Source organism: Apium graveolens, chromosome 4 (assembly GCF_009905375.1).
Source record: "Apium graveolens cultivar Ventura chromosome 4, ASM990537v1, whole genome shotgun sequence".
NCBI lineage: Eukaryota > Viridiplantae > Streptophyta > Magnoliopsida > Apiales > Apiaceae > Apium > Apium graveolens.
In genome coordinates, this window is record NC_133650.1 from 181,070,996 (window position 1) to 181,215,174 (window position 144,179).

Here is a 144,179-nt window from a genome sequence, read left to right on the forward strand (position 1 = left end):
TTCAGAATGAAGAACAGCAAGCTATAGAAGACACAAAAAATCCTGATCAAGTCATCAAGACATCAACCTCTGACAGTGCTCAAGTTAATTTGAATAAATTAATATTTACTGATAAGAGAAAACTCATATGGAAGAATGTTAATCCATCAGATCCTAAGAAAAGCCAGCTGCTATCTGATTTCATGACTGTTGGATTGAAAGCCAGAGAAGCAAGAGACAGAGCTGGATTAGGTTCTGAAGAAGCCAAAATCAAGACAGGAGTTGAAGTGCTTACAAGAGATCCATTTTTATTGACTGGCAAACCACTTGAAGAAGTTACGCATAAACAACTTGACAAGGTTATATCTATTCAAGTGGTACTGGATGCTCATGATAAGCATAATATCAAAGAAAATCTGATTCTATTTCTTGAAGATGGAAGAACATATCAAATGTCAGAATCAGATATGCTGAACAAATCTCTAAAAGAACTTCAATTCTTTTATTATCTTTTAGAGATAAAGTCTGAGATTACCAGGAGATGGTCAAATTTCATAATGAAGACCATAAGTGATAAAGCAAGAATTTCTGGATCAAGGGTTACAGAATTCATTCCTAATATAGTTGAAGATGCTGGAAGTGAAATTCCAATGAAGAAGGATTATGCTAAACTTGAAGTGATTCTGAAAGAGAAATGTCTGTACTACAATGAAGACTCTTCTCATCCAAGGGTGATCAGAATTGGTGATGGTTTAGGAAGAAATCACATCTCAACACTTAGGACTGCAATCTACCAGATTGGAAGTCAAGATGAAGAGATGAAGCAAGTCAAAGCTACAATAGCTCAAGTCCTGAGGAATAAAGAAGAAAAGCTGATATCAAACTTTGTCAAGAATCACTTTGGATTCAGATTGACTCAGTAAGATTGGTTAAAGCTACAAGGACTGTAAGTTGTAGTTAGTTGTCTAATTAAACTCTCATTACATTTGTACTTAAATGTTTTTGACATCATCAAATCTATTAACTTGTATATTTTTCATAATTTACAAGTTGGGGGAGATTGATAGATATATTTGAGATGTCATGTCTAATCTGATTTGTGTTTAGTTTTCAGAACTTAACAAAAGGACTTATCTGGACTTACTGGAAATCAGAACTTACTGAAGTCAGAACTTAATATCAGAACTTAAGGTGTTAGAAGATATATATCAGGACTTAAGTGCGGGAAGACTTCAGATAAGGAATGCGGCTGATTTACAGAGAAGATCTGGACTAAAACAAGAGAAGATATGCATGAAGAGTTAGAGGACTAGAAGACTTGTAGAAGATAACTGATTGATATATTTTAGGAGACAGAATTATATTCCCTATCAATTAGAAGATATCTTGTAACTGTGTACTATATAAACACAGCTTAGGGTTTACACTATATGTGTTATCATTATCGAGAAGAGTATACATTGTAACCTAGAAGCTCTTAGTGATATTGTTCATCACTGATAGAGAACAACAGTTCTATTATAACATAGTTTATTTGAATATACTTGATCTTTGTTACATACTTGTGTTGAAATTGATTTGATTGTATAAATACTATATTCAACCCTCTTCTATAGTATTGTGTGACCTACCATTTACAATGTCATATACATTTATGGTAGTTAAGTATTATAGCATTAAGTTTGAATACTATTTTAATTGATTTAAATTATGACTGTAGATAATTCCATCCTATATCAGTCTCATAATTTAAATTATATTTAAATAATATGCAGCATAGTTATTTGTATCATGTACGAATAATTGTGGTACTTTTAGTATTAGTGATATTATTTAGAATTTTTGTTTAAGTAATCAATGCTTATTTTTAACATCACTGATATTGAAAGTTGAAGTATTTTCTAAGTCATGTGTATAAAACTCTCAATATTTTATATGCTTAGAAAGTATTTCTAAAATTACTAATTATCCAGAAAGTGATTACCATATATATAAGTCATATATCCTATTGGTGATTATTCAAGGATAATTATGAAAATATTTAAGTGCTAGTATCTAACTCATAGATATTTAGTATTTATTTATTTAATATTTATTTTGGGTTGTTTGGATTATGGAATTTGAAGCAATTCAATGATTTTATTTGCTCCATAATTCAATCTAACTTAAAATAAATAAGCAGCATGAATGATTATAACTAAATTTGTCAACAATTGTTATCTAGTATATTGATTGTGACTTGTGTGTTATAAGTTAATTATGAGATTTTGGTTTTAGTGAATTTAGCAATGTTCGCATCTCAAGAATTCACTGAAATCGGAATCATGGTTGTAGCATGATTAGTTGTATGCTAATTCTTGATTTATATCAGTTAATGATATTTAGTTACGAGCTTAACTATGAACTAATTGTGAATTATTAGTATTTGTGACATTACTTAGAACTCCTCTAAGTAATCAATATTTATCCTCAGTCACTTATACTAATATAAAAAGTGTAAAAATATCTCTTGAAGTACAACTATGGTCAATGAGGATTTTGCTTTATTAGAAGTAACCATATGTTGTCCACCTAGAATAATTTTTATACTTATTTACTAATTCCTAAACACTTTGAAAATAGACGCAATACTCAATGGATCAAAGTATATGGAACTTAGACTATTTTTCTAAGATTACAAACAAGTCAATGTTGGTTAATGTTGCTTTATTTATCGAACCAATATTGTTTGAGATACTACAGTTATTATGAGTTAACAATTGTATGATATATCAAATTGAATGCTGATGTCTTTTTTATAGATAACTGGTATTTAATTCATTGATATCTTATTTTAATATTTAAAATAGGATGCAATATAATTATTGGTATCTAAAGTACTTGACAAGTATCGGTCAATGATATATTGTTAATATTTTGTTGCAGATAATTGTGAGATTTTAAGTTCTAGTGAATTTATATGCTTTGCTATATCTGAAAGATTCACTATAATTTGAAATTAGCAGCATAGACAGTCTTATTAAGGATATTTATCAATAAACAATTTTGTTGATTATAATCTTATAAAGACAGATTATAGAGCTTTTGACATGAATCAGAATTGCTTAGACTTTACCCTAAGTAATCAATGCTTTTACAAAAACTCATTCATATTGAAAGACAAAATCTTTCTTTCTCGTCTTAATACTGCTAGGTCATCAGTCTGTGTCTTATCAAATCATTTATCTTTTTAGGCATAAAAACAGACTTGTGCACTCGAACAGTTTTAGGAGAAAATTAAACTTCTTTTTACAATGGTGATTACTTATTTCATTAAAATCTTTATGAAATCACTATTGTACATCATTTCTCTCAAAATATTAAATGCATAATTTTCATTCATTATAGATCTTAAGTGCATTTTATCTCTATATTGCCATATGCTCTGTGATGCAGGTGAAGGGTTTTTAGCACATAAACGCAGTGAAAACGTAAATTTAATCTTAAAAAAAACGAAACCCTCCGCAGGATCCATGCGAAAAATAATATTTAATTCGTAGTTCAGTATGTTTACCTTAAGAAACTTTACATTAATGAAAAGAAGGAGGTCTTTAATAGCGATCCAAGAACGATGAACGGAGATCCTTAGCAGCTGCTCCTCAAGTGTGAAGCACTCCACCGGTATTTACCAAGAAAATGATGTAATGAAGTAGGAGGAGGTGGAGAGAATTAGGGTTTTTGTAAATCTTTTTGGTTGAGGCAAAAATAGGGTCTATAATAGTATATTTATAGGCAAAATTTTCAGCTGAAAATTTTTCCATAAAATATTATTATTATTAACCCTTTATTATTCTCACTAATAATTAAAACACCTTTTAATTATTAATCCTTTTTTCTAAATGCTTTAGAAATAATTCTCTCACTTGATTTAATTTCCAAAAATTAAATTCTTAATTAATAATATTAAGAACTTTTTCTTAATTAATTTATAATCAATTAAATCTTATTTAATCAATTATTTAATTTGCCAATTAATTATTTATTTCATAAATAAATAATTATCAGCCATTATTAATTAATTTCTCCACCATTAAATCATTCTTTTTTATGGTGTGACCCTGTAGGTTCAATATTAAGCCGGTAGTAGAAATAAATAATAATAAAACTATTTTATCATTATTTATATAAATTCTCTAATTCATTAAATATGATTAATTAATTAATCATATTTATTCTACATCGTGAGGGATACTTCTCAGCATATCGCGACTATCCGGATAATACGAATTCACTGCTTAGAATACCAAGAACCTATTCAGTGAGTAGTTACCGTACAATTAATTCCTTCTACCCTGCAATGTCACGATTAAATACAAGGCATGGAACTTGTGTCAAGCATATCTTATTTAATCACTTGCTTTCCCATTCACTATGCTTAGTTCTATTTAATGTAAATTAGTAACTCCTTTCTAATTTCATTCACTCTGGCCAGAGATTCCTGAACTAACATAAGTGGATCAGCATTGAACATTCTCTTCCTACACTGGAAGGGGTAGATACTTTATTGATCATACACTATCTTCGTGTACAAATTCCTATACCCAGTAGAGCCCTTATAATTGTCCCTTGAGACTAAAAACTAAACCAAAGCATAGTTCAGTGTACACAAGATGACTATGATGACCTCAAGTCTAAAGATACTTGTACAACTATCACTATGTGAACAACTACTGACACGTGAGTGAACTCCATCAGTTGTTCAGCTGTGTGAGTCATGTTCAGCGAACTTATTCTATAATAAGCACCTACATACTAGCTATAGTGTCACCACACAAATGTCTATGAGAACAGACATCCTTCATAATGAAGCAAGCATAGTATGTACCGATCTTTGCGGATTATTAATTACCAGTTAGTAATCCTACGACCAGGAACTATTTAAGTTTAGAATTATCATCTTTTAGGTCTCATTATTATGATCTCATCACAATCCATAAAAAGCTTTACTCTAAACTGTGGTATATCTTATTTAAACATTTAAATAGATAGAGCCCGCAATAAAAACAAAACAAGCCTTTTATTAATATCAATGAAATCAAAACAGATTACATAAAAGTTATTCCTAAATCCTCATACATGATTGGACTTAGGACATATCTCTTTCAATCTCCCACTTGTACTAAAGCCAATCACTCTGGTATCTAATACCCCTATTGTCTTTATGACGATCAAAGTGACTCTGAAAAAGTGGCTTTGTGAGTGGGTCTGCTACGTTGTTATGTGTGTCAACTCTCTCGACGTTGACATCTCCTCTATTTTCAACTCAGATTCACCACCAAAAACAAGAAAAATGTCCCGAGTCCTTCGCAAGTACTTAAGGATATTTTTCACTGCTTTCCAGTGGTCTTCACCTGGATTGGACTGATATCTGCTCGTCACACTAATTGAATAAGCAACATCATGCCTTGTATACAACATCACGTACATGATAGATCCTATTGCTGAAGCACAAGGAATCTTACTCATACGCTCTCTTTCCTCAGGCGTCTTAGGAGACATTTTTTCGGAAAGGGACACTCCATGGCTCATCGGTATGAGACCTCTTTTGGAGTTTTCCATGCTAAACCTTTTAAGCACTTTCTGGATGTATGTACCCTGGGTAAGACCTATCATTCTTCTAGATCTATCTCTATAGATCTTCATACCGAGAATGTAGGATGCTTCTCCCAAGTCCTTCATGGTGAAGTTCTTTGATAGCCATACGTTGACTGATTGTAGCATCGGTATATCATTTCCTATAAGAAGTATGTCATCCACATACAATACAAGAAATGTTACCGCGCTCCCACTACCCTTCTTGTAGACACATGGTTCATCTATGTTTTTGATAAAACCAAACTCTTTGATTGTCTCATCAAAACGGATGTTCCATCTACGAGAAGCTTGCCTTGAACCATGTTCGTAGCAGCTTACACACTAGGTGTTCATTTCCCTTGGAAAGAAAACCCTCTGGCTGTGTCATATACACTTCCTCCTCAAGTTCCCCATTGAGGAAGGCCGTTTTCACGTCCATTTGCCAGATCTCATAGTCGTAGTAAGCAGCAATCGCAAGCAAAATCTGAATTGATTTTAACAGGGCTACAGGCGAAAAAATTTCATCAAAGTCAATCCCTTGCCTTTGCTTGAATCCTTTTGCCACGAGCCTGGCCTTATAGGTCTCCACCTAGCCATCTGCTCCAATCTTTCTTTTATATACCCACTTGCACCCAATAGGCTTAACACCTTCAGGCGCCTCAACCAGAGTCCATACTTGGTTGGTATACATAGATTCCATTTCGGATTTCATGGCACTATATCATTTATCTGAGTCAACACTACTCATAGCCTCATTATAGGTCACAGGGTCGTCATCATCAATGATTGACAACTCATTGACATTCTCAATGACAAGGCCATAATACCTCTCAGGTTGGCGAGACACTCTCCCTGTCCTATGAATGGGTTGTTCCACAGAAGGTTGTTCAGTCTGAACAGGTGTTTCCACTTGATCCGTAGTAGTTTGTGCTTCTTGAACTTCATCAAGTTCAATTTTGCTCCCACTGTTTCCTTCAAGGATAAACTCCTTTTCCAAGAAGGTAGCATGTCTGGAGACAAACACCCGATGATCGGTGTAAAAGTAATACCCCAAAGTCTCTTTAGGATATCCCACAAAATTACATTTTACGGATCAAGATTCCAGCTTATATGGGTCAACTTTCTTGACATAAGCTGGACATCCCCAAATCTTAATGTGTTTAAGACTCGGTTTTCTTTCTTTCCCTCATATGGTGTTTGAGGAACAGATTTGGAAGGCACCTTATTCAGTAAATATGCTGAGGTTTCCAATGCATAACCCCATAGGAATACTGGAAGATTCGCATAGCTCATCATAGACCGAACCATGTCTAACAAAGTTCGATTTCTCCTTTCAGATACCCCATTTAACTGTGGAGTATATGGAGGAATCCACTGGGAGACTATACCATTTTATTTGAGATAATCTAGAAACACTCCATCCAAGTATTCACCACCTCGATCTGATCGAAGAGTTATAATACTGTGTTTGGTTTGTTTCCCCACTTCATGTTTATAATCTTTGAACTTTTTAAAGGCTTCAGACTTGTGTTTCATCAAATACACATATCTGAATCTAGATTTATCATCTATGAAAGTAATGAAGTACGAAAATCCACCCATGGCTTGCGTAGACATTGGTCCACATACATCTGTGTGTACCAATCCTAGCAAATCTGCAGCCCTCTCTCCATGTCCACTAAATGGAGATTTGGTCATTTTACCCAATAGACAAGACTCGCATGTAGGATATGATTCAAAATCAAAGGGGTCAAGTAACCCTTCCTTATGCAATGTCCGCAGTCTATTTTCACTAATATGACCTAGCCTACAGTGCCATAAATAGGTCAGATTTTCATCATCTCGTTTTCTTTTATTAGTTTGTTCAATCTGAAGTAAATCATACTCTACGTCACATACATACAGACCATTATTTAAAATGCCACGTCCAAAAAGAACATTATCTCTAAGGATAGAACATTCATTATTCTTAATAATAAATGAAAAACCATCCACATCCAACATAGGAATAGAAATAATATTCCTCACAATAGAGGGAACGTAATAACAATTATTCAAAATAATAGTCTTGCCCGTAGGCATATGTAAACTAAATGATCCTACAGATATGGCCGCAACCCTTGCTCCATTGCCCATACGTAGAATCACCTCATCTTTTTCAAGAGTCCTACTTCCCTTTAGTCCTTGCAACGAATTGCAAATATGAGAACCACAGGCGGTATCTAATACCCAAGTAGAAATTTGACCTAGTGACATATTAACTTCGATCATGAACATGCCTGAATCAGAAGCGGTAGTCTTACTACCCTTCTTCTTCTTCAATTCTGCAAGGTAAACCTTGCAGTTCCTCTTCCAGTGCCCCAACTTGTTACAGTGAAAACAAACAGCTAAATTAGGACCAGTCAACTTGTGAGCATCTAGTATGCTCCGGAGTGATAGTACAGAAGACATGACGAATATAGTAAATCTGTAAATGATAAACACATAACAACACTTAGCAAATATTCAATTTCATTTCAAAACACTATATGAATCGGGTCTTTATTCATAAGTGTCTCCCACTAGTTTATCTAATTTTTCAACCCCCTAAGTGAAAATTAAGCATTCATAATGCTAGTGGGAATAGGGATCCTACATTCCATCACACAACCTCGACTGTGGCACGAAACGTCATGTGATGTCCAATAGGCAGACAACTCTTATCAATTACATCTTATGTTATTCCCTAATATAAGTTTAGCCTCTTGAATAATTGAGTCATGGTTGTGGCACGACAAACTCAATATTCTTAGTCAAGTCTAACCCAACATTTCGTACAATTGAATCAGTCTCCAACGGCCCACGGCTGTAGCACGTACCGACCTTTAGATTCTAATTCAATGTACATATCTCTATGTAATAGACAAGTATTTCTTATTTCGAAATCAAAGCCCTCGGCTGTAGCACGAAACGATAATTATTTAAAAATAAGAACCACTTTCTACCATGTTGGAAGGCTATGACCGACACAAGCTCGTTGTGTCATTGGCCAATTATGTAATATCCGGGATATATCGTGTAATTATTTTTGCTATTAAATAATTATTATGTGTGTTCAGTATCTATTCTGTGAGTTAATTGTTAAGTGTTATCTGTACTTGGTTATTCAAAAATAATATTAATTGAGTATTTTAATTTTTATATGTCCAAAATAAAATATAGATGATTGTCATATCTTCCTAATTATTTTTATGTTGATTTATGGATTTATAAGGATCATATGAAATTTATAAAATCTTTTTCCGAGTATTTAAAATCTATTTTTATAAAAACAGGAACCAACCGACGTCACCCGTTATTACGTTTTTGGAACCCGAAACTCTTCCGAGAACTCCTTCCTAACCTAATTGTAATATTCCGAGCATATTCCATGTTTCGACTTTTTCGATCCGGTGTACGGTTTGTCCTGCGCGGGTCCCGGCACAACATTTTCGATACAATATTCGTTTCGATAAATCAATAAAACCCGTATTTCCGATAAACGGGAGCTTTTTATTAAACTATCCCAATTATCACTTCGTAGTACGTGTAACTAGGCGCTGAGACCAAGACTGCAGTACAAATTGTACTGATTTGGATAATTATCCCGAAAACCGATACCCTTTGGATCAGTGTTTACAAATAAACGTACCGTTTTATATCCGGAATGATCCAACGGGATACTAATTTTCCGTAAATATAAATAGCTTTTTTCCGTATTTTATTTCGTATCAAAATCATTTGCAGACAGATAAATATATAATTTTACAGAGAAAAATCCTATATTCATAGCTTGTTTCAAGAATCAAACCAACTTTTGAAGGTGTTATTGATCTTTGTTTGAAAAGCTCGAATATTGGATTTGAAGGTCTTGAGAAGCTCTATCAGAATCTGTAATCCATACACCTGCAGAATTAAAGGTTTAATTTCTAAAAATTTAATTATTTTCAAATTATTTTTATGAAAAATATGAATTTTTGTTCGGATGATTGTTTGTATGATTTGATGATTGCATGTTGTAGAGCTTGTTTTCCTGATGATTTTGGTATATTATACGTCTGATTTGGAGTTCAATAACATGTTCAAAATTGAGTTTAATTTTCGAATTTCAAAATTAGGGTTTATAACCCGTATGCATATTCTTAATTGAAATTTGGGGGTTTCTTGTTCTGGAATAGATTGATGTTGTGATATAGTGGATTGTGTTCTCTGTGAAATTTGCAATCTAGTCATATAAGTTTCATGAATCACCGAGGTCTGTAGAGAAGGGAGTTGTCTTTTGAAATTTTCCGAAGTTCGCCGGAAACTGCAAAACTTCACGGCCAAATTCCGGCCAACTCAGGGATGATTAGAACGATTTGTTGGCTTGGTTGTGTTCCAGGTAAAGTATAGATGTGATCTGGAGGTGTTGGTGGGGTGAGGACGCCGAGAACGTGTTCTCCGGCCACCTCTGTGTTTTCCGGCGACAGGGTGTAAAATTTGCAGTTTGGTCCCTGAACTTTTGGAGACGATACAGTTAGGTCCCTGAAGTTTCCAGACTTTGCAAATTTAGGATTCCTGTTTATAAAATGTTTAAAAATCATATTTCCTATTTATTTTTATTATAAAAATTCATTTTTAATTTCTGAAAATTCTAAAAAATTATTATTTTAATTCCGAAAATTATTTTTAATTCACAAATAAATCTGAATTAATTTGTTAATTAATTTTAGTTAATTTTTAATTGATTAATTGGTCAATTAATTCGAAAATTAATTGATTAATTGATTTAATTAATTATTAATTGATTTTAATTAATTATTTAATTAGATTTAATTATTTAAAAATGATTTAAAAATTCCGAAAAATAGTTTCGAGCTTTAAAATAGTATTCTAAATTATTTCCAAGGCTCGATAATTATTCTAAAATTATTTTGGAGCCAGAATTGGCCAACCGAACCCTGTTTATTAACCAGAAATTGATCCAACGACCCGTTTTAATTCCGAAAAATATTTTAAAAATCATTTTATGTACCAGAAAGCCTATTATGTGATGTATTATGTGCTATATGATATATCATTGATTACGTGATGTATTATGTGCTATATGTGGTTTGTTAATTGACTATCGGTCTATATATTCAGTGTTTACTTGATTATTGCATAACTTTCAATCCGTTAATCGGATTTGGGTAAAACGAAGGGTAGATAGAAGTATGTGTTGAATGGAATTCTATGAGTCAATTATTGATAGATGCTTATGATATGTAAGCAGAAGAGGCAAGACGTAGGAAAGGGAAACAGATAGTTGAGGAGTAAGACGGTTGTGATTGGAAGCAAGTGCAGTGTAGTAAGCTAATACCAGGCAAGTGTTCTGAACTTTCTCGAGATATTGTAGTACTTGATAGTCTTGTTGATATTGCAAGTGCTTTGAAGCACTGAAACCCAAACCCTGATTCCAGTTATTGTTCTTGAACCATGAACCTTATTCTTTCTAGACCATTGATTGTTGTGTACCCAAACACGAATCTCAAGCATACGATACTACTCTACAAATACATGCAAACAAAATCCCAAACACTGAACTGAATCACTTGTATACTCAATCATTGCATCTTATGCTTTGAAAGCCCAAATCTTTGAAACCCTGAAATGTTGATTCCTTTGTTATCCAATTCTTTCATTTCCCAGCATCCAAGCTTTTAAATTGACTTATTGATCCTTATAAGGATTGAAACCCTTTCATTGTTAAACACTTATTGTTGTTATTGATTCTGGTTATTTTTTATTATTGCATATTCTATTATTATGTTAGAAGTGGACTGTTTTTATAAAATTGTGGACCAGATTCGTGGTCAGACCATATAATGGTCAAGTTAGGCCAATGTGTGCCTTGGATCCAGTAGTTAGAGCAATGTTGTGTGCCTTGCTCGGGGTTAGTGCGTGACTGATCAGCAGCCTAACCTTGGTTTTTAAATTAAAAGTATAATATCCAATTCTAAATCATAATCCATTATTCACTTGATATCATAATCATGTTCACTTGATGATCATTATTCTCAGTTTTGTCATTGTGACTTGCTGAGCTAGTTAGCTCATTTGTGCAATGTTGTTTATATTCTTTCCAGTTAAAAAGGAACCAGTTGGTAAAGAGGATCCCCAGTCCAGCGCGAGAGCTAGGGGTTCAGGTTGAGGAAGCTGAGCTAGTAGGCTTCTTTTGGAATAATTTAAGTCTGTAAAAGGTTGTAATAATGTTTAATACTCAGTTTGAGTTTGGAATAGTTGGGATTTGAACGGTTTGTAATATATTAGTGTGTTTGGCTTGTGTGCATATTTTAACCTGTTGCGGTCCGTGGTGGTTGGTAAGTAGGGTCACTGCATATATTATTATTATTATCTTTATTATTGTTATAAGCAGGTTATAAATAAGGTGTGTGTGGACCCCAAACTTCTGACCCGGGTTTGGAGGGCGTCACAGGTTTGGTATCGGAGCTACAGGTTATAAGTCACTGACACAAGCCTAGGTTAACGGGAATGGGTAGAGGGTTAGGATTAGAAGTAAGGAATAGAAAGATAGAACATCGAAAGGTTGAGTGCTTCGGTATAACCGGTATTAGTATAGTTTGCGTTATGGTACGAGATTCTTATATTGCGATATGATTTCAGATAGCAGTGATGGCCGACTCTTTTATTCCCGTATCATCGGATCACTCAGAGCCTTCAGTTGGAGTGCCGTCTTCGGATTCACGTCTTGTTGTTCCACCCGTGTTGGTTATACTACCTCCACCTGTGTTGCAGCACGTACCATTGCAGGCTATTCCACCTCCAGGCGTGAGGCCACCTGTCAGAGGACCCCCACCTGCTGATTCAGGCTTTACTAGTCATTCATTCACAGGAGTCCCTTTCCAGTTCTCTTCCTATCCTGTCCCATATCATCAGTTTGAGGCTTGCCTTATGGAGCAGCGATTCCTACAGGGTCAGATCCAGGAGTTATTGCATATCATGTGTACTAGAGAGATGGGGAGCACCGGTATTATTTGTCAAGAAGAAAGATGGAAGCATGAGACTATGTATCGACTATAGGGAGCTCAACAAGCTGACAATCAAGAACAAATATCCGTTACCCAAAATCGATGATTTGTTTGACCAGTTGAAGGGAGCCAAGTACTTCTCCAAAATTGATTTAAGATCGGGATATCATCAACTGAAGATCAAGCCAGAAGACATACCAAAGACAGCTTTCAGAACAAGGTATGGACATTACGAGTTTTTAGTGATGTCTTTTGGATTGACCAATGCCCCGACAGCGTTTATGGACCTGATGAACAGAATTTTTAAGGAGTATTTGGATAAGTTTGTTATTGTTTTTATAGACGATATTTTAATCTATTCAAAGACGGAAGAGGATCATGCGGAACATGTGAGAACGACTTTGGAGATTTTAAGGAAAAAGAAGTTATATGCTAAATTCTCGAAGTGTGAGTTTTGGCTACAGGAAGTTTAATTCTTAGGACACATAGTCAGTAACGAAGGGATCAAAGTGGACCCGGCAAAGATCGAGGTAATTACGAATTGGGAGAGACCGAGAACACCCACTGAGGTAAGAAGTTTCTTGGGATTGGCAGGATATTATCGACGATTCGTTCAGAATTTCTCAAGGATTGCAACACCATTGACAAAGCTTACACGAAAGAATGAAAAGTTTATATGGAACGACAAGTGCAAAGAAAGTTTTCAGGAATTGAAGCGGAGATTAATCACGGCACCTGTTTTTTCACTTCCAGACGATCAAGGGAATTTCGTAATTTATAGCGATGCTTCTTACAAAGGATTAGGATGTGTTCTTATGCAGCATGACAAGGTGATTGCGTATGCGTCAAAGCAATTGAAACCACACGAACAAAAGTATCCTACTCATGACTTGGAGCTAGCAGCTATAGTTTTCGCTTTGAAAATTTGGAGACATTATCTGTATGGAGAGAAATGTGAGATTTATACGGATCACAAAAGTTTGAAATATATATTTACCCAGAAGGAACTTAATATGAGGCAAAGGAGATGGTTAGAGTTGATCAAAGACTATGATTGTTCGATTAATTATCATCCCGGTAAAGCGAACGTTGTGGCAGACGCATTGAGTCGGAAGGAAAGGTTGAATGTGTTGTCAGTACCTGAAGATATATATAAGGAATTTCAGAAATTGGAATTGGAAATTAGAGTTTGCAAACCTGAGGAAGCGAAAGTGTACAGTATGACTTTCCAGCCGGAGTTGTTGGAGAAAATAAAGAAATGTCAGGAAGATGTAATGGATCAAGATATAAATCATTTGGTAGGTGAAGAATTATGCACGCAAAAGGATGATCAAGGCATTCTGAGGTTTTCATCTAGAATTTGGATTCCACCGGTGATGGAGTTAAAGAATGAAATTTTACAAGAAGCACATAGTTCAAGATATTCCATCCATCCAGGGAGTACCAAGATGTATAGAGATTTAAAGAAGAATTATTGGTGGCCAGATATGAAGAGGGAAATTGCGGAATGGGTTAGCAAATGTTATACCTGTCAGAGAGTTAAAGCAGAGAATCAGAGACCAAGCAGATTGCTACAGCCATTGGAGATTCCAGAGTGGAAGTGGGAACATATTACCATGGATTTCATAGTTGGATTACCAAGGAAAAGGGCTAATCATGATGCCATTTGGGTTATAGTGGATAGACTTACCAAGTCAGCTCATTTTCTGCCTATAAATGAAAGATTTTCGCTCGACAAGTTAGTCCATATATACTTGAAAGAGATCGTAGTTCGTCATGGAGTTCCTGTGTCTATTGTATCTGATCGAGATCCAAGATTTAATTCAAGATTTTGGAAGAGTTTTCAAGAATGTTTTGGAACAAGACTGAATATGAGTACAGCTTATCACCCCCAAACGGATGGCCAAAGTGAAAGAACGATCCAGACAATCGAGGACATGTTACGTGTTTGTGCTATTGATTTCAAAGGAAGTTGGGACGAACATTTACCTCTGGTAGAGTTTGCTTACAACAACAGTTATCATGCCAGTATTGGGATGCCACCCTATGAAGCCCTTTATGGACGTAAATGTAGATCTCCAGTATATTGGGACGAAGTAGGAGAACGCAAGATACTTGGACCTGAACTGGTACAGCAGACAAAGGAAATTGTTGAAATTATTCAGAAAATATTAATAGCCGCACAAGATCGTCAGAGGAAATATACAGACCAGTCAAGGAAAGACATGGAATTTGAAGAAGGAAGCTTGATATTACTGAAAGTATCACCATGGAAAGGACTAACGAGGTTTGGGAAGAAAGGGAAGCTAAGCCCAAGATATGTCGGACCTTTTGAGATCCTAAAGCGCGTTGGCAAAGTAGCTTACGAATTGGCGTTACCTCCGCACATGGAGCACATTCACAATGTTTTTCACGTATCAATGCTCAAGAAATATAATCCAGACTCTAGGCATGTAATAGAATATGAGCCAATAGAGCTTCAGGAAAATTTATCATATGTAGAGAGTCCGATAGAGATTCTAGAGGAAAGAAAGAAAGTATTGAGAAATAAAGTGGTAAAGTTAGTAAGAGTATTGTGGAGAAACCCAAAGGTTGAAGAGTCAACCTGGGAATTAGAAAATGATATGAGAGAAAAGTACCCTCATTTGTTTTATTAGGAGATTCTGAGGACAGAATCCTTTTAAGGGGGGAAGGATGTAATATCCGGGATATATCGTGTAATTATTTTTGCTATTAAATAATTATTATGTGTATTCAGTATCTATTCTGTGAGTTAATTGTTAAGTGTTATCTGTACTTGGTTATTCAAAAATAATATTAATTGAGTATTTTAATTTTTATATGTCCAAAATAAAATATAGATGATTGTCATATCTTCCTAATTATTTTTATGTTGATTTATGGATTTATAAGGATCATATGAAATTTATAAAATCTTTTTCCGAGTATTTAAAATCTATTTTTATAAAAACGGGAACCAACCGACGTCACCCGTTGTTACGTTTTTGGAACCCGAAACTCTTCCGAGAACTCCTTCCTAACCTAATTGTAATATTCCGAGCATATTCCATATTTCGACTTTTTCGATCCGGTGTACGGTTTGTCCTGCGCGGGTCCCGGCGCAACATTTTCGATACAATATTCGTTTCGATAAATCAATAAAACCCGTATTTCCGATAAACGGGAGCTTTTTATTAAACTATCCCAATTATCACTTCGTAGTACGTGTAACTAGGCGCTGAGACCAAGACCGCAGTACAAATTGTACTGATTTGGATAATTATCCCGAAAACCGATACCGTTTGGATCAGTTTTTACAAATAAACGTACCGTTTTATATCCGGAATGATCCAACGGGATATTAATTTTCCGTAAATATAAATAGCTTTTTTCCGTATTTTATTTCGTATCAAAATCATTTGCAGACAGATAAATGTATAATTTTATAAAGAAAAATCCTATATTCATAGCCTGTTTTAATAATCAAACCAACTTTTGAAGGTGTTATTGATCTTTGTTTGAAAAGCTCGAATACTGGATTTGAAGGTCTTGAGAAGCTCTATCAGAGTCTGTAATCCATACACCTGCAGAATTAAAGGTTTAATTTCTAAAAATTTAATTATTTTCGAATTATTTTTATGAAAAAGATGATTTTTTGTTCGGATGATTGTTTGTATGATTTGATGATTGCGTGTTGTAGAGCTTGTTTTCCTGATGATTTTGGTATATTATACGTCTGATTTGGAGTTCAATAACATGTTCAAAATTGAGTTTGATTTTCGAATATCAAAATTAGGGTTTATAACCTGTATGAATATTCTTAATTGAAATTTGGGGGTTTCTTGTTCTTGAATAGATTGATGTTGTGATATAGTGGATTGTGTTCTCTGTGAAATTTGCAATCTAGTCGTATAAGTTTCATGAATCACCGAGGTCTGTAGAGAAGGGAGTTGTCTTTTGAAATTTTCCGAAGTTCGCCGGAAACTGCAAAACTTCACGGCCAAATTCCGGCCAACTCAGGGATGATTAGAACGATTTGTTGGCTTGGTTGTGTTCCAGGTAAAGTATAGATGTGATCTGGAGGTGTTGGTGGGGTGAGGACGCCGAGAACGTGTTCTCGGGCCACCTCTGTGTTTTCCGGCGACAGGGTGTAAAATTTGCAGTTTGGTCCCTGAACTTTTGGAGGCGATACAGTTAGGTCCCTGAAGTTTCCAGACTTTGCAAATTTAGGATTCCTGTTTATAAAATGTTTAAAAATAATATTTCCTATTTATTTTTATTATAAAAATTTTAATTTTTGAAAATTCTAAAAAATTATTATTTTAATTCACAAATAAATCTGAATTAATTAGTTAATTAATTTTAGTTAATTTTTAATTGATTAATTAGTCAATTAATTCGAAAATTAATTGATTAATTGATTTAATTAATTATTAATTGATTTTAATTAATTATTTAATTAGATTTAATTATTTAAAAATGATTTAAAATTCCGAAAAATAGTTTCGAGTTTTAAAATAGTATTCTAAATTATTTCCAAGGCTCGATAATTATTCTAAAATTATTTCGGAGCCAGAATTGGCCAATCGAACCCTGTTTATTAACCCGAAATTGATCCAACGACCCGTTTTAATTCCGAAAAATGTTTTAAAAATCATTTTATGTACCAGAAAGCCTATTTATGACCCGAGACTTCTTTATAAATGATATATCATTGATTACGTGATGTATTATGTGCTATATGTGGCTTGTTAATTGACTATCGGTCTATATATTCAGTGTTTACTTGATTATTATATAACTTTCAATCCGTTAATCGGATTTGGGTAAAATGAAGGGTAGATAGAAGTATGTGTTGAATGGAATTCTATGAGTCAATTATTGATAGATGCTTATGATATGTAAGCAGAAGAGGCAATACGTAGGAAAGGGAAACAGATAGTTGAGGAGTAAGACGGTTGTGATTGGAAGCAAGTGTAGTGTAGTAAGCTAATACCAGGCAAGTGTTCTGAACGTTCTCGAGATATTGTAGTACTTGATAGTCTTGTTGATATTGCAAGTGCTTTGAAGCACTGAAACCCAAACCCTGATTCCAGTTATTGTTCTTGAACCATGAACCTTATTCTTTCTAGACCATTGATTGTTGTGTACCCAAACATGAATCTCAAGCATACGATACTACTCTACAAATACATGCAAACAAAATCCCAAACACTGAACTGAATCACTTGTATACTCAATCATTGCATCTTATGCTTTGAAAGCCCAAATCTTTGAAACCCTGAAATGTTGATTCCTTTGTTATCCAATTCTTTCATTTCCCAGCATCCAAGCTTTTAAATTGACTTATTGATCCTTACAAGGATTGAAACCCTTTCATTGTTAAACACTTATTGTTGTTATTGATTCTGGTTATTATTTATTATTGCATATTCTGTTATTATGTTAGAATTGGACTGTTTTTATAAAATTGTGGACCAGATTCATGGTCAGACCATATAATGGTCAAGTTAGGCCAATGTGTGCCTTGGATCCAGTAGTTAGAGCAATGTTGTGTGCCTTGCTCGGGGTTAGTGCGTGACTGATCAGCAGCCTAACCTTGGTTTTTAAATTAAAAGTATAATATCCAATTCTAAATCATAATCCATTATTCACTTGATATCATAATCATGTTCACTTGATGATCATTATTCTCAGTTTTGTCATTGTGACTTGCTGAGCTAGTTAGCTCATTTGTGCAATGTTGTTTATATTCTTTCCAGTTAAAAAGGAACCAGTTGGTAAAGAGGATCCCCAGTCCAGCGCGAGAGCTAGGGGTTCAGGTTGAGGAAGCTGAGCTAGTAGGCTTCTTTTGGAATAATTTAAGTCTGTAAAAGGTTGTAATAATGTTTAATACTCAGTTTGAGTTTGGAATAGTTGGGATTTGAACGGTTTGTAATATATTAGTGTGTTTGGCTTGTGTGCATACTTTAACCTGTTACGGTCCGTGGTGGTTGGTAAGTAGGGTCACTGCATATATTATTATTATTATTATCTTTATTATTGTTATAAGCAGGTTATAAATAAGGTGTGTGTGGACCCCAAACTTCTGACCCGGGTTTGGAGGGCGCCACAAATTACCACTTGATATTATTTAATTTTAGAGGGATTATATTACGTTACAATCATAATCATATTATAAAGAGATTCTTCCTTTTAAATTAAATATTTCAAATCAATAATCGATAATCAGATGATTCCCAGATCGGGTGGAGCATTGTCAAGAGGCGTCACTTAATAACCCTTTCTTATAGATAGAAATCTGTTGTTGATAGAATCATCCTTTCTCTCAATATTAAAAATTCATATTCAATTACGTGTTTCATAAACGCAAGAATCTCATGATCGTATTCATAATATTTATTGTTAAGGCAAGAAACGATTCCTATTCTAGATTTTCTAGAGCACGCCTTATATTGATTTAAGTTCACCTAAATCTATCATCGCATGGTAAACATAGGCATATATCTCATATATAAAATTAAATAAACAAATAAATGTAAAGTGCAATAAAGTAAATGTGTTTGATTATGGCCCCATCCTATGTGATCTTTATCAAGCTCATGATAAAGATCAAGGTCAATCTAATATGGTGATGGAAATAAATACAACTACTTATTACATAAGTCTTCTTCTTTGTTTAGACTTCTTGTATGCCTCGTCTTCTTCTTTGTATCACCTCCATTGGATAGCCTTCTTGAGTCTTCAATTACATTACATGATTGAAAGTAAAACTAATCTAATGAACTTACAAGAATAACTCGAGTTACATTCGAGATTTATGATTACAAAGATTGACGACATGCAAGTCGTATTTAAAACCAAAACCAAAACCATTACACTAATGTTAGGTCACACACACACTGTAGAGGGGGTGAATACAGTGTATAGTACACTCAAATCGAACTTTAAGAACTTAAGTAACAGAAAACAAACTTTATTGAAACAATAAACTCTGTTACAGTATGGAACTGTTACCTCTCAGTGATGAACAAATATCACGAGAGCTGCTAGGGTTACAATGAATAATCTTCTCTAATAATGATAACACTTATAGTGTAAACCCTATATATGTGTTTATATACTACACAGTTACAAGATAATCGCTAATTGATATGGAATATAATTTTGCTTCCTAAAATATATCAATCAGATATCTTTTCTTCCAAGTATTCCATTCTTTACAGAATTCCTTCTTCATGCATATCTCTTCTTATGTTTATCTTGATCTTCTTTCCTTTAATCAGCTATTGTCCTTATCTGATTATCCTTCAGCACTTAAGTTCTGATATCTATCTTCTGACGATTATCTCCTGATAACATATGTACTGATATCCTTAAGTCCTGACTTCCAGTATTAGTACTGATCAACAGTTAAGTACTGATTTATCCTGTTCAATTAAGATCTGAAAGCTAAACATAAAATATATTAGCCATGACATTATCAAATATATCTAACAATCTCCCCCAACTTGTAAATTAACATAATATACAAGTTTAACAGATATTTGATGATGTCAAAAACATTAAGTACAAATGCATGAGAATTAGACTAGATAACTACAACTTACAGTCCTTAAAGCTTTTACCAATTTCGACTTCTGATAACAACTTCAGTCTGTATAAATATCAGAATTTAAGCAGTTGTAGATCTTCAACTTGGCTTCATCATTTTCTGATCTCTCTGATGTCAGGAGTTGTTCTGAGATAGTTCTTCAACAAACATTTCTCAACATATCTGAGTTCATCAATCATTCTCCTTTTGACATCTTTAAGCTCTGCAGTATCTTCACCAGTTTGAAAGATTGCAGCTCTGAGATCATTGATCTTTGCTTTTCTCAACTCCTGATCTAGTCTTATGACATAAGCTTTGTCAGACTCTAGATTGAATTCAAGTCCCTTAATACCAAGATATGTTCTGATCTATACAGTATTAGGCTTCATATCAACAATATCACCATTGTGAACTCTGTACTTTGGAACATATATGCTGTCAGACTTAACAGAATAAAGCCTTTTCTGTCTCTGAATCTGTTCTTTTAAGTATTTTGCAGCAGTCTCTGTTATTCTGTCATCCACTTGAAGTAAGAAAAGTACATGCTCCAATTCTTCAAAATACTTCAATAGAATGACATTTTGTCTTATATGATAAACCCTACCATCTGTCATGAAATACAACATGATGTATTCTTTCAAGTAAGTATGGTAAACCATCTGTACAGATTCCAGTTGATTCAATCTCTCAGGAGTTGCTCCAATACCTGGTTCACTCAAGGAAGTTGAATCATTGGTAGTGTTGTGTACTCTTCTTTCATCAGCACTTCCCAATCCAGTTTTATCTCTAGCTTCCTTTCCAGTAACTACTCTTGCTTCAAAATCACTTGCAGTAGTCTTCAAAGATTGAGTCTATTTTGCTTTAGTGAATCCTGGTAGGAGTGTCTTTGATCTATTTTCTGATATCAAGTTAACTTGAGCTCTATCAGAGGTTACTTGCTTCTTCTGAATATCAGAACTTACAATTTCTTGACTCTGAACAACTTGAGCCATGTCAGAGGTTGTTTTAAGAACTTTTCTTGAAGTCAGAGCAAGATCATCTTTTTCATCAGTAATTCCACTAAGGATTGGATTTCAGTAAGTTGCGATTGCTGAGAAGCTTGATTTGTCAGAATGTCATCAATCTGAGCTTGTTGTTTCTCTTGAGTTTTCTCAATATAAGCAATCCTGTCAATGGTAGGTTGAAAGAACTTTTTCTTATCAATTTTCCAAACTTGTTCTTATTTGATAAAGTTCTCCTGAAGCTTGTGTAGCTCTGCATGAATAGTTGAATGAAGACCTTGTAGATGTTTAATACTCAATGCAGTGACTCTAAGCTGGGTTTTTAAATCATCAGAATTTAACAGTTCATCAGCTTTAGTCAAGTGCTCAGCAAGATGTATTGCAGTTGGAACACATGAAACTGAGTTCCATTCCTTAGTCCACTCCTGACCTGCAGGAGTTTCACTCCAAGGTACTGGTGCAGCCCCGATAACAAACTTCTTTACCAGTTCAGACTTAGGAAGAGTCTGTTGAGGAGTATATCCTGAAGGACCTGCTTCATCAGCATCTACAGTTGGAGCAACATCACCAGTATCTCCAGCATTTGCAGCATCAGAACTTAAAGAATCAGTATCTTCTGATAAGACAAAAGTGTGAGTAGCAATGGAGGCTTCAGCATCCTCTAATTGCTGATCTGATACTAAGTTCTGATCAACAGCCATATCCTGATGCTCACCTAAAGTCTGATCATCAGCATCTTGATGCAGAGAAGGTGTTGTTGATAACTCTGGAGTTTGAACAGCATCAGTAACAGGTGTTGTGGAAGGATTATTTGCTGCTGGAGCTTCTAAGAGAAATACTTCAGACACAACCAAGTGTTGAACATCAATATCAGCACTTGTGCCTGGATCAACAAGAGACACAGATGGTGAGTTAGCCTTGTCAGATACAGCTTCCTGAGATGGAGTTGATGGAGAAGAAGTGACTGGAGCAAATTCCTTGTCTTGTGAGATCAGAGATTCCTGATCCCCTTCCTTAGCTGCTTCCTCTTCATCATCTGAAACTGGCCTTTGTGCCCTCTGTTTCTTGTACTTCCTTGATTTGGAGTTTCAGGAACTATCATTCGTCTAAGCCTCTTGAGAAGCCTAGAACCCCCAATTTCAGAATCCTTCTGAGAAACCTCTTTCTCAGCTTCAGTAACAGCAGGTTCTCTAGCAGGAACCGGTTCCTCAGAATCAGATTCATCGCTCAATACAATCCTCCTTCTCTTTTGAGATGTTTGAGGAACATTCTTTGTCCTCTTTGGCTTGGAAGATGAAGATTTCACAGTAGGTGCTGAAGATGAAGGTCGAGCAGTCTGTGAAGTTGAGAGATAGGATTTGAGATATGTTCTGGGGGTAGGTTGAGTAGAATGAGAGGTAGGTACTGAGGTTGATGGATTTTGGGTGTTTGGAGTTGGTTGGACATCAGAGTAAACGGATCTATAAGTATCAGGATCAGCATTTACCAGGATCTGTTTTACAGACTTAGGAATCTGTAATGGTCTAACCACTTTTTTCTTAGTATCAGCATTTACCAGGTCATTAAAGTATCATTTTGCAACCTTAAAAGGTGGGGTTTGAGTGCTGACTAAATGAGGTTCATCAGTACAGTAAGTGTAAATAAGTTGACAGAATCTAGCAAAATAAACAACATCTCGATCCTCTGTCATCCTATCCCCAATAAAACCAATTATTCCCGTGGCAAAATCAAAATGAGTTTGATGAATAATAGCATACCCTATGTGCTGACTCAGAATTGGGATAGCATCAAAATTTGAACATTTGTTCCCAAAAGCTTTGGTGATGCAATCAAAGAAGAAACTCCATTCTCTTCTGATATTAGCCCGTTTCAACTGTCCAAGTTTCATCAGACTCTTTTCATATCCCAATTCAGCCATTAACTCCCGAAGGGCTGAGTCCTCTGGAATTGAGAAAGTACAATCTTCTGGAAGATGTAAAGCCCTGTGTACTGTACCAGGAGTGACTACAAAGGATGAATCACCCACTTGGAAGATAATACTGGGAGTTCCACGTTGACCACCTTCATCAAAAAGTCCAGTCCTCCAAAACCTCAGAACTTGTTGGCTTGAAAAGAATTCAGGCTGTGTTAATGCATACCCAACCTCACTATGTGCAAGAAGATCTTGCACAAAGTGCAATTCAGATGGAGCTTCAGTGTGATCAAGAACTGCAGCATAGTTGTTGGGGACAAACTTAGCTCCATCAATGATTAAATCCTTTGGTGCCATGTGAAAAAAAAAATTGAGATTCAAGTATGCCTGTTAGGTGTTTGAGATAATGTCTGTATGAAAAACCAATGTGAGAAAGAAAGAGAAAGAGAGTAAAATTAAGGAGAGAGATAAAATATAAAGAAAATAAAAGATTAAAGAAACCTTCTCTCTGTTGTACTTATACTCTGAACAAAAATGTTACCGTTGGACACCTGTCAGACATGCAGTAATAACGGACAGTTACTGGGCTCGAGAAAACAGGAATCATTACTTACGCAGTTGCCTAGTTTCAAGGAAAAACCGTTCCATTTATCAAGAGAAACAGTTTTAATTCAAAATTTAAACCGTTAGCACTGATTGAATTATTTTTCACTGCAGCATTGATATTCTGAAAATAGATCACATGAAAATGACCAAGATAAATTAGATAAGTAAGTGCTGAAAATGAATCAGAACTTAATATAAAACAAAATTTATATGGTCATCAGAATATCAATCAGGATTTATCAACACAAGATAAAATAACTCAGAGACAAAATCTTGAAGGAAAAACAACTTTCATTAATATATCAAGACAATACATTTATGAAATGGAAATTACATCAATACTTATACAAGATTTTCCCTAAGCTTCTAATCCTAACATCAACAGCCTTAGTCCTAGCTAAGAAGCCTGACAAAGCTGATGATGAAGAAAAACAGGAAGAAGACAAGATTAAGTCATCTTCTTCTTCCTACTCTCGACAAACAGAATGGCGAGTCGGATGATTCGCTCTTGCTGGCGGAGAGCTTCCAGCCTTTCCTCCTCCAATCGCTCCAGATGGCGATGGTAGTCCATATAGAAGAACAGAAGGTGTGTCAGTACCTCCTGTGGGACAGAGTCCCATATCTCCTCAGGAATGGCTGTGACATGCCATTCCAGCTGCCACTCGGCACAACTTAGCTCCATATTGAAGTTTTGGTAGTTCAAAAACATGTTGTATCTGACCATTGTGTTTTTGAAAGAAGAAGTATGAAGATAAGTGTGTGAGAAGAATTTGATGGAAAGACTGATGTGAAGTGGCTGCTTATATAGGCAAGAGAATGCCAGGAGACGCAAAGAAATTGAATGCTGACAGGTAGAATTAATTCTACCTCTTCTCCCTAGACTTTGAAAAAGAATAACATTCATTGGAAAGAGGAATCATGGTTTAAACCGCACAAGAAACAAGAAACAGTGGACTGTTCAAGTACGAATACCATTAATCCTAATCATAGTGACTATTAATCTTCCACTTCAACATATTCTAGTTCGAACTGAGACTGTTATCAAATTTTATTCACAGATAAGCCAAGTAAAGGATTAGACTGAGAAATCAGAACTTAGACCTATACCAGAACTTAACAGTCATCAGAACATAATTTCTTAACTCGAAAAAGGAATGTCCATCTTAGTAAATCCTCATACAAGTTCTGAGTTATAGACTTCAGAACTTAATCATCAGAACGTGTAACTAGAACTTGTCCTCAGAATTTGTGCAATAATGACATAATGACTGTTTATCTAAAATAACATAGACCACCACAGAAATTTTCATCATTCAGATGGAGTGATTAGTGTGTGCATTAAGCTAAATAACAGACAAAGAGTAAAGTCTGATTCACTTCAGTACATCTTAGAAATAAGGCATAACTAAAATTTTGCTAAAGAGCTGTCATTGTCCTGAAACCTACTGATGAATGAGTTCATGCTTGAGTCCACCTCAACTGTTTTGTGCTAATTTTATGCATCTTTTGAAATTCTATTTTACAGTGGCTTCTCAGTGTAAGTGAGTCACGACTGTGTATCAGAATTTATGCTATTATCAGAGTATTTCTCCAATAATCATAGAGTGTGAAAAGTCACCAAGAAAATATTTTGTTTTTCTAATGCATATCTACTTAATACCAGCAATGCACTTGGGTCGTCCCTTCCACATTTTTACTCTAGATCTCAAAGGAGTACCTGATTTTATTCTTTGATCTTTTTCCTTTTTCTTTTGATAAGCGAGGTTTATCAGCACTTAGTACATTCAGCAGTTTTACTAGTATCACAACTTAACAGATGAGTAGCATTATTCTAATTTGTGACTTAGTAATAAGATATACAAAGTAAACTTAACTAAGCTCAATTATCAGAATTTGCTAGTGTCATAGGGTTTCCACTGAAATAATTACTTCTTACATGGAATCATTTGTTTATTGAAGACTACTAGGTCAGTATCTAGCACAGTTATCCTCATAGGATTGAATAGGTACTTGAACATACATATCACTTATCAGAGTTTAGAAACATATATCAGACAACGGTCAGTACTTAAAGACATTTATCAATTAAGCACAGAATACACAATGAGATTAATTCTGTAAATACTGAGCATAAAGTCTGATAACACAGAACAAGACTAAGTAGATTTAGAGAAAGAACCTGAAACCATTCCAAGTTCATTTACCAATCTTGTAAAAGTAGCTTCACACAGTGGTTTTGTGAAGATATCTGCTAGTTGTTGATCTGTGGGAACAAAATGCAATTCCACTGTACCTTCATCCACATGTTCCCTGATGAAGTGGTACCTGATGCTGATGTGCTTTGTCATTGAGTGTTGAACTGGATTACCTGTCATAGCAATAGCACTTTGATTATCACAGTAAATAGGGATTTTGAAATATGTTAACCCATAATCCAGTAACTGATTTTTCATCCAAAGAATCTGTGCACAACAGCTTCCTGCAGCAATATACTCTGCTTCTGCAGTTGATGTGGAAATTGACTTTTGTTTCTTGTTGTACCAAGAAACCAATCTGCCTCCAAGAAATTGGCAGCTTCCACTTGTGCTTTTCCTGTCAATTTTGCAACCTGCAAAATCTGCATCTGAGTAACCTATTAGTTTAAAATCTGATTCTCTAGGATACCATAATCCCAGAGCAGCTGTTCCTTTAAGATACTTAAAGATTCTTTTTACAGCTGTTAAGTGAGGTTCTCTTGGATCTGCTTGAAATCTTGCACAAAGACAGGTAGCATACATGATATCAGGTCTACTAGCAGTTAGATAGAGTAGAGAGCCAATCACACCTCTGTAGTAAGTAATATCTACTGATTTACCGGTATCCTTATCCAGTTTTGTCGCAGTGGCCATTGGAGTGAATGCACTTGAACAATCTTGCATTCCAAATTTCTTCAGCAAGTTTCTGGTGTACTTGGTTTGACAAATAAAAGTGCCTTCCTCATTCTGCTTGACTTGAAGGCCCAGAAAATAGTTAAGTTCCCCCATCATACTCATCTGATATCTTGACTGCATTAGTTTGGCAAACTTCTTGCAAAGTTTGTCATTTGTAGATCCAAAAATGATATCATCAACATAAATCTGGACCAGAAGTAAGTCCTTTCCATGGTTGAGGTAGAACAGTGTTTTGTCTATTGTCCCTCGGTTGAATCCACTTTCCAGAAGAAACTGAGCTAAAGTCTCATACCATGCTCTAGGAGCTTGCTTAAGTCCATAAAGTGCTTTGTCAAGCTTGTAGACATAATCTGGATGTTTGGTATCTACAAAGCCTGGAGGTTGTTCAACATATACCTCCTCCTCCAATTCTCCATTGAGAAAAGCACTTTTCACATCCATTTGAAAGACAGTAAACTTTTTGTGAGCAGCATAAGCGAAGAATATCCTTATGGCTTCTAACCTAGCAACTGGTGCAAATGTTTCATCATAATCAATTCCCTCATGTTGAGAATATCCTTTTACAACCAGCCTTGCCTTATTCCTTGTAATTATACCATCACTGACAGTTTTATTTCTGAATACCCACTTTGTACCAACAACAGATCTATTCTTTGGTCTTGGCACTAGGGTCCAGACTTTGTTTCTTTCAAATTCATTCAACTCTTCCTGCATTGCTTGCACCCAATCAGCATCTTGAAGAGCTTCTTCCACTTTCTTTGGCTCAGTCTGAGAGAGAAAAGAATTGTAAAGACATTCATTTGAAGTACCTGTTCTAGTTCTGACACCTGCATCAGGATTTCCAATTATCAAATCAGGTGTATATGATTTTGTCCACTTCCTTGCAGATGGAAGGTTTTCTCTAGAACTGGATGCTCCCCCAAGATCCATGCTATTTTCATTTTCATTTTCTGATGCTCCCCCTGAAACTATGCTCTCTGAGTTGGATTCTTCAGTATTTAGATTTTCAGCACTATCAGAACTTGGCTTATCAGAACTTGAAAAGCCAGATGTATGTTCTGATGTTTCTTGAGATGTGGTAGGATCTTGAGTATGCTCCCCCTGCATAGGTGCATCTTCCTTTGACGTAGTCTCCATAGTTTCAATAACATCAGAGTTTAATCCATCAAAGTTTACAGTATCAGGACTTAGACTATCAAGATTTTCTGTATCAGAATTTGAGTCTTCATTTTCAAATCTCAGCTGATCATGGTCAATGAAATCTTCAAGACCAGTAATCTTTTTGTCATCAAAAGAGACATTGATAGATTCCATGACCACTTTTGTTCTCAAATTATAGACTCTGAAGGCTTTTGTGGAAAGTGGATATCCAACAAAGATTCCTTCATCAACTTTTAGATCAAACTTTGATAGCTGTTCAGGATGAGTCTTGAGAACAAAACACTTGCATCCAAATACATGAAAATATTTCAGATTTGGCTTCTTTTTCTTCACCATCTCATATGGTGTTTTTCCATGCTTGTTAATGAGTGTTGCATTTTGAGTAAAACAAGCAGTCTGCACAGCTTCAGCCCAGAAATAGGTTGGAAGCTTTGCTTCTTCAAGCATTGTACGTGCAGCTTCAATGAGAGTTCTATTCTTCCTTTCAACAACTCCATTTTGCTGTGGAGTTCCAGGAGCAGAAAATTCCTGCTTTATTCCATGGCTTTTGCAGAACTCTTCCATTATCAAATTCTTGAACTCAGTGCCATTATCACTCCTTAAAACTTTCACAGAATCTTTGACTATTTTATCCAGATGTTTGATATGATCAATCAAGGTTGATGCAGTTTCACTTTTTGTATGCAAGAAATACACCCATGTGTATCTGGTGAACTCATCCACTATGACCAACGCATACTTCTTCTTTGCATTAGACATGACATTTACTGGACCAAATAGATCAACATGTATTAGATGATAAGGCTCAAGAATTGATGATTCAGTCTTGCTTTTGAATGAAGATTTTCTTTGTCTGGCTTTCTGACATGAATCACAAAGACCATCAGGAGCAAATACTGTGTTTGGAAATCCTCTCACAAGATCTTTCTTGACCAGTTCATTTATATTGTTGAAATTTAAATGAGAGAGTTTCTTATGCCAATTCCAGCTTTCTTCAATTGATGCTCTACTCATTAGACAGATTGCAGAACCATCAGTACTTGTTGAAAGCTTAGCTTCATAAATGTTACCATGCCTGTATCCTTTCAGAACAACTTTGCCTTTAGATTTACTCACAATTTCACAGTGTTTTTCAAAGAAATCAACATGATAACTTCTGTCACAGATTTGACTTATACTCAGTAGGTTGTGTTTAAGTCCTGAGACTAGAGCTACTTGTTTAATTATGACATTTCCAAGATTGATATTGCCATATCCCAATGTTTTTCCAATGTTGCCATCTCCATAAGAAACACTTGGGCCAGCTTTCTCCACAAAGTCTGATAGCAGGGCCTTATTTCCAGTCATATGTCCTGAACATCCACTGTCCAGAACTAGAATATTTTTCCTGTTGCCCTGCAATCACAAAGACCACTAATTATTAATTTTAAGGACCCAGACTTGCTTGGATCCTTTGGCCTTATTAAGTTTGTTAACATTTGCAGCGGATTTAGCATCAGAGTTTATGTTAACATTTTTCTTATCAGAACTTACACTATCAGACTTTGAATCAGAATTTACACTAGAAGGAACAATGGAAACTTTCTTCAAAGAAGGTTTTATTTGATAATAATCATAGTACAAACTATGATATTCCTTACAAGTATAAATGGAATGCCATAAACTACCACAATGAAAACAAGGATTTTGTGGTTTGTATCTAACAGACTGACTCTTAACTCCTGATTTTGAAGATAAGGAGTTAATATTCTTATTCTTCCTGCAAAAAGAAGCCAGATGGTTAGAACTTCCACAGTTATGACATGTTTTCCTAGGAGCATCAGGAACAGGTTTATAATCATTGCTTTTATTCACACCTTCCTTTCCATTCCTATTTTTCCTAGGTGATTTTACCTTGTTTGCATTCTTGACATCTTTCAGCTTATGCTTAAGCTGCTTCTTTGTCATTAAGCCTATGTTCACTTCAGCTGTCTTTTCCTGTTTTAGTTTATCAGAAGTTAATTTCTTTGTAACTTCTGATTTTTCATTTTCAGACTTTACAGTTACAAACTTAACAGGTTTTAACTTTGGCTTTTGTTTATCAACAGACTTAATTTCTTCAGTTCCTTTATCTTTCTTATCTTCTCCATAACCTAAGCCCTCTTTCCAGTTTCCACTACTTAGCAAATTTTGAGTTGTTTTTCCAGAGTTAGTCCAAGTCCTGATAATCTCTCTTTTCTTTTCTAACTCAGTTTTTAGAGATTCATTTAATTTTAGCACTTCATTCCTAACATAAAAAGCATCATCTCTATCCTTCTGAGTTTGATGGAACATGACTAACTCTTTTTCTAAGAAATCATTTCTTTTCTTAAATGCAAGATTTTCAGAAGTTAATCTTTCACATGTTAAAGTTTGATCTCTATAGCTAACAAACATGGTTTTAAGATATCTTCTCAACTCATTAATATCATCAATATGAAAAGCATAAGTAGTCTGAGGTACCTTTGTTTCAGCAGCTTCAGAACTGCTCTCAGCACTTTCTTTATCAGCATTTGCCATCAATGCATAGTTTTCCTCACTTTCAGAGTCTGAGGTGTCTGTCCAGCTTTTCTGCTTTGTGACAAGAGCCTTGCCTTTGTCACCCTTTACCTTCTTGCAGTCAGGAGATATGTGGCCTTTCTCACCACAGTTATAGCATTTAACATTGGTGTAATCTCCTCTGTCAGACTTTCCTCCTCTGTCTTCAGAACTTCTGAAATTCTTCTTATCAGAACTTATGCCTTTCCTGGAAAACTTCTTTCCCTTCCTGAACTTCCTGTATGCAATTTTTGTGATTCCTTTCACCATAAGAGCACACAACTTCATCATCTCCTCATCAGCATCAGTCTCAGGCAAGCTTTCAGAATCTGAGTCATCATTACTCTCAGAACTTGATGACTCAGTATCAGACTTTATGAAAAGAGCTTTACCCTTGTCTTTCTTTGAGGAAGCTGCTTTGGGGAATTCTTCTTCAGCCTTAAGAGCAAGTGTCCTTGACTTTCCTCCTTTCCTCTTGCTTCTTTGTTCTATCTCCATCTCATGAGTCTTGAGCATTCCATAGATTTCGTCAAGAGTTGTTTCATCAAGATTGTAGTTGTCTCTTATTGTCGTTGCCTTCAAATCCCAGCATTCAGGAAGAGCTAACAGGAACTTAAGGTTTGAATCTTCAAGATCATACTCTTTATCAACCAATGACAAATCATTCAAAAGTTTGACAAATCTATCATATAAATCATTCAATGACTCATTAGCCTTTGAGTCAAAGTGTTCATACTCTTGAGTGAGTATTGTCTTCCCGTTCTTCTTAATTGTGTCAGTTCCCTGACACCTTATTTCCAGAGCATCCCATATCTCCTTAGCAGTCTTGCAGTTGATTACCCTGTTTGACATTATATTATCAATGGCACTATGCAGTAAGTGTCGTACCTTAGCATCCTTAGCAATTGATGCTATGTCTTCAGCAGTATAATCACTCTTCTCCTTTGGTACGGTCTTTGCTGCTTCACCTGCAACTGCAACAGCGAGCTTGGTTGGTTTGTGAGGGCCTTCCTTGATTCTATCAAGGTATTCTGGATCTGTTGCTTCCAGGAACATGGTCATCCTTACCTTCCATATGGGATATTCAGATGGTCTCTGTATGGGAACTCTGATGGTCTCATACCGACTCTGAATTTGTGTCTTTGGTGGTTCCTCAGTTTTGGTAGGTTTAGTTGGAGTTTCTATGTCCGACATGATTATGTTTGGATCTTTAACTGTATGTATGTTAACAGATAGGCTCTGATACCAATTGTTAGGTCACACACACACTGTAGAGGGGGTGAATACAGTGTATAGTACACTCAAATCGAACTTTAAGAACTTAAGTAACAGAAAAAAAACTTTATTGAAACAATAAACTCTGTTATAGTATGGAACTGTTACCTCTCAGTGATGAACAAATATCACGAGAGCTGCTAGGGTTATAATGAATAATTTTCTCTAATAATGATAACACTTATAGTGTAAACCCTATATCTGTGTTTATATACTACACAGTTACAAGATAATCGCTAATTGATATGGAATATAATTTTGCTTCCTAAAATATATCAATCAGATATCTTTTCTTCCAAGTATTCCATTCTTTACAGAATTCCTTCTTCATGCATATCTCTTCTTATGTTTATCTTGATCTTCTTTCCTTTAATCAGCTACTGTCCTTATCTGATTGTCCTTCAGCACTTAAGTTCTGATATCTATCTTCTGACGATTATCTCCTGATAACATATGTACTGATATCCTTAAGTCCTGACTTCCAGTATAAGTACTGATCAACAGTTAAGTACTGATTTATCCTGTTCAAGTAAGATTTGAAAGTTAAACATAAAACATATTAGCCATGACATTATCAAATATATCTAACAACTAAGGTCGAAAGGCCATAACCATCCACCATGCTCATACAACACATAAAAGCATGTTAAAATACATAATCTGATATTAACATATCATATTATCCATGATCTAATCATAAAAAGAAAATATGACAAAAATCAGAAAAATCAGAATCAAATCAGAAAAACAAGAATCACTGTTTACGGGAAGTAAACGACGTCAAACGCCTTACAGACGAGTTGTTGATAGCTTTAGCTATCAGTTTTGTTCAGACGCTCGTTTACCTATGGAATAGGGTATTTGTTTACGTAAATCGGACACCAGACCCAGATTTCAGCAAATCTGCAGGAGCCAATTCAGAATCCGTATCTAATATGATTCTCATAATTAAAACAAACATAAATCATGTATATATCAGTATATATATAGATTACATGATCATCTTATGATTATACAACTCACATGAATATCATATATTCAAAACCATACATATATAAGCATATTATATCAACATCAAATCATGGCGAATCACGTACATGCTCATATATCGAAAACAGTTAAACACATAAACAAATTAAAAACATTTCGCAAGTAGCTCTGATGCCATTGAAGGGTTTTTAGCACATAAACGCAGCGAAAACGAAAATTTAATCTTAAAAAAACCGAAACCCTCCGCAGGATCCATGCGAAAAATTATATTTAATTTGTAGTTCAGTATGTTTACCTTAAGAAGCTTTACGTTAATGGAAAGATGGAGGTCTTTAATAGCGATCCAAGAACGATGAACGGAGATCTTTAGCAGCTGCTCCTCAAGTGTGAAGCACCCCACCGGTATCCACCAAGAAAACAATGTAATGAAGGAGGAGGAGGTGGAGAGAATTAGGGTTTTTGTAAATCTTTTTGGTTGAGGCAAAAATAGGGTCTATAATAGTATATTTATAGGCAAAATTTTCAGCTGAAAATTTTGCCATAAAATATTATTATTATTTAACCCTTTATTATTCTCACTAATAATTAAAACACCTTTTAATTATTAATCCTTTTTCTAAACACTTTAGAAATAATTCTCTCACTTGATTTAATTTCCAAAAATTAAATTCTTAATTAATAATATTAAGAACTTTTTCTTAATTAATTTATAATCAATTAAATCTCATTTAATCAATTATTAAATTTGCCAATTAATTATTTATTTCATAAATAAATAATTATCAGCCATTATTAATTAATTTCTCCACCATTAAATCATTCTCTTTTATGGTGTGACCCTGTTGGTTCAATATTAAGCCGGTAGTAGAAATAAATAATAATAAAACTATTTTATCATTATTTATATAAATTCTCTAATTCATTAAATATGATTAATTAATTAATCATATTTATTCCACATCGTGAGGGATACTTCTCCGCATATCGCGACTATCCGGATAATACGAATTCACTGCTTAGAATACCAAGAACCTATTCAGTGAGTAGTTATCGTACAATTAATTCCTTCTACCCTGCAATGTCACGATTAAATACAAGGCATGGAACTTGTGTCAAGCCTATCTTATTTAATCACTTGCTTTCCCATTCACTATGCTTAGTTCTATTTAATGTAAATTAGAAACTCCTTTCTAATTTCATTCACTCTGGCCAGAGATTCCTGAACTGACATAAGTGGATCAGCATTGAACATTCTCTTCCTACACTGGAAGGGGTAGATCCTTTATTGATCATATACTATCTTCGTGTACGAATTTCTATACCCAGTAGAGCCCTTATAATTGTCCCTTGAGACTAAGAACTAAACCAAAGCATAGTTCAGTGTACACAAGATGACTATGATGACCTCAAGTCTAAGGATACTTGTACAACTATCACTATGTGAACAACTGCTGACACGTGAGTGAATCCATCAATTGTTCAGCTGTGTGAGTCATGTTCGGTGAACTTATTCTATAATAAGCACCTACATACTAGGTATAGTGTCACCACACAAATGTCTATGAGAACAGACATCCTTCATAATGAAGCAAGCATAGTATATACCGATCTTTGCGGATTATTAATTACCAGTTAGTAATCCTACGACTAGGAACTATTTAAGTTTAGAGTTATCATCTTTTAGGTCTCATTATTATGATCTCATCACAATCCATAAAAAGCTTTACTCTAAACTGTGGTATATCTTATTTAAACATTTAAATAGATAGAGTCCGCAATAAAAATAAAACAAGCCTTTTTATTAATATCAATGAAATCAAAACAGATTACATAAAAGTTATTCCTAAATCCTCATACATGATTGGACTTAGGACATATCTCTTTCAACAGGTTCAGCCTCCAATGGCGTTCTTTCATTTGATAGTCATGAGGTTGAAAACCCGCAACTTCTATCACAGACTGTAAAGACAAACACAGAAACAGAACCAACGAACACTCTCTTACCCCTAAAATAAAGTATGAACGAACGTGAGGGAGAAAGTACCTTAGTGCACCACATAAAGAAGGTTCTGAAGTCAACCCAGCAGCTCTGTCTCTTACAAAGATGAGTAGTATTTAAACAAAGACAACTGCTAGCCCCCATACATCTTCTCAAAAAGATGTAATGGCTGAAAAGGCACAAAAACAGTTACTAAATTCATCCTCCCAACAGGTTGCGTCCATTGAAATTCCCCTGTCGGCCAGGGTATCCGATGTAGTGTCACCACCTCAAACATAAACAATTCTTGATGCATAAGGAAAGGTTACACACACATAGGATGAGTTGACGGAAACAAGAGTTTCGACCATTTTACGGTTATATTCGATTGTTCTAGGTTCTTTAATGGACCAATTGTCTTTACAGGTGTTATGAGAGGATACTGATCCAATAGCCATATGTCAGTGGTCAGTGTCTACCTCCCTAGGACTAATAAACCTGGATGCATCTGCGGATAGTGGATCTGACATAGTTGCAGATCGACAACTTATTGACAATGATTCAGATTTACCTGATGAGTCACAAGGAAATGTCTTCACAAACATTAGAAGGGAACTTTGATCTTTATGCTAAATTCTTTGGATCATTGTTTACCTTCCCAGAGTTCAAATCTGGAACCCAAAAAGGGAAACTAGCAACTTGTAGATTATGACTTATATTCATCTGACGAGTCTAACAAGGATGGGGATTTGTGAACTCCCGTTGCACCACATGTGACCTCCTAAAAGATGGCTAAGGTAATTTTCCTTCCAGGTACAGCTGGATTTTGGAGCTATGAGAGGAGAGATACACTTGTGAGAATGAGTGTAAACACGAGTGGAGAGAAGAGTGAAACACATGTGAGGTACACGAAACAGAATCACACACTCACAGTGAGGAAGCAAGACAAACACCATATCCCATTCCCTATCCCTAAACATGGTTCTCGATACTTCGGGTCTCGAATCTGTTTATGATTGGAACCTACCTCTTAGGGACCTAACATTTACAGATTGAATTAGAATACTTCGAGACCTAACAAGTTGGGAGCTAAAAATTGGTGATCTCACATTTGGGAGGTATAAGGAGTTAGGAAGATTGGTGAACATGATGATCAACAGTGAAGTCATACTTGAAGCATTTAAAGGGACATGGTTGATCAGACTCTAACTTTTTATTTCTTTTCCAACCAAGTAAAATATGAGAACTCCTTCAGACAACATCATACATTCCTTCTCTAAGGAGGAGATAAAAGCTTATATAATAGTTTGGAAGATTCCTCAACTAAGGGGGAGAAACAGCAGGGATGAGGGAAAAGGTAAAGCACATGTACACTACACCACACCATTGTTGTTTGTAACTACGGATCTTATTATACGGGAGAGGTGGTAAACACAAGGTGATTTCCTAGTGATCAAAAGAAGTGGTTTGGTTCATCACTATTCTTCATAAGGGGAGAAGCTGTTTTCCAAAAAGGGGAGTACCATTGGTTTTTATCTGCGGATCCTATTGTACATGAGAGGTTGTAAACGAATGTGATCTCCTTTAAGCAGTTGATTCTCATAGGGGGAGAAGCAAGAGAGATATGCGCTTCTCAACAAGAAATGTAGTTGTACAAAAGAAGCTGATGATGATTACTTCAAGACTGAGAAGTATTATCTGGCAGAGATTTGAAGAATCAAGGAAATGAAGATGAAACTACTTGAAGATCAGTTCAGTGCTAGAGGAACAAGCATCTTTCATTTCAGTTACTCAAGAAATCTGGAAATGCAGTATTTGATTCAGAAAACCAGTAGCATTATTTACAAGTCCTGGTACATTACTTTTTCTAGTTGTTAGTTGAGTTATCCTCTCTATTTATTTATTTTGTTAGATTTAACAATCAAATAGGGGGAGGTGAGACTGCGTAGCTGTATGAACAGTTATGTGATAACTCAACACGAGAACAACACTAGAACATGATAAGTTAATAATACTACGTCTACACAAGAAATCAGGAAAAATGAAGATAAGGCAAATACAAAGAATCGGAAGATTAGAAGAAGGCCTGAAGTCTGTCTACAGATCACTGAAAGAAGTTCATTAATATGATCATGCCACAGTGAAGAACAAAGGTTAAAGACTTTTAGGGTTTCATAAATGTTGAAGATTCAGTATACAAGTGTTATCAGAAGATTTCAGTATATTGGCATTGATTGAAGATAGACAGTGTTCGAAGCATAGGAATCTGAAGAATTGAAGACATGGTATAGACAGAGGTTAATGAAGACATTGTCTAAAGTATCAGAAAGGATTCCAGTGAAAGTACAATTGTTTATTGACAGTCAGTGTCTGAAGCGATAAAGTTATTGCAAGCTTAACAATTTAATCAAGGCCATAATACGAAGACCTGAATCGGGGTTAGTCGTCTGTGAACCAGACCAGTTGCACTAGGCGTCAACAGCTCGTGAAAGGAATCTGGGTATTATTTATAGAAGAATTGTTAAGTTGATGAACGTACTTGGATTGAACGTTTATCTGTTAAAGTACGAGAAAAGGTGCGCGGGGTATACAGCTAAACAGCTCAGGGGACTGGCGAAGCTCAAAGTTTAATTGTTAAATCAAATAAATTTATTTAATGGACTTTAATATAAATTATTTAATAAACTTAAAATTATTTATTTTATAAACTTTAAATAAGTTTATTTTATAAATCTAAATTAGTTTATTTATATAAGTTATATTTAAGTTAATTTTATAAATTAATTTATTTACAATTTAAACTAAAACAAAACAAAACAAAAAAAAGAAAACAAAAAGAAAAGAGAAAACATAAAGAAATAGAAAAAAAGGAAAAACAAAATAAAAAAACAAAAGCAAAAAGAAAATTAAAACAAATAACAGGAAATGAAATAACAAAGTACAAGTTAGTTTGTTTTGGTGTGTAGTTGTCGCCACACAGATGTAAACAAATAAACTGAATATATATGTCCAAGGCATCGCCACAGACTGTTTACTCTTGGTCGCAATAGACAAAATCAAGACAAGTAAATGTACTGTACTTCACCCTGGTCGCCACAGAGCAACACTACTCCCTCTTGTATCCCTTGGTCGCCACAGAGCTCTCTTCAACCTCAGCCACTACTTGTTGATTCATTAAATTTATTTATGTGGTTAAAATTGAGCCACACATTTAAATTGAATATAAAGTCTACACATCTGCAGCAGAAGCATTCAAGCCATTTTTTAGGATTCATTATGTTCATCTTCTCTCCCCAGAGAGTTGTGAAAATGGCAGCAAAGATTTACAGAGAAGCTCAAGCTTTTTGTATATCCGTTTAACTTCTCACCGGAGTAACGTTATAATGCCCGATTTAATTCTTGTATATTCATAGAGGCATTATAATCGTTATTCGGTTAATAAATCAAGTCAAGTCACATCAGTATATATCCATCAGATTATTGAATGAACAAGTAATCTTCTCCAGCATACAGTAATGAAACTCTGCAGAATTCTTTTAGTGAGAGCTAGTTCTTTTAAGTTTTTTACAAGAAGAAGTGTTGCCAAAATTCCATCATACCATTAAAGCCTTACACATCTTGATACACTCATTATTAGCTTCTTTGATTGTATTGATTATCATTTGATAAGAACTATAGGTTTTTAGAGTGATAGAAAGAAACCATTAGTTTGATAACTAATTTATTTGTATTGGCTCTACCCTTTTGTAACTTTTTAATCCATATTCAAATATGTAAGCAGCCCTTTACGGTTTAATTTCTTTATATAAGAATTACTCCGTGAAATCTCTTGTGTTTGTTTACTTCGTTTTAAAGTTTCATTTTCCGCTACATTTTAGAGTTAAAACGAAGAACATACATTAACCCCCCTGTATGTACCTTTTGGACCTAACAATTGGTATCATTGCTTGTTGATCAATATACAGATCATATCCATTAGATAAGCAAGTTTTTTGTTGATTATTGGTTGTACAGAGACTGGGAGTTCTTTCGTTGGTGTAGATCTGATTTTGGATTTGTTAGTTTTGACTTGATTGGATTTTGGTATTTTTGACTGACTGGGTAGTTGTATTTTGATATGGTATATTGCAAAATTTTCTTAGATTTTAAAAATATGAATTCTCAGAAGGTTAGTATTATTAAGGTTCCTCAGCTCGATAAATCGCGGTATAATCTATGAAAGAAAAAGATGCTTTTATATATTCGGGCTTCAAATCCAGAATATATGAATGTCTGAAGGAATGGAAGACATGTGCCTATGAAGGAACATCCAATTGTTGTTGGAACTCAAGTTCTATCTCGTGAAGCTGAATGGACTGCAAAGGATAAAGAATTGATTGGATTGGATGAAGGCCTACATCTTATTTTGGTGGATTCAATGGATGATGATATGAGTCACCAAATTATGATTTTTGAGAGTGCAAGCCACATGTGGGGAACCATAGAACTGCTGATGGAAGGAACTGAAGACATCAGGAAAAATCAACTGAATATTTTAACTTCAAAATATGAGGATTTTAAATTTTTACCAAGAGAAATTATAACCCAAGTTTTTGAAAGGCTAAATAAATTGTTGAATAAGTTGGGTATACATGATAAGAATTATTCTCAAAGAGAGTCAACAGGAAGTTCATGCTGACCTTGCCTCACCATTTAGAGAATAAAGTTTCATCTGTTCGTGAGCGTGCTGACTTCGAGACCATGACACTTGAGAATTTGTATGGTAAAATGAAAACACATGAGATGGAGCAAGAACAAAGGAAAATCATTTATGGTGTTGGTACAGTTGATAGCAAGAATTTTGAATTGCTCAAGACCATTGCGCTTGTTGCAAGTGACTATAAAGAGCTAGATATAACTGTTGTAAAGCCAAAGTCTAAAGTTGAAATGCCCTTTGAAGTTGAAATGGATGAAGAAAAATACTCTAGCAATCTAAGTGAGTACTATACTAAGAGCTGTAAATTATAAATCCCAACATAGCCAATCTTGTTATGATGTTTAGTGATCTCATATTTAGAAGAAATACTGGTCAGAGGGGTTCTAGAAGTACCTACAGAGAACAGAAGTCAAGTTTATCATCAGACTGGCTACAAGACAGGGATGGTCGACAGAAACAAGTTTAAATGCTACATTTATGATGATATTGGACACTTTACCACTGAATGCAGAAAGTCCCAGCAAGCAAAGGATAAAGGGAAAGCTTATCAGAAAAGAGATTCTGGTAGTTTGAAGAAGTATCCAGTGAAATCTTACACAGCTGAAGGAAAGAGCTGGGATGATACTAATGATAAAGAAGAGAAATATTGAAATCTTGCACTAATGGCGGAATCTTGTTCACAGGTACAATTTCCAACTGTTCGTGCTTTACCTGCTGATAATCTATATGAGGATAAACAGTGTTGTTTTTAGAAAAACTGTCTTGGTGTACAATAATGAAGTTTATTATGACAAATTTAAGGTACAATGTAAGACTAAGGAATGTGTTGAGCAATATATTGCTTTAAAAGAAGTCAATAGAAACGTTTGTACTACACCAAGGTGCACCAAAGAGAATGTAGGTGAATTAAAAGAAGAACTAAAGAAACTTCAAATTGAAAATGAGAAGATAGTTCTTGATCATGTCACCTTGGAAAATCTTAAGCAGAAAAATCGATATTTAGAGCTTAAGATTAAAAAGCACCTTGAGACAGAGGAAGTGCTTCAGAGCAAGATTACAGATTTAGGTAAAAAATTGCATTCTTTCACTAATACTGCTAATCTTGCTAAGAAGCTCATAGCTAACCAAGTAGTTGGTAGAAAGGTTGGGATAGGTTTAGACTATGACGAACTTAGAAAATCTTATAAGAAACATGTAGTTGAGGATGATCCTAAGGAGAAAGTTGTTAATCCCCCTAGTACACCTCATGTTCTTAAAGAAACTAAAGAGCCTCTATTTAAGAAATCTACTATTGAGCCCTTTGATGAAAATAATCTTTATATTCATCATGAGATGCTTGTTAAGGATCTTGAGAGCTCAAGGATACAAAAGGCAAATAAATTTATGTCTGTTGCTAGTGACACTGACCAATCTTATGCTAGACTAGGTTTTACTTCTAAGACTAAGAGAAGAAGGAATAGAAATGGCAGGATAGAGCTAATGGTCCTAGAAAGTTATGTAATAATTATTGTTCTTCTGGTCACCTTACTCATGCTTGTAGAAAGGTTAAAGTAGACAATGTTAAGAATTAATATGTGCATAATATGCCTAACATGCCAAAATCTTCTAAGTATAATAATTATGTTTGCATGCCATTTGTAGTTTCATTCATGAATACTTATTTTGATTCCACACACTCATATAGTAAATCTCACAATCATGATAAGCATGCTCATTGTTAGGCACAAAGCATGCGCTAATAATTCACGCAAGTATACGCGTTCGCAAATAATATAGAATGATTTCTAGTTCGTTCCCACAGAGACTCTGACTAATTATGTTCAATTAAAACTCACTCACCAATGTATGATTACTTCTCAATGTCAAGACAATAACACTTAAGGTTGATTAACTAATTATTAACTACAATTAACTACGAGAATAAAACACTTAAATTATTATCTGAATTAACAATATTAAACACACATGAGATCATAACTTCATTACTACTTCCTTCAATAGTCATTGTTATTACCCTTAGCATGTAACGGTGATGATATTAATCGAACAACACGAAACTGATAAAAGCCAACTTTCATTGTACTAGTACCATTCTACCAAACATCCATAATTAAGATAGAAGTTGAATAGGCATCAATTATGTTGAGACCCTATATATCTACAGAATTTGACAACATAACGATTTAAGCGCAAGTTATTCATTATGATTACACAGGGCAAGTAAAACGGTTAGAGTTACCCACTAATCATGCATGCACATACATGAACCTATGCTAGCATGGCAAGTTCTAAATCTCAAGATTCACTGTCGCTTCACAAGAGATAACAGGCTATCTTATATGTTCGTGATGCACATAAGACGAATAAGCACAACCTATGCTAGATATCATACAATCATCACACACCAAGGTATTAAACAATTAATTAGAGAAATCCATAGTAAATCCGCTATGACCCCATGATCACGATTAGCCCATGATAGAACTCATCGTCACCATGGGTTCATATGAAAACATGAGAATAACACAACAATATAAACTAATTAAATACTTATCAAAACCAGAGTACATCACAAGAGTAAATAGGTTCAAATTAAAGAAAACTAGCATCCACTGTTACAACGAATAAAAGAATCATAAGAAATCGTATGCTTCCTCTTCTTCGTTATGGTGTGCTAAAACGGTCTTCTTAATCTTCTCTCCTTGTTCCTTGCTTGTTACTTCATATCGTGAAATATCTCTAAAGATTACTTATATAGAAGTCCACAAGAACCAGCTGTCTCAGAAGTCCAGTAGAACACAAATTATAAAAAGAAGAATTAAAAATCTCGACCCCAGGCGGCCGCCCCAGCTTCCCAGGTGGGCGCCTCAGCTTCCAAGCGGCCGCCCCAGATCTCCAGGCGGGCGCTTGGGACACTTCTGGAAAATTCTTCATTCTGGACCTGATTTTGCCAATTTCTTCGCATAACTTCACGCAACCGATTCCTACATAACTTCCCTAGGCTTATTTTGATGAATTCTTCCTACATATGCAAGTTATACCCTGAAATGCAAAAATACTAGAAAAAACGCATCAAATACACAAAATACTTGATTTCAAGATATCAATTCAAGCCATATAAGACGTTCTAAGTGGTATAGAATTCCATTTATCACTCATAAGAACACTGGTATATCAAACACCGTGAGCCCTCCTTAAGCTAGGAAAATGGCACATGTCACCAAGCCCAAGAGCAAGTCTGTTGGTGCTTCTGCAAGTGACAAAAAATTGGTCAATGACAAAGAAAATAATGTAAAGCCTGTTAATTCTGTTAAAAATGCTAAATATTCAAATGCTTCTAAGTTCGTTAGACCTAACTTAGTTTGGGTAACAAAGAAAACTTAATAACCTTTGTTTTCAAGGAGTTAAGAAAAAAAGGTCATGTAGATTCTAGACAGTGGATGTTCAAGGCATATAATTGGATATAGAGCCCTGCTATCAAAGGTGGTTGAGAAAGTTGGCTCGGTAGTTACTTTTGGAGATGACATCAAAGATTATACAACGGGATATGGCTGTTTGGAAATTGGTAATGTCTTCATTGATAAATCTCTCTGGTTGAAGGTCTTATGCATAATATTCTCAGTATCGGTCAATCATGTGATAAAGGATGCAAAGTTTTGTTTAAGAAGGAGAAATGTTTGATCTCTAATCAGAAAAATGAGAAGCTTACTCTCAATGGAGTGACAAAGAGTGATTTGTTCGTAGCTGACTGGAATCTGCTGAAGATGTTCAAGTAATGTGTTTCTCTAGTAAAGCTTCTCCAGATGAAAGTTGGTTATGGCATAAGAAGTTTTCCCACTTAAACTTCAAGACTATGAATTCTTTGGTTAAAAGGGAATTGGTGAAAGGTCTACCCAAGATGGAATTCAGTCCTGATGGACTTTGTGAAGCATGGAGAAAGGAAAGTCAAAGAGAGCATCACACAAGAAAAAGATAATGAATGACATCACTGAACCACCACAACTCCTTCACATGGACTTGTTTGGCCCAGTCAATGTCAAGAAATTAATATGGCTTAGTGATTGTTGGCGACTACTCCTGATACACGTGGGTGTTATTTAGACATTCAAAGGATGAAACGGATGATATGATTATTGATCACATCAATAAAATTGAGTTAGAAGCTGGAGTGTCTGTTCGTACTATCAGATTAGATAATAGAACAGAATTCAGAAATGCAAAGTTGAGTGATTTTTGTACCAATATTGGCATCTCAAGAAAGTTTATAACACCAAGAACACCACAATAGAATAAAGTGGTTGAAAGGAAGAACCAAACATTGGTTGAAGCTGCTAGGATTATGATTAATGAAGCCAATCTTTCTACCTACTTCTGGGCTGAAGTAGTTAACACTGCATGCTATACTTAAAACAGAACCCTAATTAACAAGATGTACGAGATGACCCCTTTTGAGTTAATGTCCAACAAGAAACCATCAGTGAAATACTTTTACGTGTTTGGAGGAAAGTGCTTTATGCTTAGGGATGATGGGCATCTTGGTAAATTTGATGCTAAGGCTGAAGAAGTTATCTTTATGGGCTATTCTCTGAAGTCAAAAGCCTATAGGGTAATGTGATTAGTGATCAAAATCTTTTGGAGAGCCTTAATGCAACTTTTGATGATGCCAAATTCCCAAGTATTCAGAAGGAAGATAGTTCAAATAATCTTAAAGCCTCCTTTCTCTATCTTCTTTTCTCTCTAAAGCTGCTAGAGTTTGTGTTTTATATTATAAAAACATAAAACCATAGTTGAAGTTTAATACGATAGTATATAGACAAGAGAAAAAGACTTCTAACCCTAAACGAATTTAGAGTTTTAATAAATCCGAAAATCCTACTTATCATTAATTAAATCTTACTTAATCATCCAATAAATCAATTTCGGATTTAATAGTAAATTTGAATTTCTTATTTATTTAATTAATTTAGTCTTACTTAATAAATAACACATAATTCGAATTACTTACATTTAATTTAAATTAAATAATTCTTCAATCATTCTTTGTATGACGCTTTGGGTTATTATTACGTTGGCAACAATTTTAGATCTAATTTAAAATCGTAAACAATAAGCGGCATCTATTAATACATCATTGCTACCCAAGTAATAATAATTAAATCGATGATCGATTAGACCTTTTATGAATAATGTACAATATAATTTAATCCCTTTAGCCATATACTAAAAATTAAACCCAAGGCATGTTATGTGTCATCTTCTTCATGGTTGTTGTGGAATAAAAACTGAATTACATTAGTATTTAATGCTAGGGTTTGTGAGCTTCGAGTTTTAATGGCTGCTCTTGCGTTCGGGACTATCGGTCCTTGCAAGATGCCTATGTATCTCAGTGTTGTAGAGAATCAAGCCAAAAACATAGTTCTAGGTTGAGGGGTAGAGCCCTTTATATAGAGGTGAGTCTAGGGTTAGACTTGTGTTGGGAGACTTGGTGGAAAAGTTTCCAACTTAGATAGTGGTTAGGAGTCCTATAAGAGAAGGAATTTCAGAACCTTCTGTGTAAGACTTTGAGTCCGTTTAGGACACATGTATCTGCTCTTCCAGCCGTATTGGCCCTAGTCTGTGAACAGCTTGTGTTCGTGGATCTTAACAACCTCAGCTGGTGGGTCTTGTCTACATGGGTCGTCTTGAGTCTGCCATGAGCTCGGACCATACAGGTCTGTACTGGACTTCTGACAAGAGAACCAAGTGTAATTAATGTGACATTTAATGTGTTTTTAGGATGTATTTTCTATCCATATCATTTTCCCCCCAACTTCCGGGAATACTGCTCGAGTTTTCTTGGAAGTTATAATGGTCTTTTCGCGACTCGGGGTACTTTTGGCCCTTCTCGGGTATCGGCCCTTCATGGGTGTCTACCCTTCTTGGGTGTCGGCCCTTCTTGGGTATCGACCCTTCATGGGTGTCACCCCTTCATAGGTATCGGCCCTATACGGGTATCACCATTTTATCGTAAAATATGGAGCAACCTACACATTTACAATGACTTATTAGTGTGAGTATACACCATTAAGGACTTTGCACATGTTATTTGGATAGTGTTTAACACTATACAGTCCTAATCGGGACTAAAAAGCGAGCATTTATCACCCCTTAATCTTTGTCAAGGTTTATTATAAGGTGAAATCTACTAGCTGGCCCTAATCAGAGCTAATTGGCCCTAGTCGGGGCTAATTTCCATGTACAAGTTGTTAATTAGGCTTAAAAGAGCCTAATTTTAAGCTAGAACGCACTAATTAGCCTTAATTGAGGCTTAATCTGCCCTAAATGGGGCTAATCAGGACTAATCAGCATGCATAAGACACTAATTATCCCTAATTCACACTAATTATAAGAGTGAATAGGTTAAACTGCCCTAATATGGGCTAATTTCATCATGAGAATCACGAATTCCCTTAATTCGGGTTAATTACGCTTAATATACACTAATCGGCCCTAATATGGGCTTAATTTCACTAATCTACCCTAATCTGGGCTTAATCTTAAAATCCTCAAAATTTAAAAGAATTTAAAAAAAAATCTGATTTTTTCCATATTTTCCCAAAATTTTTGAAAATTTCGACGGGGGGGGGTCACCGGGGTCGAGTAGAACCTTCTGCTACAGAAGGTCTTGCTCGGCCACATGCCCCTGCATGTGGGCTGGTCGGCCTGTTCTGATCGTCCTGGAGCAGGTCCTCCTGCTCCGTGCTGCAAATTTTTTTTGAATCTCTCACTCAGAGTTCAAGTCTTCTACATACCATGTCATACCCTTGTTGCTCTTGGTTGTCCATAAAATTAACCTCATGGTAGCCTTTGAGCTCCTCATGGCTCTGCTACGGCTGTTTCATTGAACGTTTTGTACTCATCCTAGTGGATATTCTGTACTCGTTCTTGCAAAATGTTCTGTGTTCTATTGAACTTGTTCTTATAGGAAGCCTTATACTTCACTGAACTTGTCCAAACCTCCTTTATAGGATGTTTTGTACTTCAACAAACTCGTTCTTGTGGACGTTCTAGTCTTCACAAAACTTGATTCTGCTGAGAGTTATCATTTTCGAGAAATTTCCAAAGGACCTCTCAAGAGGGCCTCAGGAGCAACTTTTGAAAGCCTCAGGGCTCTCCTACAAGAGCTTCTAGTAGGCCAAAAGTCCTCAATTTTTTGGATGGTCGGCCAGGGCCACTACGGAGGCAAGTTGTGTCCGTCTTGGCTCTGCTACAGAGGCTCCTAGTTGGCCAAAAGGTCCCAATTTATGGGTTGGTCAGCCGGGAGCACTACGGAAGCAAATTATGGTCGTCATGGCTCTGCTACGGAGGCTCCTGATTGGCCAAAAGGTCCCAATTTGTGGGCTAGTCGTCTGGGAGCACTCGGAGGCAAATTTTTGCCGTCATGGCTCTGCTACGGAGAATCCTGGTTGGCCAAAAGGTCCCAATCTTCGGGCTGGTCGGCCGGGAGCACTACGAAGGAAAATTGTGGCCGTCATGGCTCTGCTATGGAGGCTCCTGGTTGGCCAAAAGATCCCAATTTACGGGATGGTCGGCCAGGAATACTACGGAGGTAAATTGTGGTCATCATGGCTCTGCTATGGAGGCTCCTGATTGTCTAAAAGGTCCCAATTTATGGGCTGGTCAGCCGAGAGTACTATGTAGCCAAATTGTGGCCGTCATGGCTCTGCTACGGAGGCTCCTAATTGGCCAGAAGGTCCCAATCTACGGATTGGTCGGCCGGGAGCACTACGGAGGTAAATTGTGGTTGTCATGGATCTGTTACAGAGGCTCCTGATTGGCCAAAAGATCCCCCATTTGTTGGCTGGTCAGCCAGGGCCACTACGGAAGTAAGTTATGGCCGTCATGGCTTTACTACGGAGGCTCTTGGTCGGCCATATGCCCCCCATTTGTTGGCTGGTCAGCCAGGGCCACTATGGAAGTAAGTTGTGGTCGTCATGGCTCTATTACGGAGGCTCCTGGTCGGCCATATGCCCCCCATTTATTGGCTGGTTGGCCAGGACCACTACAGAAGTAAGTTGTGGCCATCATGGCACTACTACGGAGGCTCCTACAGGGTAGTCTGATCCGGGAGGAGAGGAACGTTTTGTTCTCGTAATTGTGAGTTCATCTGAAAAGCTAATATTTTCTTAATCTTTACAAGATTGGCTAATCATAGTGATTAGTATAATCAGCCCTTAGCTAAGATTAATGACTTATGTTTTGCCTTAACCAGGCTTTTCTGATCGTTTTCTAATGAACGTTCTGTCCTTCATGAAACTTGTTTTTGCGGACGTTCTAGTCTTCACGAAATTTGTTCTCATGGACTCTTTAGCCTTCACGAAACTTGTTCTCATGGACATTCTAGTCTTCACGAAACTTGTTCTCGTTGGGCGCCTAATTTTTCAAGAATTCTAAAGGAATTTAAGAGGAGTTCCACTGGAAAATAGGGGTGTACGCGGTTCGGATCGGATCGGTGTTGGGGTATAAGTCGAACCAAACCGCGAAGAGCGATTTTAGAAAATTATCATCCACAACCGCATTTGCAGTTACGGTTAACCGCGTCAATTGCGGTTGCGAATTTGCGGTTATTGCGGATTGCTTTGCAGGTCAACAATGCGGTTGCAGTTAACCGCGTCAATTGCGGTTGCAAATTTGCGGTTATACGGATCGGTTTGCGGTTCAACCACTTATTTTAAAATAATTAATAATTTATAAAAAAATAAATTCGGAATATTAATAAATTAAAGTTTAAGTTACGTGATGAATTATATTCAAAAATAAAATATAAACTAATGCTCCGTGTGGAGCAGGGATATTAAAAACATACAAAAATGTGGAGGCGGAGAGAAAAGAAAAAAGAAAAGGATAAAAAATTACATGTTGATTATATTTTTAATTTATTTTGTTATATATCTTATAATGATTGTGAATCTTATGAATGAAATCTTATCATTAACTTAAGATTAGTTAATAAATGTGTATACTTATTAATTTATATGATATGCACTACATTTTTGGAAATATATTTTATTATAAATATATGTTACGAGTTGCGGTTGCGGTTGCGATTTTCAAATATTTAAAAGCGCATCCAAACCGTGAATAAGCAGTTTTAAAATTTAAATCCACAACCAACCTTGAGCGCTTGGATGCGATTGAGCGGCTTGTCTGTACATCCCTACTGGAAAACCTTCAGGAGAGTCTGGATCAACCCTACAGGGGTTCCTGGTTGGCTATAAGGCCTTCATGTGGCCTGGTCGACCAATCCTGCTCTTTTTGGTGGACGTTTTGCCCTTTTTCCAGTGAGCGTTATGTACTTGTTCTCATGAACGTTCTACTCTTCACGAAACTTACTTCCCTCCGTGAGGGTTCTAGCCGGCCTAATCCTTCCTTGTGAAGGACTAAGCGTCACTGATTCTTGGTAGGCCAGAATCTCACCTCCGTGAGCGTCTTACTCTTCATGAAACTTGTCCTCATGAACATTTGTTCTTTATGAATCTTTTTTCCGTGGAAGTTCTTGTCTTCACCAGGAGCATCCCTTGGCTCTAGTTCATGGTTTTCTTGGAACCTTTACTTGGGGGCCATCCCTATTAGTTCTGGATGTCTGTAGACATTCTTGCGAGGATGTCCTAGTCGGCCTAACCCCTCCATGTGGAGGAGTCTGCTTCAAGGACTCTTGGTCTTCCATAGAGACCAAGCCCTTGAGGCCCTGGTCGGCCGGGACGTCAATGTCCAGAGCTTCTTGGCCCTTCAAGACTTTATTTTGTGAAAGTTCTTGAACTTCAATCTTATCAATATCAAGTCGTGGATTAGACTTTTTCTCTCTTTTTGTTCGAGGAGTGTCTTACCGGGTGGGGGCCTCATCCGAGGACCCTTTAGACGGTCAAAGATCTTCATGGATGGCTACTCGGCCTCATCTGGTCGGCCAAGGGGTCCATTCATGACCCCTTGGTCTGTCAGGGGGAAACATTTTTGCTTTCTTGGACAACATGTCTCGATCACATTAGTGACGAGCCTCAAACATAAACTTTCATGTTCGTGTTCTTGACGGGTCCTCACAATTCAAAGGAAGCTTGTTAAAACTGGCCTTAGAGGATTCTCTATCGAGGGTAGCTATCTTCCTCCTAATTTACCATTGGTTAAATTTGTTCCAATTAGTTGAACAACTTCCTAAAGCGGAAATGTGCGAGGCTCATGCCTTGTATCAGGTACATCTCTTCTTTTAAAAACTTTCAATACTTCAAATTTAAGGAGGAGCCTGGCTGGCTTAAGGCCTCTCTTGGAGGCCGATCGGCTAGAGCCCTTTCCGAGGGATATCCAGTCGGTCAAGGGCCTTCTCTGGAGGTTAATCATTCTTCTTTGGTAGGCTGGAGTCTGTAGTGTAGACTTTAGTCGACCAAATACATTTCTGAGGGATATTCAGTCGTTCAAGGGCCTTCTCTGGAGGCTAATAAGCCTTCTTTGGTAGGCTGGAGTCTGTAGTGTAGACTTTAGTCGACCAAATACATTTCGTGAAGTTAGTTTTCTAACATCTTTTTCTTATTAGGCCAACGCCTATTTCGCAGCTTCTTTCACTAAGAGTGCAAAATGGAGGATTTAGCACATGGTCTTGGGGGCATTGATAAAGAAATTTGGGAGAAAGTTTCAAAATTGGGATTCCAGGGCTCTCTTGGCATTTATCAACAGTCAGAAGACTTTTTTAAGGTGATGGACACCCATGATGATGAGATGCGCTCTATTTATATGTGCATTGGCTTCGATTATAGCTTTTACCCCGATATAGTAAACTCGTGAGGCTTTCCTAGCCCTCGGGCTGCTTCCGAGGTTGCCACTATTGGCCAATTACCTGATTTTGGACTATAAATTGTCCTTCGGTGTTTAGGCCTTGCATGGATTTTTTTGTTGTGTTTGGCTTTTATTCAGCAGTTATTCATTTGCGGTCCTTCACGGACTTGAACATTTTTGGTGTGTAACCTAATTATCCATCATGATTTGATTTATGATCCTTCAGGATCTCCTGTATTTGTAGTTTGAGTTCATATCCGCCTTTTATTTTCAGTATTTTGGTCCTTCGGGACTTTCATCCAATAGATGCTCGTATACTGGTCGACCTTATTTCTCCATCTAGTACTAGGTACTAGGAACATATCCTAAACATAATAAACCTTCAGGTTCAAAACGTGCCAGGTATGAGGTACTTCATTACCGCTCAAGGTTTCCAACTCGTAGGATCCTCGTCCTAATGTTTTCTTAACCTGATACGGCCTTTCCTAGTTAGGGGTTAGCTTTTCTTTCTCTTCAACTCCTGATGCCTCAATATTTCTTAAGATCAAGTCTCCTTGGTAAAAGAACCTTTCTTTAACCCTTCTATTATAATAGAGGGAGGCTATTTGTTGATGTTCTGCATTGCGGGCGTTGGCCTCATCTCTGACCTCGTCAATAAGATCGAGAGCGAGCCTCATGCCTTCTTCATTGGTTTCCAATTAATAATCTTCGATTACAGGGGATCCATATGTGATTTCAAGGGGCACCATGACCTCGGCTCCGTAAGCCAACATAAATGGGGTTGCTTCAGTAGTCACTTTGCAGGTGGTACAATATGCCCATTGTATAGGCATCAACTAATCTGCCCAAGTGTTTCTCGAGCGTTCAACCCTTTTCTTAAGTCAATCAAGGATGATTCTGTTGGAAACTTCTGCCTTCCTGTTTGCTTGAGGGTGAGCAACCGAGTTGAAGCGAAGCTCTATGCTGTTATCATCGCAGTACTCTCTGAATTCCGCATTATCAAATTGTCGCCCATTATCCGTGACAAGGATATGTGGGATCCTAAATCGACATATCACATTCTTCTAGAAGAATTGGGGAATTTGCTTGGTAGTTATCTTGGCTAGTGCTTTAACCTCAATCCACTTCGTGAAGTAGTCTATGGCTACCACAATGAACTTCCACTGTCCCGATACTATAGGAAATGGTCCAAGTATATCCATTGCCCACATTGCAAAAGGGATGGGTGTGCTGATAGATGTAAGCCTATTTAGGGGCTGTCATACTATTGGAGTGTGCCTCTAGAACCTGTCACATTTCTTCACATAAGCCTTTGCATCGGCTAGCATAGTTGCCCGGTGGAATCTCAACCGAGTTATCTTGTGAGCAAGGGCCCTATCCCCCAATTGTTGTCCACAAATCCCTTCATGGGCTTCTTTAAGTGCCTCCTCTTCTTCAAGAGGTCTCAAGCACTTCAAATTATGTAATAACAAAGGACCTTTTGTAGAGAAGGCCTTCAATCAATGAATAACTCAATGCTCTGACCAACAGCTTGCGTCCCTCCTGGGCATCATCGGGGAGCTACCCGGTTTCTAAGTGGGTCTATCCAACAGCTTGTCACACCAACCGGTGCTATCAGATTTATGACATGAATAGTAGGGGTCTTCAAGACCTGGAAGTAGATACTTCTCGGATAGTTCTCGATTTTAGATGAGGCGAATTGAGACAAGGCGATTGTCGTAGTGTTCTCATCTCTCGGAACATGTTCTGCATACCATTCATCGAACTGAGTCAATATATTCTTTACGACACTCAGGTACTTAGCCATAGTATCATCTTTGGCCTCAAACTCTCCATTAAGTTGAGCAATTACAACTCTTGAATCTCCATGGACCTTCAGATTTTTTGCCCTCACGGCTCTAGTCAAGCCTAAGCCTGTTATCAATGCTTCATATTATGCTTCGTTGTTCATAGTTGGCAAATCCAAATTCAAAGCATACTCAATCATAAACCCATCAGGGCTTTGCAAGACTAGGACTGTACCACTAGATTTTATTTTGGATGCTCTGTCAAAATGGAGAACCCAATACTCTTTCAGGGTTGTCTCTTTATCCCTCTCTCCTCCTTTCGGGGTTATTATCTCTTGCCCCCGACTTCTTGGTCGTTAATGGTGCATTCGACCATGAAGTCTGCTAAGGCCTGAGCCTTGATGTCCGTTCGAGGCTTGTACTTGATATTAAATTCTCCTAACTCAATTGCCCACTTGATAAGCCTTCCACTGGCCTTCGGGCTATGAAGAATGTTCCTCAAGGGATGGTCCATCGGGACTTCGATCTTGTGAGCCTGGAAGTATGGTCTCAACTTCCTCGAGGCTATGATGAGAGTGAGCATGAAATTCTTTGTGGTGGAGTAATTCAACTCTGCTCCATGGAGCACCTTGCTTACATAATATACAGGCTTTTGGAGCTTCTACTCTTCCTTCATGAGGACTGCACTCGTGACTTATTCAGATACTGTGAGGTACAAATAAAGAGTGTCCTCCGAACTTGGTTTGGCCAATAACTGGGCTTTAGTCATGTACTTCTTCAGCTGTTCAAAGGCCTCTTAGCTCTCAGCTATCCTTTCAAAGCCCTTCACCCTCTTAAGAGTTTTGAAAAAGGGTAGGCATTTATCTCCAGACTTGAAGATGAACCTCCCTAGAGCTGCGATTCTTCCTGTCAGCTTCTGAACATCCTTGATGGAGCGTTGTGGCTTCATGTCTAGGATGGCTTTTATCTTATCGGGTTTGGCCTCTATTCCCCTCTTAGAGACCATGTGGCTGGGTTTAACATCATCTTGTGGTGCCTTAGCACTTCAAATGCCTCTCTGAGGTGACTAATATGATTGGCCTTTTTTAGGCTTTTGAATAACATGTCATCAACATATACCTCCATGGTCTTCCCAATTAGATGGGAAAATATCTTATTTACCAGTCTTTGGTAAGTAGCTCCTGCATTCGTAAGTCCAAAATCCATAACAAGATAACAAAATACACCAAAGTCAGTTATGAAAGATACCTTGGGGGTGTCATCCTTATGCATTCTAATCTGATTGTAACCACTGAAGCCATCCATAAAGCTTAGCATATCATGTCCAGCAGTGACATCGATCAGGGTATCAATCCTTGGTAGGGGTAGCATTCTTTGGGACAAGTATCATTCAAGTCAGTGAAGTCAATGCACATCCTCCACTTCCCATTGGCCTTTTTAACCATTACGGGGTTGGCCAACCATTTAGGAAATTACACTTCCTCAATGAATCCATCTTCTTAAAGCTTCTCGACCTCCTACTTAATGACTTTCAGCCTATCAGGGGCATAAGTTCTCTTCTTTTGCTTCACAACCTTTCGGGTTGGGTCAATATTCAACCTATGAGTTATAAGGTTCGGGTCAATCCCAGGCATATCAGCTGTTGTCCAAGCAAACACATCACTATTCTCTTGTATGAAAGTTATCATTTGGCCCTTCAAGGGCTTGTCTAGAGATGCCCCAATATACGTGACCTTCTCCAGGTCTAAGGGGTCTAAGGGAATTGGGACCAAGTCCTCGACCCACTTTCCTCGCAGTTCGTCATTCTATCTGACATCCATATCTTCTATGGGGAGGACCTGCCCCCGGTTCCATCAGGCCTAAGTGCTGCAACATAGCAACTGCGGGCCATTTTCTGATCTCCTTTCGCTTCTCCAACATCACTCCTAGTTGAGAACTACAGTACCATGTGGTAGATTGAGGGCACAACCTTAAAAGCATGGATCCCTGTTCTACCCATGATAGCATTGTAAGTAGAGGCTGCCTTAGCAACCTGAAAGTTTAACATCTACGTGGCCTCCATGGGCTCTTCCCGATAGTTACGGGAAGTTGTATTGCTCCTTCGACTTTGCATTCCACATGGTTAAACCCGTAGATGGGTGTGTCGGATGGAGTTAGTTGAGAATCATTGTAGCCCATCCTTATGAATGTGTCATGGACCAAAATATCCACGGAAGCTCCATTGTCCACTAGGACCCTCATAATAGGACAATTTCCAATTATCAGAGTGATAACCAGAGGATCATCCTGAGAAAATTTCAAACCTTCAAGGTCTGGGTCACCAAATTCAAGTGTCATCTCAGACTTTAAGCACTTAGATGACTCTACAACTATGCTCATTATTTCTCTCGCATAAGCTTTTCGGGAGTTCCTTGTAGCACTAGTTGCTGTAGGACCTCCTGAGATCATATTGATTACTGGACCTCGGGCCTGTGGGCTGCGATCTCTGTCGTCACCCTTTCGGTCATCATCTCTTCGATCATTGTCTCTTTTTTTGCCTTCATCCTTTGGTGAAACGTCCGAATTTTCCCCTTCGGATCAAATACTCAATCCCATCCTTGAGTTGCCTATTGTTGAGTGGCATTTATGACACTATATAATGCTCCGTAAAGCTTTGAATTGGTATTTTGTACTCGAGTTGTTAGTGTTTTTAACATGTTTTTGTAGTGTTTTTGCATTTCAGACATTTATTAGGAATAAAGGTGAATTAGCATTGCTTTGATGCTAAAATGGTGTTAGGATGATGTCTAGAATAAAATCACGTGAAAAGATCGGCTCAAACCAACAAGAAAAGAAGAAGTCAAATATTTCTCCAGAGAGACGGGGCGCCCGCGCTGTAGTATCGCGCGCCCGCGCCCAAAGAGCAGAATATCAGCGCGCCCGCGCTTGTGAAGCGCGCGCCAGCGCTAGGTAGGGAAAATTAAATCATGTTTCTTCTGGGATTTTGATCCGTCGGACTTCTACTCTGCATGGGCTGCTATATATACATAATTGATGTTCGTTTTTCATAATAAGACGTACCAGAGCTTAAGGAGAAGGGCGTAAGATGACCGTAGAGCACAATTCAACCAAGGTGAAGAAGATCTAGTTTATTCTTGTGATTCTTTGTTTTAAGTTGTAACTTTGGATGCTAGTTTTATTACTCATGAACCTATACTCTTATTCCGTACTTGGTTTATTATTTACTCAGTATAAAGACTACGTTTATTATACCATGCTTTCATCGGAAACAACGTTGATGATGAGTCCGATTATGGGCTAATTGTTATTTCTAGAGAACTAACAATGAGATTTACAGAAGGGGGGTTGAATGTAAATCTCAAAACTTTTTCAAGTTTTGAGCAGTTTATAAAGACTGTGTGTTCAAGATGAACAAGTGTGTGAATTGCTTTAAGCTGTTACAGACAGATATATATTCAAACACAAATGTAAAGAACACAATAAACCTTTAAAAACTTTTCTGGTGGATTTGTTGTTCCACCAGAGATGGTATTTCAGAAATTCTGTGATCTAAGAATTTGATCACAGCTGCATCCTAGTACAAACTAGATAATTTTTCTCTCAAGATTTTTCTAAACAGCTCTGGAAAAATTCTTATCTAATTACTAGCTACTACTTGGTTTATATATTACCAAGTTTACAAGTGAAGACAAGGATATAATAAAATAATAAAGTAAGATCTCCACTTGTTTCTTCTCCAGTTCACTCCAGTACTTTGTTGACTTAATGTCTCTTTATACTAGAGTAGAACGGCTGCTTTTTCTGATGTTCCTGAAATTAGGCTGCCACATTTCAGTTATCTATGTTCACCCACGTGCCTCTGTTTGTAGGTACAACTACCACTTATCAACGGTTAATCAACAGAACATCCGTTGAAGCTTTCATCCGTTGATGCACTCATCCGTTGAAGGATGTTATCCGTTGAAGCTTTAGAGACATTTGTTGAAGCTTAGCTTCTCATCCGTTGAAGGTCTTTAAGTCATCCGTTGATACCACTTCATTTATACAAAATTACAAGGCATGAAATATTTACAATTGGCCTTCCTATCTGCATATCTTCTAGTAGTCAACATGACTCATAGTTTCTCTCAACTTCTAAGAATTACATCTTAAATACAGAGACTGAAATATGCTACAACACTAGACTTATTTCTAAGTAAAGCTACACCATCAACGGATAGCCAAAATGGTCTTATCCGTTGAGGGTACAGACACTGAATTTCTACTTAAGTGTTTTGTTAAACATATCATCAAACTAATGCACATATATTCCTAACAATCTCCCCCTATTTATGTCTATAAGAGTTGTAGGCATAAATTCAGGGTTAACTTGATGATAACAAAACACTTAACAGATATATGAATTGAAACTAAGTAGAAATTTGAAAATGCTGCAAAAATGTATGTACTAGGAGGAAATTGAAGATTTACAGTATTTCCAAGGATACTCCTTTAGCCTGAGCAAATCATCTTTTTCTTCTTTGTTCCCTGGTTTTCTTTCCTAGCCCTTTGTCATTTTCCTCAATTTGGAGTTGGAGTTGTCTGAAGAATTCAGCTTCATCTTCAACACTGATATCCAACTTAGATTGCATTTCCTTGAGAGTTTCATTGCTGGCAATCTTGAGTTGGTCTTCAAGTCTGAAAAATCTTCTGACTCCTTTATCATCTCTAAATTCCATCAACCAATGAGGTGATTTGTGAATTGTAATTCCCCTTTCTTGAATGAGTAAAGTCCTGGGTAAAGCATTGGGCTCCCTCCAAGTTTTCCTTATATTGGCAATCTTGTTGAGAATTTCAGTCTTGGCAGTTCTGGTAAAGCCAGAATCCTTTTGTATAGCTGAAAAGACTCTAATCAAGGTAGAGTAGCCTTCATTCAGAATCCTGTGGAGAGGCCATGTTCTTTCCCCAGCTCCTTTGTATCTGAACACTAATCTCTCTGGTAGCTGTCTGTAAGCAGCTATTCCTCTTACATCCTCCAGCTCATCCAGATAGAGTTCAATGTCTGAAATTTCTTTTATGTCACAGATGTGAACATAATCATCTTTAGAAATGGATGGCTTAGGCTTAGGCTTTTGTTTTTGAGTGAATTTCTTAGAGGTTATGGGAGGTGTAGATTTGGGTTTTCTTTTCTGTTTCTTTGGTAGTGGAAGAGTGGTTAGAAAGGTAGGCAATTTGATGGTGTCCCAATCAATAGGTTCCTCTTTTGGAATGATTGGTTCACCATGGATGTTTATAGTGGGATTAGCAACAAGAGGTTCAGGTATGGAAGGTAGTGGTTTAGATATAGGTTTGGTTACTTCAGTATTATCTTCACTCCTTCTATGTGCCTTGGCCTTTCTTCTGTTTCCCTTCTGCCATTCCTCTCTTTCTTCCATACTCTCACCAAATATACTCCCAAAAACCTCATCTAGGTTTGCAATCTTGTCTTCACCCCTGACTTCAATTCCTTTCTCTTCTTCAACTTGACTTGACTTTAGCTGTTGTTCAAGCTTTGCTTGTGCTCTTTTGTCAGCCTTTAGTTGCTTGACTTCTTCCTTCTTGGCTATTGAGAATTTGGGATGTCCTTGCATCACACATATGCTCTTTCCCTCTCTAGAGATAATAGCCCTATTTCTCCTTACAGCCTCATCCATGGTCTCTTTGAGATAAGCAATACTCCTACCTAAAAGCTTGTTCTCATCAGCTTTTGGAGGAGGAAAGTCCACTTCTTTTAAAGGATTCTTTGTAGAGTCCTTATTGGATCTTTTATTGGGCTTGAGAATTATAGCTTGTAGTTCTTTGGAAGAAGCTTCTCCATCCTTATGTCTCCCTACTGGCTTGAGCTCCATGTTGATTGGTTCAATCTTTGTGCTATATTTCACAGATGTTGATTTATCTTGTGTAGAGCCAAACAACAGTTGCAACCTTTCATCAATTCTCCTCCTTTGCTCTTTCACTTGAATTTCAGCTGCTGCTAGCTGAATCAAATCAATTCCATCAGGCTTTCCTTTGATTTGAATGATTGGAGAAGTAGTGATGGCAGGAACTAGCACTTTAGATATTTTGATTTTTGTAGATGGCTCTCCTTCCCCTTCCCTTTTACTCTCCCCCTTTTTGTTATCATCAAGGAGAGGGGTCAAGCCTTGTGCTTTTGCCAGCTGCATTAGGAGACTGGTTTGAGATTGTTGGTTGTGAAGAATGGTGGCCACAGAATTTTCAATAACTTGAACTCTGTCTTCCAACTTGGCCAGCCTTTTCTCAGTAACTGATTCCTTTTTCAATCTCAAAACCAAGTCCTGCAATGTACCATAGGGCATGACTGAATCCAATTTTTCAGAACTGTAGGATTTCAAGTCAGCAATATCCTTCCTGAGATCATCCATACTCAGATTCTGCTTTACTTGCTGCAACTTCATGAGATGCAGTGAGTCCAGGTGAGCTTGAAGGATAGCCTTGATACTTGCATGTGAAGTGTTCTGAATGGCCTGTTGAATAGTGTTGATTTGTTTGACTAAGGAGACATTAAATTCCCCTGATCTATACTCCTTTGTCAAAGCCCATTCAGGTAGATTTGGAATTGAACTAGGGCCTTCATCTCCCCCTAAGTTCATGCTTCCATCAAAAGAAACAGAGTCATCATCATCAGAATTTACTCCAAATTCCTCAGATGGCTCACCAGCTGTAGAAGGCATCTTGGTAATAGCAGCTTTATCCCTTTGAAGAGATTATGTTGTGTGTACTAGATGTAGTGTCTTTTCTGCCTCCTCATTGCCCTGAGCAGCCAACATTTGATAGGCTGACACAGGATGAGTAAAAGTGTCAGCATCCAAGGAAATGTTATCAATTACAGCTTTGTAATGTTGCTGAAATTGTCTTTCCTTTTCAGCATCATCCACAATCATTGACTCACTAGCAATGGCTGGTTCCACCCTTATATCTACTGTACCTGCCTTTCTCTCTTTTTCTCTATTTTCTTGCATCAGGGGCTCCCCCTGGCTCACACAACTCACTCCCTCACCTTCACCTACTAAGGTGGTACTCCTCTCACTTACTTTTGCCATGCTGGAAGAAATAGCATGCATTTTTGAGCTCTCAATCTCTCCTTTTGCCTGAGAGCAACCCAGCCTCTCACTCAAATTTTCACTCCCTTCCCTCAATCCTAAGAGTGATTGCACAGTATTCATGTCTTCTACACTTGGAATTGATTCAGTTATGTGTGGAGAGACTATCAACGGATGTGGAATATCCGTTGAAGGTGAAACTGATGTTATCAACGGATAACTGCTGTTAAGCTTATCCATTGAAGAGCAACCACTTGTCAACGGATGAGTGATATCCGTTGAAGAAGGAAAAGAAGTTGAAATTGAAAGTGATATAACTGTTGAATCTGTGTAGATTGATTTGAGATGTGGTGACACAGATCCTTCAATTATATCTGAAAGAATTTGCGGGTGATCCAACAAATCATCTAAGAGATGATGATCTGATCACCTGTATTTGAGTGGGGCTCCTCCCTGAGTTGTAAAGAGGGAGAATCAGGAATTGATGGGAATAACATATCCACATCCAGAGATGGTGATGAAGTGTTTGGTGATTGATGTGTGATTATTGTGAGAGAATGGGGCTGTGACTCCACATTTATTGGAGCCACATCAAACTGAGTTTGAGAAGGCATAGATACAGATGGATGTATCTGTGCAGTGTGTGCACCCTGTGTAGAAGATTGGGTTCTATCCTTCTTTCTTCTAATAAAAGCTTTTGTTGGTGAGTGTTTGGCTTCAGTGTCCCTCCCTCGTTTGTTCTGTGTTCCTGGTTGGGAACTATTTTCAATAGTAACATCCTTTTGGGAGGATGCAACTAGGGATGTGCTAGATACCTTTTCAACCACCACAGCTTTTTGAGAAACTGTGGCTTGGCTAGCTTGGGAAGCACTTAACTCTCCTTCCTTATCCTGGGGGTTTCTTTGATGTTCACCCCTCCCCTCACCACTCACACCCTGTTCACTCCCCTCAGGGTTAATGGTTGGTGTTACAACTGTTGTCTTTTGAGAAACAACAGAGGTGGTTTTCTTTGTCTTGGATTTTGAAAGTTTAGTTTTGGTGACCTTGGTAGAAATCTGTTGGGGCATTGTCACAGATTTCATGGCCACACTAGAAGATAAAGAAATAGAGGGGTTGGAAGAAGTAGGAGTTGTAGAAGCAATTACCTCACCTACCTGAGGTGCATTCATGATTGGTAAATATACCAATGGCACACTGCTGTTGAGATCCATTCTCAATAAATCTGCAAGAACTCTTTTCTCTTGTGCCCAGCACTTGAGTTTATTATTCTCATTGATTATGACCAAACCTTCAGCAACATGGTTAGCCAATAACATAAAGAATCTAGCATAATAGATGTTATTAGGTCTATTAGCTTTGTTACCTAATCTAGTACCCAATTCTAGCATCACATAGTTGCTAAGGTTAAAATACCTATCAGAAACAAGCATATAGAGCATATTAACAAGAGATGAAGTTATGGCATCAAAATTACTAATTTTCCCAGAGAAAACCTTTATAAAGGCATCCCCAAGAAAACTCCATTCTTTCCTAAGGCCTTTTCTTCTAATACTCCCTAAACTAGCAGAGTTAAGAGAATAACCTATGGAATCTAACATGCTGGATACATCATTATCAGTGTGTGGTGTCATGGCATTGTTCTCAGGTAATTTAAAATATGCTTGTAAATCATCACAGTTAATACAGTGATTTTTACCTTTGAGAGTGAAGGAGATAGTCATATCTATGGAGTTGAACTCAGCAGTTGTCCAAATCTCCTCAACTACTTCACAGTAAATCGTTGGGGCTTCCAGCATTGCATAGCTAAGTTTACAGTTTTTGATGAAGTCCATCATTTTGTGATAGTCTGAATGGGCTTCATTCTTTTCTACCAAAGCTATGAAATTGTTCTTCTCATAGATGAACCCAGATTGAGACATAATTTTCACGACTGGTGCCATTGTTGTGAGTAGAAATTGCAGAGAATAACTTGAAGGTTTTGCAGAGAGAAAATGGTAAATGCTTGAAATTTTAAGAAAGCGTAAAGTAAAAATGAAAAATCCGAAGGGCTTATATGCTTTCAAAAAAAAAAATTAGTAAAAGATTAATCAATAAGTATATGTTAGTGAATTTCAGCCGTTTAAGAATAAACTGTAAGTATTCTAACAACTACCTTTAAAACCAATACATACAGATGTATGTATGAGTATCAACGGTTAAGAAAATAGAATCAACGGCTGTGAAACACCTGAATCGACTGATGTGACATTTCAACGGATAAGGCAAATTGTCATCCGTTGAAAGGTACTTCAGTTTTATCCGTTGACGGATAAAAATTCCAGAAATGTATTTGTCTTTCAACGGATAATGAATATCCGTTGATAGAGCAATTTTGACTTTCAACGGATAGGAAACATCCGTTGATGGTATAAACTTTGTTAAAAGTCAAATTTGTTCTAACAACTAATATATTTCAGGCTTCAATTCAAATTGCAATAAGGACATGAATTTTAAGAGTAATTAAGCATACCTAGCTCACTTACTAATCTTGTGAATGTTGATTCATCAAGTGGCTTGGTAAATATGTCTGCAATTTGTTGTTCACTTGGAACAAAATGTAGTTCCACTGTACCATTCATGACATGCTCCCTAATGAAGTGGTACTTGATATCAATGTGCTTGGTTCTTGAGTGCTGTACAGGATTCTCTGTTATGGCTATGGCACTTGTGTTGTCACAAAAGATAGGAATTCTATCAACATGAAGTCCATAGTCAAGGAGTTGATTTCTCATCCATAACATTTGAGAGCAGCAACTTCCAGCAGCAATGTATTCAGCCTCAGCTGTAGAAGTAGAGACTGAATTTTGCTTTTTTTTGCTAAACCATGATACAAGCTTGTTTCCCAGGAATTGGCAGGAGCCTGTTGTACTTTTCCTGTCTATTTTGCAACCTGCATAGTCTGCATCTGAATAACCAATTAGATCAAAGCCAGATTCTCTAGGATACCAAATACCTAAATTTGGTGTACCCTTGAGATATCTGAAAATCCTTTTGATAGCTATTAAGTGAGACTCCCTAGGATCAGCTTGAAATCTAGCACACAGACATGTAGCAAACATTATATCTGGTCTGCTAGCAGTTAAATATAAAAGTGAACCAACCATGCCTCTATAACTTGTAATATCCACAGACCTTTCAGTCTTATTTAATTCAAGTTTGGTGGCAGTGGCCATGGGAGTTTTTGCAGATGAACATTCCATTAAGTCAAACTTCTTTAAAAGATCATGAATATATTTAGTTTGACTAATGAAAATTCCATTACTAACTTGTTTAATTTGTAAACCAAGAAAATAGGTTAGTTCTCCCATAAGGCTCATTTCATAATTACTTTGCATTAGCTTAGCAAACTTTTTACAAAGTTTATCATCTTTAGAACCAAATATTATGTCGTCTACATAAATTTGAACAAGTATACTAGAGCCATTAACATTCCTAAAGAAGAGAGTTTTATCAATAGTACCTCTAGTGAAGTGATTCTCCAAAAGAAATTTTGATAAGGTTTCATACCAGGCTCTAGGTGCTTGCTTCAGTCCATAGAGTGCTTTCAACAGATAATATACATAGTCTGGAAAATTTGGATCTTCAAATCCTGGAGGTTGACTTACATAGACTTCTTCCTCTAATTTCCCATTTAGAAATGCACTCTTGACATCCATTTGATAGACTTTGAAATTGGCATGAGCTGCATAGGCTAAAAAAATTCTGATGGCTTCAAGTCTTGCAACAGGAGCATATGTCTCATCAAAATCTATTCCCTCTTGCTGAGAATAGCCTTTAGCAACCAATCTGGCTTAATTCCTTATGATAATGCCATTTTCATCCATCTTGTTTCTGAATACCCATTTTGTGTCAATAGGACTCTTGTTCTTTGGTTTGGGTACCAGCTTCCAAACTTGGTTTCTCTCAAATTGGTTTAGCTCTTCCTGCATAGCTAATATCCAATCTGGATCCAATAAGGCTTCTTCCACTTTCTTAGGTTCCTCCTGAGATAGAAAACTACTATACAGACATTCATCTTGAGTAGCTCTTCTTGTTTGCACTTTAGATGATGCATCACCAATGATCAGTTCAAAGGGATGATTCTTGGTCCATTTCCTTTGAAGTGGAAGATGTGCTCTAGATGAGGTGGCCTCAGTATTGTCATGATGTGAGACAGAGTGTTGACTAGTTGAAACTCCCCCTGAGTTGTTGGTCCTTTGCAGGGAACTTGGAGTTCTATCAACTGATGATGTAAATCGATTATCCATTGATGAACTATGATCAACGGATGCTTCATTTAGTACTTCAACGGATGATACACCATGTCTTTCAACGGATACTGCATTGCCTCTATCAACGGATGCAGAATTCTGACTTTCAACGGATGCAGTATTTTGTGCATTATCCAAGGGCATGTTTTGAATCCCTTTTGAAGTGTTATCTCCATCAGTCTCCTCTTCACTATCATCACAATATATCTCAATGTTGTCAAATTTGAGTCTCTCATATTGTCCCTCATCTGTTAGTCCATCAATCTTTTTATCATCAAACACAACATGCACAGATTCCATAACAATGTTGGTTCTTAGATTGTAGACCCTATAAGATTTTCCAGCTGAATAACCAACAAATATCCCTTCATCAGCCTTTGCATCAAACTTCCCTTTATGGTCAGATTGATTCCTTAGTATAAAGCATTTACATCCAAAGACATGAAGAAAGTTTAGAGTTGGTTTTCTTCTCTTGAACAACTGATAAGGAGTCATGCCTTTAGCTTGATTGATCAAAGAGATATTTTGAGTGAAACAGGCACAATTAACAGCTTCAGCCCAGAAATATGTTGGTAACTTTGATTCTTCAAGCATTGTTCTGGCAGCCTCAATTAAAGATCTGTTCTTTCTTTCAACTACCCCATTTTGCTGAGGTGTTCTTGGAGCTGAGAACTCATGCATGATTCCATTTTCTTCACAGAACAGCCTCATTGATAAATTCTTGAACTCAGTTCCATTGTCACTCCTGATATTCCTAACCTTCAGGTCAGGATGATTATTGACTTGCCTGATGTGATTGATAATGATTTCACTTGCTTCATTCTTTGATCCAAGAAAATAGACCCATGAAAACTTTGAGAAATCATCTACAATCACTAAGCAATATCTTTTTCTTGCAATTGACAATACATTGACTGGTCCAAACAAATCCATATGTAGCAGCTGTAATGGTTCATCAATTGTTGTTTCAAGCTTCTTTTTGAATGATGCTTTCCTTTGTTTGCCTTTCTGACAAGCATCACACAAACCATCCCTTGAGAATTCAACAAGAGGAATTCCTCTTACTAGGTCCTTTTTGACTAGATCATTCATTGTCTTGAAATTCAAATGGGATAGCTTCTTGTGCCATAGCCAACTCTCAACTGAACTTGCTTTGCTGAAGAGACAAGTAATAGATTCTGCATTTGCAGAGTTGAAGTCAGCTAAGTACACATTTCCTTTTCTAACTCCAATTAGAACCACTTTGTTGTCTTTCTTACTAGTGACAACACAGGCTTCAGAATTGAAGGAAACTGTATTCCCTTTATCACACAGTTGACTGATGCTCAGTAAGTTATGTTTGAGACCATCAACTAATGCAACTTCATCAATGATGACATTCCTTGTTGAAATCAAGCCATATCCCATAGTAAACCCTTTGCTGTCATCTCCAAAGGTTATGCTAGGGCCAGCTCTTTCCTTAAACTCTGTGAGCAGGGAGAAATCTCCTGTCATGTGTCTTGAACAGCCACTGTCCAAGTACCATAGATTTCTTCTATTTCCCTGCACACCATAAAATCAATCAATTTGATTTTGGTACCCAAGTTTCCTTGGGTCCATTCTTGTTAGCCTTTCTCCTAGACTTCATTCCTCCTGCATCTCTAGACTTAGGTAACTTTGAGTCAACCTTGGTCTTAGATGTAGTTGGTTGAGGTGTAGGGTTAGTCACAGAATCATTTAGCACATTTGGAATATGATAAGGCATGGATTGTGCATACATGTTATTCCACATAGGCATATTGTATGGCATTTGAGGCATACTAAATGCAGCAAGATAAGGATTGTTAAAATATGGCATGTTTGCAAAATGTGCATAAGGATTCTGTTGAGACATAGTAGGCATAGCATGTAGAGATGATGCAGACATGTTAGGCATGGAAGAGGGTACAGTTATGGGGGTTTTCTTAATAGATTTGCAATTAGCAGATAGATGATTAACACTACTACAATGCACACAGCTTTTTCTAGGAGCATACCTATCAGGTGTGTAATTGTTATGTTTGTTAACACCTACCTTCCCATTTCTGTTAGATTTTCTTTTAGTTTCCATTTTATCCTCAACCATCTTGAGCCTATTATTTAACTGTTCTAAGGTCATGTGCCCTATATTCACCTTACTGACATCTTTGGATGTGCTTGCTTCTTCTTTAACAAAGTTCTTGGAAGTTGAACCAAATTTTTTGTTGAGTTTCTTTAGATTTTCACTAATAGAAACATCTGCCTGTTTTAATTGAGGAACCTTCAACGGATGCTCATTTTCTTCCTTCAACGGATAACCTTCATCATCCGTTGATTCCACATCCGTTAACAGCCCATCAATTAATTCCAGTTTCTTTTTGTTTTTATCCCAGGCAGTTTCACAGAATGATTCAATTCCTTGGACCTTGGCAATTTGAGCACTAACATCCCTAGATGTTTTCCAGGCTTTAATCACCTCTTGCTCTCTCTTTAATTGATTAGAAAGTATTTCTACTTTCTTAATAGATTCAGCTAGTTCATTCTCAACAGATATACAATACAGCTTGGTTCTCTCTAGGTCAATCAACTTATCTTCTAACATAGCATTTCTATTACTTAAAAACAGATTGTTCTCTTTAATCCTACTATTTTCTTTAGCAAGTGATTTAAGAGACACACGCAAATGATACAATTCAGTAGACATGTCATTAAAAGCATCATTGCACTCTTCTTTAGTAAGTTGTGTTACATCAGTAGTGATTACCTGAGTTGTTACCTGATTGCTTGATGAACTAACTTCATTTTCCTCAGAATCAGCCATTAGAGCTAAGTTGACATACTCCACATCTTCATTCTCTTCCTCTCCATCAGCTGCCCAATCTTTTTCTTGAGTAATGAAAGCCCTTTCCTTTTGCTTGAGCAGATCAAAATATTTCTTCTTGTAATCTACTTGGTCAAATTTCTTCTTTTCAGAGGTTGGCTTTCTGCACTCACTTGCAAAGTGTCCACTTATACCACAATTGAAACACTTGAACTTTGATTTGTCCACCATGTTCTTATGAGGTTTAGTGGCTCTAGTGTTTTTCTTAAACTTCATCTTTGCAAATCTCCTGGACAGAAATGCAAGATGCTCATCAACACTATCAGAGTCATCTTGACTGGAGTTGTCTTCATTCTCAGCAACTTGCTCTTTTCCTTTGCTTGATTCCTGATATCTTGTACCATCTTTAGAGTTTGATGTAGATCTCACAGTTTCTTGTCTGCATTCCCTCTCATTTTCAGCTACCAATGCAACTGAACTTCCTTTCTTTCTCCCCTTCTCCAATACCTCATCCTGTTCCAACTCTAGTTCATAAGTCTTCAAGATTCCATATAATCTTTCAAGAGTGAAGTCCTTATAATCCTGAGAGTTTCTTAAGGAGACAGTCATGGGTTTCCATTCCTTTGGCAAGGATCTTAAGAATTTAAGATTTGAATCCTTCACCTGGTACACTCTACCATACAGCTTCAATCCATTCAACAGCTTTTGGAATCTGTTAAATGTGTCATTTAAAGATTCATTTTCTTCAAAATGAAAATACTCATACTGTTGAATGAGAAGCTGCATCTTGTTCTCTTTTACTTGTTCTGTACCTTCACACAGCAGCTGAACTGTGTCCCAAACCTCTTTGGCAGTTGAGCAATTTATCACATTATCAAACATATCCTTGTCAAGACGATTAAACAAAATGTTCGTAGCCTTCTTATCCTTGTGGACTTCTTCTGTGTCTTCCATTGTCCATTCTGCTCTAGGTTTTGGAATGGATTGACCAACAGCAATTGTGGCCGTAGCAACTGTGGCTACTTTGTGGGGAATGTGAGGACCATTCTCAATACAGTTTACATAACCTTCATCTTGGGAGAGTAGATGAAGGTGCATTTTCACCTTCCAGTGGTGATAACTGTCTCTATCAAGAACTGGGATTTTTACTCCAATATCCTTCTTACTCATCTTTGTTAGATTCCAAGATCTTTAAACTCTTTGTTTGTCAAGAGCCTGCTCTGATACCAATTGTTATTTCTAGAGAACTAACAATGAGATTTACAGAAGGGGGGTTGAATGTAAATCTCAAAACTTTTTCAAGTTTTGAGCAGTTTATAAAGACTGTGTGTTCAAGATGAACAAGTGTGTGAATTGCTTTAAGCTGATACAGACAGATATATATTCAAACACAAATGTAAAGAACACAATAAACCTTTAAAAACTTTTCTGGTGGATTTGTTGTTCCACCAGAGATGGTATTTCAGAAATTCTGTGATCTAAGAATTTGATCACAGCTGCATCCTAGTACAAACTAGATAATTTTTCTCTCAAGATTTTTCTAAACAGCTCTGGAAAAATTCTTATCTAATTACTAGCTACTACTTGGTTTATATATTACCAAGTTTACAAGTGAAGACAAGGATATAATAAAATAATAAAGTAAGATCTCCACTTGTTTCTTCTCCAGTTCACTCCAGTACTTTGTTGACTTAATGTCTCTTTATACTAGAGTAGAACGGCTGCTTTTTCTGATGTTCCTGAAATTAGGCTGCCACATTTCAGTTATCTCTGTTCACCCACGTGCCTCTGTTTGTAGGTACAACTACCACTTATCAACGGTTAATCAACAGAACATCCGTTGAAGCTTTCATCCGTTGATGCACTCATCCGTTGAAGGATGTTATCCGTTGAAGCTTTAGAGACATCCGTTGAAGCTTAGCTTCTCATCCGTTGAAGGTCTTTAAGTCATCCGTTGATACCACTTCATTTATACAAAATTACAAGGCATGAAATATTTACAATTGGCCTTCCTATCTGCATATCTTCTAGTAGTCAACATGACTCATAGTTTCTCTCAACTTCTAAGAATTACATCTTAAATACAGAGACTGAAATATGCTACAACACTAGACTTATTTCTAAGTAAAGCTACACCATCAACGGATAGCCAAAGTGGTCTTATCCGTTGAGGCTACAGACACTGAATTTCTACTTAAGTGTTTTGTTAAACATATCATCAAACTAATGCACATATATTCCTAACACTAATCATTATCGTGGGGTTCTAACGGATTTATTTATGGATTTCTTTAGTTAATTCGTTTTGATGCCTTAGTGTGCGGTGATTGTATGATAACCTAGTATTGGTTGTGCTTATTCATCTTATGAGCGTCATGAACTTATTAGATAGTGTGTTAATCATTAATGAAGCGAAAGTGAATTTAAGGGTTTATAACTTGTCATGCTAGCATAGGTTCATGTATTTGATATGCATGATTCGTATGTAATTTTAACCATCCTACTTTCCCTATGTAATCACGATAGATAACTTGTGCATTAAACCATTATGTTGTCAAATTCTATAGACATATAGGGTCTCAATATAATTGGTGTCTATTCAGCTTCTATCTCTTTTGTGGATGTCTGGTAGTATGGTATTCCTACAAGGAAAGTTGGCGTTTATCAGTTTCGTGTCATCTGATTTGTGTCATCGCCATTGCATGCTAAGGTTAAAGAACAAAAAGGCTATTGAATGAAGTATTTAGTGAAGTTAGAATCTCATATTTGTGTCATATATTATTCAAATCTCTTTAATCTCTTAATTTATGTTCTTTAGTATAATCTCTTAGTTAATTGTAGTTATAAACAACCTCAATTTGTTATTCGTCTTAGCATTGGATAATAACCATACCAGTGTTGCATAGATACATTGATTGAAATTAACCTAAACCAGTCCCTGTGGGAATGAACTATAATTTATTCTGTATTACTTGTGATCGTGTATACTTGCATGAGTATTAGCACATGTTCTAGCCCTAACAAGTTTTTGACGTCGCTTCCGGGGAATTCGGTGTTAATTTTTAGTTTATGTGTTTGTCATCATTGGTCGTTAAAGTTCAGTGACTCGGACATTGTTACCTACTTAATTCCTTTTTGTGTTTAAGGTACTCTAGCGAGCGTGTATGCATACGCGTTCTCGGTCTCGTAAGATAACACTGGATCAAGCTGAGGAAGAAGTTGTAGAGTAGGAAAAAGTTAAAGAAGAGATCTTAGTTGAGAAAGAAGAAGAGGTTCTTATTGCAATGGGAGAACCGGAATCAAATCCAAAGGCTTTGATGGACTACTCTCAACCGAAGATCAATGATATTCAGTCTAACATTGTTCGACCAGCCATCTCGGCTAATACCTTTGAGATCAAGTCGAGCACGATTCAGATGATACAGAACTCAGTTCAGTTTGGGGTTCTCGACAGATGACCCCAACATGCACATCAGAGATTTCATCGAGATATGCAACACTTTCAAGTTTAATGGAGTTTCTGAAGATGTTATTAAGTTGGGACTTTTCCCATTCTCTCTGCGGGATAAAGCTAAGTGATGGTTGTATTCTCTACCACCAGGGTCTATCACCAAATGGGAGGATCTTGCTCAGAAATTTTTAACTAAATTATATCCTATGGCGAAGACTGCTGCAATCAGAAACACACTTACTCAATTTGCTCAGCAATCTGGAGAATCTTTATGTGAGGCTTGGGACCGTTATAAGGAGATGCTTAGGAAGTGCCTTCATCATGAGATGCCTGACTGGATGATCATTAACTATTTCTATAATGGATTGGGTGCTACTTCTAGACCCATGATTGATGCAGCATCAGGAGGAGCCTTATGGGCTAAAAGCTACGATGAAGCTTATGAATTGATTGAACTGATGGATGTAAATGAATACCAGAATCCTACTTAGAGACTATCTCAGGGCCAAGTAGCAGGAATTCTGGAGTTAGATACAGCTACTGCTATAGCTGCTCAGCTTAAGGCTTTGACGATGAAGGTGGCTTATTTGGCTAATTATGGAGTTAATCAGATCACTAGTGTCTGTGAGCTTTGTGTTGGTGCCCATGAAACGGAGCAGTGTGTTATTTCTAATGAATCGGCTCATTTCGTGAGCAACTTCCAGAGGTCTCAGCAACCTGTGCTATCCACCTATCATCCTAACAACCGCAATCATCCTAACTTTAGCTGGAGCAATACTCAGAATGCGGTTCAGCAGCCTTATCAGCGGTATCCAGCAAAGCAGTACAACCCTCCTGGTTTTCAGCAACCGCAATATGCACCAAGGAAACAACTCTAGTTGTAACAGTCTAATGAAAAATCTGAATTGGAGGAGTTGAGGCTCATGTGCAAGAGCCAAGCGGTTTCTATCAAGAACTTGGAAAATCAAATTGGAAAAATTGCCAATGCTTTGCTAAATCATCAACCTGGTACACTCCCTAGTGATACTAAAGTGTCGGGAAAGAGGGAAGCTAAGGAGCAGGTAAAGGCAATTACATTGAGGTCTAGGAAGGTTGCGAATCCCGAACACTCTCAAGTTTTGGATGAAGAAGCTGTGGTTGAAGAAGAAGTGCAGAAGGAAGCTGAAGTGGAACCAAGGAAGACTACTGTTGAACACACTCCTCCTGAGGATAATACAGGGGATAAATAGATCTATCCTCCACCACCCTTTCCTAAAAGGCTGCAGAATAAAAAGTTGGATAAGCAGTTTGAGAAGTTTCTGGAGGTGTTGAAGAAACTTCATATCAACATACCTTTCGCTGAAGCTCTTGAACAGATGCCTAGTTATGCGAAGTTTATGAAAGGTATACTTTCTTGGAAAGTGAAGCTTGATGACTTAGAGACAGTTGCTCTCACGGAGGAGTGCAATGTTGTACTACAACAGAAGTTGCCTCCGAAGCTTAAGGATCCTGGAAGCTTCAATATCCCTTGCACCATGGAAAAGTGTCATTTGACAAATACTTATGTGACTTAGGAGCTAGAATCAATCTGATGCCTTTGTCAATCTTCAAGAAGTTGGGCTTACCTGATCCAAAGCCTACTTATATGACCTTGTAGTTGGCCGATTGTTCTATTACATATCCACGAGGCATTGTGGAGGATGTCTTGGTCAAGGTAGATAAACTCATCTTCCCTGCTGATTTTGTAATTCTTGATTTTGAGGAGGATAAGAAGATTCCCATAATCTTGGGAAGACCCTTCTTGGCTACAGGCCAAACCTTGATAGATGTGCAGAAGGGTGAGCTCACCATGCGATATCTGGATCAGGATGTAACTTTTAATGTGTTTAATGCCATGAAATTCCCTATGGAAAATGAGGAGTGCTTAAAGGTGGAGTTGGTTGATTCTGTGGTTACTTCAGAACTTGATCAATTGCTAAGGTCTGATGCCTTAAAAAGGCCTTGTTGGGGAATTCAGATAGTGAAGATGATGAAGGTGATGAGCAGTTACAATATCTGAATGCTTCTCTCTGGAAGCGGAAGATGGATATGCCTTTTGAATCTCTTGGAATGGAGGAGCTGAACAAATCTCCAAAATGCCTCAATCCATCTATTGAGGAAGCTCCTACACTCGAGCTTAAACCATTGCATGAACACTTAAGGTATGCTTTTTTAGGTGATGCATCTACCTTGCTTGTGATTTTTGCATCTGACCTTTCAGGTAGTGATGAGGAAAGAATCATTTGACTCTGCCTTTTATTGATCAGATGTTTGACAGGTTGTATGGAGATGAGTACTACTGTCTTCTGGATGGCTATTTGGGCTATAATCAGATTTGCATTGCTCCGAAAGATCAGAAAAAGACTACTTTCACTTGTTCATTTGGTACTTTTCTCTTCAGAAGAGTTTCTTTTGGTTTGTGTGGAGCATTGGCCACATTTCAGAGATGCATGATGGTTATTTTCTCTGACATGATTGGTAAGAATGTAGAGGTATTCATGGATGACTTCTCTGTGTTTGGCGATTCATTTGAAGAGTGCTTGCAGAATCTTGGTGATATTCTTAAAAGATGTGTTGAGACCAATCTGGTTCTCAACTGGGAGAAATATCACTTTATGGTGCGATAGGGCATTATTCTTGGTCACAAGGTCTCTAGTAAGGGTCTTGAGGTGGACAAAGCCAAGGTGGGGGTCATTGAAAATCTTCCTCCACCAGTTTCTGTGAAGAGAGTTCGCAGCTTTCTTGGTCATGCGGGTTTCCATAGGCGGTTCATCAAGGACTTTTCAAAACTCTCTAAACCTTTGTGCAATCTTCTGGAGAAGGATGTCCCGTTCAATTTTGATGATGAGTGTCAAGCTGCTTTTGAGTTTTTTAAGAAAAGTTTGATCATGGCACCTGTCATAACTGCACCTGATTGGAATGAACCTTTTGAGATGATGTGCGATGCAAGTGACTATGCAGTTGGAGCAGTTCTTGGGCAGAGAAAGAACAACATATTTCATGTGGTCTACTATGCTAGTAAGACCCTCAATGGTGCTCAACTAAATTATACTACTACTGAGAAAGAACTTTTGGCCATTATCTACGGTTTTGAGAAGTTTCGATCTTATTTGCTTGGGACGAAGGTGACAGTTTTCAATGATCACGCCACTATTCAATATCTCATATCGAAGAAAGACCTGAAGCCTAGATTGATTAAATGGGTTCTTTTACTTCAGGAGTTTGAATTAGAGATCAAGGACATAAAAGGTACTGAGAATCAAGTCGCTGATCATCTCTCTCGTTTGGAAGATCCAAGTGTAACTTTACAGGATAAGACATTGATAAATGAGTCTTTTCCCGATGAGCAGCTGTTTGGAGTGCAAGAGGAAGAACTGCGGTTTGCAGACATTTTGAACTACCTTGTGAGTAATATCATGCCTCCAAACTTGTCATATGCTCAAAGGAAAAAGTTTCTTCATGAGGTGAAGTGGTACATGTGGGATGAACCATATCTATTTAGGCCAGGAGCTGACTAAATCATCAGAAGATTTATTCCATACATCGAAATAGGGGGGATCTTGCAAGACTGTCATTCGACTATTTATGGAGGCCACTATGGTGGAGAGAAGACAACAGCTCGTGTCCTTCAAGCGGGATTCTTCTAGCCTTCATTGTTTGAGGATGCGCATCACTTTGTTTTGAAGTGTGATCGATGCCAGCGTGTGGATAATATGTCCAAGAGGGATGAGATGCCTCTTAATGTGCTTCTCGAGGTTAAAGTCTTCGATGTTTGGGGAATCGAAATAATGGGGCCATTTATCTCATCTTGCAATAATCAGTATATCTTGTTGGCGGTCGATTATGTGTCGAAATGGGTTGAAGTCAAGGCTTTTCCGAAAAATGATGCGAAGGTAGAGCTTAATTTTCTTCATAAGCATATATTCACACGATTTGGGACTCCAAGAGTCATAATCAGTGATGAGGGATCGCATTTTTGCAATCGCAAGTTCACTACCATGATGCAAAGGAATAATGTGAATCATCACATTGCTACAGCCTACCATCCTCAGACTAATGGTCAAGCTGAGGTGTCTAACAGGGAGATCAAGCGTATTCTAGAGAAAGTTGTGTGTCCATCACGGAAGGAATTGTCTTTGAAACTTGATGAAGCTGTTTTCGCATGGAGTTTTGGAGATTTTTGAGAATGATCCAGGCCAAGCATTCAAAGTAAATGGTCAGAGGTTGAAGTACTACTATGGGGATATGGTAAACCGTGAGGTGGTTAGTGCCATTTTATTATCTACTTGATCTCGAGATTCTACGTCAAGCTAACGACGTAAACCAAACGCTTCTTGGGAGGCAACCCAAGTTTTTTGTACATTAGTAGATAAAGGAAGTAGAAAGAAAAGAGAAAAATACAAAAAAATTAGAAAAACAGAAAAAATCAGGGCCGCTGAAATTCCAGAAACTACGCGCGCCCGCGCTGCCTGGCGGAGCGGCTGTGCTGAAAAGCCAGAAACACGGCGCGCCCACGCCAAGGTAGTGCGTGGCCGCGCTGGGTTCCTGTGTTCAAAAAAAATATAAGACGAAATGAGTGCAAATTCGGGAATTTTAATACAAAATCAATTCCCACCCAAATTTTACTCACCCACCTCCCAAATTTCCCTCTCCAAATCAAACCCATTATTCCCATAATCAATTCCCACTCCTTTTCCGTAAATAATTCTCTCCCAATCTCCTATATATACATACACTTATACATAAACCTCTCCATCACTTCTCAAAACTCTCAAACGCATAAATCTCTCTTACAAACTTCTATTCTCTCAATTTTATTCAATCTCAATGGCACCAAAAAGACAGCGAACTCAAGTAAGCAGCAGCACCACTGATTCTTTGAGTACATGTGGTCTGAGGCCTAGGTTTTCAACTCCCGAGGTTGAGGCAGAGTATGTGAGGTTGCTTTTGAATCCTATAGCCAAGGAGCGTGGTTTTCTCCCATCGGGGAAAGATGGTAAGTTATTGGAGATGATCTTGGGGATGGGCTGGGTTGTTTTTTGTGAGACACCCGTTGCTTTGCCCATGAGTGTGGTGCGTGAGTTTTATGTTAATGCTAAGGTAGAGAAGAACGGTTTCATCAAGGTAGAGAAGAACGGTTTCATCGTGGTGAAGGGGATGACGGTGGACTACAGTGCTGAGGCTATTCGTAGGGTGATTGAGCAGCTCGAGAGGAAGGAGGAGCAGGAGAACTGGAACAAGAAGACTCCGGAGGAGTTTAACTTGGATTTGATTGTTGCTACCCTGTGTGTGCCTGAGACTTATTGGAAGTTCAAGAAGGGCACGAATGAGTATGCCATGTTCCCTGCTTCGTGCATGAATAGGTTTGCACGTGCATGGAATTCTTTTATTTATGCTAACATCATGTCATCTTCTCACGTGCATGAGATTACTGTGGAGCGTGCGCGGTAGTTGTGGGGTATTCTGCAGGGAGACTATGTGGATCTTGGGATGGTTATCCATCAGGGTATTCTCAGGTTTTTGCGAGGGAGTACTACGGGTTTGATACCCTATGCGTCCATTGTGACGAATTTATGTGTGGCGGTTGACATTCATTGGCCCGCACATAAGCAGTTGCAGCTCCCTAGTATCCCGATTGATAGTTCGATGATGTTGAATATGACTGAGTGGTATAGTGGGAAGCCTTGGATATTCTTATGACCATCTTCCAGGTGGAAGGCTAGCGGATCAGACTTATGCTGGTGGGATTTTGCAGGCTCGTCGAGCAGCGTGGAGAGCTTAGTTGGGAGAGGAGGCTGGTCCTTCGGGATCGCAGCAGTAGCGGCAAGAGAAAGCACAGGGCAGTGCTGGTTTGAGTACGACGCAGTATAGGCATTTAGCTAGGAGGATGGATGTGATGCATGACATCCATAGCAGGTTTGTACATGACCTCACCCAGGCATTGGGGACTGCATTCAGAGCCATAAGAGTTGACATCCAGTGGCCAGTATTCGGTGAGGATTCCGTGTATCCGCCTCCAGACACTCCTAACACTCCACCCCTTGAGGGTGATGATCCTGGTTCTGATTAGGTATGCCTGATTCCTTGTTATTACCTTCACTGAGAACAGTGAATATTTTAAGTTTGGGGGTAGTAGTTAAGGATTATGTATTTTGTGTGAGTCGCATATAGTTTGCATGTTCATGCTAGTTTAGTTCATATAGTTGCATATTTCCATGTAGTAGTTTTTTTTATTTGTATAGTTTTTTTTATTTTATTTTGTATGATAGTTTGTTCATATAGTTTCATGCATGTGCATAATAACATGATCCCTCAGATGATTTTTTCCGATTAATTTGTGATATTGATGCTAGTATAGTGATGTCGTGTTTAGTGATGATGAGTCTTATCGAGTTGATTTGCATGCTAGAGATAATTGTATTTCAATAAGTCTTATAGGTTGCTTGAGGGCTAGATCACGGTCATGGTTTATTTGTTTGTCGAGGTTGATCGCTTATTTATATTTAGAATTTAGGATATTCTATTAATGATAAAATAACATGGATATTTAAAAATTGGAGAAAATTGGATTTCATTGCTAGTTGTTGTGGCTATGTGTCAAATGGCTAGTAGCCAGCTCATTTTATATGAGTAGTCTAGGGTTGAACGAGATGAAGCGAAACGCACTCATTCAAAAATTTGAAAAAAGAAAAAATAATAAGATAAAGAAAAATAATGTGTTTATGTATAAGAATTGGATTAATCCAAGTCCGTGGAAGAATTAAATCAGTAACTATTATGCATGAAGGTCTCACTTTTATTCAAATCCATATAATAATATAGTTGTAGTGTTACCATTAAATAAAATAAAATATTGTTAGGTCACACAACACTGTAGAAGGGGGTTGAATACAGTGTAGAATACAATCAAATAAATTTAAAGCACAAGTAACAGAAAACAGATGTATTCGATATAATAAACTCTGTTACAATGGAACTGTTCTCTCTCAGTGATCACGAGAGCTGCTAGGTTACAATGTATGAACTTCTCAATGATCATAACTCATATAGAGTAAACCTATGTCTGTGTTTATATAGACACACAGTTACAAGATAATTTCTAATTGATATGGAATATAATTCTATCTCCTAAAATATATCAATCAGATATCTTATACAATTCTTCTAGTCCTCTAACTCTTTCCATGCTTATCTTCTTTTTGTATTAGTCTTGATCTTCTTTCCTGTAAATCAGCTTCCTTCCTTAACTGTTAGTCCTCCAGTACTTAAGTTCTGATATCCATCTTCTGATATAATCTTCTGATAATCTAAGTCCTGATATCCTTAAGTCCTGACTTCCAGTAAGTCCTGATTCCAGTAAGAACTGATATATCCTGTTAGTTAAGATCTGAAAACTAAACATGAAACATATTAGACATGACATCTCAAATATATCCAACAATCTCCCCCAACTTGTAAATTATGCAAGAATATACAAGTTAATAGATTTGATGATGTCAAAAACATTTAAGTTCAAATGCAATAAGAGTTTAATAAGACTATTAACTACAACTTACAAAACATCCAGCTTTACCAACATCACTGAATCAATCTGATTCCATAATGATTCTTAACAAAATCATTTATTAGATTATCTTCAGCTTTCTTCAGAACTTCAGCTAACTGTGCTTTGACCTGCATCAGTTCTTCTTCTTTACTATCACCAATTTGATAAATGGTTGTTCTGAGAGCTTGAATGGATGTTCTTTCAAGTCCATCACCAAGTCTGATAACCTTAGGATGTGAAGAGTTTTCATTATAACATAAGCATCATCCTTTCAGAATAACTTCCACCTTAGCAGAATTCTTCAGCATAGGAATTTCTCTTCTATCACCTTCAGTAATCATTTGACTGTAATGAGAAGTCTTTCTACCAGAGATTCTAAATAGATCTCTTATAGCCTTCAAAATGTAGTCTGACCATCTTCTTGTAACATCAGATTTTACTTCCAGAAGATAGTGAATATGTTAAAGTTCTCTGATAGACTTCTTTAGTACATCAGTATCAGCTAATCTATAAGTCCTTCCATCATTGAGAAATAAAATCAATTTCTATTTTAGATTCTCCTTATCATGAGCATCTATCACAACTTGAGCAGACAACACCTTATCAAGGTGCCTTTGTTTAATTTGTTCATATGGTTTGTCTGTCTATATGAAAGGATCTCTTAGAGTAACCTCTACTCCTGTTTGAATCTTCTCTTCGTCAGAACCTAATCCAGCTCTATCTCTAGGTTGCTTGGATTTCAACCCAAAAGTAGCAAGTTGATTAATCATGAGATTGGATTTTGGTTCAACTGGAGTAGCTTTCTTCCATAATAGCTTCTTCTTATCAGCAATTGTCATTTTATCCAAATCAACTTGAGCATTGTCAGTAGTTGATGTCTTGATAGCTTGATCAGAATTTGTTGTTTCTTCTGTACCTTCATGTCCTTTATTCTGAATAACAACTTGAGCAGTGTCAGAGGTTGTTTTAGAATCTTCATTTATCTTTCTTCTTTTCAGAATTTGAACAGTTTCATCTTCAACAAGATTATCATCAGTTACTTGAACCATTTTATACACTGGTTTCATTAGATCTTGAGAAGTTTTCAAGTCCAGTGACTTGGTTGGTTCATCAACTTTTCCTTTCCCTTTGTCTTTGGGATCACTCTCAGTCTGTGATTTAGTCTTGAACTTTGAAGTTTCAGAATTTGACTTTTCCTTGATCACAATGCCTTTTTCCTTAGGCCTTGGAGGTTTCTTTGCATCAGAAGCTTTAGACTTAGGATTTGTCTTTTCAGCAGCAAATCTAGCTTCTTCCTCCTTGAGAATTTCTAAATCCATTCCTGGATTGTGTTTCAGAAATAATCTTCTTGCTATCTCCTCATCAAGTGTCTGGATTTTAGGATCTTTATAATAAACAAAAGTCTGCTTCCCCTTTAACTTCAGAGTATGCAAAAACTTCTGAGAGTCTTCAGATCCTGACTGAATCAGAATATCAGAACTTGACATCAGACTTTGCTTATCACCACTTGACTTCAGTCTTTGAGCATTCACAGCATCAGAAATTGACTTGTTTTGAATAGAAGATTTTCCTTGAACTTTTCTTTGACCTCTGCTCTTTTCAGAGTTTCCCTGGTCATCGCCTTTATCATCCTTTTTCTTCAGTTCTTAAGTACGTGAGCATTTGGACTTAACTACCTTCCCCCCCTTTTTGGCATCATCAGGAAGTAAGAGAGAAAGAAGAAGTTCAACTGAAGATTGGATTTCATCCAATTGAGCTTTCTGAGAAGCTTGATTAGCCAGAACCTCGGCAATTTGGGCCTGTTACTTCTCTTGAGTTTTCTCAATGGCTTCAACTTTTTCAGAAATAGGTCTGATATACCTGTTCTTGTCAAGCTTGATCTGTAGATCTAGCTTATCAGCTTTTTCTCTGAGTGTATTAACCTTTTCATGAGTAGAAGTATGTAGACCTTGAAGATGTTTTGTAGACAGAGCTGTGATCTTGAGTTGTGTCTTAAAATCAGCATTTGTGAGCAACTCATTGTTAGGCACAAAACACGCGCTAATAATTCACGCAAGTATACGCGTTCGCAGGTAATATAGAATGATTTCTAGTTCATTCTCATAGAGACTCAGACTAATTATATTTAATTAACACTCACTCACCAATGTACGATTACTTGTCAATGTCAAGACAATAACATTTAAGGTTGATTAACTAACTATTAACTACGAGAATAGAACACTTAAATTATTACTTGAGTTAATAATATTAAGCACACATGAGATCATAACTTCATTACTACTTCATTCAATAGTCATTGTTGTTATCCTTAGCATGTAACGGTGATGATATTAATCGAACAACACGAAACTTATAAAAGCCAACTTTCGTTGTACTAGAACCATTCTACCAAACATCCACAATTAAGATAGAAGTTGCATAGGCATCAATTATGTTGAGACCCTATATATCTACAGAATTTGACAACATAACGATCTAAGCGCAAGTTATTCATCATGATTACACATGGCAAGTAAAACGGTTAGAGTTACCCACTAATCATGCATACAATACATGAACATATGCTAGCATGGCAAGTTCTAAATCTCAAGATTCACTGTCGCTTCACAAGAGATTAACAGGCTATCTTATATATTCGCGACGCACATAAGACGAATAAGCACAACCTATACTAGATATCATACAATCATCATATACCAAGGTATTAAACAATTAACTAACGAAATCCATAGTAAATCCGCTACGACCCCATGATCACGATTAGCCCATGATAGAACTCATCATCACCATGGGTTTATATGAAAACATGATAATAACACGACAATATAAACTAACAAAATACTTATTAAAACCAGAGTACGTCACAAGATTATTAAGGTTCAAAGTAAAAAAACTAGCATCCACTGTTACAACGAATAAAAGAATCACAAATTAATTTCGTTGTGGTGTGCTAAAACGGTCTTCTTTTCTTCTCTCCTTGCTCCTTGCTTGATGAATACTTCTTTTTGTGAAAAGTCTCTGAAGATTACTTATATAAAAGTCCACAAGAATCAGCCATCTCAGAAGTCCAGTAGAACACGACTTAATAAAAATCAGAATTAAATTTCCCGACTCCGGGCGGCCGCCCCAGCTTCCTAGGCGGGCGCCCCAGATCCCAGGCGAGCGCCTGGCAGGTTTCTGGAAAAAATATTTTCCTCCTCCTGATTTTGCTGAATTCTTCGCACATTCCCCCGAGACTGATCCCAAGTACTTCCCTAGGTTTATTTTGATGAAATCTCCCTGAATACGCAAGTTATAACCTGAAATGCAAAAATACTCGAAAGCGCATCAAATACACAAAATACTTGATTTCAAAACATCAATTGAAGCCATTATAAGACGTTCTAAGTGGTATAAAATGCCACTTATCACACCCCCAAACTTAAATCGATGTTTGTCCTCAAGCGTCACAGACTCAAAAACAAAATACAAACATGCATGAATGCAGACTACATGAAATGCAGCGATCCCCCTCGCGATGACTGAACCAACCAACACATAACATCTCAACAAATGAAATTAGGCGACTAAAGATCAATCAAATCACGCAAGCTAACATACAACTAGAAACGTGGTGTGTGCGAATGCTTAACAGATATGCTTCGAAACTAGATCAATTATCATAACTCAATTATCCTCAAGGCAATCACATGATTATATGAAGAATAAATTCTAGACACAAAATGACTTATAACACTTCAAGATCACTGGAGTTTATTACGGAATCATGCTTTTATTGAACACAATAAACAAATGTTTATTTGATTGTGCAATGAGTGAGGTCCATAAAAGACTTATGCAATGACATCCATTTAACGAGCGTTAGGTTAGCGGATCCCAGACTATAAAGCCTTAGGTCACTAGGCACAAAGTCCCCTAAGAACTTAATAACTCGAATACCAAAGAGCTCACTCGTGATCAGTTATGCATTAAACCATTTTTTTCTTCTTTTTTTTGAATTTTCTTTTTCTGAATTTTTTTTCAAATTTCTGAGCAAGTGCGTTTCGCTCCATCTTGCTCAACCCTAGACTACTCACATAAAATACGAGCCGGCTACTAGCCATTTGACGCCTAGCCATGACTAGCAATGAATTCCAATTTTCACTCCAATTTTTATCTTTTCATGCCTTTTATCATTAAGAGCCTATCATAAATTCTAAACATAATCAATAGATTAACCTCAAAAACCATCAAACCATGACAACAATCTAGTCCTTAAGTATACTCTAAGACTTAGTGAAATTATAAGTGTTTCTAGCATGCATGTAAACCTACAAGATTCAACATCACTCTAACGCTATCACTACACTCGCATCAATATCACATATCAATCGGTAAAGTAATGTAAACGGGATCATGGTATATGCATGAGCTAAATGACATGATACACAAAGCTATAAAATAAAAAAAACTATATGGGAAAATTATGCAACTATATGAACTAAATTATCATGAATATGCAACTACATGACACACACACAAATATGCTCCTTAACTACCACCCCCAAACTTAAAATCTTCATTATCCCCAGTGAAGGTAGTAGAAAGGAACACAGGGTATACCTACTCGGAGAAATCATCATCATCACCCTCAGAGGGTGGAGTGTCAGGAGGCGGATAAGCAAAGTCCTCACCAAAAATGGGCCACTGGATGTCAGCTCCAAGGCCTCTGAAAGCAGTCCCAAGTGCTAGGGTGAGCTCCTGAGCAAACCTACTCTGCGACTCATACATCGCATCCATCCTCCTGGATAGCCTCCTATACTGGGCATCAGCCATCCCTGAACCAACACCTCCCTGGGCTCTAGAAGAACCTGCCTCGTCATGAGCCTGACTGGGCCTAGCCATCATAGCACCAACTGCTGGACGTCCTCCTGGAAGATGATATCCCAAACCATGCTCCTCGGCCTCTCCACCCGTCCACTCCTGCATCGCATTCAGCGTTGATGAATCAATAGGAGCGGCAGGCATCTACAGCTGCTCATCAGAAGGCCAGTGGACTCCAATTACCCTGCATAGCTTCGTGATAGTAGAGGCATAAGGGATGTTGCTTTGCGTCCTCCTTCTCGAAAACTTCAAAATCCCTTGGTAGATGAACTCCCCAAGGTCCACATAAAACTCCTCATTCAAAATCCCCCATAACAACCTGGCTCTCTCAACTGTAACATCATGTGCATGCGAAGAAGGAAAAATATTAGCACAAATAAAGGTATTCCATGCACGGGCATACCTGTTCATCGCAACAGCCGGAAAAGAACGATACTCGTTAGATCCCGTCTTAAACTTCCACATCGTGCCCGGCTGACAGAGAGTAGCAACAATCAAATCCAAATCAAAATCCTTGGGGGTTTTCTCATTCAAATTCTCCTCCTCGGGCTTCTTTTATCGCTGCCCAATAACTCGGCGAATCGCCTCGGGCTGGTAATCAACCGTAAGCCCCCTAACAATAGTATACCCATTCTTGTCAGCCTTTGCATTCGCATAAAACTCGTGAACCACACTAATCGGGACCGCCTCTGGTGACTCACAAAAAGAAATCCACCCTTTCTCAGCAATCATCGGCAATAACTCACCATCCCTGCCCGATGGCAAAATCCCCTCTCCTTGAAAATCGGCTTAGTCAGAAGCCTAGTATACTCCTTCTCAGCAGTCCTATCCACCAATCGGGGCCTCGCAGTAGTACCCCTCGAAGAATCAGCAGTAGGATTGGTGCTACTGCTATCAACAGTTCGAGATCTCTTTGGGACCATTGAAACTGAGAGTAAGTGTTTGAGAGTTGTGTTTTGTGTGTAGGAGAGTGTCTGTAAGTTGAAAGTATATGGGAGTGTATACGAGGGGTTGCGTGTATATATAGGGTAGGATTTAGGTTTAGAATTAGAACAGGAGTGGGGTTGTGGATTATTTGTAGGAGGAAAAATGTGGGTAGTAGGGTTATGGATGGTGGTATTCTTATTTTTTTTTGTTTTTTTTGTTTTTTTATATAAGGCAAAAAAAAAATTCAAACAGAAGGGCTCCAGGCGGCCGCCCGGGCGTTCCAGGAGGCCGCCCGGGCTTGCCAGGCGGACGCCCGGGAGGTCTCTGGAAAAACAAAAATTCTGCCCATTTTTTTTATTTTTTTTTAGTTTTTGGATAGAGTACCAACTTCTAAGGGTTCCTATAGTCTCAAATCTTGGGTTGCCTCCCAAGAAGCGTTTCTTTTACGTCATTAGCTTGACGTAGAGTAGCTCGATCAAGGTGACAATAAAATGGCACTAACCACTTTCCGGTTTGCCATGTCCCCATAATAATGCTTCAATCTCTGACCAATAACTTTGAATGCTTGGCCCAGATTGTTCTCAAAAATCTCCACCGCTCCATGTGGAAACACAGTTTTGACGATAAATGGTCTAGACCACCTTGATTTCAACTTTTCAGGAAAAAGTTGGAGACGAGAGTTGAATAAAAGAACTTGTTGCCCCGGCACAAATGACTTAGGAGATAACTTCCTGTCGTGCCACATTTTCACTTTTTCCTTATACATTTTGTTGTTCTCATACGCTTGCAGTCAAAATCCATCAAGTTCATTTAACTGAATCATTCGCTTCTTCCCAGCTGCATCTAGATCAAGGTTTAACTTCTTTAAGGCCCAATAAGCCTTATGCTCAAGCTCCGCAGGTAAATGACATCCCTTACCATAGACAAGTTGAAACGGGGACATCCCAAGTGGAGTCTTGTATGCTGTTCTATAAGCCCAAACAGCATCAAAGACCAATCTTTCCTTGACGGACAAACAACTTTCTCTAGAATGCGCTTGATCTCTCTATTAGACACTTCAGCTTGACCATTAGTTTGCGGATGATAGGCAGTAGCAATACGATGATTCACATTGTAGCGCTGCATCATAGAAGTGAACTTACGGTTGCAGAAATGTGACCCCTCATCACTTATGATCACTCGTGGCGTTCCAAACCTTGTGAATATCTGCTTATGAAGAAAATTCAACATTACCTTTGCATCATTCATCGGTAGAGCCTTGACTTCTACCCATTTCGAGATATAATCGATTGCCAGCAAGATGTACTGATTATTGCAGGATGAGATAAATGGTCCCATGAAATTGATTCCCCAATCATCAAAGACCTCAACTTCAAGCATCACATTTAAAGGCATCTCATCCTTTCTAGTAAGATTCCCAACTCTTTGGCAACGATCATACCTTAAAATGAACTGATGTGCATCCTTAAACAAAGTAGACCAGAAAAAACCTGCTTGCAGAATACGAGCTGATGTCTTTTCACCACCATAATGTCCACCATAAACTGTGAAATGGCAGTCTCGTGATATCTCCTTTGTCTCACAGAATGGGATACATCTCCTGATGATTGGGTCAGCTCCTTGTCTAAACAAATATGGTTCATCCCACATATACCACTTCACCTCATGCAGAAACTTCTTCTTTTGAGCTGAATTCATATTAGGAGGCATTATATTGCTGACAAGATAGTTCACAATGTCTACGAACCACGGCTCTTCCTCCTGAACTGCGAACAACTGCTCATCCGGAAAAGATTCGTTTATCAATGTCTTATCATGTGAAGTAGAATCGGGATTCTCCAATCTAGAGAGATGGTCAGCTACTTGATTATCAGTACCTTTTCGATCCTTGATCTCTAACTCAAATTCCTGTAGCAAGAGCACCCAACGAATAAGTCTGGGCTTCGAATCCTTCTTCGACACCAGATAGCGAATGGCAGCGTGATCAGTGAATTGTAATAACTCGAATTTTTAAGACCTTGTAAAGCATTTAATGAATAGTAACCCTGACGAACAAGAAAAACTTTTGAGCCCACACTATGTAGTGCATGAGAAAATGAGTTTCGGAGTTGATATTATAATTATACGTACCAAATGAGTGTATGTAAACGTTATTAGTTTTCAAAGAAAACGAACTTTGAAAAATGACCATATTTACAACTCATCGAGGATTACAGGAATCACAATATAATTACAAGATTAAAACCCTACGGATTTATATCCAAGTATGATAATTTAAAATATAAGGAATAAATACGAAAGAAATTACGTCGCGAACCATTTACGAGGAAGTATTACGATAACGTTTAAGCGACCGAGCGAACGTGTAAACGATTAAATAAACGTAACGCACTAACTAACCATGGTAAGAAAGTAACCATGGTTACTTTATCAAATAGTGAGCTAGATGTAGGATGATCAAGCAAGGCTAACCAAATAGTGTGCTAAGGAAGCTAGAACATGTAGTTTAGCTTGTAAACTAGGAAGCTACTTAAGATATGTCCATGGATTTGGCAACAAGGAATAAACCTAGGATTCTATACTAGGAAAAAAATCAATCAATAAAAAGATATCACCCATCCCATTTCCTAGAAGCAACCAAAGGAAGCAAGCATAACCCCCCCCCCTCCTTCATTCTTCCATTCGGCCCTTCCTCCCCAAGCAAAGAATTCAAAATCAAATCTCAAAATCTAGCCATGGTAAAATCCTCCCATTAATTCTCAAGCTTCCTAACAACCAAAATAAGGTAAGAAAATTCTTTGATCTATTTTTATCAAGGTTTGATGGGTGAAATAAAATCAATAAAGTTACTAGTGAATAGTATGAATAGTAATTTTTCTTTGGTTCTTGATTTCAATGGTGGTTTTAGGTTCCAAAAATCATACCAACCACTTCCAAGACTCCACCATCCTCAAGAACACATATCAAAATTTCAATTAAGGTAAAAATCTTTGACCCAACTTTATTTAAGATTCATTTTCAAGATGTAGTTATAAACCTAGCTCTAGAGGTGATGTTGTTGAAATCTTGATGTTCAGCTAAGTAAATTTAAGGGTGATTGTTGTTGCCTAAAAAACATGATGTTATTGAGAGGAGTTTGTATGTTGATGATGATATGATGATTGTTGGTGGTTGTATAAAGATTTAGGGCGTAAACGAAACTCCGATCGTAAACGTAATTCCGTTAAAACGAACAAATCGTAACTTTAAGTTTCTGAAAAAAGTCCCGAAGATGTAAACTGTAGTTTCTTGAAAAATAACCCTTGATTATGATAGAAAATGTTATAAGGATCGTTTAGGCACTTGAATCGCTTGATTCCGATTTATGGATCAAAAGTTATGGCTGTAATATCCGGGATATATCGTGTAAATATTTTTGCTACTATATAATTATTATGTGTGTTCGGTATCTATTATGTGAGCTAATTGTTAAGTGTTATCTGTACTTGAATATTCAAAAATAATATTAATTGAGTATTTTAATTTTTATATGTCCAAAATAAAATATAGATAGTTGTCATATCTTCCTAATTATTTTTATGTTGGTTTATGGATTTATAAGAATCATATGAAATTTCTAAAATCTTTTTCCGGGTAATTAAAATCTATTTTATAAAAACGGGAACCAACCGACGTCAACCGTTGTTACGTTTTTGGAACCCGAAACTCTTTCGAGAACTCCTTTCTAACCTAATTGTAATATTCCGAGCATATTCCATGTTTCGACTTTTTCGATCCGGCATACGGTTTGTCCTGCGCGGGTCCCGGCGCAACATTTTCGATAGAATATTCGTTTCGGTAAATCAATAAAACCCGTATTTTCGATAAACGGGAGCTTTTTATTAAACTATCCCAATTATCACTTCGTAATACGTGTAACCAGGCGCTGAGACCAAGACCGCAGTACAAATTGTACTGATTTGGATAATTATCCCGAAAACCGATACCGTTTGGATCAGTTTTTACAAATAAACGTACCGTTTTATATCGGGAATGATCCAACGGGATACTAATTTTCCGTAATTATAAATAGCCTTTTACCGTATTTTATTTCGTATCAAAATCATTTGCAGACAGATAATTATATAATTTTCAGAGAAAAGCCCTAATTACATAAACTGTTCTAAAAATCAAACAGCAAAACGAAGGCGTTACCGATCTCTGTTTTCAAAGCTTGAGTAACCAAAACGAAGGATTTGAGGTATTCTATCAGATTCTGAGCTTTGTTTCACTGCAGAAATCAAGGTTATTTTTCTAAAAATTTATTTATTTTCGAATTTATTTTATTAAAAATATGAATTTTTGTTCGGATGATTGTTTGTATGATTTGATGATTGCATGTTGTAGAGCTTGTTTTCCTGATGATTTTCATATGTCATACGTCTGATTTGGAGTTCAATAACATGCTCAAAAGTGGGTTTAATTTTCGAATTTCAAAATTAGGGTTTATAACCCGTATGAATGTTCTTAATTGAAATTTGGGGGTTTCTTATTCTGTGATAGATTGATGTTGTGTAATAGTGGGTTGTGTTCTCCGTGAAATTTGCAATCTAGTCGTATAAGTTTCATGAACCAACGAGGTCTGTAGAGAAGGGAGTTGTGTTTTGAAGTTTTCCGATGTTCGCCGGAAACTGGAAAACTTCACGGCCAAATTCCGGCCAACTCAGGGATTGTTAGGTTGTTTTGATTGCATGATTGTATTCCTGGTAATTTGTCGATGTGATCTGGAGCTTGTGGTAAGGTGAGGAAGTCGGAATCGTGTTCTCCGGCGAACCCGACTGTTTTCCGGCGACGGGGTGTAAAATTACAGTTTGGTCCCTGGACTTTTGGGGACGACACAGTTAGGTCCCTGAAGTTTCCAGACTTTGCAAATTTAGGATTTCCTATTTATTTTTATTATAAAAAAATTCGTTTTTAATTTTTGAAAATTCTAAAAATTATCATTTTAATTCTGAAAATTATTTTTAATTCACAAATAAATCTAAATTAATTAGTTAATTAATTTCAGTTAATTTATAATTGATTAATTGGTCAATTAATTCGAAAATTAATTGATTAATTGATTTAATTAATTATTAATTGATTTTAATTAGTTATTTAATTAGATTTAATTATTTAAAAATGATTTAAAAATTATGAAAAATAGTTTCGAGCTTTAAAATATTATTCTAAATTATTTTCAAGGCTCGAGAATTATTCTAAAATTATTTCGGAGCCAGAATGGGCCAACCGAACTCTGTTTACTAACCCGAAATTGATCCAACGACCCGTTTTAATTTTGAAAAATGTTTTAAAAATCATTTTAAATACCAGAAAGCCTATTTATGACCCGAGACTTCTTTATAAATAATATATCATTGATTACGTGATGTATTATGTGCTATATGTGACTTGTTAATTGACTATCGGTCTATATATTCGGTGTTTACTTGATTATTATATAACTTTCAATCCCTTAATCGGATTTGGGTAAAACGAAGGGTAGATAGAAGTATGTGTTGAATAGAATTCCATGAGTAAATTATTGATTGATGCTTATGATAGGTGAGCAGAAGAGGCAAGACGTAGGAAAGGGAAACAGGTAGTTGAGGAGTAAAACGGTTGTGATTGGAAGCGAGTGCAGTGTAGTAAGCTAATATCAAGCAAGTGTTCTGAACTTTCTCGAGATATTGTAGTACTTGATAATCCTGTGATATTGCAAGTGCTTTGAAGCACAGAAACCTAAATCCTGATTTCAGTTATTGTCCTTGAGCCATGAATCATATTCTTTCTAATCCATTGATTACTGTATACCCAAACAAGAACCACAAATCTACGATACTACTCTACAAATACATACAAACTAAATACCAAACACTGAAATGAACTATTATATACTCAACCCATGGTATCTTATACTTTGAAAGATCGAATCCTTGAAACCTTGAAACGTTGATTCCTTTATTATCCAATTCTTTCATTACCCAGCATCCAAGCTTTTAAATTGCCTTATTGATCCTTACAAGGATTGAAACCCTTTCATTGTTAAACATTTATTGTTGTTAATGATTTCGGTTATTGTTTACTATTGCATATTCTGTTATTATGTTAGAATTGGATTGTTTTTATAAAATTATGGACCAGATTCGTGGTCAGACCATATAATGGTCAAGTTAGGCCAATGTGTGCCTTGGATCCAGTAGTTAGAGCAATGCTGTGTGCCTTGCCCGGGGTTAGTGCGTGACTGATCAGCAGCCTAACCTTGGTTTTTAAATTAAAAGTATAATATCCAATTCTAAATCATAATCCATTGTTCATTTGATATCATAAACATATTCACCTGATGATCATTATTCTCAGTTTTGTCATTGTGACTTGCTGAGCTAGTTAGCTCATTCGTGCAATATTGTTTATATTCTTTCCAGTTAAAAAGGAACCAGTTGGTAAAGAGGATCCCCAGTCCAGCGCGAGAGCTAGGGGTTCAGATTGAGAAAGCTGAGCTAGTAGGCTTCTTTTGGAATAATTTAAGTTTGTAAAAGTTTGTAATAATGTTTAATACTCAGTTTGAATTTGAAATAGTTGGGATTTGAACGGTTTGTAATATATTAGTGTGTTTGGCTTGTGTGCATACTTTAACCTGTTGCGGTCCGTGGTGATTGGTAAGTAGGGTCATTGCATATATTATTATTATCTTTATTATTGCTATAAGCAGGTTATAATTAAGGTGTGTGTGTGGACCCCAAACTTCTGACCCGGGTTTGGAGGGCGCCACAGGTTTGGTATCAGAACCACAGGTTATAAGTCACTGACACAAGCCTAGGTTGACGAGAATGGGTAGAGGGATAGGATTAGAAGTAAGGTATAGGATGATAGAACGTCGAGAGGTTGAGTGTTATGGTATAACCGGTATTAGTATAGGTTGCATCGTGGTACGAGATTCTTATATTACGATATGATTTCAGATAGCAGAGATGGCCGACTCTTTTATTCCCGTATCAGCTGATCACTCAGAGCCTTCAGTTGGAGCACCAGTATCGGATCCACGTCCTGTGATTCCACCAGCATTGGCTATTCTACCTCCACCGGTGTTGCAGCCCGTACCATTGCAGGCTATTCCACCTCCAGGCATGAGGCCACCTGTCAGAGGACCCCCACCTGCTGATTCAGGCTTTACTAGTCATTCAGTCACAGGAGTACCTTTCCAGTTCTCTTCCTATCATGTCCCATATCATCAGTTTGAGGCTTGCCTTATGGAGCAGCGATTCCTACAGGGTCAGATCCAGGAGTTATTGCATATCATGCATACCAGAGAGATGGGGAGTGGTGAGAGGCGACTTAGGGAGAGGCTTCAGGCGTTTCGTAGAGCAGCTGCTGTGAGGATTGCTGAGGCTACACATGAGGACATCACCCCTGATTTTCTAGTGGAGTGGGCTAAGTGGGTTCTAGAGGAGCTTGAGGAAATAGGAGGTCCAGATTTGCCATGAGCCAGAGATTTTGAGATGGAGATACTGAGCAGTGTTGTTATGGTTATGTAGTATGGATAGTAGTGTGTAGTGTGTATCAGTAGACTTTTGAGTTGTATTTATAGACTAGCGATGCTGACTAGTGATTAGGTTGTTGTACCCTTTTTGCTTTTACTTTTGAAGCGTTTTTACGCTTGTACTACCTAAAATTTTTGATCTATATATCAGTACCTTTTCCTTTCCAACACTGTCATTTACTTTATCGCACCTGTTTTACTTTACCTTATTTATTGCACCATTATACATGTGATACCATGTACCCTGTTTTCCATGACTGTTTATATTCTGTAAAGAAGCATGTAATTTACTTAGTTACAACTATTTTCAAAAAAAGATATTTCTATTTTACAAAACTTTTCTTTTATACAAAGATTTGATTCAAAAGCTAAATAAATTGATTGATTCTTTACAGAAAATGCCTCCCAGAAGAAATACCCGCACCAACACCCAGAATGAAGAAACCAACAACAACAACAATAACAACCAAAATGATATAAACCAGAATGTGAACCCAGGACCCATGGACCCAGCAATAGCCCAGATTCTTCAAATCTTGGCCCAACAAACAGTTCACCTGGCACAACAACAGCAGAGACAGACCAATTCCCAGGTAACTTTCAAAACTTTTCAGGCAGTAAACCCACCAGAATTCAAGGGTTCCTTAGAGCCAATTGAAGCAAATGTGTGGTTAAAGGAAATAGAGAAGGCATTTGCCTTGGTAAAAGTGAAAGAGGAGCAGAAGGTTGAATTTGTAAGTTACTATCTGAAGAATGAGGCCACCTATTGGTGGGAGATGGTGAAGACATTGGAAAGCACAGATGTTATTACTTGGGAAAGGTTTAAGGAATTGTTTTTAGAAAAGTATTTTCCTCAGTTTGTTCAGGATCAAATGGAGCTGAAGTTTTTAGAATTAAAGCAAGGGAACATGTCGGTAACAGATTATGAGGGGAAGTTTGAGGAACTGTCAAGGTATGTGTCGTCGTATATTGATACTGATAGAAAGAAAGCTAAGAGATTCCAGCAAGGTTTGAAGCCATGGATCAGAGGGAAGGTAGCTATTTTTGAATTGGATACCTATGCCGTGGTTGTATAGAAAGCTATGATCGCAGAGACAGAGAGTGAGATGTTCCAGAAAGAAATGGAAAGCAAGAAAAGGAAAGTTGAGGGAAGTGAGGGTCAGTCACAAACAGGGAAGTTTCCAAATTTTAAGAAGGGCAAGTTTCAGCCAGGGAGAAATTTTAATTTTAGGAGACAAAATGCAGGAGACGGAGGCCAGGGCAATCGTCCAGCTAATGTGAATCAGCCGAATCAGTTGAGATTAACTTTTCCAGATTGTCAAGTATGTGGAAAGAAGCATGGAGGAGTTTGTAACAAGTTGAATGTGGTATGTTTTAAATGCAACCAGAAAGGGCACTACTCGAGAGAGTGCCGAAATCAGCCAGCAAGAGAGCCAGCGAATAAGGATCAGCCTATCCGGAATCCAGCAGTAAAGGTTCCAGCCATTGGATTTACATGCTTTAAATGTGGGAAGCCAGGACATATGGCCAGGGATTGCAAGACACCAGCCCCAGTCAGTAATGCATTAAGGATTATGGGGTCTACCCCAACAGTGAATGAGACTCCGAGGGCTAGAGTTTTTGACATGTCGGTGAAGGATGCGATCCAGGATACGGATGTCATGGCAGGTACGCTTAATGTGAATTCTTTATGTGCCAAAGTGTTAATAGATTCGGGAGCAACTCGATCGTTTGTTTCACAAGATTTTGTTAGTAAGTTAAATTCTCCAGTTGGGTATTTAAATGAAATAATGACTGTGGAATTAGCAAATCAAGAACGTGTAACTGTTAATCAAGTTTGTGGGAATTGTGAGATTGAGATTTCTGGTAGTAAGTTTTATGTAGATTTGATACCGTTTAAGTTAGGAGAATTTGACGTTATATTAGGGATGGATTGGTTATCTAAGCATGATGCTCAGATAGATTGTCGAAATAAGAAAGTAATGGTGAAAACGCCAGACGAAAGAATAGTAACGTTCAAGGGACAGAAGCAGGTAAAGAAGTTCTTAACGATGATTCAAGCCAAGAAGTTACTACGACAAGGATGTGAGCATTTCATAGCATATGTGATCGATAAAAGTCAGAAGCCAGCAAAACTTGAAGATATTCCAGTTGTAAATGAATTTCCAGACGTATTTCCCGACGAGTTACCAAGACTTCCTCCAGATAGAGAAATTGAATTTACAATTGATTTAGCACCTGGAACCGAACCGGTATCCAAGGCCCCGTATAGAATGGCGCCCGTTGAGATGAAAGAATTAGCAAAACAATTGCAAGAGCTGTTAGAGAAAGGAGTAATTAGACCCAGCGTATCCCCGTGGGGTGCACCGGTATTATTTGTTAAGAAGAAAGATGGAAGCATGAGACTGTGCATCGACTATAGGGAGCTCCATAAGTTGACGATCAAGAATAAGTATCCGTTACCCAGAATTGATGATTTGTTTGACCAATTGAAGGGAGCCAAGTATTTCTCCAAAATGGATTTAAGATCGGGATATCATCAACTAAAGATCAAACCAGAAGATATACCAAAGACAGCTTTCAGAACAAGGTATGGGCATTACGAGTTTTTAGTGATGTCTTTTGGATTGACCAACGCCCCAGCAGCGTTTATGGACCTGATGAACAGAATTTTCAAAGAATATTTGGACAAGTTCGTTATAATATTTATAGACGATATTTTGATCTATTCAAAGATGGAGGAGGATCATGCGGAACATTTAAGGACAGCTTTGGAGATTTTAAGGAAAAAGAAGTTATATGCTAAATTGTCGAAGTGTGAGTTTTGGCTACAGGAAGTTCAGTTCTTAGGACACATAGTCAGTAACGAAGGGATCAAAGTGGACCCGGCAAAGATCGAGGCAATTACGAATTGGGAAAGACCGAGAACACCCACTGAGGTAAGAAGTTTCTTGGGATTGGCAGGATATTATCGATGATTCGTTCAGAATTTCTCAAGAATTGCAACACCATTGACAAAGCTTACACGAAAGAATGAAAAGTTTATATGGAATGACAAGTGCGAAGAAAGTTTTCAGGAATTGAAGCGGAGATTAATCACAACACCTGTTTTGTCACTTCCAGACGATCAAGGGAATTTCGTAATTTATAGCGATGCTTCCTACAAAGGATTAGGATGTGTTCTTATGCAGCACGACAAGGTGATTGCGTATACGTCAAGGCAATTGAAACCACACGAACAGAAGTACCCTACTCATGATTTGGAGTTAGTAGCTATAGTTTTCGCTTTGAAGATTTGGAGACATTATTTGTATGGAGAAAAGTGTGAAATTTTCACGGATCACAAAAGTTTGAAATATATATTTACCCAGAAGGAACTTAATATGAGACAAAGGAGATGGTTAGAATTGATCAAAGATTATGATTGCTCGATTAATTATCATCCCGGTAAGGTGAACGTTGTAGCAGATGCGTTAAGTCGGAAGGAAAAGTTAAATGTATTATCCGTACCTGAAGAGATATATAAAGAATTTCAAAAATTGGAATTGGAGATTAGAATTTGCAAGCCTGAGGAAGCAAAAGTGTATAGTATGATTTTCCAACCGGAGTTATTGGAGAAAATAAAGAAATGCCAGAAAGAGGTAATGGATCAAGATATAAATAGTTTGGTAGGTGAGGAATTATGCACGCAACAAGATGATCAAGGTATTTTTAGGTTTTCTTCAAGAATTTGGATTCCACCAGTAATGGAGCTGAAAAATGAAATTTTACAAGAAGCACATAGTTCAAGATATTCCATCCATCCAGGGAGTACCAAAATGTACAGAGATTTAAAGAAGAATTATTGGTGGCCAAATATGAAGAGGGAAATTGCGGAATGGGTTAGCAAATGCTATACCTGTCAGAAAGTTAAAGCGGAGCATCAGAGACCAAGCAGATTGCTACAGCCATTGGAGATTCCAGAGTGGAAGTGGGAACATATTGCCATGGATTTCATAGTTGGATTACCAAGGACAAGGGCTAATCATGATGCCATTTGGGTTATAGTAGATAGACTTACCAAGTCAGCTCATTTTCTGCCTATAAATGAAAGATTTTCGCTCGATAAGTTAGTTCATATGTACTTGAAAGAAATTGTAGTTTGTGTTGGGTCCCAATGTGTTTGTAGAAGGGGGGTTGAATACAAACAATACCGAATAATCGAATTAAATGCGGAATAAAAAATGTGAAACAAAATTCAAGTTAAATAAAAATATTATTAAACTTGAAAGGTGTTACAACAACTGTATCGATTACAAGGAATTAATCTCAAATTAATTATCACAAATCTAGAATAAATTCGACATGAACTTTTTCTATTTTTGTAATAAAAAGATTCAAATGCTAAACGCAATTTGAGATTAAGTTCTAGGGATTTTAATCCGCTAGATTGATATACAAGAACAAGATAAAGATTTCTAGTGGATTAGATTTAACATTACAATCTAGAAATTATGATCTTGAATAAAGCAGATGAAGGATGTTATATTTTTCAGAGGCGGCTGCTCTTTGTTCTTGTCTTCTCTTCTTTTGTTAAAATGACTTCTGCTTCTATTTATCAACAGCTGATTTAATTGAATTGGAATGACAATCCTTTAAGCTTGTATGACTTTCGGTAGGACAATTGAATGAACTAGCAAGACAATCTGAATGAACTAGAATGACAATCAGAATGAACTAGCAAGACAATCATCCTCCTAGAGTGACTTTCGGTGAGACAATGTAAAATGGCCTAGCATGACAATCGGTATGACAATCCTGATTGTCATGCTAGTTCATTTTCAATTGTCTTGCTGATTTAAAGCTTAAATTTAATCCAATTAAACTTCTGAAAATTCCTAAAATTCCTAGAATTAAATCAGAATTAATTAATCAATTAATTCAATTAATAAATAAATTATTCTTCACAGATATAATTTATTTTCTTAATTAAATTAGATGAATTAATTAATTAATAGAGAATTAATTCTAGTCTTGAGCAGCAACCATTCTTCTGTAAATCTTCCGAAAATCACTGAAAATTATGAATCAATTCCACCACTTCAACGTTGACACTCGATGTACTGTCTGGTTCATGAGTGACTAACTTCCGTGACGTTTCTTCATGTCTTGACTTTGACACTTTGATTTTCTTCAGATCAAATCCTTGTAATTAATTGATACTCTGACGAGATCTCTGTCACTTGATTAAATCCACGATCTTGATTTATATCACTGAGGCATGATCAACTTCTTGAACTTCTTCCAGTGAATTAACTCCTCAAGTCTGTAGATGAACCTTGTTTCTGAATCCTTTGACAGATATTACTTTGCGAGATCTCTTTGACGGTCGATCCACTATTTACTTATTACATTCTTATTTGAGTTAAGTTGAATCCTCGAATATACAAATAGGCTATGACATATGACTTACAATCTCCCCCTATTTGTTTGTTAGACAATAACACACAAATACCTAGAGGATAACTCAACTAACAAATAAGAAAAAGATATAAACATACATGCAAAGTAAATAGCAGAAAAGTTCTGGATGAGATTTAACATTTTCCAGATTCCAAGTAGATGTTCCTCTAGACTGAACATATCTTCAAGTAGTTCCATCTTCATTTGTACAACCACATTTCCTGTTGAGAAGCCCATATCTCTTGCTTCTCCCCCTATGAGAATCAACTGATTAAAGAAGATCACCTTCGTTTTACCACCTCTCCCGTACAATAGGATCCGCAGATAAAAACCAATGGTACTCCCCTAACTGTTTCTTCCCTTACTAGGAAATCACCTTGTGTTTACCACCTCTCCCGTACAATAGGATCCGTAGTTACAAACAACAATGGTGTGGTGTAGTGTACAAGTAGGATCTTTTTCTTACTCCCTGATATTTCTCCCCCTTAGTTGAGGAATCCTCCAAACTATTACTTAAGCTTTTATCTCCCCCTTAAAGAAGGAATGTATGCCGTCGTCTGAAGGAGTTCTCATATTTCACTTGGTTGGAAAAGAAATAACAAGTAGTTTCTTTTTCTTCCTCACTGTGAGTGTGTGATTGTGTTTTAGTGTACCTCACATGTGTTTCACTCTTCTCTCCACTCGTGTTTACACTCAATCTCACAAGTGTATCACTCTTCTCTCATAGCTCCATAATCCAGCTGTACCTGCAAGGAAAATCACCTTAGCCATCCTTTAAGGAGGTCACAGGTGGTGCAATGGGAGTTCACAAATCCCCATCCTTGTTAAACTCGTCAGATAAATCTGAGTCATAATCTACAAGTTGCTAGTTTCCCTTTTAGGGTTCCAGATTTGAATTCTGGGAAGGTAAACAATGATCCAACGATTTTAGCATAAAGATCAAAGTTCCCTTCTAATGTCTGTGAAGACACTTCCTTGTGACTCATCAGGTAATATCTGAATCATTGTCAACAAGTTGCCGATCTGCGCCTATGTCAGATCCACTATCCGCAGATGCATCCAGGGGATTTAAGCCTGGGGAGGTAGACACTGACCACTGACATATGGCTTTTGGATCAGTATCCTCTCCTAACACCTGTAAAGGCAATTGGTCCACTAACGAACCTTGAACAATCGAATCTGACCTTAAAATGGTCGAAACTTTTGTTTCCGTCAACTCATCCTTTGTGTGTGTAACCTCTCCTTGTGCATCAAGAATTGATTATGTTTGAAGTGGTGACACTACATCGGATACCTTGGCCGACAGGCAAAATTCAATAGACTCACCCTGTTGAGAGAATGAATCTAGTAACTGTTTTTGTGCCTTTTCAGCCATTACATCTTTTTGAGAAGATGTATGGGGGCTAGCAGTTGTCTCGGTTTAAACACTACTCATCTATGTAGGAGACAGAGCTACTGGGTTGACTACAGAACCTTCCTTATGTGGTGCACTAAGGCACTATCTCCCTCACGCTCATTCATATTACATTTAGTGGTAAGAGAGTGTTGGTTGGTTCTGTTTTTGTGTTTGTCTTTACAGTCTGGGATAGACGTTGTAGGTTTTCAACCTCATGACTGTCAATGAAAGAAAGTCAATGAAGACTGAACCTGTATCATAGAACATATGGTAATAGAGAGAAAATGATTTACAATAGTGATTTCAAAAGATTTTACATGAAATAAGAAATCACTAATGTAGAAAGAAGTTTGATTTTGTTTTTCAATATGAATGAGTTTTTGATAAAACATTGATCACTTAGGGTAAAGTCTAAGTAATTCTCATTCATGTCAAAAGCTTACAAATATCTGCAACATAATGTTAACAAGATATCATTGACTGATACTTGTCAAGTACTTTAGATACTAATTGTTATGTTGCATAATCAATATACCACTGCACATATAAAACAATATGATTGTGCTTAGTGATAAAATAGTTATAAATATGACGACTCTACTAGTTCATATAAAATTATAACTTCTGTTAGAGTGCCATACCATGTCCTTGACGATTGCTTGAGCAGTATACTAGTTCATACCAACCTGAAGTGAGATTGTGAAGAAGAGATTGCATAGTCCAATAGATCTGCAAATGCAAAGTCCATGAACTGTGGTGCACTGACTTCCTCTTTTGACTCACCAATCAGGAGTACACTTGTACACATCTTACTAGAGTACAATTCCAAGTGTAATGTGCAGCAGGTGTCTGATATGTCGTAATATTCCCAAGTCTCGTCACTGGTGCTATATGTTAGATACTGCTTCCTGATAATAACCTAGCACAATATACAAAATTACAATGATAACATTCCCAGCTTGCAAACAGCCATATCCCTCAGATAAACCTTTGCTGTTATCTCCAAAGGTAACCAGGGGGCCAGCTACTCAACCACATTTGATAGCAGGGCTCTATCTCCGGTCATATGTCTTGATGATCCACTGTCAAGAATCCACACTACCGGTTACACCTGTATACTGCCCTGCACTTCAAATGGATTAGACCTTCTTCGGAACCCAAACTTGGTTGGGCCCGGCATACTTGTAGAACTGACCTTTGTCAGACAAAACAACATTTTTAATTTTAACGATCTCAACATTCTCAATGACTGAACATTTGACCTTGTAAACAGCCTTAACAAATTTCTGTTTAAGCTTAGGCACAAATGTCTCCTTTCTAGCCTTAGAAGGACTAGCAGTCTTAGACCTATCATGCTTCTTGTTATTCACATGCTGACGAGGAGTAGTCTTATCATTAGACACATGCTTACCATTAAAATAAGCATACATCATATTAAAAGCACAAGACATACAATTAGCAACACCACATGCTTTATGAGAGTGATTAACAGCAGGCAATTTATGCATGGTAGACATGGCATTATTGTTATCCAACTCATGTGTGTCTGAGTTAGTCTCAGTTGCTTTTACAACTTTGACTGGAACTTTCGACTCACTTGACTTGGAAACAATCTTCTCATTAGCATGATCTTCAGCACGTATTTCTTCTTGAATAACAGAAGAGGTCGCATCAAATGGTTCAGCAATTGATGCTTTATAGAGGGGTTCATCAACACCCTTAAGCACATGTGGTACTTCCCTCCCTTTAGCACATACATGAGGAGGGGAGTTTATGCCTAATTCTCCAATAGCAGCATTGTAATCATAACCTATTCCAGATGTTTGATTAACAGCTTGCTTACTGTAGAACTCTTTAGCCTTCGAACAAGAATTGAAGTAGGCTCTAACCTTAGTCTCAAGACCGGTAATCTTGTCTTTGAGAATAGTTTCGAGTTTTCTATAACAGTCAACTCTATTCTCTAGAAAAGATACCTGTTCTTTTAATTTGTCTTGATTAATGTGCACAAGTCTTAATTCATTGACCTCTTTCTCAAGGTCTGTGATCTGTAAACTTAACAGTTCATTATCACGACGTGCACAATCTAAGTTACCTCTTAGATGATAAACCATTTCAGCATCAGAAAGTTTTACCTCTATTCTTGACGATGAAGCTTTTCCATCAATAGCCATAAGAGCAAGATTTCCTTCATCTTCATCTTCACTGTCAGTATCATCCCAGCTTCTTCCCTTTGCCAGATAAGCCCTTTCAGAGTTCTTTCTTACTTGCTTTGGCTTTCTACATTCTGTGGCAAAGTGTCCCAACTCATTGCAGTTATAGCATCTAATGGTGCTCCGATCAACCATCCCTGTTTTGTATCCACCACTGCTGGTGTTAGAGGATGAAGATCCACCTTTCTGGAATTTGTTGTAGTTGGACTTGTACTTAAGCTTGGGATTCCTCTTGAATCTGACATGGGAGAATCTCTTGACAATTTGGGCCATTGACTCGTCTTCCAATTGCTCCAGCTCTTCCAAGGAATAAAAATCATCACTTGATTGATTTGTAGTAGGAGGATCATATTCTGCTACTAACTCATTTTCCTCACCCTTGGAAAACTGTACCATTCTTTCTAACTGTTGAGATTGTTGTTGTTGTTGACCTTCAGCTACAAGTGCAGTAGATGTGCTGACCATTCTATCCTTCCCGTAGACTTCCTTCTGTTGAATCTGCTCCAACTCATAGGTTTTTAACACTCCATAGAGCCTGTCCAAAGAAATCTCACTCAGATCTCTAGCTTCTCTAATGGCAGTGATTCTATGTTCAAGATGAGCTGGCAGTGTTAAAAGGAACTTTTTGTTGACCTCCCTGATTGAATAATACTTTCCATTGATGTTCAGGTTGTTGATCAACGCATTGTACCTCTCAAACACTTCAGTAATTCCTTCTCCTGGATTTGATTTGAAATGTTCATATTCAGAGGTTAGGATTTCCAACTTGTTCTCCCTAACTTCCTCTGTGCCTTCATTAATCACCTCAATAGTTTCCCACATGTGTTTGGAATTTTTACAGTTCATCACATGTCTGTTCATCAAGGGATCAAGGGAATCAATTAATATTAATTGAAGGCTGGCATCCAAGGAGGCTTCTTCCTTCTCAGCAGGAGTAAAATCTTCAGGCTCTTTTGGATAGGTTCTAGCTTCAGTAGTCACCACACCATCTATTATTACCTCCGGTTCAATAACCATCGGAGTTTTTATACCCTTCTTTAACAAGTTTGAATATTTGGGATTTGCAACTTGTAAAAATAATAGCATCTTCTTCTTCCACATGATATAATTCTCTTTATCAAATTGTGGAATTTTAACGGTTCCAACTTTATGTGAAGTCATTATGAATTTTTGAATAAATAAAAATTCAAGGAGTTGAAAAATCACAAAAGTCTAGGATCTTGATTTGTTCGTTAATCAGAAGGCTCTGATACCAATTGTTGGGTCCCAATGTGTTTGTAGAAGGGGGGTTGAATACAAACAATACCGAATAATCGAATTAAATGCGGAATAAAAAATGTGAAACAAAATTCAAGTTAAATAAAAATATTATTAAACTTGAAAGGTGTTACAACAACTGTATCGATTACAAGGAATTAATCTCAAATTAATTATCACAAATCTAGAATAAATTCGACATGAACTTTTTCTATTTTTGTAATAAAAAGATTCAAATGCTAAACGCAATTTGAGATTAAGTTCTAGGGATTTTAATCCGCTAGATTGATATACAAGAACAAGATAAAGATTTCTAGTGGATTAGATTTAACATTACAATCTAGAAATTATGATCTTGAATAAAGCAGATGAAGGATGTTATATTTTTCAGAGGCGGCTGCTCTTTGTTCTTGTCTTCTCTTCTTTTGTTAAAATGACTTCTGCTTCTATTTATCAACAGCTGATTTAATTGAATTGGAATGACAATCCTTTAAGCTTGTATGACTTTCGGTAGGACAATTGAATGAACTAGCAAGACAATCTGAATGAACTAGAATGACAATCAGAATGAACTAGCAAGACAATCATCCTCCTAGAGTGACTTTCGGTGAGACAATGTAAAATGGCCTAGCATGACAATCGGTATGACAATCCTGATTGTCATGCTAGTTCATTTTCAATTGTCTTGCTGATTTAAAGCTTAAATTTAATCCAATTAAACTTCTGAAAATTCCTAAAATTCCTAGAATTAAATCAGAATTAATTAATCAATTAATTCAATTAATAAATAAATTATTCTTCACAGATATAATTTATTTTCTTAATTAAATTAGATGAATTAATTAATTAATAGAGAATTAATTCTAGTCTTGAGCAGCAACCATTCTTCTGTAAATCTTCCGAAAATCACTGAAAATTATGAATCAATTCCACCACTTCAACGTTGACACTCGATGTACTGTCTGGTTCATGAGTGACTAACTTCCGTGACGTTTCTTCATGTCTTGACTTTGACACTTTGATTTTCTTCAGATCAAATCCTTGTAATTAATTGATACTCTGACGAGATCTCTGTCACTTGATTAAATCCACGATCTTGATTTATATCACTGAGGCATGATCAACTTCTTGAACTTCTTCCAGTGAATTAACTCCTCAAGTCTGTAGATGAACCTTGTTTCTGAATCCTTTGACAGATATTACTTTGCGAGATCTCTTTGACGGTCGATCCACTATTTACTTATTACATTCTTATTTGAGTTAAGTTGAATCCTCGAATATACAAATAGGCTATGACATATGACTTACAGTTTGTCATGGAGTTCCAGTGTCTATTATATCTGATCGAGATCCAAGATTTAATTCAAGATTTTGGAAGAGTTTTCAAGAATGTTTGGGAACAAGATTGAATATGAGTACGGCCTATCACCCCCAAACGGATGGTCAAAGTGAAAGAACGATCCAGACAATCGAGGACATGCTACATGTTTGTGCTATTGATTTCAAAGGAAGTTGGGACGAGCATTTACCCCTAGTAGAGTTTGCTTATAACAACAGTTATCACGCCAGTATTGGGATGCCACCTTATGAAGCCCTTTATGGACGCAAATGTAGATCTCCAGTATATTGGGACGAAGTAGGAGAACGCAAAATACTCGGACCTGAATTGGTGCAACAGACAAAGGAAGTTGTTGAAATTATCCAGAAAAGATTAATAGCTGCACAAGATCGTCAAAGGAAATATGCGGACCAGTCAAGAAAAGACATGGAATTTGAAGAAGGAAGCTTGGTATTATTGAAAGTATCATCGTGGAAAGGACTAACGAGGTTTGGGAAGAAAGGGAAGCTAAACCCAAGATATGTCGGACCTTTTGAAATCCTAAAGCGTATTGGCAAAGTAGCTTACGAGTTGGCGTTACCTCCGCACATGGAGCACATTCACAATGTTTTCACATATCAATGCTTAAGAAATATAATCCAGACTCCAGGCATATAATAGAATATGAGCTAATAGAACTTCAAACAGATTTATCATATGTAGAGAGTCCAATAGAGATTCTAGAGGAAAGGGAGAAAGTATTAAGAAATAAAGTGATAAAGTTAGTAAGAGTATTGTGGAGAAACCCAAAGGTTGAAGAGTCAACCTGGGAGTTAGAAAGTGATATGAGAGAAAAGTACCCTCACTTGTTTTCTTAGAGATTCTGAGGACAGAATCCTTTTAAGGGGGGAAGGATGTAATATCCGGGATATATCGTGTAATTATTTTTGCTATTATATAATTATTATGTGTGTTCAGTATCTATTCTGTGAGCTAATTGTTAAGTGTTATCTGTACTTGAATATTTAAAAAATAATATTAATTGAGTATTTTAATTTTTATATGTCCAAAATAAAATATAGATAATTGTCATATCTTCCTAATTATTTTTATGTTGGTTTATGGATTTATAAGAATCATATGAAATTTCTAAAATCTTTTTCCGGGTAATTAAAATCTATTTTATAAAAACGGGAACCAACCGACATCAACCGTTGTTACGTTTTTGGAACCCGAAACTCTTTCGAGAACTCCTTCCTAACCTAATTGTAATATTCCGAGCATATTCCATGTTTCGACTTTTTCGATCCGGCGTACGGTTTGTCCTGCACGGGTCCCGGCGCAACATTTTCGATACAATATTCGTTTCGGTAAATCAATAAAACCCGTATTTTCGATAAACGGGAGCTTTTTATTAAACTATCCCAATTATCACTTCGTAATACATGTAACCAGGCGCTGAGACCAAGACCGCAGTACAAATTGTACTGATTTGGATAATTATCCCGAAAACCGATACCGTTTGGATCAGTTTTTACAAATAAACGTACCGTTTTATATCGGGAATGATCCAACGGGATACTAATTTTCCGTAATTATAAATAGCCTTTTACCGTATTTTATTTCGTATCAAAATCATTTGCAGACAGATAATTATATAATTTTCAGAGAAAAGCCCTAATTACATAAACTGTTCTAAGAATCAAACAGCAAAACGAAGCCGTTACCGATCTCTGTTTTCAAATCTTTAGTAACCAAAACGAAGGATTTGAGGTGTTCTATCAGATTCTGAGCTTTGTTTCACTGCAGAAATCAAGGTTATTTTTCTAAAAATTTATTTATTTTCGAATTTATTTTATTAAAAATATGAATTTTTGTTTGGATGATTGTTTGTATGATTTGATGATTGCATGTTGTAGAGCTTGTTTTCCTGATGATTTTCATATGTAATACGTCTGATTTGGAGTTCAATAACATGCTCAAAAGTGGGTTTAATTTTCGAATTTCAAAATTAGGGTTTATAACCCGTATGAATGTTCTTAATTGAAATTTTGGGGTTTCTTATTCTGTGATAGATTGATGTTGTGTTATAGTGGGTTGTGTTCTCCGTGAAATTTGCAATCTAGTCGTATAAGTTTCATGAACCAACGAGGTCTGTAGAGAAGGGAGTTGTGTTTTGAAGTTTTCCGATGTTCGCCGGAAACTGGAAAACTTCACGGCCAAATTCCGGCCAACTCAGGGATTGTTAGGTTGTTTTGATTGCATGATTGTATTCCTGGTAATTTGTAGATGTGATCTGGAGCTTGTGGTAAGGTGAGGAAGTCGGAATCGTGTTCTCCGGCGAACCCGACTGTTTTCCGGCGACGGGGTGTAAAATTGCAGTTTGGTCCCCGGACTTTTGGGGACGATACAGTTAGGTCCCTGAAGTTTCCAGACTTTGCAAATTTAGGATTCCTGTTTATAAAATGTTTAAAAATCATATTTCCTATTTATTTTTATTATAAAAAATTCGTTTTTAATTTTTGAAAATTCTAAAAATTATTATTTTAATTCTGAAAATTATTTTTAATTCACAAATAAATCTAAATTAATTAGTTAATTAATTTCAGTTAATTTATAATTGATTAATTGGTCAATTAATTCGAAAATTAATTGATTAATTGATTTAATTAATTATTAATTGATTTTAATTAGTTATTTAATTAGATTTAATTATTTAAAAATGATTTAAAAATTCTGAAAAATAGTTTCGAGCTTTAAAATATTATTCTAAATTATTTCCAAGGCTCGAGAATTATTCTAAAATTATTTCGGAGCCAGAATGGTCCAACCGAACTCTGTTTACTAACCCGAAATTGATCCAACGACCCGTTTTAATTTCGAAAAATGTTTTAAAAATCATTTTAAATACCAGAAAGCCTATTTATGACACGAGACTTCTTTATAAATAATATATCATTGATTACGTGATGTATTATGTGCTATATGTGACTTGTTAATTGACTATCGGTCTATATATTCGGTGTTTACTTGATTATTACATAACTTTCAATCCGTTAATCGGATTTGGGTAAAACGAAGGGTAGATAGAAGTATGTGTTGAATAGAATTCCATGAGTAAATTATTGATAGATGCTTATGATAGGTGAGTAGAAGAGGCAAGACGTAGGAAAGGGAAACAGGTAGTTGAGGAGTAAAACGGTTGTAATTGGAAGCGAGTGCAGTGTAGTAAGCTAATATCAGGCAAGTGTTCTGAACTTTCTCGAGATATTGTAGTACTTGATAATCCTGTGATATTGCAAGTGCTTTGAAGCACAGAAACCTAAATCCTGATTTCAGTTATTGTCCTTGAGCCATGAATCATATTCTTTCTAATCCATTGATTATTGTATACCCAAACAAGAACCACAAATCTACGATACTACTCTACAAATACATACAAACTAAATACCAAACACTGAAATGAACTATTATATACTCAACCCATGGTATCTTATACTTTGAAAGATCGAATCCTTGAAACCTTGAAACGTTGATTCCTTTATTATCCAATTCTGTCATTACCCAGCACCCAAGCTTTTAAATTGCCTTATTGATCCTTACAAGGATTGAAACCCTTTCATTGTTAAACATTTATTGTTGTTAATGATTTCGGTTATTGTTTACTATTGCATATTCTGTTATTATGTTAGAATTGGATTGTTTTTATAAAATTGTGGACCAGATTCGTGGTCAGACCATATAATGGTTAAGTTAGGCCAATGTGTGCCTTGGATCCAGTAGTTAGAGCAATGCTGTGTGCCTTGCTCGGGGTTAGTACGTAACTGATCAGCAGCCTAACCTTAGTTTTTAAATTAAAAGTATAATATCCAATTCTAAACCATAATCCATTGTTCATTTGATATCATAAACATATTCACCTGATGATCATTATTCTCAGTTTTGTCATTGTGACTTGCTGAGCTAGTTAGCTCATTCGTGCGATGTTGTTTATATTCTTTCCAGTTAAAAAGGAACCAGTTGGTAAAGAGGATCCCTAGTCCAGCGCGAGAGCTAGGGGTTCAGGTTGAGAAAGCTGAGCTAGTAGGCTTCTTTTGGAATAATTTAAGTTTGTAAAAGTTTGTAATAATGTTTAATACTCAGTTTGAATTTGAAATAGTTGGGATTTGAATGGTTTGTAATATATTAGTGTGTTTGGCTTGTGTGCATACTTTAACCTGTTGCGGTCCGTGGTGATTGGTAAGTAGGGTCATTGCATATATTATTATTATCTTTATTATTGCTATAAGCAGGTTATAATTAAGGTGTGTGTGTGGACCCCAAACTTCTGACCCGGGTTTGGAGGGCGCCACAATGGCCGTTTTACTAAAAGTGATTTACGTGACAAAAACTGCTATGAATTACAAACTTTGAAAATATAAAGGATCGACTTAAAAGCGTTCATAAATCATGAAATTTTTACAGAGAGTGGTAACTGAGTTTCCTAAGTTCCATAAAATTTCAAGTGAAAATATTGATTTTTAAATTTTATAAAAATATCGGAGCCGAGACTGCGCGATTAGAAACCGTAGAATCCATAAGCGGAGCCAACGACAAAAATGAAAATGAACCTAAGATACGTAGAAAAATGAAGCGACCATGATGTGAATAAGGACTTAAAGAAATAATAAGGGTAGTATAAGTTGAGAGGGTGCATAATAAGTAATGCATGAGTGCGAGTCGCCGTAAATTAGAATGGGACCTAACAAAACGAATTGTGTTTATGATTATAGATTTCCGAGCAGAACCTAGAGCATCCTCCACCTCGAGATACCCAGGCAAGTTTACGAACCAATCTCCATTTACTGTTGTGTTGTGAAAGGATTATTTTATTATCATTGCATAAGTACCATATTTGTCATGATACGTAGTCATTGAATTTTTGCATAATATAGCAATGTTGTACGATAAGTATATATCGTGAAATGTTTAATTTCGTTATAGGCATAAAGTATTATAATAAGACCGAGAGTCGGTCGGGATTTTAAGATAAAAACCCGGGAGTCATTCAGGTGATATTATAGGACGATTACAAGTCCATAATAGTATGTTTAAAGGGACTTAACGTCCACTTACGAAACATTATAATACCTCGAACTTTTATTAAAACGATTTCCCAACGATCATATTCCCTCAACTATATTTTATTGTTCGAATAATAAATACTATATACCTATTCCTTTATTACGGGAGAAGTATACTCCAACGATTATTTATTTCAAACCTGATTAAACATTAAAGATTATTAATTATGTAGACATAAACTAGTTGAGGAATATTATTTTAAATATTCTTTTAGAGAGTAAACTCATTCGAGGTTTAATTATTTATCAATTATCATTTAATTATTTATTATTCATTAAAGGGTTTATTATTGATTTAAAAATTATAGATCCTGATTTAAAAATTTACTTTCTGATTTCGGAAAATCATTCGAATAATTTCAGATCGTCGGAGATTATTATCCCGACTTATTTAATATAGTTTCAAGGAGAAACTTTTCCCCCTTATTAAATTATCTATTAACAACGGTTAACTCACATCCTTAGTACTTCCTCCGAAAATCTCGGAAGTACGTATATACATATATACATTTATATCTTAGTAAGATAAACTGTTTCTATTAACAAGCAAAATGCTTGGGGAACTTCGATGTGGTTCGAGTGCTCAAGATTGATAGAATTCTTTTTAAAGGACAAGGGAGGGGTAGACTCTGGTACTATGTGTGCTAGATGGACTACCAAAGGTACCGCAGGGGAAGGTACTCTGTGTACTCAAGAACTTGTGAAGTATGTGTATACCCAAAAATGGGACATGTAGCCCGAATACGGCTAGGGTGAAAACCGGGATATGAAGGTGTCGTCCTTCTACTAGTAGAAAAAGTTACTATTATCGTATTATGACTGATCATCGTATATGGTGGCTCCAACGGGTGTCCTAATTCTTCCAACTGGAATTGTGATGCAATATCGTAACCCAAGCCTAGGTGTTGGGTTTACTATTAAGGTATTCGCAGGATAATAAAATCCCCTAAAGAACTGTTTTCATAAGAAGGTGTGTATCACCAAGGAAAACTAATTTCGAATATAACATAACTATCATATATGATGTTTTACGTAAGTTATCATACAGTCATTTTCATACTATACATTATTATGTTGGGCATTATAGCTCACCCTTATTTTCTTAAATTGACACAACACAATAGTGAATTAAGATGCCTACCATGAGAACCACAGCCAGGAAATGGGAGGAAATGGCCAGCTGTTCCATAGATTGTTTGGTGTTGTACCACAGGTAGTCCGAATAAGCTGGGTTGGTTTCCAGTTGTTTTTAGTTCGGCTTATTTATAAGTATGACTTATGTAAGGTAATAAACAAGAAATGTATATTTGACCGACGGACTAGCCTTACTTAAAGGTTTCTCCCTGGTAAGACTTAATTACTTTTGGGTTGTAATAATTATCACTCTATGATTGAATTACTCTAGCTATGAATGGTTCGTTTCTAAGATAATAACCTGTAAGTGTGTGTGTGTTAAGTGTAGGGTCGTAAAGCATGAGTATTTATATATTGTAGTGTAAGTTATGTGGTTGTAGTAGTTTAGATGGTGTGGCCTCCGAGATTCCTGACCCCGGGTTTTGGGGCGCCACAGAAATGGTATCAGAGCCTTAGGTTATCAAATATTAGAAACGATAGGATATAAAATGAGTAGACATAGGAATAATAAAATAATCAATTAGAGCTCAACTCGAGTTCGTCGTCGGGCTACACGGGTAGTCTTGACTGTTTTTACCCTTAAGGGAATTCCGACTTTAAGTTAGTAACACCTTGCCTATTGTGTCAGGTACCAGTGGAGCCTATGAGGGAGGTTGACCCTGTTGATGATGTTATGGTTCCTGAGCGTGACCCTACTCCCACACCAGAGGACCCACCCATTGATGACTCAGATGATGACCCTAGTGAGGATTTCCCGGAGGAGGAGACTGACCTTCCTATCCCCATAGCTGATGATGTTGAGATGACCCAGGGAGATGGCGTAGGCTGGAGGGATGTAGAGATGTACCCTCACCCGACTATTCACTCTCCTACCCTACACTCAGGGATTTAGAGCCCCGTGCCCTATACTGATGATGATGATGACAAGGATGGGATATATGCACAGGTCTACGAGGCTTACGACATATCCTCTAGCGACCCAGATTCACCTCTACCACCCCCGGCGACCATACATGTAGCTGTACACGACTGGATGGTGGCTCAGCTTAACGCTGAGATCACTGCGGCATATGCTCGTATTGCGGAGTTACGCCAGGCATTGACTGCTGAGAGAGCCATCCAACTAGGATACCGAGGGGATTTCAGAGCTGCTTCCCCAGCCATAGTCTGCGGAGAGATTGATGGGATCGAGCTCCGTACCCGGGTTCAGATGAGGATGACAGCGATTGGAGGATACATCCCAGTCATTGATGCAGAGCTGATGTTGGCAGGAGCGATGAGGAGGGTGCGTGACCTCACGCACAGTCACAGTGACTGAGGGACTAGTGACTAGATATGGACCTTGAAGAAGGCTGGGTGACTTGTCACCAATTTTGATAGGATAGCTAGTAGTATATAGCGTTCCTAGCCTTTCAGGGTACACGGCTTATGTATTTGCATTTCAGTATTCAGGACAAGTAGTGATGTATTATAATCAGGCATGTATGAACTCAGCTAGTTGTTTTGTCCCCCAGATATAAGTGGAAGACCTTATGAAATATATATCTTGCAGTTATTAAGAAATTGATGTCCATATTATTGCACTTTATGAAAACATGCTAGATAATAGATGACATGCTTACATATGAATAAATTAATCCAATTAAAAATATTACAACTGCATTGACAAATTTTCATTACCAGAACAATGCCACCCCGTAGAAGCGGAACCAGGGCACAGCCCGCAGAATCTGTTAACCAACAACAGAATGAACCTGATCCTGTAGTGAATGAAGACAGTGAAGAGGACCTAGGCTATAATGAATATGACGAAGAATATTATGTAGAAGAAGAGGTTGAGGATACCCATCAGGGAGGGAACCCCATGAATGAATTTATGGAACTGTTAAGAGCAAATCTGAACCAACAGCCTATTCCACCACAGCCACATACTGCCCAACAGACTACATCCACTGCCTTTAGAGCCTTCAAATCTCTCAAACCCCTAGAGTTTCTAGGATCTTCCGACCCCGTTGAAGCACGGGCTCAAGGAGATAGAAAAGTCCTTTGAGATACTAGGTGTAGAGGAATGACACAAAACCATTTTTGCTTCTTACATGCTGAAAGGAGAAGCTAACTACTGGTGGGAGTCCAAACGAAACCTAGAGACTGATGTTGAGATCCCATGGGATAGATTTACCCGACTGTTCTTAGACAAGTACTTCCCTAGGTTTATGGAGACCCAGATGGAGATTAAGTTTCTGGAATTAAAACAGGATAAGATGACTGTGGCAGAATATGAGGCCAAGTTTACTGAGTTGTCGAGATTTGTGCCTGAGTTTATGAATACCGAAGAGAAGAAAGCGCGAAGGTTTCAGCTTGGTCTGAAACAGTGGATACAAAACCGAGTGGCGGTGTTAGAGCTGACAGACTATGCCACCTTAGTGCAGAAAGCCTCGATTGTTGAAGCTGGCAGTGAGCAGAGTGCGAAGGAAAAGGAAAATAGGAAGAGAAAGATAGGAAGCCAAGGAATAGGAACTGGGAACAGGAGCCTTCCAAGCAGGTTCATCAGGGGAGCGGTGTCCCGACCTGCACGAGGCCCCGGATTCAGAAAGGCCCCGAGTGAGAGTGTTGGCCAGGGCGGCGAACAATCTAGGGCCACATTTCATAGCCAACCCCACGCCCCAATACCGGAGTGTCAAACCTGTAAGAGAAGATACCTTAGAGTGTGTACCCAGGCGAGAGCCCCTCTGAAATATTACAGGTGTGACCAAATCGGACACCTTGCCAACAATTGCACCCGACCCAATATGACGTGTTTCCAATGTGGGAAGGTAGGACACATGAGAAAGGATTGCCCGATATTGAAGCCCCCAGCCTCACGGATGAGCAGAGCTGCATCCAACCGACCCCCAGCTGCTAGGACCTTTAACATGACTGTTCAGGATGCTATCTGAAACACTGATGTGATAGCAGGTACCCTTTTGTTAATTTCCGAACATGCAAATGTCCTATTTGATTCTGGAGCAACCAAGTCATTTATATCTCAAGATTTTGCTAAAAAGTTAAAACTTAATGACATACCCCTACGTGAGATATTACAAGTGGAAATAGCAAACAAAGAAATAATTCCTGTAAATCAAGTACACCCTAAGTGCAAGTTGAAATTAGAAGGGAAGGTCTTCGAGGTTGACCTAATCGTATTTGCGTTAGGAGAATTTGATGTAATCTTAGGAATGGATTGGTTATCCAGTAACGGAGCGCAAATAGATTGTGAATGGAAGAGGGTAAAGATAAGAGTGCAGAATGAAAAAGAAGTAGTGTTTAAAGGTCAACGACAGAACCAGAAATTTCTGACCATGCTACAAGCAAAAAGATTGTTAAGGAAGGGAAACGAGGCCTATTTGGCTTATGTGATAGATACCAAGAAGGGAGTCCCTAATATACAGGACATACCCGTAGTGAACGAATTCGAGGATGTATTTCCAGAGAACTTACCAGGGTTGCCACCTGACAGGGAAATAGAATTCGCTATAGAATTAGCACCAGGAACGGCACCAGTATCCAAGGCCCATATAGGCTAGCCCCAGTTGAGATGAAGGAACTAGCTTCTCAACTGCAAGAGTTATTAGATAATGGAATGATAAGACCCATTGTGTCGCTATGGGGAGCGCCAGTACTGTTCGTAAAGAAAAAGGACGGCAGTATGAGACTATGCATATACTATCGAGAATTGAATAAGCTGACTATTAAAAATAAGTACCCTCTCCCCAGGATTGATGACCTATTCGACCAACTCAAAGGAGCTGTACATTTTTCCAAAATAGATTTGAGAATAGGATATCACCAGTTGAAAATCAAATTGGAAGATATACCGAAGACTACTTTTCGGACTAGGTATGGGCACTATGAGTTCTTAGTCATGTCGTTTGGGCTAACCAATGCACCCGCAACCTTTATGGATTTGATGAACAGAGTGTTCAAAAAGTACCTAGATATATGCGTGATAGTTTTTATAGATGATATTATGATCTACTCAAAGACAGAGCAAGAACATGCAGAACATTTGAGGATAGTCTTAGAAATCTCGAGGAATGAGAAATTATATGCCAAGTTCTTGAAGTGCGAGTTTTGGTTAAGAGAAGTTCAGTTTTTAGGACATGTGGTGAGTAGAAAAGGAGTTTTAGTTGACCCTGCCAAAATAGAGGCGGTATCCAACTAGGAAAGACCAACTACCCCGACAGAAGTTAGAAGTTTTGTGGATTTAGCAGGATATTACCGAAGATTCATACAAGATTTTGCTAAGATAGCCGGTCCACTGACTACACTTACCCGGAAGACAGAAAAGTTCATATGGACGGAGAAATGTGAGGTAAGCTTTCAGGAACTGAAAAGGAGGCTGGTGTCAGCACCAGTGCTCACTCTTCCTGATGGAAAGGGAGAGTTTGTGATATACAGCGACGCATCGCTTAAAAGATTAGGATGTGTACTGATGCAGCACGGCAAAGTTATAGCGTATGCCTCTCGGCAATTGAAGGAGTATGAGAGCAGATACCCAACACATGATCTAGAATTAGCAGCCATAGTGTTTGCCCAGAAAATTTGGAAACACTACCTATACGGTGAGAAATGCGAGATCTACACAGACCATAAAAGCCTCAAATATATTTTCACTCAGAAAGAACTAAACATGAGATAGAGGAGATGGTTAGAGTTGATAAAGGACTACGACTGTGAAATTTTGTATCACCCGGGTAAAGCCAATGTGGTGGCTGACGCCCTTAGTAGAAAGGAAAGACTCAAGATGATAATGACATCAGAGGAGTTAATTAAAGAATTTGAGAAAATGGAAATCGACGTGAGAATGACCGGTAAAGGAACGGAAGGATTATTTGAGATTAAGCTAGTGCCGGAACTGACTGAAAAGATACGAGTATGTCAGGAAAAGAAGATGAGCGAAGAAAGAGGAACATTGACCGGTGAAGAAGTGAGATGCGAGAAGGACGAGAAAGGGATCATGAGGTATGCGTCCCGAATTTGGATTCCAAATATGCAAGAGTTAAAGGATGAGCTGCTGCACGAAGGGCACAGCTCCAGATATTCAATCCACCCAGGAAGTACGAAAATGTACCGTGACCCTAAGGAATATTATTGGTGGCCTAACATGAAGAGAGAAGTAGCAGAGTGGGTCAGTAAATGCTTGACATGCCAGAGAGTGAAGGCGGAACATCAGCGACCTAGTGGACTATTACGGCCCCTAGAAATTCCGGAATGGAAATGGGAGCATATAGCCATGGATTTTGTGACAGGCCTACCAAGGACAAAGACCAATCACGACGCCATATGGGTTATCATAGATAAATTGACCAAGTCCGTACACTTCCTACCAATTAACGAAAGATACACCGTAGACAAGTTGGTGGATATTTCCTTGAAGGAAATTGTAGTAAGACACGGCATTCCTGTAGCCATAGTGTCAGATAGAGACCCAAGGTTTAATTCCCGATTTTGGAGAAGCTTCCAGGAATGCGTAGGCACCAGACTAAACATAAGTACCGCTTACCACCCCAGACTGATGGACAAAGCGAAAGGACTATTCAGACCCTAGAAGATATGTTACGAGTGTGTGCCATTGATTTCAAAGGAAATTGGGATGACCACTTACCCCTGATCGAATTTGCTTACAGCAATAGCTATCACGCTAGCATAGGAATGCCTCGGTATAAAACTCTTTACGGAAGGAGATGTCGCTCTCCCCTATGTTGGGATGAAGTTGGAGAATACAAGATATTAGGGCCAAAGTTAGTCCAATAGACCAGGAAAATGGTGAGACTCATCAGGAAAAGACTGGTAGCAGCTCTGGACAGACAAAAGAAGTACGCCGACCAGACCAGGAAGGATAGGGAATATGAAGTAGGAGATTCTGTGCTATTAAAGGTATCTCCGTGAATAGGAGTGATGAGGTTTGGGAAGAAAGGGAAGCTGAGTCCCAGATTCATAGGACCCTTTGAAATTTTGAGGAGAATAGGACCTCTAGCTTACGAGCTCGCCTTGCCTCCTAATCTGCAACAAGTGTCATGTGTCCATGTTAAGGAAGTACCATGCAGATGCATGACATGTAATAGAATATGAACAGGTAGATTTACAACCAGACCTGACCTACATCAAGCAGCCAGTAAGGATAATGGACCAAAAAGAACAAGTGCTGAGAAGCAAGACTGTGAAGCTGGTTAGAATCTTATGGAGGAATCAAAATGTCGAGGAGTCAACTTGGGAACTTGAAGAGGCAATGAGGAATAGATATCCCCGCTTATTCACTAATTGATTCCGGGACGGAATCCTTGTTAGAGGGGAAGACTGTAATAACTCGAATTTTTGAGACCTTGTAAAACGTTTAATGAATAGTAACCCTGACGAACGGGAAAAACTTTTGAGCCCACACTATGTAGTGCATGAGAAAATGAGTTTCGGAGTTGATATTATGATTATAGGTACCAAATGAGTCTATGTAAACGCTATTAGTTTTCAAAGAAAATGAACTTTGAAAAACGACCGTATTTAAAACTCATCGAGTATTACGGGAATCACAATATAATTACAAGATTAAAACCCTACGAATTTATATCCAAGTACGATAATTTAAAATATAAGGTTCAAATACTAAAGGAATTATGTCGCGAACCATTTACGAGGAAGTATTACGAAAATGTTTCCCACCGCACTGTTTCCTCAGGGTGGTGGTTGGGGATAATAGTCTAAGTTCTGTCTAGAAAGGTCCATAAATTGCCGTATAGGAGTACCATCTCGGGTCTCCTTTCCTTACTCGACTTCTGTTTCCTTAGTCTGAACATTCCCTCCTCCTCCCCATAATTGGGGTCATCCTACATATTTTAAATCCTCATTTACCACTTCACTATGTTATGGGTTCCTTCTATCTTGATGGCGACCTCCCTAACTATCACGTTCAGGGTTTGCTATAAATCTTATTCCTCAAACTAGCTTTCATCTAAGATCTCATCTTTAAGCTCTTGAAGATTTGGAACCCAAATTCTGTAGGAATACCTCATTATTCCTTTATCATCTTTCTCTGTATTAATCTCTTATCTATTTGTTGGCTTTCTGCCTTCATTCATCACTTTTCTAGCACAATATGTTCTTTTCCAATAATTCGGGTTGTATTGCAATCTCAAACAGCTTTTCGGTACCGGCTCCAGTTACCTTCACTTCTATTTCCATTTTCTCAAAATCTCTTATAAACTCTCCCAAAGACATTATCATCTTAAGTCTCTCCTTTTTACTAAGGGCATCAGCCACCACATTGGCTTTCCCCGAATGATAAAGAATCTCCCAATCATAATTCTTGATTAGCTCTAACCACCTCCTCTGGCGCATGTTGAGCTCTTTCTGCGTGAAAATGCACTAGAGCACTTATGGCTTGTGTAAATCTCGCACTTCTCTCCATACAAGTAGTGCCTCCAATCTTTAGGGCAAAGCTATTGCCACGAGCCCAAGCTCATGGGTGGGGATATCGAATTTTATATTCCCTTAATTGTTTTGACGCGTACGCGATTACCTTGTTGTGTTGTATAAGAGCATACTAATTCCTTATGCGAAGTGTCAATATAATTCACAAAATCTCCTTTTCCATCCGGCAATGCCAACATAGGGGCCGTCACCAATCTTTGCTTCAGTTCTTGAAAGTTGTTCTCGCATTTCTCTGTCCATTCAAACTTCTCAGTCTTACGAGTAAGCCGCGTTAAAGGGGCTACTATCTTTACAAACTTGAACGAACCTCCGGTAGTGACCGGCCAATCCTACCTCTGGTAGTTTCCCTAACCATGGCCATCAATTCCTCAGTTATCCTTTATTCATTCTTGTCAGGATCCTCCACGGGATTCTTCTCGGCAACAATCCCTTCTAGGACAACATCCTCAACCGCTACATCCTCAATATGAACATCATCCAGTCCCGCGTTAGGACGCTCTATCGGATCCATAATCTGATCTCCAATAAGTAATAAAACATCATCGCGTTGTTGCTCCTCAACCTCAGGGTTTGGAGTCCCACTACCATATACGATAATGAACTACGCTTCTATCACAATATTTATAAGGGTTCCCATAAGGGTTTTAACTGTCAGTACTACGTTAGGTAGTCCGACTATAAACTTGGCAAGAGTTCTTATTATCTTAGTGAACTTATTATTTTAACGTCATATCATCTCTGAGGTTTATAACGCTTAGCTCTGATACCATTTCTGTAACACCCCTAAATCCGGGGTCGGGGATCCGGGTTGTCACGAGTTCCATTTCCCTTAATAATACTTAATCTTAATAATCAACCAACTACTGCGTACTGTGACCCCACAATATATACACACACACACCACAAGTTATAGTCTCAGAGATGAATACCAAAAATAACATAAGTCATTTTATTCCACAATTATAAACCGTTTCACCTTAAAAAGGGTTTCTGAATAATTTACATATTCCTTGCCATTATTACAATTCATAAATATACATAAGTCTGGTACATCAAAAGTTGAAAGCCTAGCCTATTGGTAGATCCTACCTCAGCTACAACGGCATCAACGCCTGCAGGAAACTGCGGAACGTTTCCTATCCGCTCGTGAATTGGGAGCTTGATCATGTTCATCTTGTCTATATGTTGTTGTGTGATGAAAGAAAAAAGCAAGGGTGACCAACAAGCCCACCAAAATAATATGTATAATAATTAACAATATATGAGCATTCTCATAGTACTCATGAAAGTCTTGGTCAAGATGAAATGAACCAAGTTTGATCTCTTATCACGACCAAGTCACAAAATATTCAGTATATATGTACATATACTTTTCAAAATCTTGGAAGTCCTCTTCCATGCATAATAAACACAGAGTTCCAGTTTATAACTGTATAAGAATATCGTTGCAAGGTGATCTCATATATCTAACCTTGTCTCAACATTTTTCTGAAAATCTTTGACATGCATAAGATAATCATTTACTAGATATAAGTTTAAAAGATGAAGTTAAAAGATACTCCAATATACTTATATCTTTTCTGAACACTACTTGAACTACCATCGTTCAAGTTATAATTAGTTTCAAAAGTTCATCACATAGATGAGACTACAAGACAAGATTTGAATAGATTCAATCTTTATAATATCATTCAAAAGAAATGAAGTTACGAGATACTTCATTAAGTCACGATATATATCCATATATATCTCTCATACATTTCCTGAAAACCTCTGTCATGTAAAGTATGAACAGAGTTGCAATATCCAATGAATTTGGAAAGAAAATAATTTTGGCATAAACCCGATATCTTGCTGATCAGGCAAAGATACCCATTACGTAACATTTTCTACCGTAGATGGATGAATTCCTCGCCATTCATCACCCTGGCCGCATTAGGACCTCGCGCTAGACCGTTACCCGGCCACTCACGCGTGGATGGACTGTCACCCAGCCTCTTACACCTTCATAGACCGTACCCCGGCCTATCGCTTATGCCGACTCAATTAGATGGACTTACTTCCCGAACATTGGGCAAGTAATCAAATTGTTTTCTCAAAACAGCAACCACGTTGCGAATATAAAAGACACCACAGGGCCGGATCCCTTAGATTTTTGAGCGAGTATTCAAGTCCCCTTCAAAAGGAAGATCTTAAATTTGAAAACGAGTTTTGGGATCCGCCCTAACTTTTAAAATCATTTTGAAGACTCGAAAATATTTTTGAGAATGTTTGGAGTAATGCTGATTTAATGAAATAAATCAGTCCCGATATATTAGAAAATATCTGAATATTATTATTTAAATAATATTCCCATAAGGATAATCCTTATAAAAATAATTGAAGTAGAAGTTTTAAAACTTATACTTGAAATGAATAATAAATAACCAAAGATATACTTATACGAAAGTACGATCTTTATTTGAATAATCGAAAATAAGTTTGATTATCGAAACATTATTCTTTAATAAAATAAAAAATATTATTTAATAAAATAAGCGGAGTCATAAGTCCTCGAATGAATATTCAAAATAATATTCATTAAATAAAATAAACCGAGTCATAAGTCCTCGAATGAATATTCAAAGTAATATTCATTAAATAAAATAAACCGAGTCATAAGTCCTCGAATGAATATTCAAAGTAATATTCATTAATAAAAATAAAGTTATCGAATAAACCTTATTCGATTAATAGTTTTGAAAACTATATCTATATATATATAAATATATATATAATATACTCGGGAACATCGACTCCCGGTTTTAGAAAATGTTCGCCTTTAGGTCCCCTATACTAAGGGTATACGCAACTACTTCTTATCGCATGCTCCAATATATCGCAAGATTTGCTAATTAACCAACATGCATCTATCACAAGATAATGCATATACATATATACATCACAACAACAGTATAACGGGTAGAAAACTTGCCTGAGTATTCTCGGATAGACTTAAGCTTAGAGTGGGTCCGATAACCTATGAACAACAACATAAGTCGGAATTAAACCCCGGTCGCTTAAGAAACTAGACTTTAACGAATTGAACCTTAACGTTCGCTTATGGTCACTTCTACGCTTAATGAATCACACAAGTCGTTCGAGTACCCTTGGCTCCACCATTTTTAATAAATTAACCATTAAGAATTTTAAGGCGATTCTTTCGCGAGTACCCTACCAACTGCCTAATCCACTTTACATAATTGTTTCACACTCCAATTAGTCATTTAAGGACCTTAACTAAGGTTTCAAAGTAAGGCGAGGGGTAATGGTTCGGTCGCGAAACGCCGTTACTTAAAACGGTCGTTTCTCCTAAACCGTACATCGGATTCAAGCGAACCACATATCAAAATGAAGCTCGTAACATGAACTATCTAATAATGGCAATGGTCAAAACCTAACAGTGAGTTCACGGGTCCTGATGTTAAGAACGGAACAGTTCAGGAAAATCGGGCATTATGACGTTTATGTTTACGCGATTTCCAATTTAATTAACACTCTAAATTATCATCAATTCACTCACAACCACCAATACAAAAATATTCAACCATCATACTACAAACTCAGTCCCCAACTCCAAATTTTACCAATTTATCCAACCAATCAAAGACCCAATATTCAAAACCAATACAAATCCACCAAAACTACTTATAATCAAAGATCAAGCCTTAATACTAACAATGCTTCAATAAAACTTAATGGAATCATAAAATCAAAGCTAGGGTTTGAAGTTGATACCTTCCTTGGTAGGTGTTAAGTTTCTAGGAAGCCTTAGGGAGCCTTAATCTAACCTCCTACAAGCTTGATCTTTCCAAAGAAATCAAGAACACAAAGTTAGGTTTTGAAGTTTCTAAAAGTCAGATTGAAAGAACTGTAAAAACGAGGGTCTTACCATGATTATTTGGACGAGACTTGTGAACAAGAGTTGTAGACCATCCCAATACCTTTCCAAAGAGCTATAGAACATACTATTTGAGTGAGTATTGAAGGAGATATGGTAGTTTGAAGTTGCTGCTCTGGTTTTGGTCGGGAGCTTTTATTCTTGGAAAGTAAAAGTCAACTTCTAATTTGTGTTTTGTGATTTGTTTGCCTTGAATTGGTTGTTTTGTTTTGTTTTGATTAATTAACCTTTCAACCATGGTAAATTTTGTGTGGTTTATAATCAACCAACACTTCCTTCCCTTTTTGGTCATGCCTATGTCATCTGCTTATGTCATCTCGTTACACTTGTCTTCCTCTTGTTGGTGTGATGACATCATCGTCCATTAACCTCTTTGATTAACCCCTAATTACTTGGCTAATGACCGCTGATCTGTTATACGGTTCGTTTAACTTTCGTTCTCGTTTATTGTTTGAGGGATCATACCCGGGATCTTATTACTTGGGTTCCCCTAAACCTTTCTCAATATTTTATATTCCTTTTATGATCCTCTCTTATAATCCTTGAATTAAATCCTTTTAATCATGTTACCTTATACTCAATTCTTTCAGTATCTGGTTGATTTTCGGGAAAAATCAAAGTGTTCGAATTTGGATTCTAACGATCTTTACATACACTTATTTACTTTATGGAATACTAATACGATCTTAGAATTTCCATAACAGTACTCCTATATAGCGTGGTCTGATAATTTTCCTTAATCAGCATCATCAGCAAAAGTTAATATTCATCCGTGTTTCAAAAATTCCAAAAATTGGGGTTATTACAGTCTCCCCTCCTTAAAAGGATTCCGTCCCGGAATCAGATAAAAATGAATAGGGATACTTTCTTAGCAGTGCACTTTCTAACTCTCAAGTCAATTTTCCCACATTGTGGTTCTACCATCAAACTCTGACTAGTTTAATAACCCTTCTCCTAAGCACTTGTTCCTTTTCAATCTATAACCTTTCCCGGTTGCTCCATATAGGTTACGTTTGGTTGCATGCCTATGCGCTCATATGTTAACTTCCCAATACGACTTAATATGTCCAAGGGTCCAACAATTCGTGGGCCTAGCTTTCCTTTCTTTCCGGACCACATCCCTCATTTCCAAGGGAATTCCTATAACAGCACTAGGTCCCCTACTTCCTACTCTTTTTCATTTCGTGTCAAATCAATATACTTCTTATGTCCATCTTGGGCTATTACCAGCCGTCCTCTGATTAGATCTATTATATCCTTGGTCCTTTGGACTACTGCGGGTCCGAGCATCTTGCGCTCTACAACTTCATCCTAACATAAGGGAGATCGACATTGTCTTCCCTCAAGGATCTCATAAGGCGATATCTCAATACTGACATATGATCTATTATCGTAAGGAAACTCAATCCGTGTTAAGTGATCGTTCCAATTTCTCTCAAGTCTATTGCACAGACTCTCATCATAGCTTCTAGCATTAAAGCTTTTACTTCGTAATACCCATTCTTTTCCAGTTCGTAGTCATTACTATCTTCCGTACATAATACTATATTGGTTACACTTTTGCTCGTTAGCATTCTATAACCTTTTAATAATTGCGTCAACCTTAGTATCACGAACGCGTTAGATTCGGAATACCACCGCACTGATACTACTCCTTCCTAGCTGCTTCTATCTTTGAAAGCTTGATCCATCGTATAGAAGTAAAAGAATTTATTGAGAGATCACTATGATCATGAACACTTGTTATATCGCATAGTTAGTACAGAAGGTGGCCAGCCTTTAGTACTTGACAAGCAATTAAACAACATGTGGTATCCTACTAGGCTTCTATCACATAGATAGATAGTCATTCGGCAATACCTCCCCTTCTGGAAGGATTGTTCTTCTCAACTTACATGAAATGAAAAGGAGAGAAAAGAATGAATTGAAGAGAATTATATATATATATATAAAAATATACTGCCACAAAATATCTGGCTTGGAATCTACCTCTGAACTATAGAGGTTTATCATAGGAGAATCAAAACATATATGTATATAAATCAACATCAAGTATAATAACATCGCATTTCACATGTCTACATTTTTTTTTCTATTATGTCCATCATTCTATGGACCCATGCTCTTGCTCGAGCTTATACACAATCACCTTTGAAACTCCCTCGACATCCAAATCGAATCTGGGATTTCATTCTAGACATCATCATTATTAGAATTATATGCTTGCACCGCAACCTTCCTCGTATAGTAATACTACTCTCTATTGATAAGAAGGAATAAGTATTCAATAGGTAGATAATCGACTTAATTAGCCTATCAATGATAACTTATACACCACCACGACTCGATTAGTGGTACTTAATCTCAACATTCATTACCATACAACTGTCGCGGTTATAATCGGCTCATTATTCAAAGAATCGTTGATGCATTACTATAGTCCACCACGGACCTACGGTAGTCATTCATTTTCCTTGGAATCTTAATAGCTAACCATACGGAGTCCATACCTGTCGTATCGAATTTTTCTAAGGAGTTAACATAATCACCATTCATAATTCATGAAGAACACTCCAGCTCCTGATGTACTTTCATGACATGAAGCAGATAAAATTACAGAAGAGTTTCAATCAAAGCAATGATAGCAGGTTAGTACCATTATTAACCATATGTCTTTATTAGGAGACATGCATCTCAAAGGTTCATTTAGTCATTTCGAAACATGGTCCTGGCTTATCTCCAGATAGTACCTTCTAAGATAGATAGCCCTCTTATGGCGATTACACGAATTAAACCTTTACCAAACTACTATTACGGTTGGGTATTGCAAAGTCATCAGAAGGAATGTCAATCTTCCAAACCATAATACAACCTTCACGGCTTCAACCATCATCACTGTATTCCTCTGGCACGAGCGCCTATAATTATCCTCTTATATTTAAAGTGTCGGCCACCTCTTTGGCCTTTCCTGATAGTAAAATTTCCTTACAATCAATGTCATTTTAACCACCTCCAACTAAATTTTCTACCTCATTTCAATCACCGCTTATGTGAAAATGCTTTTCTTAAGTCCTGGTGAGAAAAGAAAAAAAAATCACCATTTTTCCATAAGTCATTGCCTTAGTCTTTAGATGTGAACATTGTCACGACTGACTCTCGATCGTACTTAGGATGTCTCTTATCTTGGGTCCTTCTCGTTTTCACCAATCTCGACCTTCATTGGGTTGATCTATACTTCTTATGGTTTAACATGTGCCCACCTGGCATTATTATAATTATGCCATTTTTCCTTTATCAAATTTCTATTCTTGAGAACTTCGAATAATACCTTTCTCCTTATAAAACCTCTAAGGTTATCCTTGAATCGTTCCTCCTGTATTCCCTAGATACAGGGCATATCAAAATACCATTTACTAATACTAGAACCATTGTCTATTTACTTATGAAAAATTTCTCTGCTGATCTTTAAAGGTTGTTGTTACTTTAGTCCTTCATTCCATACTACCCAAACTCATAATATCCCTATTAAGGGTGAAATGCCAACCTTTATGCATTCCCCTAGGGTTCATCTCAACTTATCGAAGTTATATCCTCAATTCCACCTTTAAAAAGGTACTTGCATCCTTCCATGGATAAATCAAGTCATATATCCTTGATAGATTATCTTATTCAATCATTCCCACCTCGATAGTCTATACCAATTTCACGATAGCATCCTTATTCAAAATAAGTTCAATCCATATGGCCTCCAAAAGATAACAACGGTTATCCCCTTTTCTTGCCTGATTTGGTAATGATAATAGGGATGTTCTAGAAGATATTGGTCGTGTTCAACGTGAACTTCTTCTTAATAAATCCTTATTTACTTTTGTTGTTTATCTCAACAGTCATCTCAATGTTGGGATATCTTTCATACATGGCGTCTCCCTTTCTGGGTATCATGCCCCCGGTCTTACACTTCACTTTCTTGAAGGTCACTTCCTTCATCCAATTTTCCTAATTTCTTACTTTCTTGTCTCCTCAGTCTATCCGCGTCTCCTTGTTTATCCTTCGGACTATCTCAAGGTTTCCTCGAATCCTCCCAACTTAAAGGGGATAAAATATATGTATCTTTCATGCCTTCATCCATCAGCTTTAACTCATGGTGAATCACTCTCATCCTGACGATTACATACTTTTATATTTCTATTGCTACGAGTCTTTAGGGTTTCCTCATATCTAACTCCCTTATCATTCCTCCAACTCTATTGCCTTTATATTCCTTTCCACTTCAGTTTCTTTTTATTTTCTTTTCTATTACAATCATTTCATGAACCCACTACTCATTGACTTCAAACATCATGTCGTTCTGGGATTATTGTCATCAGAACGAATCTTGACAACTTTTACAACTTAGCTTCATAATTCATCATACTCGTCCGCCTTTGTTCTAGCTCTAAAGCTTTTACAGTATCTCCATAATCTTGGGAATTACTTTCTCGAAAACAATTGGCTGAACTTTAATCAGTTTATCATAACCTCTGGCTCCGTGCCTTTCTTGGTCTTTCACCAGTGGGTGGCCTCTCTCTTAGGAAGATAAGTGACAAAAACAGTCTTTTGTGATTCGTCCATCATTTAGAATCTCAAATAATTCCTATATTTCCTTTAGCCAGGCTCTTGCCTCGACTGGGTCAACCTGTTCCTTGGAACTCTGAGAGCTTAGCGACTTAAAGGTCCTGAAAGAATTTCCCATCGCACTGTTTCCTCAGGGTGGTGGTTGGGGATAATAGTCTAAGTTCTGTCTAGAAAGGTCCATAAATTGTCGTATAGGAGTACCGTCTCGGGTCTCCTTTCCTTACTCGACTTCTGTTTCCTTAGTCTGAACTTTCCCTCCTCCTCCCCATAATTGGGGTCATCCTACATGTTTTAAATCCTCATTTACCACTTCATTATGTTATGGGTTCCTTCTATCTTGATGGCGACCTCCCTGACTATCACATTCAGGGTTTGCTATAAATCTTATTCCTCAAACTAGCTTTCATCTAAGATCTCATCTTTAAGCACTTGAAGATTTGGAACCCAAATTCTGTAGGAATACCTCATTATTCCCTTATCATCTTTCTCGGTATTAATCTCTTATCTATTTGTTGGCTCTCTGCCTTCATTCATCACTTTTCTGGCACAATATGTTCTTTTCCAATAATTCGGGCTGTATTGCAATCTCAAACAGCTTTTCGGTACCGGCTCCAGTTACCTTCACTTCTATTTCCATTTTCTCAAAATCTCTTATAAACTCTCCCAAAGACATTATCATCTTGAGTCTCTCCTTTTTACTAAGGGCATCAGCCACCACATTGGCTTTCCCCGAATGATAAAGAATCTCCCACTCATAATTCTTGATTAGCTCTAACCACCTCCTCTGGCACATGTTGAGCTCTTTCTGCGTGAAAATGCACTAGAGCACTTATGGCTTGTGTAAATCTCGCACTTCTCTCCATACAAGTAGTGCCTCCAATCTTTAGGGCAAAGCTATTGCCACGAGCCCAAGCTCATGGGTGGGGATATCGAATTTTATATTCCCTTAATTGTCTTGACGCGTACGCGATTACCTTGTTGTGCTGTATAAGAGCACCCTAATTCCTTATGCGAAGTGTCAATATAATTCACAAAATCTCCTTTTTCCATCCGGCAATGCCAACATAGGGGTCGTCACCAATCTTTGCTTCAGTTCTTGAAAGTTGTTCTCGCATTTCTCTGTCCATTCAAACTTCTCAGTCTTACGAGTAAGCCGCGTTAAAGGGGCTACTATCTTTACAAACTTGAACGAACCTCCGGTAGTGACCGGCCAATCCTACCTCTGGTAGTTTCCCTAACCATGGCCATCAATTCCTCAGTGGTCCTTTATTCATTCTTGTCAGGATCCTCCACGGGATTCTTCTCAGCAACAATCCCTTCTAGGATAACATCCTCAACCGCTACATCCTCAATATGAACATCATCCAGTCCCACGTTAGGACGCTCTATCGGATCCATAATCTGATCTCCAATAAGTAATAAAACATCATCGCGTTGTTGCTCCTCAACCTCAGGGTTTGGAGTCCCACTACCATATACGATAACGAACTACGCTTCTATCACGATATTTATAAGGGTTCCCATAAGGGTTTTAACTGTCAGTACTACGTTAGGTAGTCCGACTATGAACTTGGCAAGAGTTCTTATTATCTTAGTGAACTTATTATTTTAACGTCATATCATCTCTGAGGTTTATAACGCTTAGCTCTGATACCATTTCTGTAACACCCCCAAATCCGGGGTCGGGGATCCGGGTTGTCACGAGTTCCATTTCCCTTAATAATACTTAATCTTAATAATCAACCAACTACTGCGTACTGTGACCCCACAATATACACACACACCACAAGTTGTAGTCTCAGAGATGAATACCAAAAATAACACAAGTCATTTTATTCCACAATTATAAACCGTTTCACCTTAAAAAGGGTTTCTGAATAATTTACATATTCCTTGCCATTATTACAATTCATAAATATACATAAGTCTGGTATATCAAAAGTTGAAAGCCTAGCCTATTGGTAGATCCTACCTCGGCTACAACGGCATCAATGCCTACAGGAAACTGCGAAACGTTTCCTATCCGCTCGCGAATTGAGAGCTTGATCATGTTCATCTTGTCTATATGTTATTGTGTGATGAAAGAAAAAAGCAAGGGTGAGCAACAAGCCCACCGAAATAATATGTATAATAATTAACAATATATGAGCATTCTCATAGTACTCATGAAAGTCTTGGTCAAGAAGAAATGAACCAAGTTTGATCTCTTATCGCGACCAAGTCGCAAAATATTCAGTATATATGTACATATACTTTTCAAAATCTTGGAAGTCCTCTTCCATGCATAATAAACACAGAGTTCTAGTTTATAACTGTATAAGAATATCGTTGCAAGGTGATCTCATATATCTAACCTTGTCTCAACGTTTTTCTGAAAATCTTTGACATGCATAAGATAATCATTTACTAGATATAAGTTTAAAAGATGAAGTTAAAAGATACTCCAATATACTTATATCTTTTCCGAATACTACTTGAACTACCACCGTTCAAGTTATAATTAGTTTCAAAAGTTCATCACATAGATGAGACTACAAGACAAGATTTGAATAGATTCAATCTTTATAATATCATTCAAAAGAAATGAAGTTACGAGATACTTCATTAAGTCACGATATATATATCCATATATATCTCTCATACATTTCCTGAAAACCTCTGTCATGTAAAGTATGAACAGAGTTGCAATATCCAATGAATTTGGAAATAAAATAATTTTGGCATAAACCCGATATCTTGCTGATCAGGCAAAGATACCCATTAAGTAATATTTTCTACCGTAGATGGATGAATTCCTCGTCGGTCATCACCCTGGCCGCATTAGGACCTCGCGCTAGACCGTTACCCGGCCACTCACGCGTGGATGGACTGTCACCCAGCCTCTTACACCTTCGTAGACCGTACCCCGGCCTATCGCTTATGCCGACTCAATTAGATGGACTTACTTCCCGAACATTGGGCAAGTAATCAAATTGTTTTCTCAAAACAGCAACCACGTTGCGAATATAAAAGACACCACAGGGCCGGATCCCTTAGATTTTTGAGCGAGTATTCAAGTCCCCTTCAAAAGGAAGATCTTAAATTTGAAAACGAGTTTTGGGATCCGCCCTAACTTTTAAAATCATTTTGAAGACTCGAAAACATTTTTGAGAATGTTTGGAGTAATGCTGATTTAATGAAATAAATCAGTCCCGATATATTAGAAAATATCTGAATATTATTATTTAAATAATATTCCCATAAGGATAATCCTTATAAAAATAATTGAAGTAGAAGTTTTAAAACTTATACTTGAAATGAATAATAAATAACCAAAGATATACTTATACGAAAGTACGATCTTTATTTGAATAATCGAAAATAAGTTTGATTATCGAAACATTATTCTTTAATAAAATAAAGAATATTATTTAATAAAATAAGCGGAGTCATAAGTCCTCGAATTAATATTCAAAATAATATTCATTAAATAAAATAAACCGAGTCATAAGTCCTCGAATGAATATTCAAAGTAATATTCATTAAATAAAATAAACCGTGTCATAAGTCCTCAAATGAATATTCAAAGTAATATTCATTAAATAAAATAAACCGAGTCATAAGTCCTCGAATGAATATTCAAAGTAATATTCATTAATAAAAATAAAGTTATCGAATAAACCATATTTGATTAATAGTTTTGAAAACTATATCTATATATATATATAAATATATATATAATATACTCGGGAACATCGACTCCTGGTTTTAGAAAATGTTCGCCTTTAGGTCCCCTATACTAAGGGTATACGCAACTACTGCTTATCGCATGCTCCAATATATCGCAAGATTTGCTAATTAACCAACATGCATCTATCACAAGATAATGCATATACATATATACATCACAACAACAGTATAACGGGTAGAAAACTTGCCTGAGTGTTCTCGGATAGACTCAAGCTTAGAGTGGGTCCGATAACCCATGAACAACAACATAAGTCGGAATTAAACCCCGGTCGCTTAAGAAACTAGACTTTAACCAATTGAACCTTAACGTTTGCTTATGGTCACTTCTACGCTTAACGAATCACATAAGTCGTTCGAGTACCCTTGGCTCCACCATTTTTAATAAATTAACCATTAAGAATTTTAAGGTGATTCTTTTGCGAGTACCCTACCAACTACCTAATCCACTTTACATAATTTTTCATACTCCAATTAGTCATTTAAGGACCTTAACCAAGGTTTCAAAGTAAGGCGAGGGGTAATGGTTCGGTCGCGAAACGCCGTTACTTAAAACGGTCGTTTCTCCTAAACCGTACATCGGATTCAAGCGAACCACATATCAAAACGAAGCTCGTAACATGAACTATCTAATCATGGCAATGGTCAAAACCTAACAGTGAGTTCATGGGTCCTGATGTTAAGAACGGAACAGTTCAGGAAAATCGGGCATTATGACGTTTATGTTTACGCTATTTCAAATTTAATTAACACTCTAAATTATCATCAATTCACTCACAACCACCAATACAACAATATTCAACCATCATACTACAAACTCAGTCCCCAACTCCAAATTTTACCAATTTATCCAACCAATCAAAGACCCAATATTCAAAACCAATACAAATCCACCAAAACTACTTATAATCAAAGATCAAGCCTTAATACTAACAATGCTTCAATAAAACTTAATGGAATCATAAAATCAAAGCTAGGGTTTGAAGTTGATACCTTCCTTGGTAGGTGTAAGTTGCTAGGAAGCCTTAGAGAGCCTTAATCTAACCTCCTACAAGCTTGAGCTTTCCAAAGAAATCAAGAACACAAAGTTAGGTTTTGAAGTTTCTAAAAGTCAGATTGAAAGACTGTCAAAACGAGGGTCTTACCATAATTATTTGGACGAGACTTGTGAACAAGAGTTGTAGGCCATCTCAATACCTTTCCAAAGAGCTATAGAACATACTATTTGAGTGAGTATTGAAGGAGATATGGTAGTTTGAAGTTGCTGCTCTGGTTTTGGCCGAGAGCTTTTGTTCTTGGAAAGCAAAAGTCAACTTCTAATTTGTGTTTTGTGATTTGTTTTGCCTTGGATTGGTTGTTTTGTTTTGTTTTGATTAATTAACCTTTCGGTAAATTTTGTGTGGTTTATAATCAACCAACACTTCCTTCCCTTTTTGGTCATGCTTATGTCATCTGCTTATGTCATCTTATTACACTTGTCTTCCTCTTGTTGGTGTGATGACATCATCGTCCATTAACCTCTTTGATTAACCCCTAATTACTTGGCTAATGACCGCTGATCTGTTATACGGTTCGCTTAACTTTCGTTCTCGTTTATTGTTTGAGGGATCATACCCGGGATCTTATTACTTGGGTTCTCCTAAACCTTTCTCAATATTTTATATTCCTTTTATGATCCTCTCTTATAATCCTTGAATTAAATCCTTTTAATCATGTTACCTTATACTCAATTCTTTCAGTATCTGGTGGATTTTCGGGAAAAATCAAAGTGTTCGAATTTGGATTCTGACGATCTTTACATACACTTATTTACTTTATGGAATACTAATACGATCTTAGAATTTCCATAACAGTACTCCTATATAGCGTGGTCTGATAATTTTCCTTAATCAGCATCATCGGCAAAAGTTACTATTCATCCGTGTTTCAAAAATTCCAAAAATTGGGGTTATTACAGAACATGTAGTTTAGCTTGTAAACTAGGAAGCTACTTAAGATATGTCCATGGATTTGGCAACAAGGAATAAACCTAGGATTCTATACTAGGAAGAATATCAATCAATAAAAAGATATCACCCATCCCATTTCCTAGAAGTAACCAAAGGAAGCAAGCATAAACCCCCCCCTTCATTCTTCCATTCGGTCCTTCCTCCCCAAGCAAAGAATTCAAAATCAAATCTCAAAATCTAGCGATGGTAAAATCCTCCCATTAATTCTCAAGCTTCCTAACAACGAAACTAAAGTAAGAAAATTCTTTGATCTCTTTTTATCAAGGTTTGATGGGTGAAATAAAATCAAGAAAGTTACTAGTGAATAGTATGAATAGTAACTCTTCTATGGTTCTTGATTTTAATGGTGGTTTTAGGTTCCAAAAATCATACCAAGCACTTCCAAGACTCCACCATCCTCAAGAAAACATCTCAAGCTTTCAAGAAAGGTAAAAATGTTTGACCCAACTTTATTTAAGATTCATTTTCAAGATCCATTTAGTATGTAGTTATAAACCTAGCTCTAGAGGTGATGTTGTTGAAATTTTGATGTTTAGCTAAGTAGATTTAAGGGTGATTGTTGTTGCCTCAAGAACATGATATTATGAGAGGAGTTTGTGTGTTGATGATGATATGATGATTGTTGGTGGTTGTATAAAGATTTAGGGCGTAAACGAAACTCTGATCGTTAACGTAATTCCGTTAAAATGAACAAATCGTAACTTTAAGTTTCTGCAGAAATTCCCAAAGATGTAAACTGTAGTTTCTTGAAAAATAACCCTTGATTATTATATAAAATGTTATAAGGATCGTTTAGGCACTTGAATCGCTTGATTCCGATTTACGGATCAAAAATTTGGCCGTTTTACTAAAAGTGATTTACGCGACAAAAACTGCTACGAATTACGAACTTTGAAAATATAAAGGATCGACTTCAAAGTGTTCAAAAATCATGAATTCTTTACAGAGAGTAGTAATTTGAGTTTCCTAACTTCCATAAAATTTCAAGTTAAAATAATGATTTTTCAATTTTATAAAAATATGGAAGCCGAGACCGCGCGATTAGAAACCGTAGAATCCATACGCGGAGCCAACGGCAAAAATGAAAATGAACCTAAGATACTTAGAAAAATGAAGCGACCATGATGTGAATAAGGACTTAAAGGAATAATAAGGGTTGTATAAGTAGAGAAGGTGCATAATAAGTAACGCATGAGTGCGAGTCACCGTAAATTAGAACAAGACCTAACAAAACGAATTATGTTTATGATTATAGATTTCCGAGCGGAACCTAGAGCATCCTCCACCTCGAGATACCCAGGCAAGTTTACGAACCCAACTCCATTTATTGTTGTGTTGTGAAAGGATTGTTTTATTATCATTGCATAAGTAACATGTTTGCCATGATACGTAGTCATTGAATTTTTGCATGATATAGCGATGTTGTACGATAAGTATATATCGTGAAATATTTAATTCCGCTATAAGCATAAAGTATTATAATAAGACCGAGAGTCGGTCGGGATTTTAAGATAAAAATCTGGGAGTCATTTCGGTGATATTATAGGACGATTACAAGTCCATAATAGTACATTTTAAAGGGACTTAACGTCCACTTACGAAACATTATAATACCTCGAACTTTTATTAAAACGATTTCCCAACGATCATATTCCCTTAACTATATTTTATTATCCGAATAATGAATACTATATACCTATTCCTTTATTACGGGAGAAGTATAATCTAACGATTATTTATTTCAAACCTGATTAAACATTAAAGATTATTAATTACGTAGACATAAACTAATTGAGGAATATTATTTTAAATATTCTTTTAGAGAGTAAACTCATTCGAGGTTTAATTATTTATCGATTATCATTTAATTATTTATTATTCATTAAAGGGTTTATTATTGATTTAAAAATTATAGATCCTGATTTAAAAATATACTTTCTGATTTCAGAAAATCATTCGAATAATTTCAGATCGTCGGAGATTATTATCCCGACTTATTTAATATAGTTTCAAGGAGAAACTTTTCCCCCTTATTAAATTATCTGTTAACAACGGTTAACTCACATCCTTAGTACTTCCTCCGAAAATCTCGGAAGTACGTATATACATATATACATTTATATCTTAGTAAGATAAACTGTTTCTATTAACAAGCAAAATGCTTGGGGAACTTCGATGTGGTTCGAGTGCTCAAGATTGATAGAATTCTTTTTAAAGGACAAGGGAGGGGTAGACTCTGGTACTATGTGTGCTAGATGGACTACCAAAGGTACCGCAGGAGAAGGTACTCTGTGTACTCAAGAACTTGTGAAGTATGTGTATACCCAAAAATGGGACATGTAGCCCGAATGCGGCTAGGGTGAAAATCGGGATATGAAGGTGTCGTCCTTCTACTAGTAGAAAAAGTTACTATTATTTTATTATGACTGATCATCGTATATGGTGGCTCCAACGGGTGTCCTAATTCTTCCAACTGGAATTGTGATGCAATATCGTAACCCAAGCCTAGGTGCTGGGTTTACTATTAAGGTATTCGCAGGATAATAAAATCCCCTAAAAAACTGTTTTCATAAGAAGGTGTGTATCACCAAGGAAAACTAATTTTGAATATAACATAACTATCATATATGATGTTTTACGTAAGTTATCATACAGTCATTTTCATACTGTACATTATTATGTTGGGCATTATAGCTCACCCTTATTTTCTTAAATTGACACAACACAATAGTGAATTAAGATGCCTACCATGAGAACCACAGCCAGGAAATGGGAGGAAATGGCCAGCTGTTCCGTAGATTGTTTGGTGTTGTACCACAGGTAGTCCGAATAAGCTGGGTTGGTTTCCAGTTGTTTTTAGTTCGACTTATTTATAAGTATGACTTATGTAAGGTAATAAACAAGAAATGTATATTTGACCGACGGACTAGCTTTACGTAAAGGTTACTCCCCGATAAGACTTAAATACTTTTGGGTTGTAATAATTATCACTCTATGATTGAATTACTCTAGCTATGAATGGTTCGTTTCCAAGACAATAACCTATAAGTGTGTGTGTATGTGTTAAGTGTGGGGTCATAAAGCATGAGTATTTATATATTGTAGTGTGAGTTATGTGGTTGTAGTAGTTTAGATAGCGTGGCCTCCGAGATTCCTGACCCCGGGTTTTGGGGCGCCACAGAATACTGTCACCTTTGTCCCAAGTAGATAAGATCGAAATTTTTCGAAACCAAAAACTATAGCCAAGAGCTCTTTCTCAATAGTGGTGTAGTTCAATTGAGCTCCATTAAGAGTCTTACTAGCATAGTAGACCACATGAAAGATATTATTCTTACGCTGCCCAATAACTGCTCCCACTGCATAATCACTTGCATCGCAGATCATCTCAAAAGGTTATGTCCAATCAGGTGTCGTTATAACTGGTGCAGTTATTAAACTCTTCTTGAGAGTCTCGAATGTTGGCAAGCATTCATCATCAAATTTGAAAGGCAAATCTTTCTCGAGCAAGTTGTACAATGGCTTAGATATCTTAGAGAAGTCCTTGATGAAATGCCGATAAAAACCCGCATGACCAAGGAAACTACGGATTCCTTTCACAGAAATAGGTGGCGGAAGATTTTCAATGACACCCGCCTTGGCCTTATCAACCTCAAGGCCTTTGCTAGAGACCTTATGCCCAAGAATGATGCATTGCTGCACTATGAAGTGACATTTTTTCCAATTGAGCACCAAATTAGTTTCCACACACCTCTTGAGCACCGAATGAAGATTATTCAAACATTCATCAAATGAATGTCCAAAGATGGAGAAATCGTCCATGAACACCTCGACATTATTTCCAATCATATCAGAGAATATAGCCATCATGCATCTCTGAAAAGTGGCAGGTGCATCACATAAGCCAAACAAAACTCTGTAAAAAGCAAATATGCCAAATAGACAAGTGAAAGTAGTCTTTTCTTGATCTTCTGGTGCAATGCAAATCTGATTGTAACCCGAATAGCCATCCACATCCAGAAGATAATAATACTCATGACCAGCCAACCTGTCAAGCATCTGATCAATAAATGGAAGAGGGAAGTGATTCTTCCTTGTGGCTTTGTTCAACTTTCTGTAATCCATGCATACCCTTCATCCTGTGACTATTCGAGTGGGGATGAGCTCGTTCTTCTCATTTGCTACCACAGTAATACCTCCTTTCTTAGGTACACATTGCACGGGGCTCGCCCAAGAACTGTCAGAAATAGGATATATAATTCCTGCATCCAGCCACTTTAGAATTTCTTTCTTCACCACTTCTTTCATGATAGGATTAAGTCTTAGTTGTTTCTTAACAGTAGGCTTACTACCTTCTTCTAGCAGAATTTTATGCATACAGTACGAAGGGCTGATCCCTTTTATATCTGTTTTAGTCCATCTGATGGCCGATTTGAATTCTCTCAAGATCCTCAAGAGGTTGTCCTCCTCACTACCTGAAAGGTCAGATGCAATAATAACAGGCAAAGTAGATGCATCACCTAAAAAAGCATATCTCAAGTGTTCAGGCAATGGTTTAAGCTCCAAAGTAGGTGCTTCCTCAATAGATGGTTTGAGCTTTCCCTCAGCATTTTTGAGATCAGTATTACCAAGAGATTCAAATGGCATGTCTAGCTTTCGCTTCCAAGGAGAAGCATTTAGATATTGTAATTGCTCATTGCCTTCCTCATCTTCACTGTCAAATTCCCCCACTAAGGCTTTCTCTAAGGCATCAGACATTAGCACATGATCAAGTTCTGAAGTTACCGCAGATTCAATCAAATCCACTTTTAAGCACTCCTCGTCTTCTGTAGGGAATTTCATCGCCTTGAATACATTGAATGTCACATCCAGATTTCTAGTTTGTTCGCAAGTATACGCATTCGCAAGTAATATAGAATGATTTCTAGTTCATTCCCACAGAGATTCAGACTAATTATATTTAATTAACACTCACTCACCAATGTATGATTACTTCTCAATGTCAAGACAATAACACTTAAGGTTGATTAACTAACTATTAACTACGAGAATAGAACACTTAAATTATTACTTGAATTAACAATATTAAACATACATGAGATCATAACTTCATTACTACTTCATTCAATAGTCATTGTTGTTATCCTTAGCATGTAACAGTGAAAAAATTAATCGAACAACACGAAACTGATAAAAGCCAACTTTCGTTGTACTAGAACCATTCTACCAAACATCCACAATTAAGATAGAAGTTGCATAGGCATCATTTATGTTGAGACCCTATATGTCTATAGAATTTGATAACATAACGATTTAAGCGCAAGTTATTCATTATGATTACACAGGGCAAGTAAAACGGTTAGAGTTACCCACTAATCATGCATACAATACATGAACCTATGCTAGCATGGCAAGTTCTAAATCTCAAGATTCACTGTCGCTTCACAAGAGATTAACAGGTTATCTTATATGTTCGCGACGCATATAAGACGAATAAGTACAACCTATACTAGATATCATACAATCATCACATACCAAGGTATTAAAAAATTAACTAACGAAATCCATAGTAAATCCGCTACGACCCCATGATCACGATTAGCCCATGATAGAACTCATCGTCACCATGGGTTCATATGAAAACATGATAATAACACGACAATATAAACTAACAAAATACTTATTAAAACCAGAGTACGTCACAAGAGTATTAAGGTTCAAAGTAAAGAAAACTAGCATCCACTGTTACAACGAATAAAAGAATCACAAATTAACATATGTTTCCTCTTCTGCATTGCGGTGTGCTAAAACGGTCTTCTTTTCTTCTCTCCTTGCTCCTTGCTTGATGAATACTTCTTTTTGTGAAACGTCTCTAAAGTTTACTTATATAGAAGTCCACAAGAATCAGCCATCTCAGAAGTCCAGTAGAACACGACTTAATAAAAATCAGAATTAAATTTCCCAACTCCGGGCGGCCGCCCCAGCTTCCCAGGCGGGCGCCCTAGATCCCAGGCGGCCGCCCCAGATCCCAGGTGGGTGCCTGGCAAGTTTCTGGAAAAAATATTTTCCTGCTCCTGATTTTGCTGAATTCTTCGTACATTCCCCCGAGAGTGATCCCAAGTACTCTTCTAGGCTTATTTTGATGAAATCTCCCTGAATACGCAAGTTACAACCTGAAATGCAAAAACACTCGAAAGCGCATCAAATACACAAAATACTTGATTTCAAAACATCAATTCGAGCCATTATAAGACGTTCTAAGTATAAAATGCCACTTATCACTCATCAGCTTTTCCAATATGCTCTGTCAGAACTTTAGAACATGGAATAAAATCTGATTCATTCCACTTCTTGGTCCACTCAACACCTCTGTGAGTATCCTCCCAAGGAATAGGTGCTTCCTTTTCTACAAATTTCTTCACCAATTCTTCCTTGCCCAGAGTAGGTACTGGAGTCTCAACAGAAACACTATCATCAGAACTTGAGGAAGACTCATTCTGTTCTGATAGCTCAACAGTGTGTGAAGCAACTGGAGATTCAGGAATAACATCATCTAAATTCTGATCAGCATAATTTATCTCCAGAGCTAGTGTCTTTGATGTAGATGGAGCTTCTAGATAAAGAACTTCAGGTATATTCAAATTATGAATATCTATTTCAGAATTGTCAGTTTGTTCTTTAGCATCATCTGTAGCTTTAATAGGAGAGACATGAGGGGTAACAACTGTGTCATTAGCAGTGTTTTTGGCTTGAGCTGGAAGGGCTTCAATGATAATTGGTTCTTGTGAGATCAGAGATTCCTGATCCCCTTCCTCAGCTTCTTCAGTATCTTCTGATATAGCCTTAGACAAATACCTCATAGCCTTCATTTTCTTCAATCTCCTTGCCAATGAAGGAGTTGCTTCAGCAGCATCAAAATTTACAAATTTCCTTTTCAAAGTATCAAAACTTTGAGCTGCTTTCTCTTTCTGAGAAGTAACATTCTCAGCTTCAAGTGCCACAGGTTCAGATGCATGAACTCGTGCTTCAATTATTTCCTCAAATCATCAAAATTTATTATTGACCATAATTGAATCAAAACATTCATCACAGGATAAAGTTAAAAATTGATGAAGTAAAGATTAACAAATTGCAATTAAAACATGCACAGTCACATAATTTGAGAAACAAAGACCAAATCTTGTAATTAAAGGAAATTTCATTAATATATCAGATGAGTACATTTTATGAAATTTATCAATTACATGCAAAAATTACAAGATAGTCCTATTCTAATAATCTTAACATCAACAACCTTAGTCCTAGTCTAAGAAGCCTGTCGACTAGCTCCTTCTGCTGCTGACGAAGAGCACTGCAAGACGGATGATCCGTTCTTGCTGATGGAGAGCTTCTCTCCTTTCCTCTTCCGAATGATCAAGATGGAGGTGGTAGTCCATCGAAAAGAACAAGAGGTCTGTGTGAACCTCTTGTGGAACTGAATTCTAGAGCTCTTCAGGAATGGCGGTGATATGCCACTCATGTTGCCAATCATCACAACTCAACTCGATATTGAAAGTTTCATAGTTCAGGAACAAGTTGAAACGAACCATTTTTGTTGATGAGAATAAAAAGAGAGTGAGTTTGTGAGAAAATGGAAGATGTTTTGGCTTGGATGAATAGTCGGTTTAAATAGCCAATAGAATACCAAGGGACGCGAGGACTGTTTAACAATTACAAGTAAAAATAATGATCCCTCGACTCCCTAGACTGATGTGTAATAATAACAGTCAGTAAAAGATCTAAAGCAAGAATTAATGGGCACGGGAAATAATTAACAATTACTGTGCACATGCAGTTTTTCAAGACATACACGTTAACCACTAACCCATAATGATTATGACTATTTTTATCTCACCCAAATTTATTCTGAATTAAATATGATTGTTTCAGATTTTACCATAAATAAGTCAAGTAAAGAAAAATGTCACATAAGCATCAAGGATTCCATTAGGAGTTAATATCAGAACTTAACTTATATCAGATTTTAATAGTCATCAGAACATGGCTTCGGTACTCAAAAAGTGAATATCTTTTTATGTGATTCTTCATACAAATACTGACTTGTTTTCTTCAGAGTTTAAACATCAGAACTTCCATCAGAACTTGTCCTCAGAATTTATGCAAATGACACTTAATTGTTTGTCAAAAACAACTTAATCACCACAGTAATTTTCATCATTCATATGGAGTGAAAGTGTGTGTATTCAGCAAAATATCAGATACAGATTAAAGTCTGATAAACTTTAGTACATCTTAGAAATAAGGCATAACATAGAAAATGCTTAAAATCTGTCATTAGTCATGAAGTCTACTATAGAACAAATTTATGCAAGAATCCACCTCAACTGTTTGTGCTCATTTTATGCATCTTTTGAAATTCCTTTTTACAGTGGCTTCTCAGTGTAAGTGAGTCACGACTGCCTATCAGAATTTATGCTGTCATAAGAGTATTTCTCCATTAATCATAGAGTGTGAAAAGTCACCAAGAAATTTTTTTACTTTTCCAATGCATATTACTTAATACCAGCAATGCACTTGGGTCTTCCCTTCCATATTTTTACTCTAGATCTCAAAGGAGTGCCTGACTTTTATTCTTTTCCTTTCTTTTCTTTTCTTTTGATAAGTGAGGCTTATCAGCACTTAGTTCATTCTTAAGATTTACTGACATCAGAAATTGACAGATAAGAAACAAGAATCTAGTTTGTGACTTAGTAATAAGATACACCAAGTAAACTTGACTAAACTCAATATTAGAATTTGCTTGTGTTAATGAGTTTCCACATAAACAACTAATTCAAACATGGGATTTATAGTATGTTAAAGACTACTAGGTCAGCATCTAGCACAGTTATCCTCATTGGATTGAATAGTCACAGAACATTCAAAACACTTATCAGAGTATATAAATCCACATCAGATAATAATCAGCATTTAATCAATTTTCAAATTAAGCACAGATGACATAGAGATAATACAATATGTAAACACTGATCATATAGTCTGATGCATGAGAATAAAAACTAAGAAGATTTAGAGAAAGAACCTGAAACCATTCCAAGTTCATTTACCAATCTTATAAAAGTAGCTTCATATAGTGGTTTTGTGAAGATATCTGCTAGCTGTTGATCTGTTGGAACAAAATGCAATTCCACTGTACCTTCATCCACATGTTCCCTTATGAAATGGTACCTAATGCTGATGTGCTTTATCATTGAGTGTTGCACTGGATTACCTGTCATAGCAATAGCACTTTGATTATCACAGTAAATAGAGATTTTAGAAAATTCTAACCCATAATCCAGTAACTGATTCTTCATCCAAAGAATCTGTGCACAACAGCTTCCTGCAGCAATATATTCTGCTTCTGCAGTTGATGTGGAAATTGACTTTTGTATCTTGCTAAACCAAGAAACCAATCTGCCTCCAAGAAATTGGTAGCTTCCACTAGTGTTTTTCCTGTCTATTTTGCATCCTGCAAAATCTGCATCTGAGTAACCAATTAGCTTAAAATATGATTCCCTAGGATACCACAATCCTAGATCAGCTGTACCCTTAAGGTACTTGAAAATTCTTTTTACAGCTAATAAGTGAGGTTCTCTTGGATCAGCCTGAAATCTTGCACAAAGACAGGTAGCATACATGATATCAGGTCTACTTGCAGTTAGATAGAGTAATGAGCCAATCATACCTTTATAGTTAGTAATATCTACTGATTTACCAGTATCCTTATCTAACTTGGTTGCAGTGGCCATAGGAGTGGATGCAGTTGAACAATCTTGCATTCCAAATTTCTTCAGTATATTTCTGGTGTACTTGGATTGACAGATAAAAGTGCCTTCTTCAGTTTGCTTGACTTGAAGGCCCAAAAAATAGCTGAGTTCTCCCATCATACTCATTTGATATCTTGACTGCATTAGCTTTGTAAACTTCTCACACAGTTTGGAATTAGTAGAACCAAATATGATATCATCAACATATATCTATATCAAAAGTAAGTCCTTTTCATGGTTGAGGTAGAATAAAGTCTTGTCAATTATGCCTCTGTGAAATCCACTTTCTGGAAGGAATTGAGTTAAAGTCTCATACCATGCTCTTGGAGCTTGCTTAAGGCCATAAAGTGCTTTGTCAAGCCTGTAGACATGATTGGGAAATTTAGGATCTACAAAGCCTGGAAGTTGTTCAACATATACCTCTTCTTCCAATTCTCCATTGAGAATAGCACTTTTCACATCCATTTGAAATACTTTAAACTTCTTGTGAGCAGCATAAGCCAAAAAGATCCTTATGGCTTCTAATCTAGCAACTGGTGCAAAAGTTTTATCATAATCAATACCCTCCTGTTTAAAGTAGCCTTTAGCAACCAGTCTTGCTTTATTCCTTGTAATTATGCCATCACTGTCAGTTTTGTTTCTGAACACCCATTTTGTACCAACAACTGATCTGTTCTTTGGTCTTGGCACTAGGGTCCGGACTTTATTTCTTTCAAATTCATTTAACTCTTCCTGCATTTCTTGCAACCAATCAGCATCTTGAAGAGCTTCTTCCACTTTTTTTGGTTCATTCTGAGATAGAAAGGAATGATAGAGACATTCATTTGATGTTGCAGATCTAGTTCTAACACCTGCTTCAGGATCTCCAATGATTAAATCAGGTGTGTGCGCTTTAGTCCACTTCCTTGCAGATTGAAGTTGACTTCTAGAACTGGATCCTCCCCCATGATCCATGTTATCTCCATCAGCATTTTCTGATGCTCCCCTTGTAGTTATGCTCTCTGAGACTTCAGAATTTGAATTTGATTTTTCAGGAGTTGAAGAATTAGAGCTTCCAGAATTATCAGAATTTGGCTCATCAGAACTAGATGAATCAGAACTTGAAGAGCCTGTGACAGGTTCTGATACTTCTCGAGTGTCTTGAGATGTGGTAGGTTCTTCAGCTTGCTCCCTCTGGACAGGTGCATTTTCCTTTGGAGTTGTTACCACAGATTCATTGACATCAGACCTTAATCCATCAGAACTTACAGGATTAGGATTTAAGTCATCAGAATTTACAGAATCAGAATTTAAATCTTCATTCTCAAATCTCAGCCGATCATGATCATCGAAATCTTCAAGTCCAGTAATCTTCTTATCATCAAAAGAGACATTGATAGATTCCATGACAACTCTTGTTCTTAAATTGTAGACTCTGAAGGCTTTTGTGGAAAGTGGATATCCAACAAAAATTCCTTCATCAGCTTTTAGATCAAATTTTGACAGCTGTTCAGGATGAGTCTTAAGAACAAAACACTTGCAACCAAATACATGAAAGTATTTCAGATTTGGCTTATTTTTCTTCACCATCTCATATGGTATTTTTCCATGCTTGTTTATAAGTGTAGCATTATGTGTAAAACAAGCAGTCTGCACAGCTTCAGCCCAAAAATAGGTTGGTAGCTTTGCTTCATCAAGCATTGTTTGTGCAGCTTCAATGAGAGTTCTGTTCTTTCTTTCTACAACTCCATTTTGCTGTGTAGTTCCAGGTGCAGAAAATTCCTGTTTGATTCCATGATCTTTATAGAACTCTTCCATGATTGAATTCTTGAACTCAGTGCCATTATCACTCCTTATGATTTTAATAGAATCTTTGATCAATTTATCCAGCTTTCTGACATGAACAGTTAGAGTAGATGCAGTTTCAGTCTTCTTGTGCAAGAAATACACCCAAGTGTATCTTGTGAACTCATCCACTATAACCATAGCATATTTCTTCTTTGCAATAGACATGACATTGACTGGACCAAATAGATCAACATGCAGTAGGTGATAAGGCTCAAGAATTGATGACTCAGTTTTGCTCTTGAAAGAAGATTTTCTTTGTTTTGCCTTCTGACATGAATCACAAAGGCCATCAGGAGCAAATACTGTTTTTGGCAGTCCTCTCACAAGATCTTTCTTGACAAGTTCATTTATGTTGTTGAAGTTTAAATGAGAGAGTTTCTTGTGCCAATTCCAGCTTTCTTCAATTGATGCTCTACTCAATAGACAGATTGTGGAACCATCAGTACTTATTGAAAGTCTGGCTTCGTAAATGTTACCATGCATGTAACCTTTCAGAACCACTTTGCCAGTAGAATTACTTATTACTTCACAGTGTTCTTCAAAGAAAATCCACATGATAACCTCTGTCACAGATTTGACTTATACTCAACAGATTGTGTTTAAGTCCTGAGACAAGAGCTACTGATTCAATGATGACATTCCCAAGATTGATCTTGCCATATCCCAGAGTTTTTCCAATTTTTCCATCTCCATAAGAAACTCCTGGGCCAACTTTCTCCATAAAATCTGATAGCAGGGCTTTATTTCCAGTCATATGTCCTGAACATCCACTATCCATAACTAGGATGTTCTTCCTGTTGCCTTCCATTCACAAAGACCACTAATGGTTAGTTTTAAGGACCCAGACTTACTTGGATCCTTTGGCATTTTTAAGTTTGTTAACATTTGCAGCGGATTTAACATCAGAGTTTATGCTTACATTTTTCTTATCAGTATTAACAGTATCAGACTTTGCATCATACTTTACACTAGAAGGAATTAAAGCAACTTTCTTCAAAGAAGGTTTTATCTGATAATAATCATAGTACAAACTATGATATTCCTTACAAGTATAAATGGAATGCCATATACTACCACAATGAAAACAAGGATTTTGTGGCTTAAACCCTAACAGACTGACTCTTAACTCCTGACTTAGAAGGTAAGGAGTTTATATTCTTATTCTTCCTGCAAAAAGAAGCCAGATGGTTAGAGTTTCCATAGTTATAGCATTTCTTTCTAGGAGCATTAGGAACAGGCATATAATTGTTGCTTTTATTCACACCTTCCTTTCCATTCCTATTTTTCCTAGCTACCTTTACCTTGTTTACACTGATAATCTCTTTCAGCTTATGTTTAAGCTGCTTCTTAGTCATTAAGCCTATTTTAACTTCAGTTGGTTTATCCTGTTCTAATTTGTCAGAAGTTGACTCTGCTATCACTTATGTCTCAATATCTTTCATCTTTTCAAAATCAGACTTTACAGTTTTAGCTACAAATTTAACAGGATTTACCTTTGGCTTAGTAGTCTGTTTGACAATAATTGGCTTAACTTGTTCAGTTCCTTTTTCACTTTTCTCATCTCCATAACCTAAGCCCTCTTTCCAGTTCCCACTACTTAGTATATCCTGATTGTTCTTCCAGAGTTAGTCCAAGTCCTGATAATCTCTCTCTCCTTTTCTAACTCAGTTTTTAGAGATTTATTCATTTTTAGCACTTCATCTCTAACATAGAAAACATTATCTCTATCCTTCTGAGTTTGATGGAACATAACTAACTCTTTTTCTAAATAATCATTCCTCTTTCTAAAAGCAAGATTTTCAGAAGTTAATCTTTCACATGTTAAAGTTTGATCTCTATAGCTAATAAACATGGTTTTAAGATATAATCTCAACTCAGTAATATCATCAATATGAAAGGCATAAGTTGTTTGAGGTACCTTTAACTCAACAGCATCAGAACTGCTATCAACATTTGCCATCAAGGCATAGTTCTCCTCATCTTCAGAATCTGAAGTGTCTATCCAGCTTTTCTTCTTTGTGACAAGAGCCTTGCCTTTATCACTCTTTCCTTTCTTGCATTCAGGAGATATGTGGCCTTTCTCACCACATTTGTAGCATTTGACATTTGAGTAATCTCCTCTGTCAGACTTTCCCCCTTTGCCTTCAGATTTTCTGAAGCCCTTCTTATCAGAACTTCTACCTTTCCTGGAAAACTTCTTTCCCCTTCTGAATTTCATGTAGGCTATCTTTGTGATACCCTTCACCATAAGAGCACACAGCTTCATCATCTCTTCATCAGCATCTACTTCAGGTAGACTTTCAGTTTCTGAATCATCATCATCAGAACTTGATGATTCTGAATCAGACTTTATGATGAGAGCCTTTCCTTTTCCTTTTTTTGATACAGCCACTTTGGGGGATTCCTCCTCAGCATTAAGAGAAATTGTCCTTGACTTTCTCCCATATCTCTT

General features: G+C 37.0%; 1 non-coding gene across 1 annotated transcript; it reads right to left on the reverse strand.

The window, feature by feature from the left end:
* Positions 1–69,767: 69,767 nt before the first annotated feature.
* LOC141723150 (small nucleolar RNA R71) lies at positions 69,768–69,874 on the reverse strand. Its single transcript, XR_012576139.1, has one exon. It is a non-coding gene; the product is annotated as a small nucleolar RNA R71 (small nucleolar RNA).
* Between the last annotated feature and the right edge of the window lie 74,305 nt (positions 69,875–144,179).